The following is a 144,179-nucleotide window of genomic DNA, read 5'->3' on the forward strand; positions in this document are numbered from 1 at the left end:
ATCAGAAGTGGAAGTACATGATTAAAATTCACCTGCAAATGCACTTCCCTACCTAGTAAGTGTTATATTATGGTTTAAAAGAAATAAGACTCTTCAAGTTTTAAAGTATAAAAAATATAGACACAAAAGGCAGGAAAGAACTAAAATACATGTGTACAAATAGCATTAGGACACCTGAAGGTAATCAGATCTGCACCTGGTACTCAGAGAACTATAGGTCAGGTGTTCTTCACGCAGAAATACTTTAAAAGTGAGGAGGTTGGTTGGAATCCTATATAAGCAGCCACTGTCAAAGCATAAAAGAGAAAAATATCTCCCCCATGAAAGTGAGAGCAGAGGCAACCTATGCCATTGAATCCTTATCTCTTGGATTCCCCTCCCAGCTCTCCGTAATTCAAAACAGGCAGGCAGCAGGCTGTACAGATGGAGACGCACCAGCCAGAGTCCGCATGGAGCATTATAGATCTGGCTAGTTGTCTAGTTAACAGTCAGCTATTTTTGGATAATACCCACAGTTGTTTTGCAAAAATGAAAAAAAATAAATAGATTTATCCTGTGTTCAATATATAAAAATATTTGTATAGGTTGGTGCTAGACTTGAGCCATTTCTCTGAGATTTAGACTCTGCTGATTACTCAGACTGACTTCCTTTGCATTCCACAGCAAAGAGACTGTTGAAATGATACTGTGGGTCGCATTAGTGGCATTTCACACAATTTTAGGTCCCAAAAGAAATGTTTTAGGCACTGATTATTATTTGTGTGTAGTTTTGTTTGTTTTTATTCTGAGCAAGCAGATGGCAGAGTGGCTTAGAGACTTCCTTGCTTGTCATACCAATACACGGTACTAGGTACAAAGGAGGCGCTATTTAAGTTTGTGTACATCAAAATGATGGACTGGGATTCCTCAGCCAGCAGGCAACACTGAAGAGAGCTCTCCAATTAATAGAATTGGGGAGTTTAATGAGGCTTAATTCATTTAGTAGTGAAACAATGCAGGAAAGTAGGCACTGTGTGAGATTGACAAGCACGCTCCTTGCCAAACACTTTGTATAATCATAGTCATGTTGGTAGATATTTCAGCTTTTAAGCCTTATATTGGTTTAGTATTCACAAATCTTCAAACTAGTAACCACACCAACAGTCACCACTGTGGCATATTTGACAAAAGCAAAGTTGAAGGTATTTATGATGGTATTAATAAAATAGAAGAATCAGTGGTAATGAAGAAAGAAATTATCGTAGTGTCTCCTACTTGCTAGCTGTGTTCTGTGTCCCCATGACAAAAATATTACACATATTCATATGTATCTATATGTACACATACATATGTATATATCACATAGTCCTTGCTTTCCAGTTGCTCATAACACAATGGAGAAAACAGTTTATAAAAATAACCTATTTTTGTAAGGAAATACAAATAACATGAAGCATCTAAATGCTTCAATAGCCTCTATTGAAACAAACATTGGGTGAGAAATGAAGAAATGTCTCGTGGATAAGAAAGTTGTGAAATCAGTCTTCCAAACATGGGCAATATTTAAATGATAAGGAAATGAAGGGACATTTCAATAGGAAGTGCCATTAACATAAGACTGATGATAGGGATGTATCAAATATGCTCAAGAAACAATTACTAAGCCAATCTGGATGGCACATGAGGATTGTGACCGTGAGGTGACTGGATATAAGCTGGACTACATTCCGGAGGGATGGATGTCAGATAAACATGACTTCAGTCGTGACTTTCATTTCAGAATTGGATAATTCTAAAGAGTTCCTAACTGTCTTATGAAAATCCATGCCTGACATTTCTATTCTATTATTACTAAAGACCCTTAACTAATTAGTAAAGACCCTTAACTAATACAACCTGCAACCCCTGGCACACTAAAATGTTATTATATGGGACAAAGGATTCCTCTGCCCTTGATTATTATTACCTTTACAAAGGCATTATCAAGGTCATATGTTTTGTTAGATTTTAGGAGGTCAGCTGTCAAATGCAAACCTGTCTTCTGCCTGAGTTCTTCCTGGTTCCCTAGCTTCAGATTTAAGGTTGAGCTCAGTGCCAGTCGCTTTGGCATTTCTATTACTAGGGGGGCAGTAAATTAAAATGACAGAGTCCATTGCCTTTTCCTGTATTACAGACACAAGGGTTTTTTTTATTATTATTATTATTTCCTTTTATTCTAATGCTAATTAAAGGGGATTGAGTCTAATGTTGTACCCAGCTATCCAAGTTCAGTTATTTGCAAAGTATATGGATCATGATTGTTTTTATTGTGATCTCTTTTTATGTTTCAAAGTGCTAGTATCATAAAGAATCTTTCCTTTCGTGCAGTCTTAATTTTTTTATTTAATAACATAAAAATGAAGAAATGATTTCTCTGGTATAATATGAGTGTAGTAAAGAAACTCAGATTGGTTTAGTCATAAATCAATCGTCTTTGATAAACTAAGTTTGTGGGAATCAACTGAAATATTGTGCATATATACACTATACTAGATAACTTGAATCTAAATATAGGAAGTTCAGGTGGCTATTCAGAAACCACACGGATTATTTATATTAATTAAGTCATATCATTGTACTTGGCCAAAACCAAGCAACTTCTGCCTCAAACATGAATTCCTAAAGAGATGCTTAATTTGTGGCTAAGTAATCTGAATGCATAAAATTATCATTTTATCCTTAGTATGCTGCCCCCAGTTGCTTTCCAGTCCTGTGTATAAAGGTGATTGTACATGATTACAGGTCACTGTCAGTGGTCAGTCAACATTTCTTGGATCTTGATGGGTTCAATCCTAGTGTTTACAAGACAGCCTGGATTTATTTCTTTGTGGTGGGAAATAATGTTCTTGATTCTTGTTCTTGTTTTAAATGAAAAACAGTCTAATTATGTGATCTCTAGTATCATGTCCCCTCATCAACTGTAGTTGAGAGAGACCTTTCTTGGGAAATACGTGATGATGTACCAAAGATCTAAATAATCTTCAGTGAGTGTCTCTGTTGCAGAAGAGCTGGCTACTGACTAAGTAGGGCTCTCCTAATTTCACAGATCGGAGAAAAGCAAGTAAATGAATGTAAAACTATTTGAAAGAAAGGGTCACTGGGGAAAAACGTGCTAATGTCTTTGCCTGTATGCTTTCCAGAATCAAGAAATAACCACTTCTCTTCTACCTACTCCTCCTAGTGAAACAAAGGAAATGTTACCTCCTTTCTTGCCCAGTAGAATAAATAAGGAGATAAACAGTTTGCAACCTGAAGAAGGACAAAAAGGAACTGCAGTTTCCTTTTGGTTTGGTTCATAATTGTTGAATTTTAGTACTATATCTTTAGTAAATAAATGCATTTATTCTGATTTTTTTTCCTCATCGAAACAGTGTAGTTCATCACTCTATTTTTTAAAAACTGGAACAACTGAAGCTGATGAAGCAGGTGCTGTTGGCAGGGTAAAATTGTATGTTGTGTGCTTCAAGGTGGCTTGTGCAGGCAACAGGAGTAATAGGAATGATTAAACCCTGTCGAATGGGGTTAGGTTTTTAGAGCTTTCTTGCCTCGTGACAGGCTGTGACAGTCAAGTGGCACTGAAGCAGAACAAACTACGATGGCAGTTTGCTGTGAGCACTGCAACTGTCAAAACTGCTGTACAAAAGCAAATGTTAGGGATAACAACCAGCAAAGTTGGAAAACCGACTCCTCAAATACTGATGGCCAAAATGTCTTCACAAGCTCACTCCGGGTTATTCTCCCTTCTGGGGTATTCCGCTATCATGTGCAGGATTGCTTGGAGCCTTTGTGCTCTGGGTATTGTGGACTTTCCGTATCATAGCAAAGCACACTTTCTTTGGAAAAGTACTAACTAATCCTCATAAACTCCCACAGAGTGCTGATCCTCGTACTAACATGCAATCCATGTGTAATTTATCAGTTTGTGTTTGAGGCAATCATGCAATAAGTAGAGAGAAACTCTGTCCAGGTGTGAAATCGGGTTCCAATTATGTGTCTGTAAGAATAGGTTACAGCACAGACGTAAACCTGCCATCACAAATAGGGTGAAATACTTCACACCCAAAGTTATAACAGTGAACTTAGCATTGTCACCAGTCTCTTGAAACATTGAAAAAAATTTTTACTTTACACCCATGTGGTTTCACAGGTTTTTATTAGAAGCCACAATAGACACTTTTCACCAGCAGTAAATGAGAAAACTTTCAACATTGTAACAACATGGGGAGAGAGTTTCTCAGCCTGTGCCAGCCTATGGGAATTCTCTCATTGAGTTTCCATAGGTGGCAGGCAATGAGGAGGCAGCCACAGTGTCTCTGTCATCCAAAGACTCAATTTGAGCATCACACTCTGTTGTCATCTTTTTCATGTTTGGGGCAGTTCCAAAAGGAGGGTGCGATTCAAGTCTGCAATCTTCTGGATGGTAGGTGTCTGACCTCTCAGGAGGTCAGATTGTCTAGGTGTGATATACACTAGGAATTCTCAGATCCTAAAATCAAGTTTTCTCTCTAAGAAACTTAATCTGAAAGACTTCATGCATGGATCACTCTAGGCTTTGGCAAGCTGGTGTGTTCACCACAGTAATGCTCAGAGTTAACAAAAGGGTTATCACTGACATCCAGTTAGTAAAAGTAATGACTATTAATTTATAAAATACCTCTTGAATGGAAAATAACCTACATACTTGTGTGACTGAAATAATTCACAAGACCTGTTATTTAGAAGTTTTATCTTCCTTACCTGAAGCTGAAGAGGCAAACGAGATCATTCTACTTTTATTGTTAGGGTGGAGAACATATTTTTTTAAAGGGTAGTAAATTAGCTAGTGATGGAAGCATCTATTTTATCACCTTCATCTCTGCCAACTTCCTCTGTTTCTTTGATCAATGATTTGCAAGCTACTATTATTATTTATGTGTTCTATAATTACCTCCAGTGACACCTCCCCTTCTCCATCCCTAAGCCACAAATATGCAAAGAATAAATGCTATTTATTGTGACAGTCCGCCTTTTGTCCGTGGAACAATGACAAACTACACCCGTGACAGCTTACAACTGTCTTTACTACTGCTCCCACCTCACTTCTCAAGTGAATTCTTCAGAATATGGCAATAGATGAACTTGAATAAAAATGCTTAGTGAGACTCTTGCATTCATTTACCTACCAATGAGCTTCTTTGGGGACATATGTGGAAGGAAGGACAGAAGGCCCAGTAGTATATGGATGTTTCAAACTTCTTGTGCATCTTTGAGAGAGGAAGGAGGTTTCTTAGCTTACTTAACAAGGATCTCTAGCCAGTTATGCACTTTTCAAATGTATTTTATTTTAAAATCGCATAATCTATATCTAACTTGAAGAGGGAATGTGGGTCAGAGTCATTTAGGAAGTTTTGGAAGGGTTTCCATTTTTTTGAACCTGGGAACTTCTAGCAGATGGAAGTTCAGTTGCATAGAACCGTTGGAAGAACCCAAATATTTGAAGTTTTGCAAATGGCCTGCACTAATTAGCCTTCTAAGCTGTGTTAAGAGGGTATGTTTACTGGATAATTGCACCTTATGGAACAGAATAGATTAATAAATGAAAGTATCACTACAATTTTTGTATATGCTGCTTTGGGCCAAGTGCAGGCTTGTAAGTGTTTGACAGCCAAACTGCTTTCATCTAATGTCATTAGGAAAGATTACTAAAAGCCAACACCTAAATCTGGCCTCACAAAGAGATTGTATTTAGGGACGTGAAGTTCTGTTCACTCTTGTTTCCTGAGTTCATGAAAAAAATATTCACCATCCTCTGGAATTTCACTCATAGAAGTAAGTTTTATAAATCTGTGTTTCTACCAAATTCTATTTCAAGAAATACATTTTTAAAAATCAGTAGCAACTATCTCCATTGTTCAAAAAACAACTCTCATAACTTCCCAAAATTGTTTGAATGTTTTACCTCGTTTCATTTTTTGATATAAAATCTTTTACCAGAAACTCTGAAATATTTAAAATAGTTTAACTACTTAAAATCTATTTCTTGAAGGCAGAAGGAAGTGATTATTGGTGGAATTAAAAGGAAATCAATGAACCCAGCAAAAGTAAGAATTGAAAAATAAGAAAACTAAGCAATGTATAATATTAAATAGTTTATTGAAGGTAGGGGTGGAATCAAATCCAACAAGTGACAAGAAATGTAAATGTATTTTCCAAAGAGAGCCAAAGACAAACCCCAACTGCTTTTATAGAACACATTATTGAAATAAAACTTTAAAAATGTTTGGAAATGTAAGAATACATAAGCAGTCTCTGGGAGATGTAAAACAAGAAATAAAGTTAGAGTTCCATATCAATATTGTCTAACATGTGATTCAAGGTTAGGATCTTTATACAAAACAAAAGTAGTGTTACAGAAGGGTAAAACTTTGTTCATAAAAACGAAGGATTAGGAATGTTTTTACATAGAGCAAATAAGCTGTGGAATAAGCATAAATCAAAAACTCTCATAAATGCATTTGGATAAAATCAAATGATTTTCTTTTATAAATGCATTCTACTGTCATGTACAACAAATTAGAACAAATTTTAAAAATTAATTAAAAAGTCAAATGATTATAGGAACTTAGGATACAAAACAGAAGAGTCATAATTGTGTAGATTTTAAAATACAAGAATCCAAATAATATAATCAACAGATGTATGTATATATATATGTATGTGTATGTATTCATGTGGATAGACAGGTATATTTTTAATAATTACATCATGCATATGGTACTATGCATTGGTATTCTTCCAGGTTTGACCTATTAACTGGTGTAACCCTTATAACAGACTTATAGATAAAAAAACTGAAGACAGGTAACTTGCTTGCAGGTATCTGACCAGAGTAGCAAAGCAGGATTTCACCCAGGTGGTCTGACTCTGGGGCCTATAGTCTTAATATTCTAAAATGCCATGTTGCCTACAGAGAATATACACTTTTCTTATTTCAAACACTACCCATGAATTATGAACTTCACAAAATGAACTCTAACAAATTCTAAGACAGAAATTTAAGATCATATTATCTTATCATAATTCAGTAAAACCAAAACTAAGCAATACAATAATCTCCCCTTCTCCAAAAGAAAACTCAGAAAACAACAAAAAATCAAAAAATGAAAACTCACCTGTAGATTTAAAATTTTATAGTTATAATTCATATTATAATTAATTGCTGGATCAAAACACATCCCAAAACTAGGACTGAAAATAACTTAGTAATTAAATCTGCCATAATTATTCTTCTTAAGACATGACACTTTTCACTCACTAAATAGTTTTTAAATTGCTAATAAAATTTCTAAACATTCTCCCTAATTCCCTTTATTTGCACTAATCTAGTCACTTAGGCATATCTATGTTAAATTGAATAGACTGGGATTAGATAATTCCCCACTGTTAACACAGAATTAATTTTATACCTTTGTAAGTACATATTATTCTAAGCTTAATTTCTCCTAAGTTGAACCCATTATGGTTATGATAATGGAGAGTGTGACCTAAAAACTTCAGTCAGTCCCACACTGGAAGTCACTCCAAAGCCTCAGAAGAGGAGGTAGAGCTTCCTAGTCCCCACCCAGAAGTTGATTGGGTACAATGCTGGGAATTTGAAGAACTCTGTTACTCCCTTATGATTACATGTCTTTGACTGTCCACTGTCTTCCTTTTCTTCCCTCCTGAGAATTATATAGGGATGATTATCCCTTCTGACATTTTGCTACCTTCTATACCCTAAGTTTTAACCTATGTGCACGTTACCATACCTTCTGTGATTTTTTTTCTTTTTCCATTCTCTACATGTGCACACACACACACACACACCCTGAATAATTATTTTGGTAAATCCTATAAACTATCACCCACAGTTAAATTCATTGTTCATCTTTTAAGCAAATCACTCTAAACATCTCTACATTATCAGTTGCTTAGTCAAGGCAAGAGTTCACTATTTTATTGATCTTTTTATTTTTACTATCAATTATACTAAGCTGGTTGGGGAAAAAAAACTCATCATTATCAGTCTTACAGTCTATTATCATCATCATGGTTATTGATGGCCAAAATTAAAAATGTGTTCATACAGGGGAGATGACTCATTTCTCATAACTGCCAAATAAAGTAAATAGCAAGTTAGTGACATTTAGAAATGAAGTCCAACATAAACAAATATGCAGCATTGAATAGGCTCTTTAGCCACATTTGTTTATGCACAATATAAGCCCTGGTAATTTGGGTGCTACAGTTCACTATTAAAATAAATGGAAAAATAACTCATTTTCTGAAGGCTTTATCATTAATAATGGTCTTACTAGGAAAAAAATGATTATTTTGAAGCCTGATTTTGAAGTATTCTTTTGCTTCCCACAACCATAGCCTACTAAATTTATACATCTAAAAATGTATATATAATTCTAAGATTACATCTAAAAATGAGTGTGTTTCAAAAAACATATTATAGTCATTTGATTTTACCCCTCACAGTTACATCTGAGGAAATCCTTACAGTCTACATATGATTTACTAAATGTTTTCAATTACATACTGCTTCCTGTCAAGTATTCCTAAGTATTAGATATATATACTATATATCCACGTTTTGAGAAAAACTAAAGATTATCTATTTTAAAGTGTCTAGCACATTCCCTGGCACACAGGGTTCAAAATTTAAAGCATGTATATAATTGTCCAATATATTCATGGCATTTGGTATATAAATCATCCATCATCTTAAATACCAGTTCAAGAAAATACACCAGGTCATAATGATCTTCATAGTAACATCTTTTCTCTTCATTGTCAGGTTGTAGTGTCTACGTTGTCAGTCTACATGGACTCCTGCGATGATAAATTCTCAAAAGCAATTCTTGTATATCAGCCCATGTTAGGAATACCAGCACCCCTTCTCCTGACCCCCTGTCAGGACCATAGCTCAAAATGAAGTGTTTTTCACAGCATTCAAGAGAGTAAAGAAGTCATACAGTTTGAAAATGCCTCCTGGGTCATTTTGAAATGATGTGAGAGGTAAAATATCTTCTGGTCTAATGGGTGCAATTTTCAAGGATGAAGTTCTAGTGATTAGTAGTAGAACTAGGTCCCATGGTCATGGACTATCTTTCCTTCACTGCCAGGCATGATAGAATAGAATTTAAAAGTTGAATGAGCAAATGAATGATGCAAAGGACCTGGACTATACAAATATTCGTTTAAATGTCACCTGAATTTTCTTCCATTCCTAACCTCCACACTCCAAACTGCTTCTTGGGGCATTGATGTTTAATGCAACATTCTCTCAGTTAGAAAAGGTCAGTTTGGATAGAGCATGCCATGATTTGAAGACTCCATCATAATGGCAGTTGATTTGGGATGACTATTTTGCCTTCGGCAAGCAGGTCAGCTTTATTTTAGGCCCAACTAATGACAGCAGGAAGAGTTTTAACTCTGGCTGCAATTCAACTTCCCCAATTCTGGGGTAAGGAGGAGCAGCGCATGACAAAATGCTCTTTTCCCACAGCATCAAAACTGATCAGGACACTACTGCAAAAGGGTCTAACTTTTCTCCCCATTTTCAAAACCTCTTCCATTACAGTGACTTTGACAACTTGAATCAATCACCAGTAGGTTACAGTAACTAGAGAATGATATGGCTGGACAGGATGCCAATGCCTTGGTTAGTTTTTAGTTCTCTGGTTGCATTTGAATTAAAGTAGGGAGCTATTATTACTTGGAGGAATTTCAGGAAAAAAATCACACAGATGATAACTCTGCCCTACAATGTATACATAGGAGACAATGGGTTATAAAATTGAATATATATATATATATATATATATGCAACCCATATATAACTTTCAATAAAAATAAATTCATATAAGGGGGAAATGTGACTGAAAACTGTGGAGCCAATTAAAAATTACTTTGTTATACCTCAGCAAGTGGATAATGATGATTATGAATGATGATGACCATTTATAATTGAAATGAAAATATGAATTTTTATGTAAGGAATTGGTAGACAACTGAGGAAAATTAAATACTACAGCAAAAAAATCAGAAAATTTTATTATGACAATTGTAGCATGAAATCAAGAAATTTTAACTTCATATTGCAGATGGTAGGTGCATGGATTATTTCTCATGTTAACTTCAATTATCTTCTTAGTCATGATCATCACCATTGTATTAAACATCTTTCTCCTCATTACCATATCACACATATTATTTGTTAAATGTCTATTGAAACAATTCATATAATTTCCTAAAGTGTGAGAAAACTACAATCCTTGGGCCTAATCTGCTCCATCATCGGTTTTTATATAAAGTCCATGAGTTAAGAATTGTTTGCATATTTTTATATTATTTAAAAAAGTAATAAATCATACTTTGTGACATAAAAATTCTATGAAATTCAAACTGCAATGTAAATAAATCAAGTTTTATTGGATCAGAGTCACACCTATCTCTTATACTGTCTAGTTTGCTTTTGTTTTTTGTGGATTTTTTTGCTATATCTTCAAAGTTGAGTGGTCACAACAGACCTATATGCCCTGTGAACCTAAAATATTTTTAATCTGCCCCTTACAGAGAGAGTTTGTCCATCCCTGTCCTATATAATTAATATTGCTTTTAGCACTGACTCAAGTTAAATCAAAACCAGAGTCAAAATTATTTGGAAAAATTAGGTTACTGTCTATTCTAGGAATATTTAATTTGGGAACTTAAATTTGTGTTCTTATTAAATTGTACAAACATTCATGGGCACAAAGAATATGTTGACATACACACTGGCAGAACTGTTATAGATCATTTTGATTATAACTTTCTATAGAGCCAGTGTTTTTGCCTAGAGCTGATTTGCCCAACTGAAAAATATAAATGAATAATTGTTATTATGCTGTTTCCTTGGTTATAGAACAGTATACATGTAGTGGAACAATTCTAACTTAACTCAGGGCTATATTATAGCATTCCACTCTTCTAAAAGAAAGATTTCTCAAGTGGAAAATTCAAATTAAGATTTCATTTGTCATGTCTTTTTTAACAAAAGAAAAAACTTCATATTATATTAACAAATTAAAAAATGTCCTAATAATTATAAAACATACACTAAGAAAGAGAAATATGAGAATAGAGAGATTTGTTCCTTAATCATGGGCAAGCATTGTGAAATGAGTAATCTCTGAAAGGCCTTTTCATACTTTCTCTTGATTTGCCTACTTACACATGATTGCATTTGCTTCCTGTTAAAAAGTCTGACTTTATGACACAGATTATTCCGTCCCAGAAATGTACATAATAGTAATTTTGGTTGGTTTCAACTAACAATAAAAACCGAACCATTATTTCAGAATATCTAAGTTTCGAGTAATTATTTTAGAGTTGTACTTTGTCTGGTCATCTTATGGTTAATGTGGTTATAAATCCATTTTAATTTATTTACATTCTCCAAATACTTGTAAGAATTATTTTTCAACAACCATTCCATACACAGATGGCTATTTTATATGTTTATCTAAAATCTTTACGAATTATTAGAAAATGGATGCAAATATATAAACTTGGACATGATCCAGAATTATGATGCTCCTTAAAACTGATTTTCCAATTTAAATCTACTTAAGACATTCTTTTTCAAGAAAAATAGAATTAAGGATTTTTAATTTTCTCCTATATTATTTGATTCAGAAGGATATGCCTGTGTGTCTCTGCTTTGCATTTTTTTTCCAGTAAGTTTCTATTTTGTCATGTAACATTGTTCTTTACAAAATGCTTTACACATATCTATTTTACCTGATTATGAGGTCTGATCTATTGGGAAATGTTTCTTATGTATAATGTGTAAAAGTGACACATATAAACATAAAAAACAGAATTGTGATGTGAAGTCCTCTGGGTATGATAATGAAAAAATGGAATTTCTTACTTCATAAAAAGTCATTTCTTTCTTGCTCAGTTGAAAACAAATGAAGCATTCATAAAATTACCACATTGATATTAATGACTACTAGAACAACCTTTCATGAATCTGATTCCATAAATGAAGACTAAAGGAAAAGGAGAAAAGTTCAGTAAATTGCTACATATAACAACAGTATTTAAGAAACTTAACACATGTCAATTGAAGAAGAAGCAAAATGTTTTCAATTACTTTGGGGAAAAAAATAACTAGTTATATTCAAGTCAAGTCATCATAATATACTGTTGAGGTTCCTTCAGTCATCAATGAGGGTTGAAAAATACATAAATAATGAGACACAACAAAAATACATTTATATCGCAGAGGATGTAAAATTATGTTCAGATCAAAACCCCAAACATCACTGCCAAAATGAAGTACAGCTGCAATCTTGAAGGAAACAGATAGAAATGAAAATATATGCTACTGATTCTGTTATTATGTGCCATGATTTTAAAAAGTGGTACAGTGTAGTTTAGCATACACATATGCATTTGAATTTTACAGAGTGTTAAGTTATGTGGATAACACAGCAACAACAACAAAAGTGGATTAGCAGAAAGCAGAGGAGAGTATTTTCAGGAAGTCCTAAAAAAGCCACTTTCATTTTGAACTAAGAACAGTGATCTACTTAATTTATATCAGAGAGAAACAAAGGAAATACAATCCTGATGGAATGGGCCAAAGTAAATAAATAGGTGCTCTTAAATTCTTTCCTGTCTTAGGGAGCCCTCATTTTGATTACCAGATGCACTGCCATGCCTGGATTGTAAGAGTGTGCTACCTCCTCATTATTAAATAGGAACCTGGATCCAGTTGTCACCTTAAGTTATTTTTAACAATAAAAGCAAACAAATATTAAGGAGAACAATTAAAATTGCATTTTACTAATGGTTTTCACATTACTAAGACAGAGTATCAAATTCCAAAAGAACATCTACTATTGCCACAAGCTGGTGGAAGCAGAGAAGTAGGAAGAGAGGGTTTCAGTGACTTCATTGCAAGGAGAAGCAGCATGGTCACTGTGACCACCAGAGAAGAAAGTCCAATCCACACTGTCAAAATAGTAAGCACAGGTCTAGAACTCACAAGTCAAACATCAGGAACCTGGAGGCAGCAGAGCAAAGGTGTGGCCTTGAAGATGTATTCCTTTTCAGAACAGAGGAGAGGAAGAGAAATATATGAACTACCCCTGAGAAGATTGGGAGCCAAGGGGAAAAAGGAAGTCGGAGGAAATAAATATTCCTCAGAAACATACATTAAAAATAAACCAAACACTAAACCCACAAAAAAGGGTGTGCTTGAACAAGGAACCCTAGCATGATGTAACTAAAATAAACAAAATATAGCAAAGATACAATAGGAAAAAACACATAACATACATCAAAACATTTCGCTAAGAATTATCTCCAAAAAGGAGCCACAAAACAGAGAAGCAGGGAATTGTTAACACACATTCTGATTTGAATTTAGGATCATTAAAGAAGAATTGGGAGATATTTTCAGAAATAGAATCAGATATTCAGAACTTAAAACCAGAAAAGGAAAGAAAAAAGTCCACGTAATGAAAGTTGATTAAATTCAGGAAATTTATTGTAAAGAAAAATAAGAAAATTTAGTAGGTGTCGAAGAGAGAATATATTCATATGAAAATCTAATAAAGAACATCAAAGGAAGGCAGGGAAAAGGGAACAACATAATAAAATTGAAATAAAAATAGAGACAAAAAGGGTCAGATAAAAAGTTCTTGAAATGGAAGGGAGACAGAGAAGTCCAGTACATGTGTAATTGGAGAAACTAAATAAGAAGAATAGAAGAAGCAAACAGAGATAGTACATAAAAGTATAACCCAAGAAAATGACCCCAAAAATTTGACACTGATCTCTGCTGTATTCAAAGGATTCAATGTATACCTGGGGAAATTGTCATGAAATAACTCCCAATACATACTCTAGTAATCTAGACTTGCAAGAAAAAAAAAAAAAGAGTTCTCAGACTCTCCAGAAATTGATCAAATTTATAAGGATATAAATATTAGGGTAGCTCCACATTTTTCAAGAGTAGTATTTTCAAATAACTCAAAAAATATAAAATTTTTTTCATATCCAATCAAACCTTCAATTTTCAAACTATAGAAAAGCAGTTTTAAATGTGAAAAAAAATTCAGGGAATACTCTACTTATAAAGTTTTCATTAACAATCTATCAGAGGATGTTCCCTACAAACAAATAATTGAGGAAATATTACCAAAAATTGACAGAGAATATTTACTATATTTAATTTTAGAACTAGAATTACAATAAATGTAAGGACATAGTTGGAAAATAGTATTGAAGCATTCTATGTTCTCAGAAATTATATAGTCTGATGGGGTCTTTTAACTTTAATTTTATACTTGCCCTTATAAAAATATATTATCACCCTTTTATTATTTTTATCAGTCTTATCAAAAAGTTTATGTAACCACTTAGTATTTTTCCAACATCTTATGGTATTTAATTTGAACTTGGTTTAAAAGGAGCCAAAAATGGAAAGATTTCCCTTTCTTGCTCTCTAAAGAGGCACCTAAAAGTTCTAGGATTTGGGTAGAAGACAATAACTTGTTCCTTATTTCAGAAAAATGAATGGAAATATCCATCCATTAAAATATATATTTAAAATATTTATATAAAAGTACAAAATTACAGTTGCTAAAATTGAGTCTTATGAACAATTATTTGAAATACCTTAAAATTGGAAAATTAACATGGAAAGTTGGATTTTGCATTCTTGGTTCCTTTGAATTTTCAAGTGAGTATTTAAAAATAAAACAAGATGAATTTTCATAGATAAGTAACTAAGTTATTTTTCCTCAATGAGCTAAGAAGTATTTTAGCTTAAATGTTATCCAACAAAGAAGCAACCTGAGGTACACATATCCTGAAATTGGAAAATTCTAGTGAAAGAGCTCTAGTGTTTATGATTAGTCAATGTAAGGTGGCTATGATATACAAGTTAGATCAAATTGGGTCTAACAAAAATAGAAACAGTGAAATAAGAAAAACCCAGAGAGTTGAGTCAGGTGGAATGTTTACTCTCATCACATGGAAGCTAGACCAAAGTAAGGGGAAAAGAAAAAAAAAAGAAAAAAGAAAAGGAATGGGGGTATTCCCTGAAAATAGAAGAGATCACTGGAATAAAGGAAGGGAATTGAGGGGGAGAGAAGAGAGACAGAAAAAGGAAGGAATGGTGGAATGAATCTAATCAAACTTTCCTATGTACATATATGAATATACTACAGCAAATTTTACCTCTATGTATATTCTCAATATACATATAAAAAATAAAAATATCCTTAATATTCTATTAAAAAAAAAAAACTCTAAGTAGAGGATAGGCCAGTAAAATAGAGGAAAGGGAACAGGAGGAGGAAAGAAGGGGAAAAAAGGTAAATACCAAGGACTGAATTGGAGCAAATTACATTCCATGCTTGTATAATTATGTCCAAATGAATACTAATATTCTGTATAAATATAATGAAATAATAAAAAGGATAAAGTAATAATGACATTGTCCTTGTAGTAAACTGAGTAGTGGCCTCCCAAAGATGCCCATGTCCTAATTCCTAGATCCTGTGAATATCTTACATGACATAAGGAATCTTGAAGATTGTGATTAATGAATTTGAGATGGGGAGATTATTCTGGATTATAGAGAGGAGGCTGATGCAGTCAAAAGTGCCCTCTGAAAAGAGAGGGAAGGTGGTCAGGGATTAAAAGATGTGAGCATAGAAGCAGTAATAAGATTGTGAAGATGCTACCCTTATGACTCTAAAGATGGAGGAACAAAAGAATGTACATAGCCTTCAGAAGCTGGAAAAGACAAGAAAATAGATCTTATGAAACATCCAGAAGGAATACAGTTATTTGGACTCATTTTAGACTTCCGACCTTCAGAACTATAACAGAATAATTTTGTGTTACTTTAAGTCACTATTTTTATTTTTTTTTAGAGAATCAGTAAGAAAATAATACAGTGGCAGAGACATACAATGGAATTCTACAAGCAATGAGATTAAACAACCACATACTAAAACAATAGAAACACTGTTTTATACATTTCCTCTGAATGTATAATTTCAGTAATACACAACTTTCTTGTCTGTATTGTCTATGCATGTGACTTTTGATTGAGAGGGCTTTGGAATCACCTGGAGGGCTTATTAGGCGGTGGAACACTGGATTCTCTTCCAGACAGTCTCACTCAGTAGTTCGAGGAAAGGCATCAATAATTCAAAACATTAGCAAGAATTTCAAGTCATTCAGAGATTGGTGGTTCCTGAGCTATAATTTGTTGTTGTTGTTGTTGTTGTTGTTCTAATTAGTCATACATGACAGAGTGCATTTTGAAACATCACACATAAATGGAGTATAACTTTTCAATCTTCTGGTTGTACAAGACATAGAGTACTATAGGTCATGTAATCATATGTGCACATAGGGTAATGTTGTCTGATTCATTCTACTATCCTTACTACTTCCATATCCCCTCCCCTCACTTCACTCCCCTCTGTCTAGTCTAAAGTACCCCTGTTCTTCCATGAACTACACTTTTAAGAAACACTGGGTTAGACATTGGTTTCTCAAGAAAATTGTGAGTTTGGATAATTACAAACAGTTTATCTTTAAGGCATATGTTTATTAGTCTATTGATCTAAATGAGAAAGGAAAATTCATATCCATCTGATTAGAAAAATTTGGAGAAATAAGTGAATAAAAAGGACATTCATGAAGATGATAAGACATCCTTAGATTTAAGAAGAATCTATTTGTGTAACTCATAGTCAATCTAAAGTGACACAGGTACAGTTTCAACATAAACATGGAAAACAAATGCCCATTTGATTGAAAACTGGTAAGCTAATTTGTCCCTTGATCTGTGGGCATGCAGACACAAATATCAAAAACTAGTCAATCTGAAGATAATTTAATCCATAACTGACATTATCATTTATTATTACTGAAAGTGAGTTCAGTTATTTGCCCTTTTAGATCATTTCTTTAAATCAGTAGTTGTCTACAGTGGATAATATTATATCTCCAAGGTAGTTTCCCAATGTCTGGAGAGACTTTTGGTTTGTCACAAATTGGAAAGGGACATGCACTGTGCTACTGAGTATAGAAGGTAGAGTCCAGGACTGAGCTAAACATCCCACAAGTCACAGGACAACTCTTCTACCAGGCACTGAGGCCCACATCTGTAAACCCAGTCACTTGGGAGGCTAACTTAAGAGGATTACAGTTTGAGGACAGCCTCAGCAACTCAGCAAGACCCTGTCTCAAAATAAAAAATAGAAAGGGCTGGGGATGAAAAAAAAACACAGGACAACTCTTCACAGTAAGTTATCCAATCTAGAATATCAATACCACCAAGGACAAGAATCTCTGCTTTATATTTTTACTTTAATTATTGTATGTTTTAAAAAATCCTGCGTAAAACATACAGATTCTTACTGATAATCTTAGAAAAATATATCTGATGCTTTAAAGGCAAAATTATAATTATTAAGCAATAAGGTATTTCTGAGTGAACCATAATTCTAGATAAATTCAATCCTGATTCACCATAGAATTTTAATTTTTTCCTTCAATAACATGGCATTATGTTACAATACCACTGGCAATTTGTATTATAAAATACCGTGTCTTTTTTCTATCAAACTAAATGTTATTCATAAGTATGCTTTTATTATTATATTGGCTACAGTTCTATCAAAGACAGAAATATCAAATGATTTATTATAATGTGATAGCAAGAGACATAAAATATTTATGGGTCTCAATGTTTTCAGAATCTTATAAGCAATTAAAATATAAGAACAACATGAAAACATAAAATGTCTAAAGAAGATGAGAATAATCTTGCCATCTCTCTCATTTACTTTATTTCCATTTCTTTTTATTTTTTTAAATCATGAATTAGAAATTTTGTTTTGTTGTGAACATTTGAAAGCTTTCAAGATAATGACCTTCATTGCAACTCAGCCCATGTTTTCAAGAGATTTTTCCTCTTTTAGCCAGGAGTGCTTATCTGCACTTTTTTGATATATGAATTTCATTATGAAATTGGTAATTGTCTGATTGGGTTTTAGAGGGTAGCCACCATTTTAAGAAGTTCATTTAAGTCAGCTTGACTCATTATCTTTAAAAGATATTCGTGCAGACAATCAAACTCTTCTTGTGAAGATTCTCCTGGAAAAAGCATAGAAATGATAGTCATAAGACTTAAGCTCATCAATAACAAATTGTACAGCCTTTGCTGTTAAACATGCTAGGTTTAAACTTCCACATGCAACATAGAGGCCGCCATGTTTATAATTTGAACTTTATACTCACACAGCCTGAGTCTTACCCTGTCTCAATCACTTACTATGGGTGGACCTAGAACTTCACCTCTCTATGCCTCAGAGTCCTCATCAACAAAATGGGAATAACTAACTCCTTCCTCATAGGGTTAAATAATAAACATCTGGTAAGTGTTTAAGCTACAGTTATCACTTAGTAAAACTTATTTGTTATTTTTAATGAAATAGTTTTTGTTTCTAAAAATCTGATAATCTGTCAATGGATTAAAATATTTAACATCTACATGAAACCATAATCTATTTTCATATCAAAGTATAAGCAAATTTAATTGGTTCAAATCATTTGCAACAATCCTCAGTGGTCTAAACTCATTCATTGACTTTTCCCTCTACTCTCAATCACTTCTGGGGATGAAATACAATTGAAATGAACTATTATTTGCATTCATAATTTATGAGAGGGATTGAATATTATTGCTAATTGTCTAATCACTACCATAAACCTTTCCTTGGAGATTATCTTTATAATTCATCAGTTACAATTTGCTAAATTTATAGAGTTCACAACTATGTGGGAGATGTGTTATCTATGTTTAATATTTAAGATTTTATACATCACAACATGGTACAATTTTTGGAAAATAAAAATATATTTATGTTTAGTGGTGATGAGATACATTGAAATCCTTAGGGGCAGTGCCCAAGTATTGTGGGAATTTGTAGAAACTAATAAACTCTCACTCTTGAATGTGCAGCTTGGTAGTGGGGAGAGGGGAGAGCATAGATGGAAGATTCATAAACATGGTTATGATGTGGCAAAAAAGACCTTTGAAGAGAGATTTTTTTACTTATCATGTAAAACAGAAGATTAAGTGATTATATATATGAAAATATAATTTACTGAGAATGTTGAAAATTTGTATATTTTAAAACTTACAAATTGGTTATAATACAATTCAAAATAATACAACTATGTGCGATTAACTGTGGTAAGATTTTCACTTACCAGAACTATCTTAAGAATGAGGAAAATCATAGATAATTTTACCTTTGCACTCAAGAAATATACAATCTAGTTTGATGGAAAAATGGACACACACATCCCCACAAACAGTCTCTATGACATATATGACAGTGCATCAAAGCCCAAGATTGTTCTCATGATAATTAATAACATATCCATTGAGAATTTACCATGTGTCACAAACTGTGCACATGTTATAAGCATTTTCTCTAATCCTCACAATAATCCTGTAAGATACAATTGTTCTCTTTATTTAACAGATGACAAAACTAAGGATTCAACTAGTTAAGAAAGTTGACCAAGATCAGAGATCAAAGAATAGTTGTTCAATACAAGTGCCTGGAAATTCAAAGTTCTTAAACATTATATATGTAATGATCAAGATGCTACAGCAACTGAGTATGGAAGTGCATGTTTGTAATCACAGCAACTGAGGCTGAGGAACAGGGACAGCAAGTTCAAGGCCACTTGGCAACTTAGCAAGACCCTCAGCAACTTAGCAAAAACCTGTATCAAAATAAAAAATTAAAAAGAACTGGGGGTGTAATTCAGTGGTAAACCACCCCTGGGTTCAATCCTTAGTAATGAAAAGAAAAAAAGTTATGGAAATGCCTGTTAGAATGTGACTAATAATAATTAAGAAAGGTTTCATGGTGGCAGTAAATATGAATGTGTGTGTTTAAATATGTAAAGAATTTTCACAGAAATAAACAGGAAGAAAGAAATTTTGGGGTGAGAAAAAGGCATGATCAGGCACATAGATTAGAAATGGAAAGTATGTTGAATGATCTTATGGAAAAGAAGGGGTACAGATGATGGACAGAGATAATAGAATGTAATAGGTGATATTATAATGTAAACTTTTTATATTATGATATATGTTCTATGTAGTTTGGATGTATTCTCTAGGCTAATGACTCCCAAAGAATGGAGAAAAGCCAGCATGGTAAAGATATATCCATGGTACATAAGAGGTTTCCATGTGAAATTCATTAATAAGGGACCAATGTCAGGGACGGGATGGTTCAATCAGCCTCTGATTTGGAAAAATACAATTTTGCCTTCTCTTCAGAGATTCCCAACAAACAAACTCTGCCTCTCGGCCCTTCTTTTACTAGATACCAACTCCCCAGTGCTCCCAAGAGTCATTGAGTATACTACTTCTAAAATTTAAATGTACATACAAATCAACAGAGTGTCTTTTTAAAAAGCAGATCTGGTAAGAGATCCTCATTTCTAACAAGACCCGGATGATGTCAGTCCCACAGACCACATTTTGAAAAGCAGGACTTTTGTATGTAGCAGGAAGAATTCTTAACAAGCTGTTCTCCCAAATTATAATGTTGGCACATTCACCTGTCCAAAACATGTGATCTCATGCTCTGACACAAATTCTCTGTTCTTTTTTTCCACTTATATTTATTTGTGATTATAATTTTACATAATAGGGGGATTCATTGCTACATATACATACATGCACATGATATAACATTATAATTTTATCATATTGTTTCTTGGTATTCCCCCTTTCCCCCCGTCCTACCTCCTCTGATCTCTTTCCTCAATTCTTCTGATCTCCCTTCACTTTTCATGAGAGTCCCCCACCCACACACACACCTTTCTTTTCCTCTGAATCCAAAACCACACAATCAAGCATTCAAACATAATCTATATTTTTACATAGGCCCTGAGAGTTTTTAAAAACATATTAATTATGTGAATGGCACAATACCTATTGTGCAATTGCTTCTATGCAAAGAAAACAGTATATGATATGACTATACCAAATACTTTTAAAACTGGAGAATGTTTTTAAACTATATGAGCTATCTATTAGGAAGAATTAAGTATAATCACTGTAGCTTCTTTCCTAAATATAACATCAATTTAAAAAAAATTCTTAAAGTGGTATAAAATTAAAATGCAAAAGCAATTTCATGAACTTCAACTTTATTGAAGAATATAGAATTTTTATCAGAGTACTTCCTGGATTTTTCAACTACAGTAAAAATGTACTCAGCTCTGACTTTGAGGAGAACAAACCTGTTTTAGATACTAAAGTCAGACAATCAGAATTCTGGAGATAGCAATTTTTAAAAACCAAATGAAGTCACGACATCACCAGCCAGTGTACCATTAGCCTGGGTTACTTTTCAAGATGGACCTTGAATTCCTTGTGTTATCTGAATTTTCACCTTACTGTATGGTAATACTGTGGAAAATATCATGAGGTCATCTACAACTATGCTTGCATCTGACAGTGTGTGCCCTGCAATTTTTCTTAAAATCTTCAGATAAGTAGATTGGTCAACATTCCCCAGTAGCATAATTTGGCATATTTCAGCATATTTCATTATCTCAAAGACATTGAGACACATAGGGCATCAATTAAAAAAAAAAGCCTCTTCCAATTTAATTTAAATCTCTAAATCCTTTTCTCTTTTCTGTTCTCATCTGATACAGGAACAACTGCTCACCAGCATTCACATGATTTCCTCCTCCTGATTATTGTTAACCACTCACCTGGAGTTTTCTTCTTTGGGTTAAGTCTCAGCTCTTTAGCCTTTTCTCAAAGACTCCTTAGCCAAGAAGTATTTCCTTTTTCAGTCCAACATCAGATAAACTCAAAATTATCTATTTCCCTTTACTTTGTGGAGTCCCAAATCAGTCATGGAACTCTTAAGATACTGCCAGTCGCCGTAGAGTGAGAGTCTTGGCTTTGTAGAATATGCTCCTATTTCTACATCCCAGAATCCTATTACTATTTGCTGCAGTTGATATCAGGGTGTTCAGCTATCATTTAGGACAGGCTGTTTATAAATTTATAGCACTGAGAATAGAAATCTACCTTAAAGGCCATCTGTTCCAACTTTCTCATGCTGTAAATGTTATATGAGAGGCCTCACAAATTTAAACTGCTTGCTGTTTTGATCACAAGGTTTTAGAATGTTAGATGCCTCTTAACTTTGAGTTGCTGGACTCTCCTACCCACCAGTAGTACTAAATTAGAAATGACTAATTAGCTGAGACCCTGAAACAAATACTACTTTACCCAAATTAAGTCAAGCTTGTTGTATTTAATATTTGTGTATGTTTTCTAGCACATTTTATGTTTGCCATTCAAGATTTTATTTATAACTTCCTAGTTTCTTTGAATTTTCAAAGTACTTTGAAGAACCATGACCTTGGATGACAAATATAATGTTCAATTTTAAAAGGAATTTATATCCTATCAAATTCCCAGTTTGAATCACCCCTGCAGTATCCCCAGTGAATAAATAGACATCGAACCTCTCCTAATTTAAGCCCAAATCTGCCTCCATTTATTAATTTAATTCTCAAAGGATCCCTTTGGACTGTGTCTGTCGACATCTACTATGTGACAAAAATCTGAAAAAGCTGAGGTTGCAATCCTCATATCAACCCACCCCTTCTCTGCACTGAGCCTGTAAACTGTGGTGTTCTGGGTAGAGTGTGGGCCCTACCAGGATGGGAACTAAGTCTCCTCACTCTTGATTTGAGTTTCCCTAACTATGTTGAATTCTATGGCAGCTTACACCTCTGTCTTTTCTCCACAAGAGCTATCATTAAATCCTTCTTAGTAACAATTTTCTCCTACCTAATATATATAGTTGTTATTTCTGTTTACTATGTGCTTCTTTGTAGATGGAGGTTCTACATTTTTGTTACAGGGTGGGTTTCTCATATTTAAGCAGAGTATTATGTATGTGTGCTAATTAGATTTCATTTTATTGGTTACAGCCCAAAATCTCAGCTGGTTGATATCTTTTTGGATCTGGGATTTGTCACATAATAGATTAATTGCCTCATTTGACTTAATTATATTATTGGGAAATTTAATAAGCTCACCAACTATGTTTTCTACCAAGTTATTAAACCATTAAACAGGAAGGACGGAAGACATAGTCCAACAATAGACTGGATTTCTCTCCAGGAGTACATACTGCGTCATCAATAAATCTTGGTTGACAGGGTGGGCATTTGCACAATTGCAAAGCCATCTTCACCATTGCGTACCCAGCTGATCACCCTTTTACCTATTTAAATTTTTTTCTACATGTTCTCCATTTTTGTCACCAAGATTATTTTGCAGGACTTTCTCAACTACCTTGATTTTTAAAAATTCAAAGCGGATATGCCCTCAGTAGCTCCATGATTATTTGGGGTGGATATTTGCAGATTCCTATTACTAATTATTTCAATTTCTTGTATATCACTGAATATACTTTAATAGAATTGCATAGAAATTGCTAAATATTTATATCAAGTATGTCTATAATATGAAGCACACTCCTTCTTCCCAATTTTGAAAATTGTGGCACTTGCCTCGTTCTACCTCACCCAGCATTCATCTGGTCCCCCACCATTCCTCAGAGATTACCAGTAGCTGATGCATAGTCTCCCTGACAAATGATCTTTTCATGCCAAAACACAACTAGTTTGTGACAGGAAATTCAGCTTATAATCAAACAAAATTAAATTTTATTTTACTTTTTGCCTTTACTCATAACAAGCAATTCTTATCCATACAGGAAAAAGAAAAATCATTCACTCAACAATATATATTCAACTTTTATCATATGCCAGTTACTATTCTGAGAATCGCATTTTATCCTTTTTGGTTTGAACTGATAATTTCATTAGAATGTCCTCACAATTTATATCATTTATTTAGCATATTTTCCTTTAATAGCACTTGTTTTTAAAGCTTATAACAGTTTATAATAATTTTCACATAAATTATCTCATTCAATGCTGATGCAATTTGTACTATAAATTACTCTCCTTATTTACATATGTAGAATCTGAGTTTCCTTGAGATTAAGTGAATCGCTAAAAAAAGCACAGTCCCTCAGCAGCAGGAAAAGGATGGCCTCCAGTCAAATGCATTCTCTATAACTCACAACCACCTCCCCAGCAAGTTTTTCCTGCTCTCAACTTAAATCAAGATTCACTGATGGATAGGCACTTTGTATTAGAATTACAACTTTAATGTAAAAGAAAAAAAAGATAATATTGCTATTGTAAAGAATTTCATTTTTGAAAGTATCCTCTTTAATCTGTCTACCCTTTCAGAGGTTAAGAAAAGGAAAGCTGATCACCCTTTTACCTAATTAAATTTTTTTCTGCTGTTTGGGCCACACATTTGATCCTGCACTGTTCCCTTGATTCAACTCAGTGTCTTTCTGTGGGGATGGCTACTTTCTCCTAATGTTCCATTGCTTCTACTTCATTTGTCACAATTACCTTGGAAGTTACAATTTGATCCAGAAATAAGTCTTTTCTTCCTCTGCTCAGATATCCTTAGCAAGTCAAAAAAGGCATAGTCACAGTCTTTGCTTAGAGCTAGATCAGGAATTCTTGTCATTCTCACTGTGAAAAGAAATCCAATTCAGCTAAATAGCATCCGTTTCTCTGAATAAAATTAGCTTTGTTCCTATAAACTTTCCTGTTTTAATCCCAGAGTTCCTTACTGAATTCCACCCTCATGTTGGTGAACATCTTCATTAGGTGTGAGTTTGATCAGAGAAGAGGAACTATTGCCAGTATTATTGAATAAGGATTTATATAGGAACTAGGTCTTCCATAACTGAGGGAAAAGCAGAAGAAATAAGGGTCCTAATGGGAATGTTGGAGGATTAGGAAAAATCATTAACCAATCCTCCTGAAGCCAGGCATACCCAGCAGCTGGAATGAGTCCACCAAAGATAACAGTGAACCTATCTTTGGAAGTTTTGTTTATGCAATTGGGTGGTGACCAGCAGTTGAGAGAAGAATTGGTTGAGAAGCTGGGAGGACAAGCTGGAAACCTTTGGCACCTTTAGATACCTTCCTAACTGCCACTAAACATAATGTCCTTGAGAAAGTAGAGTTTGCTGCTTCACTTATACCTTATACCTTGATTCATCTACTCTTTCAGCCACTTATAACCAAAAATCCACATAGTGAAAGGAATTCTTGGATATATAGTCCTAGCTTTGCAAGATTTACACAGTACAAAGGTACCCAGGTATACAGCTTCTGAGTGTGGAATTCTATTTTTGTGTTGGTTATAGTGGGAGTGTTAGTCAGCTTTATGTTACTATAACAAAATACCTGAGATAATTAACTTATTAAGGGAAAGATTTACTTTGGGTCACAGTTTTAGAAGATCCAGTTCAAGAACTCTGGGACCCTTTGTGTTGGTCCTCTGACAGAGCAGTATATCACAGTGGGAGTTTATCACCCCCTCACCTCAGGAGCCAGGAAGCAAAACCAAAAAGGAAAAGATGGAGTCTCACAATCCCCATCAGTGATCTAAGGATCTCCCAGGACGTACCACCCCCTAAAGATTATATCACCTCTCAATAGTACCACCCCAGAGACAAAGACTAACTATTAAGAGACACTTACCCAAATGATAGTGATACTCTTCTATCAATTCTGCTTCTTTGACATATATTTTCATAATCAAAATTTTTATTTTGCTATCTTGTAATTTAAACATTCAGTAGCTACTTATATAATTTTGTAAATTATGGGAGGAAGGGCTATACATAATTTAAATACATTTTTAACTAAATAAGAAGTGCCTGTCTCTGGGTCTCCTCTGACTGCTTTGTTTTCTCCTGTACCAAATCTTGGGACAATATTACACCATCCTATTTACTATGTGTATATAATTTGCTTTAAAGTTTCATTGAAGAATTCCTCCTCTAAATATATTTCTTTTTTTTTTTTTTTCTATTGGGGATTTGTATCATTGCAGCTCCACTTCCAGATGAATTACAGAACTATGCTATCTTTATTTCTACCCTAAAAGTAGTCTACAAACTTTTTTATCAGAATTGCAGTATGTTTTTAGATGAATTAGAAAAGTTTATCTTTTAAAATATCATGTTTTTGAACCAAAAAATATATATAGTTTTATCTGATATAATATTTATGGTCACTTATAGATTAGTAGATCCATGATGGTGGTGACAATGGCTACTGTTGCAAATCTGCAATTTATTTTATAGCTACTTTATATATTATAATTGAATCCTGCCATTGAACTTATTTCTAAAGTGTTTTCAGATGATCCTTTAGGTATAAAACCATAGCATTTTTAAAAGACTAATTTTATATATCATGTTATGTATTTATACTTCAAGTTTAGTTTCCTTACTTTATTACTCTGACTGGGTCATACAAACAATAAGAATAGTGGTTGCCATTGTGTTCCTTCATGTTTTCTTCTGCATAAGAATGGTTCCCTTTTTGTACTGCTAAGCAAACTATTGATTTCTGAAACATGCCCTTTGTTCCTTAAGGAATGTTTCTCTTTTATGTTTACAGAGTTTTGGTTTTTGTTTTAATCAGAGGTGAGTGTGGCAAGTTTTAATAAAGGCTTTTTCAGTATTTATTAAAATGGTCATATGATTTTCATCTCTCTTTCCTCAGTGTTATATTAATGAAATCTTAGTTTACATTCCTCATGCACTCCTATAATAAATCGTACATAATCATTAAAATTTTTCAATGTATTATTGTATTCAATTTGCTTGTATTTTACTTATAATTTCTACATATATATTCACAGGTGAGACTGGTGAATATCATTTAGGTTTGTTTTTCAATCTGATCTTGGTCTTTTCAATAGATATTCAGACCTTGTCAAATGAATTGGAAAGGTTTCCAATGAATTATACTTTATTCCTTCCCATTATTTTTTCCTGAAAATTCCTGGGCATCAATTTATTTGAATTTTAAATCTCTCTAAAAAAATTATTTTTTGATGGGAGGATTTTTTTCCCTTTCCTTATTCTAAGAAAACATGCCACTTTCTCATGAGGATCATATCATTTCAGAACAGGAAATTGATAATCCACGATTGAAAAAAACACATGTACTCCCTCCTCAATTGCCCCATCACCATTCTTTAGTTTATTCAACTAACACTTATTGCAGGATGTACAAGTTATAGCACAATAGGATCGTAGGTGTGAGAGAGAAGTTATTTTAAGATAGACTTAAAAAACGAGAAATCACCTGACTGTTAGAAACTCAAAATGTGGTTGGAGAAATAACATGCACTCCTGAAATAATTTAATAAAAATACAAATAAATGTATTCATAATACTTCATGATAAAGCATATAATGAGTATGGAAATGCAAAGAGGATGTGCCTAAGTGCTGAGTGACAAAAGTTAAGAGGAATTAGTCAGAAAAGGTTTAAGAGGAGTGTGAGTCCTGAGCTGAATATAGAATGAGGAGATTCATGTGAAGTGGGAGCCATGGGATAGTATATGTGAAAAGGTAGGCAAACAATACTAAGTAGATATGTAGGTGACTGAGAATATATAAATTGGTTTATTTGTGGCTACTAGATGCATCTTAGAAAGCTTAAGATAAAAACCCAAAAAGGGTGGTACGGTAATCCTATGGTAGGACCCATGGTTAGGCTCAGGCCCTCCTGCCCCCAAATATCATTAGTACTTTCCTACCATCCCATAACATTCCACTGGGCTTTATTCTCTTAGGTTCATGACCCAGGAAGAAATAAGTCTACTGCAGCATACCTATAAAACTTGGTCCAGTTTGCTTTGAATTGATAGATATTCTCATAATGAATATGTACATACCACACAAACACATGTTTTGTTTCTGACTAAAGCAGAATAGCCTTACAAGTGTGTTGATGTGGAATTGGGGAGTAATTTGCCTTAATATGCATGACTTAGGCATCATCATATGTAAATGAAATAATGCCTGAATATTGACTAAGTCCATGAAGAATATTAAAAACTCCACAGTGTAAAAAAATGGGGGAAAGCTGTATGACATCCCCTTTGTAACTCCACATACTAGTTTACCATAAGAAATTGTAATTTAGAAGACAGAAAAAACTGATAATACCACATCATTTTTGTGATTCTATATTTATGCCAAACCATGAGGAGCATTAGTTATATCTTAGTCTCTTTTATATTGCTATAACAGAATACCTGATACTGGATAATTCATAAAGAAAAGGGACATATTTTGGCTCCCAGTTTAGAGGTTAGGAAGTACAAATCAGGCAGCCACATTAGTTAAGTTTTCATGATGCTTCATGACATATCAGAAATCAGAACAACAATGGGCACATGAAAAAGAGGAAAATCATGAGGGGTGGGGGTTGTTTTATAATAGCTCACTCTCTCTTGGCAGTAATTAATTCAGCCATAAAAAGAGCAAGAATTCCCTCATTAACAAGAGAATTAACCCAGTCCCATGAGAAAGGCATTAATCCCTCTTAATGACCTAGTCATCTCCAAAAGACCCATCTCCTTACATCAACACAGTGGCAATCCAATGTCAACATGAGTTTTGGAGACAAACTACCACAGCAAAAGGGAAAATGGCATACCAGTTGAATTCTCAGAGAAATCCCAACCAGATAGAGTAGGATCCTATTAATAATAGAAAAAAAATCTGATAATGATTAACTGTGGTACTTACAGACTTTTAAACAGTTACCTACACAAGTCGGGCATGATTTGCACAGTCATGTGGCCCCAAAGAACTATCATACCTTGTGACACCATAGAAGTAACAGAAGCACACACAGTCAAATCTGCTTTCAACTGTCCATTAACCAAAAAGTGCTTTCTAGGTACTGAGGAATGTTGTTAACAATAAGAATTGCCTTTACGACATGGCACTAACTCATGTTCCCCTTAAAGAAAGCTCTAACTAGTGAGTTCCATAGATCTAAATCTGAATCCTTATTATGCCCTTATCTGCTTCTGATCTTGGGTGATGATTATTAATAATATATGTTAGGTACTTAGCACTGTTGGAGAAAAAAGAGCTTAATGAATGGTGGTTCTTTCATTTTCTTCATCCTCATCAAGGCAAACACTTAGAGAACACTTGCTAGATACCAAGCACTGTGTCTTTTTATTTAACCTTCACAACAACCAATCTCATGGACAGGAAATTTACCCAAGGAAACACGATTTAATAGGAATAAGAGCCAGAATCAAAACCAATGCAATCTGGCTCTACCACTGTACTTTCTAGGTACCGTGCAGAAGGTGCCTCCCATTTTTTAATTTTGACCATATCATACCTGCATGGCATGTAGCAGAATTAAATCCACCAGTTCCACCTCTGATCAGAGTCTAGCAAACTCTAACTTTATTAATTTTGGTGTTAAAGTACACAGGAAAGGTCTTAGCACTGTTGGAATTCTGGCTGAGTGGTGTGGCATAATATGAAATATGTATGCTTGATCTTTGACCCAGGCTTCTATCACAAAGCTCCTAAAAATTTTAGAATTTCCTCAGTGCCAGGATATTGTCTTTTGTTATTCATAACGAGTCCTTTGGATAGCACCTGGATTTATGCTAATGAGGTGATTCAAGGTGGGGCCCCTACTTGCCTGAAGACTAGTCACCAGAAAGACCAAGCAATTACAGTATTAGAGAATTGAAGCTTTGTAGCCCCAACCATTAGCATTCAGGAAAGATGGGGTTGGGAAGCTGGAGATCAAGCTCCATAAACACTCTTAGACAAGAAGATTTGCTAGACTTTCAGTTTGCTGAAAATAGGAAGAGGTGGAATTGGTGGCATGCCCAGAGAGGGGATAGGAGTCCTTTGTTCCATACTTCACCCCAATACTAGCCTTCCCAGAGAGGGGATAGGAGTCCTTTGATCCATACCTCACCCCAATACTAGCCCTGTACATCTCTTTTTCTAGTTGTTCATCTGAATCCTTTGTTATATTCTTTATAATAAGCTGAGTAAACCCAAGTGTTTTCATGAGTTCTTGAAGCCATTCCAGCAAATTATCAAACCAATTTTATAGGGAACCCCAATTTATAGCTGGTTCTTCAGAAGGATAGGTGACAATTACTAAAAGTTGGCATCCGAAGTGGGGGGTGGTCTTATGGGACAGAGCCTTCAACCTGTGGGATCTGATATTTTCTCTAGTTGACAGTGTCAGAATTGAATTTAATTCTAGGAGTCCCAGCTAGTGTCCATTGGAGAATTGTTCAGTGTGGGGGGAAATACCCCCATAACCTGTCACAGACATGTTCTGTGTTGACTGTGTGAGTAGAGAAAAAATATAGTTTGTTCTTTCCTTCAGAGGTGGTATTTAATGTGACTTGCTTTTCTCTATTCACAGAGAACAATTTTATTTGCTAAATCTTAAATGGAAAGTTGTTCCTAAAAACATTTTCAAGATTGTATCTGCAATGTGGTACTATATAAAAGCAAGAGATATTAACAATTAGTTGCATAGTATATATTATCAGTTATCATTATTTTTTAAATATCTCCAATGGTTAGAGTCAATATAGTAGAAGTTGCAAAGTATGACTCCTATCCTTCAGGATAGGACAAGAAATATAAATAGAAAATGTACTGCTTATGAGTAGAAACAAGAAACTTCTTAGCAGAGAAATAAAGATAATAGGAGGAAGGTCATCCATCACATCACAGACATTTTAATCTAGGCCCAGGAGAATGAAACTTTTTTTAGTTTCTTAAATTTTCAACATTTTTTCAGACAAGGACAATGAAACATTTAGAAGTATCCAGTACCATTATCAGACTACACTGTATTCTTCAATGTATGTATGTATATATTCTTCATATGTATTCCTGTGTTCATGGAATGAGGAAATGAAGACCACTTTGAGAATCTTCCTCACTGGTAATTTCTAGTGATTGTTTAACAGTAAGTTACTACCTTTTTGTACTTGCTGTATATCAAAACCTCTATTTGGTCATGGATTCAAATATGAGTAAACTTGGCTCCTGTTCTTTAGCACCACGAGTCTAGCTGTTGAGACAAGCACGAAAAGGAGATTGCATGGCCACATGGTAAATACATTAATAAGGACGTGTATAGAATACACTGGAAACCTTAAGAAACATGTTAACCAGTTTCTCTCCGAAGGAAGTCAAATTAGAATGAACAGGAGTTAAATAACCTGCAAAGTAGGTGCTATGGTTCAGATAATGTTCCCCAAAGTTCATGCTCTGGAAGCTGGGTCCTCAGAGAGCCAGCGTTGCAGTGGTGGAACCTTTAAGAGGCGGGGCCTAGACAAAGGTAATTGAACACTCATGCATGGATTAATGCTGTCTTTCTAGAGTGGGTCAGGTCTTGTATGACTGGATTAGATCTAAGAGAGTAGGTCATGATTAAGCAAGGCCATCACTCACATTTGACTCTTCTACGTGTGACCAAACCCCTTTTCCCTTCACCACCATGTTGTGACACAGCCAGAGGGCCCTCACAAGAATGCTGGCATGAAGCTGTTTGGACCCGCCAGTCATCAAAATCATGAAACACATAAACTTCTTTCCCCTATAAAGTGCCCTGCCCCAGGTTTCTTTTTATAACAACATAAAACAGACCAAGACATTGGACAGATCACCTTGAATAAAAGAACATCATTTCAGGATAGTTTAGAGAAACATTAACTCCTCTCCACTACTCAAGCTTCTGGGCTCTTTATTCCAGGATATTCATTGTTTTTATGACCATATTTACATAAAACATTTTATAAATTCTTTGTTTCTTTAATGCAATGAGGGTATATTTAAATAATTTTTGAAGTTCTGTCTTTGGTTTTACTCATTGTAACAAAAATCGAATTTCAGACAATAAATTCAAATCATAGCTTTAACAAATGAAATATAAAGGCAAAGCTGGGCATCTGGGGTGGTGTTTGTAAATAATGTATGAACTATTTCACTTCCTATGATTTCTGGCCTTTTGGTGATCAAATAGAAGTCTCAGAAAAGTAAAATGAAGATAAAAGTAATTAGTAATTTTGTTCTACAACTAACCCCTAATTCCTTTCACCTGCCCAGCACATTTTAAGAAATGAGAGAGGAAATAGCATTCAGCAATCAGCAATTGGTTATCATTTAGAACTATGTTGAGTGTGAATGCAATTTTACTCAATTAAGCCTTAAACAACTGATGCAGGCAAATGTGGTCCATGCACTAGAGACCCTTATTATATCTAATATAAAATAGTTAATTGCTTCCAAATGAAGCTCAAATCAGACAGAGAAATGTCTATTCTGAATAGTACTAAAATAAAAGTAGGCAATGGGCACTGTTGTGTTTTTGCTTGACTGTGTGGATTCTCAAGAATATTCATTTACTTAATAGGCAAAATTAAGGCATGTGTCCTCCAGGGATTGCCACTTTTAGGACATGTGGACAGAAATGCAATTTTCTCCGTAATTTCTTTGATGGATTCGGTAAAGATTCCTATTAGTCTATATGGTAATGTTTCTGGGCAGTGTCCTCTATTGCATTTTGACTAACATATATAATCCATATTCAAATTGTATCAAATCTTGATTCCAAAATAATCCAAAATCGATCACATTATTATATTATATGACATTGTTATTATTTAAGTCATCAATAGAACAATATAGTGTGGTTTTTGTCTTACAATCGTTAAGATCGAGAGTATATCTTTAAAATAAATTCATTAGAAGAACTTTTCAACTACTTGTAAATAAAGAAACATAAAAATTCTTGTGTATTTTGAAGCTTTTATTTTTAGCTCAAATATGAAACTTAAATTTTCATAAAAGTCATTTAATACTGTAAGGAAATCCTCTCAACATGTTCCCAATTTACTGTTTAGCTCTTCATGGTGAATTATGTTTACTAAATCTCAAAAGCAATATAATGGAAAAGAAGATAAAAACATAAATAAGTCTACATTGTGGTATTAAACTAGGTCCTGTCAACATAAATTGATGGGGAAAAATACATATTTTTTAGTGTACAATTATGTTTGAAAATTTGATTGCTAATGGATTTCTGTATTCATATCAAGGTCAAATGGGCAATTGTTTATGAGTAATCTGAAATCTCTTATAGCCTCTTCCAACAAGTTTTATAGCATCTATTTATGTTAGACATTTTGCCATTTCAAGTGTGGCTCCCTCGTAGCTTTTTCCATAAGAGCACTGCAATACATTTTGTCAGATTTGCGCTTGTTTTCAAAACCCTCCTTTATTTTGCTGGAGAGCTTGCAATTAACCCACTTCTCCCTATTGAGAAGCATCTTCGTAATAACAGCTTTCCTGGCAGAGCTTTTGTTAGGCAGATTTTAAAATCAAGAGCCCATAAAGGTTGGAAAAAATCCAGTCATATTAAAGTTCAGTAAATCTCTTTCAAGGTCATATCCCTTAAGTTTATAGAGATTTTTTTCCCCTGCAAAAAGATTGCCAAGTCATTTTCCATATCTAAAAAATAATAGTAATAATAATAATAAGCACTGTTACCTGTTTCACCAAATGTTGGGAGAAAGGCTGAGAGTTTACTTCTTCCAGGGAATCAACAAGGAAGGAATTTTCTGCTCCCTTTGCCACTTTGAAGCTTGGTGGTAGGAAGGGTGAGGCCTCTGTAAAGTGCACGAAGGCCTCATTCATGAGGCAGGGCTGGCCAGCGATCCAGCTGCATGAAAGAGCTTAGTAGTCAAAGGGCATGGTAATTCCCTCCATCTGCCTTTTCTTTCTTCTAAGGCAAAATCTTCACCTGGTGTTTTTGATTCATGTGTTCTAATTATGATGGCTGCCATCAGCAGCCCTGTGGGGTGACACCACAAACTCCCTGAGCCCACAGAGCACACTGAAGCTTGTTAAGCGACCATGTCAGCCTGATTTTAGGGCCCATTTTGCAGCTCTCCACAGGCCTATCTTAAAGCATCAGGAGTCTCAGTCTTGCAGGACAAGTGCATTGTCTTTCTAAATGTCTCTTCCTGATAAGCAAATCCAAATATGGTTCATTCACTATGGCTTTGAAGGCACAGTGGGGAACTTGGCTTGCATGGTGGATACAACAAAATGCTTAATATTATCACTTGGTATAGAGCTAAAGAACTCAATTTCCAATTCCAAGATAAAAACCTTTGCTCCCCAGCTATGATCAAGAGTTTGAAATTTAAATCAGGAGTCTTGAAAGCTATTCTAACTCTCAAAAGGGCTGGCTTTCCCATACATACAAAGAAGAAAATGCTGTGCTTGCATTAGTATCTGAATCAGGAAAAGCTCACATCATTTTAGAAAATGTAATACTTGCCTCTTTCAATTGGAATGCTGTTGAGTATTTTCAGTGTTTTCAGTTCATTTGTTTTATTGTATTTCCCATTATTTAGATTATGATTAAGGCTGGTCCCACAGTCCTTTTTTATTACTTTATATGCCTCCTATTGTTTCAGTGTTTCCACACTAATAACACCTGGCAACATCCAAAAACATTTTGATTTATTTTAATGTAAGTACAAAGGAAGCATCAAAAATAAACTTAGAAACCTCCTTAGCATTTAGGCCCACTCTATCATTATATTTTACATATCTTAGATGTATCACAACTTCTATTTTTCCCAGCTTTTACCGAGGTATAATTAACAAATAAAAAGTGTATGTATTTATGCTGTGCAACATTATGTTTTGATATACGTATACAGTGTGAAATGCTTGCCACAATAGAGCTAGTTAACATATCTATCACCTCTCAGAATTATCTTTGTGTGTGTGTGTGTGTGTGTGTGTGTGTGTGAGCAATAAGGACATTTAAGATTTATTCTCATCAAATTTCAAAATAATAATAATATTATTAATAGTAATAGTTTAATAGTAGTACTGTTAACTGTAGTCACCATGCTGTACATTAGATCTCTAGAGGATCATCTTGCATACCTGAACTCACTAGTACACTTTGACTAGCACTTCCCATTTCCCCAACACCTTAGCCTCAGGGGGCCACCGTTCTTCTCTTGGTTTCTAAGAATTTGACTTTTTTTTAGATTCCACATACAAGCGAGGTCATACAGTACTTGTGTTTCTGCACCTAGTTTATTTAATTTAGCATAATGCCCTCTGGGTTCACTCATGTGATCTCATATGATAGAATTTTTTTCTTAAGACTGAATAATTCAGTGTGTGTGTGTGCACACTTTCAGACAAACAGACCACATTTTCTTCTGCCATTCATCTCTCAGTGAACACAAGTTGGTTCCCTAACATGCTATTGTGAATAATGCCACAATTGACATTGGAGTGCAGGCAATTCTTCAAGTCTCTATGTCTTGTTTATAACAACCCTCAACGTAAATGCTAACATGGGAACACCCTTCTTTAATTATGGACACATTAAAGAAAGTTCTAGTCCCTTTTTGGTCAAGTTGGATTAAGCAAATTTTATTGATATAAGAAAATCACATTTAGGAACTTAAACCTAAAATGAACAATCTGTAAATGGTGGTTTGAGGCACTTTAGAACAACCTTTCTTAGGTCATGCTTATTATACCTACCCTAGATTTCAACCACATCAGTCTACTTGCCAGTCTGCAAGATAATTTGTGTTGGTAAACTGTTTTATATTAAATACCCAAACTAACAATAATAACCTGTAATTCCTTGAATACCTGGTTATTCTGGTATTTGATTTGAACAGTCATTGCTACCCTCGGGTGCTTGCTATTAATTTTCTTTTTCTTTCAGAGTTCACTTTTGTCTTAGGTCAAACTGCTATAACAAAACTGCCAAGCTCTGGGTGACTTACAGGACAAAAACTTATTGCTCACGGTTCTGCAGGCTGGGCCATCCAAGATTAAGGTGCAGGCTGATTCATTTCCTGGTGGAGATCTCTTTTTGACTTATAGAAAGATGACTTCTTGGTACAACCTAACATGGCAGAAAGAGAGATAAAGATGATCTCTCCTGTGTCTCTTTTTGTAAAGATACAAATCCTGTTCATGAGGGCTACATCTTCGTGACCTGATCATCTCCAAAAGGCCCCATATTCAAGTACAAATCACATTGGAGATTAGCTCTTCAACCTAGAAGATATAAACACTCAGACCATAGCTACTTTGCCCGAAACGAAGAGTCGTTATGTGTAGTATCTTGGGGGATGACTGATGTCAGTTGCTTGGCTATGGAACCATCACCAAGTAGTTGATATGTTTCCTCAGGAACTGGAGGTAGCGCAGTGGTAGAACATGTACTTGGCATGAGTAGGGCCCTGGGTTCAGTCCCTAGCACACACATACACTCACACTTACACAAAAGAAGATTCTTACTTCAAATGATTATTCAAAACACAAATATTAAATAGATACAACCCTCCTTCATTTTCCAAATCAATAATTCCAGTCATGTTTACCTGCAAAATATTTCTCAAACCTATCCCCTTTCTCTTTCTTACCACTGTTACCCTAACTAGGGTTTTTTTTTCTTTCCTTACTGTTGCTGGCATCTCCCAATGGATCTTTCTGCTTCTCATCTTTTCACCTTTAGAATCAACCCCTAAACAGTTACCAGAGCAGTCTGAATAAAATACAAATGTGCCATGTCATATCCTACTTCAAATCTTTCAGTGGCCACCACCTGGCCCTGTGACCTTTTCAGCCTTAGGTCTCCCTGCGCATGACTACTACTTCACATTTTTATATGCCAACAAACTGAGTGAGGCTGGTTCAACCTACATTAATTTAATGTTCTCTTTAATTTCTTTAGGACAGTTTTATTAGTTTTGCTGGTTCCCAACAATAAAGGTCATGTCTTAGTACCAACATCCAATAGCTTATGTTCATACAATGTCATATTAACAGTCATTCATTCAGCAAACTTTTACTGAGCATTCATTACATGTTGTGCAGTGCACTAAGTATTAGATATTCAAAGACATACCCTCAAAGAGCTCAAACACATGCTTCTAGGCAGGAAATTATAAAAAACTGGGTAAATGTGGTGACATATACATCTAGGGAGGTTATAGAAGGATGGTAGGGGAATCTAATGACTCAGGGAATGGAGGAGTGAAGGTGTTCAGAAATAGCTTTGTAGATGGCAAGATTCTTAAAAAAATGAGTACAAATCATACAAAACAAACACGTGATATCAGGCAATCCAAACAAAGAGGGAAGTATGAATACCAAGGCAATAAATAACATGGTACTTGGGGAAAATAATAGGACTTGGAGACAAACCTGGAGAGGAAGACGTTGTGTCACAGTTTATTAAATATAATGTAAAAATAACTCCAGATGATGAGAAAACATGGGGAAGTATAATCAGGAAGTAACATGGGTGAAATTTGTGTTTTAGGTAGTTGATGTTGGTGCCTATGCAGAGGATGAATCCAATAGACAAAGCATAGGAGCAGGGGGACCCAGTAAGGGGCTGTAGTATCCAGGCAAGACAGGGTAAAAGTCTGAATGTGAGAAGGAAAGGGAAGGAATATGGAGTATTTGGCAATTGATTGGATCTAGATTATGAAAGAAATGGAAGAATGAGAAATGGTTTGTGGTGGTCATTATGGGTCACAGGTGCCAGCAACTAGGAGACTTGAGGGGGAGAAGCATATTGGTATTAAATACAGCAGGGAGTTAAAACATCTTATTGTCACATATGTTCCTTGTAGTTATTCCTCCTTTTCTTCATTCATCAAAAATGTGTTAAGACAGTCACTAGATCCAGAACTCAACCAAAGCAGATCCAACAAATGAGTCAAACAAGTTCCCTGCTTTCACTAGAAGGCACGTTCTTAAATACTAGAATGCAAGGTAGAAAGGGATATATAATGCAGATAAGGCACCCATGGAAATCTGTGATGTCCAGTTCAGGCATGGTTACTTTCAGTTGGGGGTTCAACAGGGTTGAAGAATGAGAGCGCATTTGCAGAAGCTCTTGAAATTTATGTAAAATTTAAGCACACGAGACTGGTCTGAGTAGCTTCTCGGCAGAGAGGACAGCAAAGATGGCTTTTGTCATGGGCTAGAGGAATGGAGATGACCTCCTGCACTAGAGTGTGGATCCCAGTAAGAGAAAGGGTGGAACAACAGGAGTGTCAGTAGAATTACATCAACAGGGTTCGTTCATGGGGCAAGAGACTCAAATACAACACATTCTGGTCAAGTGCAGAGAAGCAAAAAACACATAAAACAAGAAAAAAGCTCTGTGGAAACAATCTAGACAATGACCTTGGATGTGAATTGACAACCACAATGACAATATTTATCCTTCCACTCCCATTCAGTCTTACCTGGAGATATTATACTTTTAAATCTCAGAAAAATTTATATCACATATTCATGTTGTATGATTTGGGGGAATTATGCAGTTTTAGTTTTGTGGATTAACTTATTTTAGATGACATTGAAAGGAGGTGGCCCGCAGGCCATGTGAGCCCCTTCTAATCCAAGATTCACATAGTTCCCAATCAAATGAGCTTTTCCTATCTCGAAATATGCTCCTTCCCCTTTTCTTTGTATAGAGATTTTCTTGACTTTGTCAGAGAGGTGTTCCTCTCTCTCTCCCTCTCTCTCTCTCTCTCTTAATTGTTCTTGCCTCCCAATTCTACGAGGAGTATGTGATGCTCGCTATTGAAAATATGACCCCATGGCTCACCATACTCAACATCCCTTTCAGTATTGAACTTCAGGAAACAGAACAGGGCTGAGTACACCATGGCAAAAGGGGCACTCAGGAGAACAGAGGAAAGCTCTTAGACTCCAGTCATGCCTCCTGAGGCTTTGTTTCCTTGTCTTCTGACCCAAGCTGACCCTCTCCTTCATCTCCTTTTCTTTCTGTATGATTTTTATTTTTGATATCATATTTTAGACTCTATTGGCATGGTTAATTCAGTGCTCCAGCAAAATATAGACATATATGTTTACGTATGTACACTCACTGCCTGAGCTTTTCCCATCATAGCATATACAATAAGTATGCATGTGTGGTCCATACATATTGAAAGTAAAATTAGTAGAAGAACCTGAGCACAAGAAAGGCACCCCCTATCTGAAGCATCTGAGTATATGTTTTTAGCTCCTCACCTTAGGCTTTGCTGTGATCATTTATTTTTAATGAAGGAGCAGTACTAAGAATCAGACTGCAAATGTGTTCCTCCATTGCTATTCATCACTTTCTAACATGGGGTTTCTCTCTGGCACAAAGTATCCTAAATAATAATTTGAGAAGAAAACAAGCAAAACTGTGAGTCAGTAACCCTACCTATGTTTTGTGACTACAAGAATAAATTTGAAGCCAGCTTTCTCTGTGTATTTTCTCTGGTGACATTTATGGTTCACAAAGGAAGAAGGGGAAAGGAAATAAAAATCTACATTTTCAGCAGTTCTCACTGTTCTACCATTTACTACATTTATTCTTTCATTTTCCTTCCTCTCTTGAAAAGAATATAAAGCACATATTAAAATAGGAATGTGTATACAGTTTTGTCTTCTATACTCTTGAGAATAAGAATCTAGGGCTTATGAGTTGGTAGTACAAAAGAAAATTTCTAAACCAGGCCCTCACTTTACTAATGAGGAAACTGAGGCACAGCTAAGAGAGAGCTGGAGACAGACAAGAGCTGAAGCTGAGTGAAAACCCAACTTTTCTTTGATTTTCCACTAGTGAGGGAAAGACCCTTGGGAGTTCCCTGGGCAAATATCCACCTTCTTTTCAGAAATTGTAGACATTTTAAGGTGACTTCCTTTTCTAAAGTCAAAAATCAACTCAGGCTGGTATAACTCTGTTGTTTCAGATCACTTCCTATATCTCTGGTTCCTAAGTGATTTTTCTTATTATGTAGACTTTCATTTCCCTTCTTTATAGATTTGGGTTAGTGTATATTATGTTGCCTTGTTGGGCTGTTACTATACATTGAAACTGGCAAAAATCCAGAGACAACAAATTAGAAATATTGACTTTTCTACTGCACTAATAAAATGATGGTATGTGAGTTAACAAATGTAGTTTTAATTTTATAGCAGATGTAACCGTGCCTGCCAGGGAGATCCCTAGAAATACAAGAAAAGAAAACCTTCCTAAATCATAAAAAGCAGAAAAAGATACAGTACATATAGAAAGTCAACAAGCCTCTCTTCATGAGAATAACCTCCTAAACCAAAATCTAGGAGGCCAATCATCTACTATTTTCAATTAAAAATATATATAATATATATGTACACATATATGCATGTATGTATGTATGTGTGTGTATATATACATACAAACTGGAAGTTTCCCTTTTCCCAATAACAAATATAACATCCTTATGAACAATAATTCCTCAAGGGAGCTGATATAACAGCATTACTGATTTCTCAGTTTCTGAGCAGCAGCAATTAGATAAACTTGAAACTAGTGGCTATAATCCTCAAGGTTGGATCTGATTAATAAAGCAAGTGATAGCCTGCTGATTCTAAAATAAAAAGCTAAATAAATACATGTTGCCATTTTCAGCAATAAAGTAATAAGCAGTTTGCAGTAAATGTGATTGGCATAAAACAATGTAGAAAATAATGTCAAATACATCCAGAAAACAGTTATTGCTGTCAAATTTGCAAAATAGGATGGTGCTTCCACAAATGTATCCACAATTTAAAGCTACTGAAATAGGTTGACAGATATGCTAACAAATTATTCATGCCATATTTAAATTGTGTACCTAACTCCTCAATAGCATATTTATTTAATCAAAGCGTGATCATTTCTGACAATTACTTTTATCGACTTTTATAAAATATACCAGAAAACATTTGCAGACACATATTACCTAAGTCATGTAAGCAGTAAAAGCTGACACAGCTATTCAAAACAGCCAAGGAACAGAAAGAGTCTAGCACATTAAGGCACTGCCAAATGCTTCCTTAGCTGGCAAATGGCTGGGATAATAGATGAGGACAAAGGAAAGGATGGGAGGTTATTAAATTATTCTACCAGGATATAAGTCTCTAGCATGACATGCTTTGACTAGGTCTATACATTTTCCAGAAGAATCACAACACAATGTGCTCTATTTGGGTGAACAAGTCAGGAGCAGACTGTCTATTAGGAGGAGCAAACTCAAAAGCCCTCAGGAAGTGAGGCCGATAATGCCAGTGAGTGGAGAGGTCTGTAGAGTCAGGCAACAGGGGAAGCACTTGCCCCCGACACAGGCGACTTAATGGAGGCAATTATCACTATTCCCAAATACAAGTCCAGGATTGCCAGAGCTTCTGAGTCTTCAGAATTAGAAATTCAGATTTTCCTGAAATACCCATATTTTTCAGTGTTGAAAACTAAGTTATTAAAAACAAGAACAACACTAATACTAATGTGGACTAGATTTACCTGTTTGTCCACTGCTGATCACATGATGATATAACCAGTCTATCTGCATATTCTATAGAGACTGTACCATGTTCATAAGTTGAACCAAACATGGTGGAAAGCATTCTGGATACAATTCAAACCAACCACAGTACACTTTGAGCTTATGGAAAATAAGAAACTGGTTTGAAGTTAGAATTATTTATCTATACTATGGCAGAGAGGGACCAATTCAGGGAGCTGTGGTTGACTCCTTGCCTCTTAATTCATTTTTCTGTAAAGTGAAAATAATGGTAGCACCTTCCTCTTAGGACTGTTGTGAGGATTAAACAAGTTATTTATATAAAGCCCTAAGAAGAGTATCTAGCATGTACTAGGTACTACAGAAATGTTACCTATTCTTGCTCTTACTATGAATAAAATGTGTTTTTTCAATGTTGAAGGCAAGATGACATTTCCCGATGGTGACCACTCAGTGTACCAACACTGAGAAGGTGGCCCCTGCAGTACAACTGCTGGCAGAGAAAATAGCAGCAAGAAATTCAAGTAATTATGTCAGAGTGAGTGGTAAGCAGAAAGAGAGGATAAAAGGAATAGTTCAAGGTTTCAGTGAAGCACAGCTTCAAACAAATGTTGTCTTCTTTGGACAGCAAGGTAATTGTCACAGCAGATAGGCGGGCTTGGCATGCAGTCATTCAGTTATTTTGTTAACGTGTATGTGTGCATCTCAAAATGAAACTGCTCAGCTTTCCTGTGGGTTGTTGGGAAGAGATCTTTTTCTGCTTTGTTTTCTCTAAGACCCTTCACAAGTCTGAGAGACAGAGATAAATGGTGACAGGTTCCACAAAGCCAAAATAGTCTATAGATATGCACAATAGGAAAATTACTATTGGCTGCTTTTATTTTCCAGCTATGCTTTGCAGATAACCCTGGACACTGTTCTCAAGCATTGGTCTAAAAACTAGGCAAACCCTCCAGATCAGTTCCTCGGGTGGATGAGGATGTGCAGTGTACAGATCAAAGAGACATAAGCATATGTATGAATCAGAGATCTACCAACCACAGCCCTGAAGTTGGCCCACAGTCTGTTTTTGTAAGCCTAGTTTTCACATTTCAAAGGGTTGTGAAAAAAAGCAGGAGGAAGATGAGGAGGAGGAGGAGGAGGAGGAGGAGGAGAAGGAGGAGAAGGAGAATATGCAACATTGACCACATATTGTTCACAAAGCCTAAAGTATTTACTATCTAGCCCTTTACAGGAAATGTTTGCTGACCCTTGAAAATGGTTTCTCTGTGTTTGTCATTTTCAGCCACTATTAGATTAAAAGGGAAGAGGAACATTGGTTTTCCTTTATAACTTGATGCAACAAAGGTATAATTTAGGGATAAATCCCCATTCTTATTTGGACTTTGTCCTTCTTTTATGGTTATTCTTTTTAACCAAGTGGTAGAAAATACCCAAACAGATTTTTTTTTTTAATGTAACTTCTGTTGTATCCTGTTGTCTTCAAAAAGATCCAGTTCACTTATCGAAGTGAGACACTTGAGTTTTGATGGGATATACATGCTGACTTACCGCCAGGATAGCTGGTTCTTGCTTGGCTGTAAAATTATGGCACAAGGACTTTTCATTGATCACAATTTAACAGCCAATCAAGGCACAGCTTCATCCCCACGATTTCACTGTGCCTTTACAACTGAGAAGAATAGCAGCTATAATGGTACCCATTATAGCCATTGTGTCCCTGTGAGATGGACTTGAAGATGGTGCTGTAGCTGGACAAGTTATATAAATGCCTGCTGCTGGGGATGTTATGGCAAGAATCATGTAACCTCACAGGAAATAAAGATGTTATCATAACTCACACTCACTGGAATACCCACTAGCCCCAAAAAACTGTTGCATCCATAGGAGACACTTCATTAACAGAACACCTCAGAATGAGTCTGAAAAGAGAAACAAAAGTAAGGTCTTTCATTTCAGAAATTGGAATGTTCTATCTTTTAGTAACTATTTGGAGTTTAAGTGCAAATTTCAAATTTTTCATGATCAAAAGTTCAAAAACATCTTAACTTGATATTTTCTGAGACCATCATGATACATTTCTCCTTTGTTTTCTGCATTGTCAGTGAGGCACTTGCACCTTGTTGATGTTTTAGTCTTTCAAAAGTAATTATCTATTTATACCTTTTTGAGCAGGCAAGCGCTTTAGCTACCTATTTTTATCATTTGAGCTCTTCATGATTCCATTTTTGGAAAGCACTAATATTCCCACAGATTCAAAAACATGACTTATAAGCCTTAAATTCCATTTTATGCAGGGAGGGAGAAGAGCTTAATACACAGTGATATCAAATAAATTACTATGATTCCTTCTGGTACTTTACTCTCTAATTGTTTTTGTTTTACTTTCTCTCATCCACCAATGGCAATGTTCAATTTCAGTCATTTGGATGGTCATATCATCAGAACAGAGCTTACCTTATAGCCTGGAGCATGAAGAATTAAGCATTTCATCATTACAGATATGTGTTAGGAAGAATTCCAAACTGTCAAGTTCCCTTTACTAAAAATTAGTTGTTTTGTATGCTTGCACCAGATTCTAACCATTAAACAATATCAGATGTGTAAGCTATGCTAATTCCATTAGACCAAATTGTCTACAACAGTCAGAATCAAACTCCCCTCTCCAGGCTTAGTACATACACATATCTAAAAAAAAAAAAAAAATTAAAAAGCAAGAAAGCTATGCTAATTCAACAAGAATTTATAGAACTTTTTGTTCCTCACATACATTTGTATTTCTTTATATTGCAAATTGAGGTTTAGGACAAAGATACTATAGCCAATTTATGCTGGCATGCCTCCTTCCTTCAAGTGAAAAATAAATCACCAATACCTTAGACAATGACCTTGAAGTAATATTGGATGCATTTTTACCGCAGAAAACTTAACCAATGAGTCCTGAATTAATTCAAAATACCACTGTTGATTAGACTTTGTTAAATTCTGTAGAAATTAGACCAGTGTCCCAAACTAAGGCCAGGCTAGTAATGTAAATTAACCAAGGATAAGTAGTAGAGTAGAGGGAGGGCAGAGGACAGACACTGACTCCAGAGGATGGCTTGAGCCTTTGTTTTCTCTGAGAAACTGAAACTCTAGATCTTCATGTGCAGTTATTTGGCAAATAATGCAAAAAATTTCAACACGGTCAAAATAAAATCTTACTACAATCCAACTCTACCTGGCTTGCAAGTTTTGACATAGATGGATAAAGACCTGCTCTATCTGGCATGTGGAAGAGGTAGACAGACACACAAATAAAGGACCCAAGAGAAAATGTGATAAACATTCAAAAAGGGATGTCTGGATCATTATAATTGAGATATACCATGAACAGAGACAGAAATTACTTTAAATCAGGAATGATTTCATGGTGGGAGGTGACATTTGAGCTCGGATTTAAAACATAAACAGAATTTTGAAATGCAGACACAGGGAAAGGCAGTTCCAGGGAGTTGGGAACTCTCACCAGAAGTCAAGACTTAGAGACTATCGGGTGTGGTCTTGATAAATTAAGGTAGCCACTTTCCCTGCACTTTGGGATAAGCAAAGGCAGCAATAGAGGTCAGACTTTATCTCTGGGAGAAGGGTTTTCTCACACCTCCTCACCTTGCTGGAGATTTGGCCCAGCTCCACCCTCATGGTTCCTGTGTATCTTCAAAGACATGGTTCTCTCTAATCCTGCTGCAATCAATCACAGAGCTGCAGCAGCCTCCTAAAACTGTGTTCATGCTTTCTTCAGAGTCAAGAGCAAATCAAAATCCAGTGTCAACCTTCCTCCCTAATAAAAGCCCTCACCAACCTACAAAGTTTCATGGATTCGATGGTTTTCTATTGCTATTAAGATAAAGACCCAAAACCTCCAATCTTCCACCCAGAAGGACTGTTCCCCACCCTGCCAACAGCTGCGCTCGGCTCTGCAAGTGCAGACCATGTTGGCCATGTTACCTCCCTGCGGTGGAAACCTCTAGCCTCAGGCTTTACTTGTGGTCCCTCAGCCTGAAAAACTGCACAGCCCTCCCCTTTTACCCCATCCTTCTACCTTCATCCAAATGCCAACTGAAAGGTCATGTCCTCAGGGAAGAGTCTCCTGATCCACAGACTCCTGGTTCATGTTCTGAGGTTCTGTTCAGAGTTTCTATTTTCTTAATGTTCACTGGATCCTTACAGACCATTTGGGGTGTGTGTATGGTGTATCTCTGTATCTCCTAGTAGACTAGCTCCCTCCACCGTGAGGACTAAGAGGATAAATATTTCACTGTGCACATGTAATCCATTTGCAGCAGACCCTTGGGGAAACTCTACTGTGGAGTTTGATGGAGTTGGGGCTTAATTTTGAAGCAATATAGGAGTCAGAAGTTTCCATTTTTAAACTCTCTCACATCTGGTTTCCTTTCTCCAATTTGCATTGATGACATTTACATTGACATAAAATTATCCGAATAAAGTTTCTAATCCTGACTCTGCCTATCTGGCTCTTCATCTTTGGAAGAATAACTTAATCTCTCTTCATCTCTTTTTAGTAAAATAAAAGTGATTGTACCCAGATGCAGATTCCTTCCCATGACCCCACCCCAAGTAACAAATACTGTCTCATTTTTCCAGTACACACCTACAGTATTATTTTAGGGAAACAATTCAGCTTTTTAAATTCTTATTTCCCTCATTTGTAAAATAAGAACTTGATAAATTAAATGAAGGAATGAGTACTAAAAAACTGATACAACACCTGATCTATAGTCAGTAACCAATATTTGGGAGTTCATATTTTCTCTTTTATAGCTTTCCAGACCTATATATTTTTTAAATTTATTATTATGATGATTATTGAAGTACGGGGATTAAGCACCAGTCCCCATGCAAGTGAGGGAAATGATCTACCACTGAGCTAAAACCCCAGACCCCAGACCCCAGATCATGGATCAGACAAAATGCTCTAGAGAGCTGTGTGGACAGTTGTCACATCAGTCATCCCCACAAGCATGTCATGGCACAACCTGGGTCTTAATCATGCTTATCTTTTTCTCCCCTACTTGACTACCTGTATTTTCTACTACAGGTTTCCCTATATCCTATTTAAATACCACCTTATCAGAGAATCCTTGAACTAGGGCATCTGGTCCTATAAGATCATCAAACCCTATGACTTCCTCATAGATTTATCATACTTGTAATGAATTTATTTTTGTATAATGTTATTTAACCCAGTAAGTCCCAAGTTTTCAATTCTGTGAATATTTCAATGAAATTTACACAGATGCATTAAAATAGGTTGGAAAAAATGATCCAGAATTTATCATATAATTCATTATTGTTAATAATATTAATGAATATTATCACTAATACTTCACTTATTTTCTCAGAATAGACCTCTAAAAACATATTTATTTGAAACTTGACATAAATGGTATATTTGTTGCTCAATCTAAGTTTTTGTAGGTGAACCATATATAGCACGATGGGACATAAGTCAATAAAGTCTTTCTCCCCCGCTCTACCATTGCAGGAATTCAGTGTAAGTTCTCAGTTGATGATTATTCAGTGTTAACTTGTGTTCACCACAAAAATGTTCGGCTTCCATGAAGTTTTCTGCTATTCCCTATCTTTTTGGAAGTTATTCCATCTCAGATAACTGATAGATCTTTATTTACAATTCTACCTCGGTATCTGTTCTTTTTTATCCTGCATTTTATTTATTTGTAAACTTGTCTCTTTTCTTACTGGATAAATTATAAACTCTTCTACAGAAAAGAATATAACTTCTTCATGTTTCCATCAGTTAGATTATATTTAAAGAATAGCATATCTTCTATAAATGTAGATCAGTGAGTTAAAAAATTTTTAATGATTTTTTTTAAAATGTAAGTTACTTAAGACATGTTATCAATCACTGGAACACTTCTACCATATTTTCCCGTCTAGGGTTGTTTTTCTTTCACAGTCAGCAAAAGACCATAATTGGAAATACTGCTAGATGTCAAATTAGTGTGTTCCCATCTGAATGAGAATTAAAGTTACATGATGTAAAATTGTATGCTGAATTCAAATAATAATCAAGGCTGAAGTAGTAAGTCCCTGTGGCTTCAGTCAATCAGTAGAAGGGTGTTCAGGAACTAGAGGAGAGCTATATCCCATCCCATCATTCTCTAGGGAAGTGCCTATAAGAGACAAGGATGTGTTTGTGGCTAACAGGATACACAGAGCAGATTTTTTTTTTTAACTTCCTAATGTAAACAGGTTCAATCTAGGTATAGTATTTCCCATAGGAGCCCCCTAAATATTTTAACAAGAAGATGAGAACGTTGAGGATAGAAAAATCTACCTCTGACTTCCAGTGCCTACCCACAGATAAAAAATTGATTACATTTCTGTTGGTTTGAGAGGTTTCCAGATAACGATTTTTTATTTCTGAACTGCACCAGGTCATTGAAATTGTAAACTGATATCGCCACCTATATTGCAGTGAAGGACCATAGCAAAATCAATATGCTGTAACTCTTCATTCACAGATGTTCATGGATTCGAGCATATAGATAATGAAGTTTATTCATTCAAGTATACATTGCTGTCACTAAATAATGGGCCTCAAATAGGTTTTTGCTGCCAAATAGTTTGATGACATATGGCATTTTTTAGATAGGTCATTATATTGGTGATTATGGAGTAGAGCAGTTTTTAAATAGCAAAAAAAAAAAAAATTTTAATAAAAGCATCCAGTTTGTGAGGCATGGAGAAGAATATTACTTTTTGTAATCTATCGTTAAAAAGGAAGACTTACTGGTGATCTGAGATGTCTTCCTATATATTTTGTGCTACATTCACAGCAAGGCACATGTTCAAAATATATAAATTGATTTTTCTAAATAGCAAGATGCCTGCCTACATATTCCCTTCAATTCATAAAGAAATTGCATGTGAAAATGGGATTCATGCCAGCAAGCAAGTGAACAGCTCAGAAGCTGAATGTATATTGGTATGAAATTTGAAAATACACGTGGGTTGGCTCTCAAACACTTCTTTTTCCACAAACCACAGAATGGAATTCTATTATGATCACATGCTGGATGCACACAAGGGGGTACATTTGCTTCTGCAGGCTAATGGGTGTTTATCAGCAATAGGATATGTCCCATCATCATTTTTCACTAACAGGTGAAGGATATTCTAGATGAGACGTGAACACTTGGGCAAAGTTTTGCATTAGCATGTAAGCAATTTCTATTTTACAAAAAAAAAAATCCATGCCAAAGATTTGACATAAACAGAGAACTATTCAATCTGAAAGTTACTGTTGATGTGACTGATAAAAACATCTTGACATTTGGGTCTTTTAACTGCCAGTCTATCACATGAGTGGCTCCAATGATTAGTTCACTTGAAGAAGCTAACAAAGAAGCTCAAGAGAGCCGTTCTACAATCATCTGGGTAGGAGACAAAGTTATAAACACAATACACGCAGTTATAAGTATAAGAAAGAAGAACGTTTATATGGGGAATTTTTACCAGAGAGCATTTATTTATTTAAACTTTGGAACCACTGAATACTAAGTGGATTACAAATTCCATTTTCCATTAAAGCATAATGACTAGTGGGGTATATTGACCAGTTATATGCCTTGTGTAGCATTATGTAAATTTTGAATTTTATAGTAAATAAGTAGCTTATATACAAAGCACAGTTAACCTGGGTCCAGCATCTATTTAAAAAGTATCTTGGTATATGACGAATTAATTCAATTGTGTGCCCCACTGAGCTACTTACAGAATAGTAAATTCTTGATTCAACCCACTATTGATCAACTATATTCCTGAGTTACTACATTGAAGAAAACGCTTCTTTTACAAATTCATTTTTCAGTCGTAAGGGTGTGTATAAATTGAATAAAGACCACTAAAGGTCTGCATGCATTCCACATCCCAGAGTCTGTGAATGTTACCTCATGTAGCAAAAGAGACTTTGTATGTGTAATTAAGAATCTTTTTTTTTTTTAGCCGGGCACAGTGGTGCACACCTGTAATTCCAGCAACTCAGGAGGCTGAGGCAGGAGGATGGTGAGTTCAAAGCCAGCCTCAGCAACTCAGTGAGACCCTGTCTCTAAAATAAAATACAAAATAGGGCTGGGGATGTGACTCAGTGGTCAAGTACCCCTGAGTTCAATCCCCAGTACCCGCCCCCCACAAAAGAATGTTTTTAATACTACTAATAATGCAACCTTTATTGTGGATTTATTACATGCCAAGCTAAAGAAAGAACCTTGAAATGGGAAGACAAGCTTCAAGTGAGCCCAATTTAATTGCAAGGGTCCTTACAAGAGGGAGGCAAGAAAGTCAGTGGAAGCCCAAAGTTATGTGATGACAGATGGGAGCTGGACTGATGTGACCCTGACCCAATAAAAGCAGGCCACCTCTAGAAGGTAGAGAAGCAAGGAACAGATTTCCCTGGAACCAGCCTTGTTAACACCCTGATTTTATTCCCTTAAGACTCATTTTGGACTTCTGACCTCCAGGCCACTTGAGCATAAATATTTGTTGTTTTAAGTCACTAAGTGGGTGGTAATTTGTTACAACAGTGATACAAGAGTAGTACAAGGGAAACAAGAAAAGGTAAATAAATCACAGAAACACCATTACTCCCTGGGGGTAAAAAAAAAAAAAAAAAAAAAAAAAATGAGGATAATTCACATGAAAGGCTAGAAGCCCAAGATCAAAGGCTGTGAGTGTGATAGGGAAGCTGTGCTGTCCGAAGTCAAATAGAAGCAAGTTCAAAATCACTTTCTTTACTTACTGGGTTTTGGGGGTTTTTTTAGCATTTTAGTTTTAATTGGCACATAGTGATTATACATATTTATGGGGTCAGTACGTGTCTAAAATGTATAATGACGAGATCCATGTAAATGGGCCATTGCCTAAGATAGGTATCATGTCTTCTGTTTAGGAGCATTCAAAATCCTCTCGACTGCCCATTTTGAAATGTTCAGCTAATTGCCTCCAGTTATCCTCCTGTGCAATAGAACATTAGAAGTCATTCATCCTATCCAACTGTTCCCTGTACACATTGACTATCTTTTCTCCATCCTTCCTTTCCCTGTATCCTTCCCAGTCTCTGGTAACCACCATTCTATTCTCTACTTCTTTAAGATCAACATTTTAGCATCCACATATGAGTTAGAACATGTGAAATTAGTCTTTCTGTTTATGATTTCTTTTACTTACCCCAATATCCTATAGTTCTAGTCATCTTGCTACAAATGACAAAATTCTCTTCTATGACTGAATAATATTCTGTGGGGCATATCTACCACATTTCCTTTACCCATTTAATCTGCTGATGGACACCTATTGTGAGTGGTGCAGCAATAAACATGGAAGTGCAGATGTCTATTCAATATATGATTTCAATTCCTTCAGATATATACCCAGAAGTAAGATAGTTAGATTACATGGTAGTGTAGGGTTTTGGGTTTCTTTGTGTTTGTTTGTTGTTTGTTTGTTTGAGGAGCTTCCGTTCATTCTGTTTTCCATAATGGCTATACTACATTCCCAAAAATAGTGTATAAAAGATCCCTTTTTGTCCACATCCTTAACAGCACTTGTTATTTCTTGTCTGTTTGATAATAACCATTCAAGAAGGAGGGAGATATTTTATTGTGGTTTTGATTTACATTTTCCTGGTAGTTAGTGATTTTGAGCATTTTATCATATACTCGTTAGTCATTTATATATTCTCTTTTGAGAAATGTCTAGTCAGGTCATTTATCTCTTTTTTAATCTGATAATTTTCTTCTACTTTTTAATTTTTATGTCAGAACCATGCTCTCTTGGTTACTATTATCTTCTAGTATGTTTTAGAGTCAGGTGTTGTAATGCTTCTAGATTTCTTTTCCTCAAGATTGCTTTGATTCTTACCATTACCCTATGTAAATGTATGATTACACAAACGGTATGCTTTTAATTCATGTATAAACAGAAACAACGTGTATCCCATTTGTTTACAATAAAAATAAATTAAAAAAAAAAGATTGCTTTGGCTATTCAGGGTCTTTTGATGCCAAACAAATTTTAGGAGTGTTTTTACTATTTCTGTAAAGAATGTCATTGGTATTTTAATAGGAATTTCATTGTACATATTGATTATTTGGGGTAATATGGAGTTTTAACAATGTAAATTCTACCATCCGTGAACATGGGATGTCTTCACTTTTCTGTATCATCTTCAGTTTTCTTTATCAGTGTTTTGTTATTTCCATTGAACATATTCTTTACTTCCTTGGTTATATTTAGTTCTAGGTATTTTAATTTTTTTGTAGCAGTTGTGAATGGGGTTTCTTTTTTGATGTTCTTTTCAGCAATTTCATTGGATATATAAAAATGCTATGGACTTTTGTGTGTCAATTTTGTATCCTATAACCTTATTTAATTTGTTTATCAGTTCTAATAGATTTTAGATGGAATCTTCACATTTTTCTATATGTAAACTATGTCAGTTGGGCATAGTAACACTTGCTTGCAATACCAACTTCTTGGGAGGCTGATTGGTTATGTTATAGCATCAACTTTGCATGAGCAGGGCAACCTGGCTCTTTCTGTGGCAGCAGAAAGGTGGGAAGGGCCATTTGACTGCCTCTTGGAACCAAGGATGGATCAGTAGGATCTCCTAGCTAGTTATGGGGTGAAAAGAGAGTAGGAAAGCCTGTCAGACCTTCTCTGGAGACTTCTAAAGTCTGAGGTACTCAAGATGGGCTGCCCATGTACTTCCCAGGATTGTGGGAAGGTAGGCAGGATCTCTAGTCAGGTTCACAGGGCTGGGTCAACAGAGCTGGTGGGGGAAGCTACCAGCTACTTCACAGGACTTTGGGTGGAAGTATTCAAGATGGCTCCATGAAACCAAAGCCTGGGTGGCAAAATGCAGAATATGGTCTGGGCTCTTTCTCCAAGGCAATGAAACCACATGCTAAGCTGGTAGTTCTCCAAATGCAGCTCAGAGAGGGTGAGGTCCAAAGGGTTCTACAAAAATAAATGCTTCAGGTATCTGTGGCATGAGTGGAGATTGCCAGGGACCTCAGTTTACCTTTCCCCTCCAAGCAAAGTCCCTCTTGGCTCAAAAATGGAAGAGTAGATGCTATGTTGCTTAATTTGCTTCTTTACAAGGTCATTGTGTATCTCCATGCCCTAATATATCTTTGCCACATCTCCACTGCATTCTAATACTCTGCCTCAAACATTACATGAGATAGCTTTTGTTTCTTCCTTCTTTTTCTCCTTCATTGTGGAGGGAAGTTCTCCAGGAACTTCTGGTCATCCATCTTTCTCAACCATTCTATTAACTAGTTATTTGACCTTGGGTAAGTTACTTAGCCTCTGAACTTCAGTAACTGCAACTGTGAAGTGGGAATAACAATGAGAGCTAAGCAAGTATGTGGCACAAGAAATATGAAAGCAGGTTTCTGGCACCAACACAATTGTCTCACACATCTGGCATTTAGTGAATAATGAACGATTCTGAGTCTACTTCCTTTTGTGTTTCAAAAATTCAAAATTATTTAAAATTATTAGATTTCTCATTTGTAGCTTCTGGACTTCAGGGACAAAAAGCATGTTTGTGCTATAATAAATTTAGAATCAGCAACTATTTTCACAGATTATTTTGTTAATTGTGCAATGTCCTGCACTTAGACTTTAAAGAATGAAAAGATGGAGACCCAGCCCTTGAATTCAGGAGGGTATGATCTAGTCAGAGATACCTACTTGTAAAATGAACAAAATTTGGATAGAAAGTAAGTGATTAAACATAAAAACAAGGATCTATGAGAGCACAAGAGAGCACGGTAGATCCTATTAGGAAATTCAAAGATGCCTACTCAGGTATTCGGGCATTTGAAGTGGACCTTAAAGAAGGAACACTGTTTTCCCAGGAAAATTTTGCTTGAAAAAGTCTTAAACTGAATAAACTACAGGTGAGCATCCCTAATCCAAAAATCTGAAATCCGTAATGATCTGCAATCCAAAACTTTTTGAACATCCACATATCCTCAAGAAGTTTCAGATTGTTAAACACTTTGGATTTCAGATTAGAAATGTTCAACCAGTAAAGTCTACACAAATATTATGCAAAGCCAAGAACCTAGAAGGTTCAGGGATGGACAGGTGGTCAAAATTGATTGGAATCTAAGGAATGCAGAAAGGTGAGGTAGCTTTCCAGTTTTTCCATCTTGGATGACTAAATGGAAAGATCAGTATGTAGAAAGACTGCTAGAGGAAAGATGAGTTATAGGAAAGAGAAGAGAGAAGAAAATGTGTCCAAATTTGGGTGAGTTGATTTGGGAGACTGGCAGAAATGCCATATGGGAATATGCAGCAAGCAGTTAGGAATTTGGAGTAGGTTGAATTATTCTGACTCAAGAGCTCTGTCTGCTAAACCAAATGTCCTTCCTATAACTATATGAATATGCACTACAGAATATTTTAGAGATAACAGCCTTGAAAATTCAAATAATCCCTTGACAGGCTATTTTTCTATCCTAAGAGTTGAATACCTTTCATTCTAATTATTCTTATTTATGTATCCTGTGAATTTTTCACACACTCTTATGGTTACACTTGTTATATATACCTGTTTCAGATAGCATTGAAAATGTATCATGTAGCTTTTCTCAATTATGCCCCACAGAAGTGATAATTAAGGCTTTATCTTTTTAGATAGACTACTTCCAACTTTTTGGCCAAACAGTTCTTTTGGAATAAACTTATAAAGAGTTCTAAAAGCATTTTTTCAAAGTCAAGAAAATGTGTTATGAGTTAACCAGGCCTGAAGAATACCCTGAATTTCATTGTTCTAAATATCTGAATTGTGATCTTATAGATTCTTGGAAAACCAGAAAGGGTAGTTAATAATGAATGTTTAATGTTTAGGACAAATTCTGCCTTCTCATGATGACTGGTTTCTCTTAAAACTTTGTGTCTGGTGAAGTTAACATTTTTTGTTCCTTTTTTTTTCCCCTTCTCAATCCCAGACACTAAATCAAAATGATGCAGATCAGGCCACCCTTTTTGACTAACTTTAAGTGTCTTGAAAAGTTTTTCATATAAACAGTGACTTGTATTAAGCTTTGAAATATCATGACAAATGTAGAAAAACTAAAGTATATTTTTCTTTCTCAATATCCTAGAGTATTTTGTAGAGAATTTCAGATCATTGTTCTAAGAGAAAACTAATATGAATAAAGTATTTTATTATTAGTTTTTTCAACAGCTGTTTTTTTTACTTGAGGAAATTTTTAACCGGTAATTTTCATCTTTTGTGATACTACTTCAGCACCTACATAGTAAAAATTAGTTATCTTGATGATTCATAGTTCCAGGGAGAGACTGAAACTAAAGACCTTTTTAAAATACCACTTTTATGTATGTTCTTAAAAGCATCACATCAAGTGGATTCTAGGAGATGATACCTGGACTTATCATCTCTTGCTCTCTTCTCTATATGCCAATTCCTCTGCCTTTCCTATATGCAGCAGTGAACTTCTGGGTACCACCGAGGCTGGGGCTGTAAAGGAGAACTGAGCTGGGGACTTCCACCATGGTCATATAAGAGACCAGTATCACTCTGGGTATTCCTTGAGCATGGACCAGAATTTGGAGGGTGCAGAGGAGCTTGGCTCACCATGATCAGCGTTATAGCTTATGATTTATTGTAAAATCATCTTTCTGACCCCAGAAAACCAGGGGAAATCCACCAAGAGGAAGACTAAGACCTACATACTCCCAAAGCAAAGGGGTAATGATATGCCTGAGTTTGGGTTGTTATAACCTCCTGTAGCACAAAGCCCGACCATCAAAGTAAAGAATGTTCCAACTTCCATCTCTGGAAGAGCATCTATTTGTGCCTCCTAAATACCCATGTTAGCATCTTATCTACTTGGGCAGCTGTAACAAAATACCAGAGTCTGGGGAACTAACATAGCAGAAATTTATTTCTCATAGTTTTGGAGGCTTACAAGTTCAAGGTCCAAGTGCTGGCACAGACAGTGTCAGATCTGGGCTCACTGTCATTGAAAGCTCTCTTCTCACTATAAACCTACATGATAGAAGGGATCTCTCTGGGGTCTTTTATAAGTTCACTAATCCTATTCATGGAAATGAGGGAGAGAGGATAGGGAGTGTGACACCAGAGAAAGTGATCAAACACAAAGTGCCTCCCAAAACAGTACTTGTAGAAGAAACAGACTACAACTTTCACATAAGAATAAAGTGAACAATTAAAAATCAAGCACAGAGGACTGGGGATATAGCTCAGTACATAGAGTGCTTGCCTGTCAAGCACAAGGCCCTGTGTTCAATCCTCAGCACCAAAAAAAAAAAAAAAAAAAAAAAAAAAAAAATCAAGCACAGTACAAAAAAACAGCAAAACAAACTGACAGCAAACCAAACATTAAGCACATGTGACTTTTATGATTTAATAATCCAATAGATTGGAGAAGAGAAAGGAGCACTGAGATCCTAATCAATGTACTTAAAGAAAGGTGCCTTTATCTGAAACCCAGATTCAACACACACAAATGAAAACAGGAGGGAAAAGATTAGGTACCAGAAGTTGACCTCCAGAAGACCCAAATGTGAGTCAGTGACATTCCAGAGAAGAAAAGGGAATCTTTGAAAAAATGAAATATTTTTAAAAATTTCAATAAAATCTACATTGGTGAGTGTGGGGGAGACAATTATTCCAGTTGTCTCTTCTGAGAGAGGGGAGTGCAAGGGAAGAAAGGAGGAAATATAGAGTGTTCTCAGAATCTTATCTTCTGGAGGTAGAAAGTGGTGAGAGGAGTAGTTAGTATCTTGTTTCCAATTAGTAGATAAATATATGTCTGAATGAGTTTTAGGATTGGGAAAGCAACCTTCAAAAAACTAGAAAATTGGAGTAGAATCTTCAGATAATAAGGGAAAAAATGGAGAAGAAAACAGAAAATTGATGAAACCTGAAAACGAAGAAAAATCGTAAAGCAAATAGACAATGCCATGAAGGCAAGCAAAAGGAACAAAGTCAGGCATTTCAATTATTAAACATATGTATAAGAGTTTATGCTGACATTAAAAGACAGAGACCTTAGAGAGTTAAGAAAAGTCAGCTTTGTGCTACTTACAGTAAACACAGTTAAAACTGTGATAAAGAAAACTGAACATAAAGAAAAGGCAATGTGCACTACACATGAGTAAAACAAAGGAAAGCAGGCGTGGCAATATTAATGATACATGGATATGAACTGAAGACTTGATAGTAAAAAATACCATTCATTATACAATTATAAAAGACAGAATTTGCAAAGAAAAAAAACCCAACCATTTACTAATATAGACCCAAACTCCTAGCAAAAACAGAAAACATGTTAGGAATGCAAGGAGAACTGACAAAAATACAAATTTTTGCAGACATTTTCCTTTTATTGTTTTTTGAGTTGGACAGATCAGGTAGACAAAAAATGAGTGATGACAAAGAACTGAGCAATCAATAAACTTCATTTAATAGATACGCAGAAACTTTCATGTCACAAACAGATTTTTAAATACACATGTAAAACATGTAAATATATAAAAATCATAATATATTTATTTATATATTTAAATGTGTATGAACAAAACACAAAAATCCATAGTTTATTGGGAAAAAAGAGGCTTAGCAAAATTTTCAAAGTAGAGATTTTACAGGCAAATTTCTCAGGTTATAATCAAATAAAATTTAAAGTAGTTTACAAAATGGTGACTCTCCTAAAACATCTTGGCCCTATTCTTATACCAAATATTTGGAATTTAATAGATATCCAGAATCAGAGAATAAGGAGAAAAGAAAGAGAGAAAAATTAAAAAAAAAAAAAACAAAAGTACAAAAATGTAGAAAGAACAAAAGCATCTTTAAAAGATTTGATAAAAACTGGTCCTAATTAAGTGAAAAAAAAATGAGCAGAAAGTTTTATTAGATCCCAAAAAGATATGTAAAGTAAGATTAAACCCCCTCAAGAGTCTGCTTAGGGAAACTGGAAAAGAGAAAGGGAAGTGTCTGTTTGAGGATGTAAGTTAAAAGGCAGAGGCAGAGGTGCAGAAGAGACCGGAATGAAATGATGTTAAGTGAACATAACACACACCTGTGGCAATCACGTGAGGAAAATGAAAAAGGACCCCAAGGATCCCTCCCCTGCAATGCAGGACTCTTGGATATGAAAGGTACAAAAATATTGAGACCAGTTTGAGAAAAGTTCACCTCTTCTTTGTCCCTCTGAAGACTGCTTCACCCAGTTGGGGGAAGAGCTGTTCCCCTGACCACACACCTGGGTCATCAAGGGCTGGCATTCTGGTGGAACTAGGTGGAGGTCACCAGGTTGAAAATTTCAGAAACTCCAGATTCAGAGAATCTAAATTAAAAATCAAATTGGTCTCATTTGTGCACTTTTGAATATGTGTCTCACAGCCAAAAATAAGTCTTCAGAAACATTATAACTGTGAAAAATAAACCTGTGAAAACCCAGCCTTTCCCGAGCTCTTCCTTTGAGCAACATGCCTGATATTGCTATCGAAATGAAAGAGCATCAGTGTTCAGAGATTAAAATGTGTCTCAGTAAATGTGTTCTGAAAAACTTATGGGTACATCAAAATTTGTTCATTCGTATCTTTCCGTCGATTTGCATTATCATTTCGCAGATGACTTATCTCATTACATTTTTTTGCATTGAATTGATAATGCCTGATAATGTTTTTGTTTCAAATTTCTCTCAGTCACTTTGTTCACATAATGAACTATAAAACACTTTCACTCATGGTGGCCTCAACAAACTATACTACACATAATGTTAAAGGTCCTTAAAAGCAGAATGGAGAATTCTCCCCAGAAGAAATTCCACCTGCGCACAACAACTTTAACCTGTATGTAGGAATCTCAACTTCCCCTTCCTCATGACCTGCCCTATAGTTGTCAGAGTTGCTTAACCAAACTTTTTAATCATATATACTAGCTCCTTGTAATAAATCTTTTGATCTATATTTTCTACAGGTTCTATTTCTTCCATGAGACTTCCCTGTCCATGGTTAAATCCCAACTATTTCCTATAAGAACTTCGCTTCTTGACATCCTGCCTCTGAATCTCCACTTGATCACAGATATAGCCACTGAAAGACCCCTCCAACACCAGTTATCACCCTATCTGGAAGGATCTCTTATCATCTACCATGAGATTTCTTGATACCAACTGCACAGCTAATGACATTGATTCCTGATACCTATCCTCCAGAGCTGTGCAAACCACCTCCTCTTAATGATAGGTGTTCCCACTCTTAAGTTTTTCCACCCTCAGTCTGCCTCATCTCACTTCAAATGAGATCTGAGGATTGATGCTACCTGAACAAAAATATTGATCAGAAGTTCCATAGAAAGAATGAAAGGCCCATTCCTTAACTCAATATCTTTCAGTTCTGGGAAGGAAAATGAACACAGGCAAAGAGGTAGAGTTTTTTTGGTTGTTGTTGATTTGTTTGTTTTATGTTGGTGATTATCTCCTCTAACCATAGAGAACAGATATGATATAATCCCACCAACACTTTGTTAGGATTGTTGATAATTTTCCCCAGAGAATTACATAGGCCATCTAGAAACAATTATGGTTCTTGGAATTTTTAATCAACAAAAACAGAATTTGGGAATAATACTATCTTTCCAATATTCCTGCCTCTATTAATAGTAATACTGGAAAATGTCCATTAATAAATGTATCTACTTAGCAAATTAATTTCTATATAAAACACATCTATTAAAATCAGTTTCATTTATACTTGAATCTGTACTCAGTCCAGTTGCTTTTTGATTTACCGTAGGGTTAAATCTAGATAAAATCATTATAAATTGAAAGTATCATCAGCTAAAATTCGTTTACTATACCTAGTTCCGATATTAGTCTACTTTCTGTTTCTATAACAAAATGCCTGAGGCTGGGAACTTTGTAAATAAAAGAGACTTATTTAGCATACAGTTCTGTAGGTTCAAGGGCATAATGCTGGCATCAGTTCAACTCTGGTGAGAAGTCATGGAAGATGACATCACAATGGCAAGGGCACGTGTGAGAGAGAGGGATCACATGGTGAGACAGGAAGCTGGCAGGACTGGGGAGGAGAAAGGCTTGTTCTTTTATAACAAGCCTCTTGAATGAACCAACCACAGTCCCAATCAAACTATCTTAATCCTTTCTGAGGGCAGCACTGTCAGTAATCTAAAGAATTCCCCCTAAGTGCCACCTCTTAGCACCACCACACTAGGGACCAGCCTTCTAACACTTGAACTCTTGGGGGATAATCGACCTCCAAACTATAGTACCTGGTAAGCATCAGAGTTTAGCAAGACACAGCACTTTGTTCCACAACTGTGTGGCCAATTGGGAGCTGTGGTTTGCTGTTACTGCCCAACATCTCCAGTGAATATCTTACTACCTATCATTAGCCTAAGAAAAGATCAGAATTTAAAGTACAGATTTTACTGAAGTGAAGTAAACTAAATGCATATCACTTTTTCACCATTTTAAACTTGAAAGATTTAAAGTCAAAACATCATAAGTCAGGGTCCTTCTGTTGATCTGTTATGTGCAGAGCTGAGATGCTTGGAAATTGTCAGAGGGTATGGGGCACCAGGGGAAGAAGACTCAGAACCCCTCATAATCTGCAATGACTGCTATGTTTGACTGTGTCTTCCAGATAGACTGTATGGGGAAAGTATTCACCACCATCCAAGGGATTTATTTCTCAGAATTCAGCTGATGAGATAAACAGTTTAAAAACAAACTGATTAAGAAGAAAAAACTCTAATAATCTGGGTTACTTTAATTGCAGCATATGCTTTCACGGTAGATTAAGAACTAAAAAATGTTCATATTTTCTTGGTCTCAATGATTTGTGATGATAGGCACACTGAATTAGAAATGTGCTCAAACAACAACCGTAGTTTGGGACTAAAATGCATCCACCCCTCAACATCAGCTTGGATCATACTGTTTTCTTTACACCATGTGCCATTGCTCACAAAAGCATAAGTTCAATATTTGCGAGGAAAACATGCGATCCCACAGTGAAAGCATCACTGCTGTAAATATTTTCATGTTCTAATGGGGACCTTGGGGTGTTGTTCTACAAAACAATATACCTTTCTTATGTGCTAGAGATAGAGAACAGGGATTCGGAGCCTTTTATTATTATTATTGGTTCAGGTTTTTCTCGAATGTGAGTGTCAGCATATCTGGCTTAGTGGATCATGTTTTTATCTTTTCCCCTTATGTATTTCCTATCATTGTCCTTGTTTTCTTCCCTTTTGTAGAATTGTTTACCTTATTCAACACAACCTAAATTCCAAAGATAGTCAGATACGTGTATCATTTAAAATATAAAGAGAAGTAGAATATAAATAGTCACAGTGTTGTCTTTGTTTCAGTGAGGTAGTTCTGCTTTTATTCAAGTAGAATATTCCCTGAGGAATTCTGGATGGATCAGTCCAGCTACCTCTAGCTGATAGGGCTTGCAGTACTTGTGGTGGCCATGTCTCATACAGCCTTCCTTCCCTGATCTCACATGCTCCCCAAACTGGACTTCCTTCTTATTTAAACAGATTCTGTGCTTTCTCTCTTTAGTGACTTTGCTCACATCTGAACCAGCAGGTATCCAAGAATTCCCATCTTCCCCGCATGTTCCTCTAAGCTAAGCTGAAATGCTACTTGCTCCATAGAGCACTCCAAGATTACTCTAGAAGGAAATTCTCTCTTCTTCCTTTGAGTTCCCTTCACCATTTTGTTGCAGTTCCCATTTCATATCATGCATTATAATCCTTTGTCTATAATTAGACTCCTTGAAGACACAACTCTGCCTTAATTGCTCTTTAAAATTCCATAGCATCTAGTAGAGTACTTAGTACTAGTGAATGCCAAGTAAATATTTATAAATTGAATGACTAAATGAATTTATGGCACAATTTAGCTGTTCGCGGCAGTCTTGTTATGTTTGCCAACAAGTGGTTTCTGCATGAGAGATACTTATATGGCTGCTGTATAGGAAGTCAGTGGGGTGGCTTCATTATGTCAAAACACCAATGACATAGGCACTGCCAAGGAAAATCAGTTTAAGGAAATCCATCTCTTGAGGGCTTTCTATGTGCAATTTACTCAGAAGATTTGAACCACATACCATTGAATAATAATAACAACTCAAGCATGTCTAGCATTTTCATTTCTACATAGGCTACTGGGTATGCAAGTTCTTTTATGGTTCTGTTCCTACCCAGTTACACAGTAGTGGTGTCTCCAGGAGAATCTTTGAAAGTACAAGGCCATAAGAGATAATGTCTCTGCTGCTTAACTGGATTTTTAGGGTCAGAAGTATTTTGTTCGGAATGATTTTATACATGGCATTACATAACAAAAACTGAAGAAGAAAAGAGCTTTTCTTTGGCCAATTGACAGAAGACTAGAGAAAGTGTGTTATTTTTGAAACAATAAATGTCACTTCATGAGTGTTTTATTTTTTTCTTTTCTTTTTTTATTTTTCTTTCTGGATTTTGATATCTTAGGAGCTCTTTCTCCCTCCCCTACTCATCCAAACTTCTGGCTGTTCTCCAAAAATTACTTGTCAGTAAAAATTTGCTGGCACAGTGAAATAAAAACCCAAAGCAGATAAAGGAAAAGAGATAAATCACTTGCCAACCTAAATGCTTCAATAGTGAGTTTATTACCTTGTGTTTCTTTTTCATACTTTAAAGTTCTCAAACTTTGTAATAGACACTACATAATTGACTGGAGGGGATTTTGGTGAAGAATTCAGAGTTAGAGTCATAATAAAAGGAATTATACTCCATTATAAAATTTTAGAGGGAAGAGACTTATTTAAGGGAAGAGACTCAGTGTTATTAATTGTAGTAATCCCTACATTTATCCTACATTTTAAATTTGAAGACTCAATGTATTTCCCCATTGACCCTTTTTATTTATGCTAAAATATAAATAAAAGCTTTATCTACCAAACTTATCTATTCCTTCTCCATATTGTTCAGAATGATTGTGTACTGTTATTTTTTTTTTTTTTTCACTATTCCACTGACACCACAAGTCAGGAGATTCAGCTTTCTGTTTTCACTATACTAACTATGAGGGATGCATGTGTGACCCTCACAAAATGTCCTTTAAGGAGAAGGTAATAATGCTTTAAAATGCATTTCCAAATTTAAGTCATCTACTTTTGGCAACTTTGGAGGATATCTTTGCCAGCTCTTAGGAAGTTCTAGGTTTTCCAGGTTTAATTTTAAGGTGAAAAAAAAAAAAAAGAAAAAGAAAAAGAGGCTGTACTAATTCTCCTACATAATTCAAGGAAAGATATTTCTCCAGATCACTTCTCAAATGAGTTCTTCTATGGCCATTAGCTTTAATTAGAGAGCCGACATACAATTACATGTAAATGGCGAGGCAATGAGTTTTCTATCTCTAAAAAGAGGGGAAAAAAAAAAAAACTCTCAAAAGGCATTGAAGGGTTTAACTGAGACAGGGGAGAAGTGATTAGCATTTTATTTCTTACAGGTGATATTCAAAGTATGAAGTCAAGCATGATAGTGACTGACTGCAGAGTGCCAAATGATTCCACTGGAAGACATGAGTGAAACTGGCTAATGAATGAGAGTTGTTTGGGTAACATTATTCATAAGCGATGACTTTCTTTAGCCAGAGCAGGGATCAGTGAGGAAGCATGGAATACATGAATCTGTTTTTCTAGAATAGACCTTAATTACCTGCCTTGACTTCTTTCACTGTCCCCTCCACTCTCTGTTCTACTGCTTATTATTATTGTGGTCTCTTGGTCTTTCCTTCTCTGTAAAGTTGTCAGAAAGAGCTGTTGTAGAAGTATGTGAACCATTCATATTGAGAGCCTCCTCCCATCCCAAAGAATGACCTTTTTAATGTAACTTCAGCACTATTATATCAATCAGAAATTTGCTCTTTGAGTAGGAGTTCCAAAGGCATCAAGACAAAGATAGTCACTTAGATCTCTGTTTTGATTGGCTGAATCCCTTTAAATAATTTATATATGACTGTAATCACAATATTTCTTGCCTGATGAGCTTCTATACTGGAATCAATGATGGGGAAAAAAACCAATACGCTAAGTTGTTGATAGTAACCCCTGGGGAAAATATTTCTCTACTATGGTACTCTTACTATAACTATTGGAAATCTGGAAATGTAACAAAAAATTGAAATTATGAAACCACTGAAGGAAACTATTGCTTGTAATCGCCGTCGTCTTTCTCACAGCTTGACTCGATGACAGCTTGATAGGTTTATTGCAGTTGGCATTGGATTGCTTTGGCTCACTAAATGGCAGCTATCTCATATGCCCTTGATTGTGCTCAAATTAATCAAAGGCTTTTGAAGTGATGGCTTTTGTGTACAGGGACGAAACAACATCACTTTAAACATTGTTGCATCTTAAAATGATACAGAAATATGAAGACACTTAAAAGACAAAGTTCTTACTAACAGTGCTGCTTAGCCTTTCGAAGGACTGTGTGAGGTTTTTTTTTTCATATTTGTCTAATAACAATCTATTAATAGTGCTGCAAGTATGTTCATGGTTCACATCACAAAGACAGCTCTCAGCAAACATTTCTTGAATATGATATAGAACAATGTAAAACACAATTCCAAATTATCTGATTCTAAACCCAGAAAACTGTATACACTTAAATGTCACAATTTTCCATTTTTATATGTCATGAGGGGGAAAGGTGAAAAATGGCTAAATCATAACAGCATGAGTTGCTGATCAGTCCAACCTTAATATTCAAGGCACCTGCAACAATGGGAAAAAAATCAAAATTAATGAAAAATGATCCTCTAACTCACTGGACTCTATTCTGCTTGGTGCCCCAGCCATGCTCTGATGGAGAATAGATTGCTTAGGGAGGTACATTAATTATTTCAGGCCAATGGGTTATAATGCATTAAGGCTACTGGGTACTATCTGACATTTGAGGACAGACTTAGTAAGTGGGCACACAGAGTCCATTTAATTGATAGTTATGTAAAGTTATGGGCTACCTGTCACAGTTTTAATTCATTTCTCAGAAATGGCTTCAATGGCCTTACTAGAATGGCATTCCTATGTGTTATAAGAATCTGATATTTCTACTAGTCCTGTAGAACTGTTATTTTAAAAAGCTTCAGAATAGTTAATGTTGATATTTTCTTTCTCCAAAAAGTATGAGAAAATTAAATAAGGTCTTATTCATATTGAAACTGAAGTACACGGATTTGAAAAGGTATTCCAAATTGCAGTACCAAGTGAGGGAGATTGGTTAAAGTCATTGTTAATCTGTTGTTTGGGTATTTGGTAAACTGCATAAAGGAAATCTAATTCAGCAAATGTAATGCATATTTTATTATCTATAAAATACCTTCAATTACAAAACAGATTTTACATAGTGCTCTGAAAGGAATAAAGATTCCATTCTAAAACATTTGTTTTTTTTTATTTTACATAAAATGTGGAAAACTCTGCCTCAGAACTCAATAAATACAGTGTTTCACAAATTCAAGACCAAAAGCAATTTTTTAAGGAAATGGCTTTAATCAGAGTCAATAAAAAATCGATTCTTCCCTCAAGTCTTCCTGCCTTTTCCATGCCTACATTTTGATAGATGAATCATTGGATTTCTCATAGGGGATGGTCCATGTATATGCCTATTTTGTGACCTCAGAACCCTTTCATGATTGATACATGAAAAGTACATTCACCAGTTAATGCATGTTTTCATGAGTTCTACACAAGAGAAACAGTGGATGGGAAATTTTTCCATAAATATCTAGCACAAATTTGTCAGTAATGGATTAGTTTTAAAGACATATAAAGATATACCAGTTACATATACTTGTTTCTATGAAGTTTTAACTCATAACATTTCACTATGGTGTATATTCAAAAGCTAAGTTCTAAGATAATCTTGAAATGAATTAAGTTATCCATAATTATCTAGGGTAAAAAAAAAGCAGAGGAAAACTAACCACTTATTGTTTAATAAAGAAAAACAATTGTGAGATGCTGATAGCACTATCCATGATAGGTGTTAATTTTCTGGTCATCAGTAGCAAAACTATTAAGAGAACATAATTAAAAGGTGTGAAGGGATCAGAATGTGATTTGTTTATCCCACAAAGTTTCTGGATTGACAGCTGCACTGTTATAGATCTGGCAGTGAAAGCACAGAACGTATTTCATCTGTCAGTCAATCTCCAGGTAAATTTGAGTCCCTACTAAGGACCAAGGCCAGGGCTGATCTTCTGAGGTTACCAGCAAAGTAGCTATTAGGATTTTCATTACTATATTCCCAAAATGATTTAAAAATGGGAAAATGCAATCAGCGTTTTGTTGATTATTACTTTAAAGTAGCAGATCTTAACCCTAACCACACATTAGAATCATCTAGGGAGCTTTTGAAAAATCCAGATGCCTAGGCCCACCCCCAGAGATTTGGATTTAATTGGTTTGGGGTGAAGTTCCAGCAGAGGTATTTTTTAAAAGCTCCCTAGATGATTTTAATGAGCAACCAGGGTTAAGAACCCTGCTCTAAAGGAAGATAAAATTCCATTGTTTGTCCCCACTGAAAATGGAAGTTTTCAGCCACTCAGACTTTCCTCTCTTTTCCCAAGATAGAAGCTTGGTTTTGTGTAAGTGGCATAAAATTTGGGACCAGAAGCCCTGGTTCTGATTCCATATCTATCAATTCCTAGCTGGGTAACATTGGACAGGGGAATCCTGTAGAACAGAATTACAATATCACCTCTCTCACCTTTCAAGATTTGGGGCAGAATTAAACAAGATAATGTGTAAGAAAGCCCTGTGGAAATGCTAAAGCTGTTATTAGTCTCACAGACTGTATCTGTTAACACTAATTGACATGTAAGACAAGGATAACTAAGATCAGTACTAGTAACTCTTCAAATATAGTATTTTGTCAGACTCCTTTCACCTCTCCGGAGCTATTCATTCAGGGCACATGTATTTGCCAAAGAGAAATAAACTGTGCAGAGTTCAAGTTCAACTCTGCTCTTATCTGCAAACAACTGGGAGAACTGTGCAAAGCCAGAAGCTAGTAAGGCTTCCTGTACTGCCAGAGGAGTCTAAAAGTAGCTCACACAGATTTCCTTACACTGGCAAAGCATTTTTCCCTCTAAAACGCCCACTTAGCACAACAAATTCTTTGCTGAGGTGCCTTCCTCCACAAAAAATAAGCCACTTTGAGCATTGCTTTCTAAAACTTTTGCCTTTCTGCAATCACTATCTGCAAATAGACAAACTCTTCACTCATCAATTCCTCCCCAAGGACCAAATGGGTGAACTGTCCCTTGCCAGGTTGTATGACTAATGAAGGAATCCCTTAGCAGAGTGACTTCCTTATCCCAGGAAAGAGGCAATCTGAACCAGGCAGTGGGAGCCATCCCAATAAAATAATCAAGAACAGGAGGATGCCTAAGGAGGCAATAAGGGCTTTTATAGACACAGCAAATGTGAGAGCCTTTGCTACAAAGAACTGACAGGCTGTTTGCAAGTTGATTATTTTCAAACATGAAAACAAGGAAGACAAGAAAGTGTTAACATTTGCAACAGTAATAAGCACCTCTTCATTAAAAGAACAAAGAGATCTCTTCCTTTTCCTCTCCTGTAAAGGTGTAAAGGGTATCAGCTATGGTATTAATGCTGCCAATCAAACTTCTAAACAGAGAGAAAGTACTATCTGCTTTACCTGCTTGGAAACTGGTTTCCAGGAAATTAGGTCTCTTCCTTGATCTTTTTTTTTTTTTGTTTTTTTAAAGGGGAAAAAGGCAGAACTATTTTCTCTAAGTAAACCAAACTTTCATAGTATCTTGATTAATGCCCTGGTTCCAGAGAGAGAGTGAAAACAAAGCAGATCCCACCATTATATGGTCTTTGATGGCTTCTTCAATAATGAGTGAGGTTATAGACCTCCTCCCACCCCTCCTGACCCTTTATCCTCATGAATGGACTCTAAGATGGCCCAGACCAAAGGCTTCTATACCAAGAACGCTTTTTTGCTCTTCTTTGGTATTTGGATGCTACAAAATGACATCTCTTCTTATTTCTTTTGAGACCAATGACTTCTGTACAGTTATTTGTATTTGACAAAGTCTACTATTTGCATGGATTCTCAAAATATTCTAATGAAGTAGCCATTGTTATTCGATTTTATTTATACAAAAATTAAGCCCCAAAGAGTTCAGATTTCTTGTCCAGCATTACACACTGCAAGTGACAAAACAAGACTTGAACCCAGGATTTCTAATTCTAAATCCCATCATATCCTATGCTAGCACCATATCTCCCAAGGGGCCACCATGTGGTGACACAGCCTGCTCTCTGTGCACGAATCAAGGTATAGTCTCTTTCCTCAGGTTAGGTGATTAAGACCCATGTCACCTTTCTCAGTCACTCATAGATGTTAGATGAAATAAGATCTTAAATCTCACACAGACACACACACACACACACACACACACACACACACACACATCTTAAGTAGGGTCTAGGAATATACATGGTATATTTGTGTGTAAATTGTTTGCTAAAATTAGATCATTAAGGACTGAACTCTTTCTATGTTTACATCTGAAGGTGTTAGTGTTAAATTCAGCCACACTGGTTCCTTCTCAGCTACTTACAGAGCTTCTAAAATGGTCCTATTTTCTAACTTTTACATTAGAGACATGCAGCAACTATACCAATGGTGTTGTCCGGATCGTGTATTTCATAGGTACTAATAATACATGGGTAGAAATAAAGATGTACCAATGGGACTAAATGCGTGTTAAAGAAAATGACTTTTGGTTTGAGTCAGTTCATTACTAAAATTACAATTATTAAGGGTTTGATTCTAAACTTTAAGTGTCTGAAAACTCTGTGTTTTCAATTGCGTTAAACTTGAACAGGTTTAGGAAGACTAACTCTAGCCAGATACATAAGGTACTCAATTAAAAAGGCAGACTCACTCAATAAATGTTTATTATATACCTGCTCTGCATTAGGATCCATGCTAGGCATGGCAAATTCTGTAGCAGATGCTACTGGGTCCACCCCATACCTTCACCTCTTACCATCTCACTGCACTCTGTTCTTCCAGTGTTTCTACTTCCAGATGCCAACACCTGCATTCCTTCACACAAGAGCAACCCTCATGCAATGCCTGATGAGAGGGGGCCATAAGTGACTTATACATAAGGGACTTCCACACCAGTTCCCAGAGTTTCCCCAGAGTGAGTGAACTCCTATCACTCACAGAGGTAACTGGATCCATAATGCACCTGCTACTGGTTATGGTCTCACTCTCCCCTTTATTTCATATCTCTACTTAAATACAAATGGTTCCTTCACCTCCTAAATAAAGTAGATGCTCCCAAGTCCTGTTGTGATGTATGTTTGTGGGAACCAAACAGTGCTTTCCTTCAATGACCTATCAGAAGAGGGAATAATTCAGACACCGGACGATAACTTCTCTAACATGGATATGCAGAGGATCTCTACTTGAGGATGTGGAAGATATCTGCTCTTCAACGAAATCTTCCTGTGTGAACCTTCCTAGAGAGCTATACTTGCCCGGCAGGGTTTTTCTTTCTAGGTGTTTTCTACAAGAACTGTTATGGCCACATTTGTTCTTGGACTCTTACTCTCTCTAACTTCAGTTTTCTCACTTGTACATGAGAAAAAGTAGCATCCCCTTAAAGGGATCAAGTCGTACCATGTAACAGAAATTGCCTAGCATACAGACACAATGTATATGCTTAATATTTAATGTTTGTTACTTTCACAAATGGACCAAAATCCCTAAATACTTGATAGTTCTGGAAGACTCCTGCGCAGTTTGGCTCTGTTACCCAGGATTCTCCAGGACGGTTGAACTCACCCACACTGATTGGACTTTACTATTTTCAGTGTGAGAATGACTCTTCCCTAACTTTGTGTCTAAATCCCAGGAGATTTTTTTTTATATATATAACTTCTCATAGACATACTATTTCAGGAAGATGCTAGCCTACTTGTGAAAACTACCTTATTAATTTAAAAAATATTCCATTTGCTTCCTGTCCCCCCCCAAACCTGGCTTTTAATAATCAGTGAAAATAGATCAAATATCAATAAAACAAATATGAACAAGAAAAAAATCAACTACTTCATTTTATATATTGTTTAAAAATAAATTTACCATGACTTAGAGGCAATTCTTTGATTCTTATTGTCTGTTCTCCACAAGTAATTTTGTAACCAAATTCTGTACTTTTATCCAGCTTAAATGTAAGGATTATTTTGTATTTAATGTATCTCCTACACGTTGATTTTGTCATCTGCAGGTGTCATTCTAAGACAAATTCCTCTTTAAGGGACAAAATAGTTTTTATATCTTCAGTTGTACTATCTCCTACAGAAGTTTTAAAAAGCCCAAATGGTTTATTATTTAATATTGTTGTCATCAGTTCTTTGACCCTTAAAGCATTAACCTATCATTTTAATTAACATGTGCCTAATGTGCCAGCAAAATTGATTTTCAAGAGTTATAAAAGACTAGACATAAAGGAATATTGTCTGTACTATAAAATATAAAATAATATATCCTCGTCTTTTTTCAAAGATCACTGATCTTAATTTCCATATTGTGAAAAATACTAGGAAATGTCATAAAAATCTGCTTTCAAATACATCAATCAGAGGACACTGGGTAGCAAAGAACAAAGCTTTGTAGAGAAAAGATTTTGCAAGCCTGGTTGAACCTATCAAGTACAATTGCTTGTCCTGAAACCAGCTAATATTTAATCAGTTAAACAAAGAATAAAATAGGAACCAAGAGAAAGATACTGCAGTGGGCAAAATTTATTTACAAGGAGCAAGACACTAAGAGTCCAAAAGGATTCCAGAGTTAATTCAGCACACTTGGTCTCAATCCTATATGAAGCTTCAGGACATACATAACCACCTGTACCTAAGGCCCAGTTCCTGCCTATAGGTCATTCATGGTATGGAGGAATTGGGGAGAAACAAATGGTAGTTATATAGAAGAAAGATTCTGTGTACCTTTGTATAGTGCGAATACAAGTTGTCTACACTATGCGGCTTTCAGGATTCTCAACATTATATCTATTGGTCCCCACATGATAGCTGCTGCTCCAGACAAATCTACCTTCTAACTGCTTCAAAAATACAACATGCCTTTATTCCTATTCCTCTGTTCACAGGAAATGTTTTCCAAAATCCCACCTATCCAAATTCTCCCTAGCATTCCAGGACCAGCCCACTACCCTATTCTTTTCCTTCTCTGAATGGCCACTACTATGGTTTAGATATGAGGTGGCCCCCAAAGCTCATGGGTGAGACAATGCAAAGGGTTTAGAGGTGAAATTATTGGGTTATGACAGCCTTAACCTATCCACTGTGTTAATCCACTGGTAGGGATTAACTGGATGGTAACTATGGGCAGATAGGTTGTGGCTAGAGGAGGAGGGTCACTGGGGTGTGTCTTTGGGGTTTATATTTCATCTTTGTTGTGCAGAGCTTTCTCTCTCTCTCTCTCTCTCTCTCTCTCTCTCTCTCTCTCTCTCTCTCTCTCTCTCTGCTTCATGGTGTAATGCTTTCCTTCCACTATGATGTTGTGCCTCACCTTGATCCCTAGGAATAGAGCCTTCCTGCCACGGACTGAGACTTCTGAAACCATGAGCCCCAAAATAAACTTTTCTTCCTCTTATTAATCTTATCAGGTCTTTTGGTCACAGCAGTAAAAATGTTGACTAAAACAGAAATTGGTGTCAAGAAGTGGGGTCATTGCTATGACTAACCTGACTATGATGTTCAGAAGCTTTTGGAGCTTTTTGGAATTTATGAAATGAATTTTGGAAAGTTTAGCAATACAAGCTGGAAAAGCTATAGAATGGTGTAATTAGACCTTAATGGGTAATTCTGGTGGGAGCCCAGAAGACCAGAATGCTAATAGGACTGTGCACCATAAAGACTGGGTTTAAGAGGTTTCAGAAAAGGACTCTATTGGAAATTGGACAGAGCCATTCATGTTATGTTCTGGCTAAGAAGTTGTCCCCATTTTCCCAGGTCCTGAGACATTCTGTGAGGTTGAATTTAAAGATGGCAGACTTCTTAATTTGGCAGAAGAAATTTCTAGGCAGCATAGCTTTAGGGAGGTGGCATGGATACTGCTCATGGCTTTTAGCCAAGTTTATTGTAATAATTGGGAGCAGAAAGCAAAGCAGAAAGATTTGAAAAACTTGCAGTCTGGTCAGAAAATTGTGAGTAAAATTGGGGCTAAAGGAGGCGTGGTTGTTAAAGACATTATAGTCACTAAAGAAACACAAGACTAGAACAGAGACAATTGGAAATACATCTTGAGGGCACCTCAGGAGTTGGTAAGACCACACTCATTTCAGGTTCAAGGAGGTAAAAGTAAAAATTCTTTGAGCAGAGACCAGTGGGGAACCCTGCTTGCACAGGGTGGCCTACAAAGTCATTTCACCATGTTCAGGTACCTATACACTCAGAGGCTGCTGCAGCTGTGCTCCCTGGAGGCTTGGTTACTGCTTAATATGGTGGCAGACCTTGGTGACAGCCACAGGTGCTGGTTCTACAGGATGTGGGATGCTGGAGTTAGGGGGTCATGGAGGTTTTCACTGAGATTTCAAAGGCCTGGGAGGCCAGGCAAAGTAGAGCAGACTCAGAGCCCTGTGGGCTGCCCCTGAAAGGGTGATATATGGAGGTGCGAGGAGGAAGGCAAAGGTGCACTGGAGACCCCCAAGATTAAGAAATGCTGAGACAAGCTGCAGGAATTGACCAGACATACCAAGAGAGAGGCCATGTGGGCTATAATCAGCAAAGCTGTGGCATGGAGCTACACAAGCTCTTTGAAGAGAACATCAGGATTTTGATTTTTACAGGCGCTCATGCAGAGAATTTGCCTTGAGTCTCAGAGGAGACTTTGAACTTGACTTTTGGGCAAAGCTAAAACTGTTAAGAACTTTGGGGGCTCTTAAAAATGGATTATATGTATTTTGCATTGTGAGATGGGCCTAAGCTTTTGGGGACTAATGGTAGAATGTTGGATTTAGATATGAGGTGTCCCCCAAAAGCTCATAAGTTACATAATGAAAGAAATTTTAGAGGTGAAAAGATTGGGTTATGAGGATCTATACCTAATCACTGCTTTAATACCCTGATAGGAATCAACAGGGTGATAACTATAGTAGGTAAAGTGTTGTTTCAGGAGATGAGTCCATGGGGTGTGCCCTTAGGGTTTATATTTTGTCTGTGGTGAAGGGAGGTCTCTTTGCCTCTCTGCTTCCTGGTGTGATGTATTGAGTCACTTTCTTCCACCACACTCTTCCACCATGATGTTCTGCCTCATCTCTGGCATGGAAGAATGGAGTTGGCCATTTATGGACTAAGACCTCTGAAACCATGAGCCCCCAAATAAACTTTTCCTCTTCTGATTATTCTTGTCAAATCTTTTGTCACAAGAGCAAAAAAAGAAAAAGAAAACAAAAACAAAAACCACCTACTATCCTACACTGCTTGTGAAGTGTATAAGATGCATGTTTTTCCTTCCAAATCTCATCATAAACTGAGGGTAAAACATGCTTTTCCATTTCATTTATGTTCTCCATAGTGGGTATCAGCGCACTGAGTACATAGAAAATTAAAGTATATCTGAAAAAGACCTGAGGCCATGAAAGAGGAGGCTTATGATATGGTCTTTGTTAAAAAAGAAAAAGAAAATGAAAAGAAAAAGCAAATCTGACAGTGGCATGTGTTAATGAGATTACAGAATGCAAGAGTTTCATTTCTTTCAGCTTCTGCTTGAGAACCTAATTCTAACTAGCTTAAAGCATAAGAAAATTGACTGGCTCACCAAAATGGCAATGCAGAAGACAGGATGGGCTTCAGTGGTCTATTTGCATAGAATCTTTGGGTACATTTTTTTGCAATCCTCTTCCTTCTCCTTGACTCTCTAAACCAACCTTTTTCTCAGGCCAGGAGTAAGCTGGCTACTTCCAGGATTCATATTGATGGCACATCTGCTACTATGACTATGAAGTTTTATCCATTAGAACAAGAGACTTGCTTTAGCTACTTCTCTCAGAGGAGCATGGAAGAACTTTCTGTGATCCCCCTAGAAAACCCATCTCAATCTTGAACTACTGGCCTTTGGGTTGGGATTACTTTTAGATCAATGGGATAAGCCCTGGGGCACACTAAGGGGTAAAGAGAACAGGGTGATATTTCCTGAGACGCCTGGACACTGTGGAGGTGGGCCAGTGCCCGAAAAGAGGACTGCATACCCAGTGGGCTATCAACAATGGTCACTCCAACATCAAATCTGTGCCAGGATTTGTGTTGCAGAAGATAAAGAATCTTTTCCAACCTTTTCCAGACTGGCTTCCAAGTTTCACCCAGATTTTTGAAAAAAATAGACATGAATAAGTGAGGAAAAATGAGAGACAATAAAACTCAATAGTCAAGATTTGAAAAAAATTGAGATTGTATAAACTGGAGAAGGGAAAGTTAAAAACAGATACAATAAATGTCTTTAATTATTCAACAAGTTATGATGGGAATGCTGAGTAATCATTTCCCATTCTCCGGAGAACTCAAAGAAATGACAGTTAAGATCAAAAGAGAGTGAGGTTTGATATTAAGAATAAACTTCCTGACAATAGAGGTTATAACTGTAGGAGAGGCTGTCAGAGATTATTAGAACTGGAGTCTTCCTCCCTCTCCTGCCCCTCAGCCTCAAGTCAGTTGGCCGTCACTTCCCTCTTCAACTCTACAGTCACCCTTTAACTCAGAATAACCACTTCTTATTGTTCACCTGGTTTATTGCAGTAACTTCCTAACTGGACCCACTTTCTCCATGTTACCCTAAAAATGCCAAGTTGTTTAACTAAAAGAAAAAAAAATCTGACCATGTCATCAACCATGCTTAAAACCTCTGCTTTAGTCTTAGCTGTATTCAGAATAAAATTCATATCCATGTCCAAGTCTGATCAGCCCCTTTGCATATGGCCCAGCTTTCCTAGATCACTGGGCCCTTTCTTTCACATTCAAGCATAGCTCTCTCTACACTTCTGCTTTTATACATCTGTGCATTTCATTTTGTTCTTACTGCTGCTCTTCCGTGCCTATCTATTCCTTCTGGAAAGGTTTTCTTACTCTCCCTGACATAATTAGTCACATTCGTAACAACTTTCACTGACCCGTGTATTAAATTAGATTGGAATTAGTTGGTAATATGTGTCTTTCTTCTGTAACCTTTTGGCTTCTCAAGGGCGAGGTGTGTCTTGCTATCATCTTTATCCTAACAAAGAACCTGGTTCCTTCCAAAGCACCTGGCACTTGGTGGAGAACTGATTAAGTCTTGGTTTCAAGATTTAATTAATTCAGGCAACTTCATCTTGGAAAATGTTAGAGAATTTTTTTAAAGTCTATTTTGAATGTTTTAAGTAAAAGACAAATTGTATTACCCACTGATGTACATGTATGATTCATGCCTGCAGGAGAAGAAAAATGAGACTTACAAGAAAAAATAAACTTGTTAAAGCAAATGAAGGAAGAATAAAAGGGAATTTTTATTACCTAGAGCATTTGCCCCTTCTACCTCCCTCATGGTGGTTGCTCAACAAATTCTTATTGAATCAAACCTTTTATTCTTCAACTCAGACATATGGCATTTTCAATAACATATTCTGGTGTCATATTTGTTTGTTTTAGACTAAAGAGAGATGCCCAACTTACTCAACTAAATTTGTAAAGAAGACTTGTACTGCTATTTCAAATGCATTGTTTTCCTGTGCTGTCAGTCACAGAACATTTTAAAATATGGGCCTAATCACTGGTATTCCAGGGGGCTTACCACATGAGGGAGTTGGGATGTATGAAGGCTCAGAATCACAGCAAGTGTGAATCTGGACTCATAGGCACCAACTGGCGAACGTGCAGCCTCCAGCTGGTATGCACCTGTGCCCGGGATCCCACCTCACCAGGACAAACTCAAGTTCCTGCCCTTAGCCTTGGCATGGGGCTGTTGAGTGGGGGGGGTTGGCCTCTTCACCAACCTGTAAGTGATCTTGTCACATGTTATACTCCAGCCGCTCTTTATGAGACACACTGCAAAAAGTCAGGCATGTGGCTGTCCCTTTAACCAGAGAAAAGGGGCCACAGCCACACACCATTCTATAGTCAGCCTCCTGGTGACAGATTTTGAAGGTTGGTCTAGAAAATAGATTTTTTTTAAGAAATAGGAGCTGTTCATTTTACATGCCTTTTTTCAAATCTAGGAGATTCGGATAAACTAAAAATTGAACACTTAGACTCATAGTCAACATGGAAAGTTCTTCATTTTTAAGAAAAAAAAAAGTGTCCTTTATGACTGAGCTTTCTGCTTCAGGAAGGACAGACACAGAACTGTGGAGGAGAAAGGGACACCAGCAAGCCAGTAAGATCAGTTGAAAAAACACTGGTGATCAGTGGGTGGCTTGTCACAGCCAGGTCACCCTCAAATTCTAAAATGTGTCAACTATTAGGTCACCTTTATGAATTAATTTATTTTGAGCTCAAGAAACTGAAATAAATTTTTAAATTTAATCCATTAGAAAAAGGATATGTGCACTCTGAATATTCACTTCCACATGGATTAATTATAACTAAGTTTATCCAACCATGGTCACAAATCATGCCTATGTCATGTTGATATTGCAATGGTGGTACTGATTTCTAATTTTTAACAGAACACATAAGTTGCATTTTCATTTTGTATACTGGCCCTTCATGGATACATATTTATACTTGTTAGTAAATTAATTTCACACATTTAGACTTCAACAGTCATTAGTGTCATAATAATTACAGTAATTATATGAATAATGAGGCTCAAGTGATCAGAGAAAGACAACTTACTGTAAGTGATAGGTAAAGTCAACTGCTCTTGGTGACCAACATAATCAGTTCCATGTTGCTTTATATGAGTTTAAAGATGTGTTCCTACGATTCAAGAGAGTATATTTTACATTCAGCTAAAATTTGACAGATCTAATGATCTAATACTGCAGTTATTTAATGAAGAATGTGATTAGGCTTGCATGTTTACTAAACCTTGTTGCTTTCTAGTTATCAGTAGTAAGACCATTAAGGCACATAATTAAAAGAATTAAGAGGATGTGCATGTAATTGATATAAATACTACACGTTATCTTATTCAGTAGCCAGTAATTACACTTAGTTAATTGTCTTATTAGGAATTCAACAATGGGTACATTTTTTTTTTTCCAAAAGGGGTTCTACATGAGGTTACATGGAATCTATTCTAGGTGAATAGAATATGAAATTTCAGGAATCTATTCCAGGTGATTCCAAATCCATGGTCATTTTGACCTGGTAAATATGTCTGACTTCCCTATCCACATAGCTTTGGGCAGTGATGAATACATGGGGGAACAGCAATGGTAGAGACAACCAATTAAGTCCCATGAATATTATCTGATACACTGTGAACTCCTTGAAGACAAAAGTGATTCTCATTCATCTTTCTCTCTCCAGAATCTTTTCCAGTACCATTCCAGGCATATTTGCTGTACTGTGTTTTCATGCAGGCATGTTTGCACATGTACACACATACACACACATGCACCACCTGCCCTTTAAAAATTCTGCATTTAGTACTAAATTCTATTCATAGTACTCTTATTCCTATTGGATGGTTTGACACACTTCTTTTTCAAATGAAAAAAAATCATAGCTATTTCTCATTCTACATATACTATGCCCTATTCTTAGTTCAAGTCTTAATATAATGCACCAAAGGCTTTTAAATTACTTAAATAATATATGATATACATACACTTAGGTCTTTCATGAAGCTGGCATTGAATTTTGTGTATTGTCAATAAGGGATGGGGCTTATTTCTTTTTGTCATATAAATAAATTTTAGTATCATTTACTAAAACGTTTACCTTTTCTAATCAATTTCTAGTTACATATTGGCATTTATTAGTTTTTCATTTATACGTGGCTCTATTTTGGATGCTAATATGTTTCATTGGTCAACCAATGATAATGTTACAATGTCTTAATAGAACAAGCATCATGGTATCTGATAAAGCCAGTGCCCCCCATTCTATTCTTTTGCAAAGTTTCTTGGATATTCCTGTGATTTTGCACTAATATAAACATTTTAGAATTAGTTTATCAAATGATTTAATCAAGTGATGTAATAATATTTTTCTTTGAAAGAGGGAAGGTTATACCAATTTCCTGTATTTTTAATTTGTAGGGAAATTTATATCTAAGATACTGAGTTCATTAATCCATGAACATACAATATATTTCCCTTTACTTAGTATATTTTCAATATCTCTCAAAAAAGTTTTATGATTTTTCCATAACAGCCTTGCACATATTTTGTTATTCTTAAGAACTGTTACTATAAGCAGCATGGGGTGGGGGTGGGGGTGCTGGTAATCAAAGTCAGATCTTTGTGATACTAGGCAAGAACTTGCTGAGCTGCTTTCCCCAACCCCAAATGACATATTTTAAATTTATCCTCTGTTCATTGCTATATAAAAATGCAAATACTCTTATATAATAATTTATTTTCTGTCAACCTTATTAAAATCTCTCTTTTAATTCTAATGGTTTACATTTGAGGATACATAGATTATCATACCATATGATAATAGGAATGATTCCATTTCTTCCTTCCCAACTTTTTAACTCCTTTTTCTTTCTCATATTACGAGACGGTTTACAGTCTCTGATATAATGTTGAATGGTATTGGCAGCCATCCTTGAAGAGTGTTCTTAAAAAGAATATTTCAATGTTATACTCTTTTGTACACTACTATCCTTTTTCAAAATATTTCTATTTCTATTTTTTATGAATTTTTATCAATTTTTAACATCTATTGTTTCCTGTTTTTCTCCTTAATCTGTGAATGAGGTGAATTATGTTAGATTTTCTACTTTTAAATCAGTTATGTCATTTCTGTCTTTATAGGCAAGGCTGAGTCACATCACAAATCAACACCAAAATCTCAGTCAAAAAGATTTGCTCCATGTCAAAAAGATTTCAGTAAGGGGCCTGTGCTCATTTTAGTAACTCAAGGACCCGAGCTGATGCTGATGGATGGATTACCTTGGCACATGCTTCCCTGAGAACCATAGCATAGGAATAGATGCTCAAAAGAAAAATCTTCCTGTACCAATAAAATTCTCTAGCCCAGAAGTGCCTCAGGACACTTTGTGCCCATAAATTTTTGCCAGAACGACTTATATGAGGGTGGGTAAATGAAATTCTGCCATGTCCCCAGTAAGAGTCGGAAGGGGAACCTGATATGAGTGAACACTAGGAACTTCCATTACACTTGTACTTCTAAAGAAAACTGCACTTTTTTTGGAAGAATTAAATCTCTATATGTTACTGGATCCACTCACCAACATTTTGTTTGGGATTTTGCTTCTACATTCTTGGTGAAAATTGATCTGATATTATGTTTTGGTGTTTGTTTTGTCCAGTTTTGGCAACAAGGAATTGTTACGTTCATATAATGGGTTTGAGAGATATGCATTATAGAGTAATTGGTATAGGAGAAGAGTTATTTTTTGAATATATGGTAGAACAAACTTATAAGATGGACCTGAAGTTTTATTAGTGGGTAGATTTTCAACTATAGATTAAATTTCTTACAGGATCAACAATATTACCAATTTTTCCTATTTTTCAGGTTTGGTAAGCTATCTTAGAAATATGTTCATTTAATGACATTTCAAATACATTGGCAAAATTTTGTTCATTGCATAAAATATTGGTAGCATTATTTTTTCCATATTTTTATAATTATACACAATAATGGGATTCATTGTTATAGATTAATATATGTACCTGATACAGCAAAATAATTTGGTCAATATGGTTCCCAGTAATTCCCTTTTCCCTCACTCCTCTCTCTCCCTTGTCTCTTTCCTCTGTTCTACAGGTCTCCCTTCATTGTGCATGAGATTCCCCGATGCCTTTTTTTTCCTTTATCTCTAGTTTCCACAAATCAGAAAAAACATATGACCCCTGACTTTCTGAATTTGGCTTATCTTATTTAACATAATGCTCTTAAATTGAATCCATCTTCCTACAAATGGACATTTTATTCTTCTTTATAACTGAATAAAGATTTCATTCATATATATATATACATATATATATATGAATATATATATATTCACAGCTTCTTTATTCACTCATTGACAAATACCAAAACTGGTTCCATAGTTTGACAATGAATTGTGATACTGTAAATATGGGTATGCATGTATGGATAAAGAGTAAGGAGTGGTATAGTATAGCTGGGTCATATGATAGTTCTATTCCTAGTATTTTGAAGAATCTCCATACTGACCTCCATAGTAGTTGTACTAATTTACAATCCCACCAACAGTGTAAAATTGTACCTTTTCCCCCCACATTCTCTTCAGCATTTATTATTGTTTCTATTCTTGATGGTTGTCATTCTAACTGGATCAAGAGGAAAGTTCTGTGTAGTTTTGATTTTCATCTCCATGATTGCTAAAGATATTGAACATTTTTTCACTTATTTTCATTTCTTTTAAGAAATATCTGTTTAGTTAATTTGCCATTTAATAACTGGAATATTTGAGGTTTTGGTGGTTTTTTGAGTTCTTTATATATTCTGAATATTAATTGCTTGTCAAAAGAGTAGCTAGCAAAGATTTTCTCCCATTACAAAGGTTTTCTCTTCATATTCTTGTTTCCTTTGTTCTGCAAAAGCTTTTTAATTAGATACTATTCCAGTTATTAATTCTTGGTATTATTTTCTGATCTTAAGGAGTCCTATTTAGGAAGTTCTTGCCTGTGCCTATATATTTGAGAATTGATCCTATGTTTGCTTTTAAGAGATGAAAAGTTTCTGGTCTAATTTCTATGTCTTTGATCCATTTTGATTTGACTTTTGTGCAAAGTAAAAGATAGGAATCTACTTCAATTCTACATATGGATAACCAGTTGTTCCAGCAACATTTGTTCAAAAAACTGTCTTTTCTCCAGTCTATGTTTTTGGCAACTTTGTCAAGGATCAGATGACTTCATCTCTGTGGGTTTGTCTCTGTGTCTTCTATTCTGTATCACTGATCTATGTATCTGTTTTCATGCTAGTACTATGCAGTTTTTGTTACTATAGCTTTGTAGTAAAATTTGAAGTTAGGTATTGTGATACCTCCAGCAATATTTTCTTGGCTTAGAATTGCTTTGACTATTTCAAGTCTTTTGTTATTCCGAATTAATTTTAGAACTATTTTTTTCTAATTTTGTAAAGAATATCATTGGTATTTTGTTGGGGATTGCATTGAAGGTTGCTATTACTTTTGGTAATATGATCATTTTAACAATATTGATTATGCCTATTCATGAGCATGGGAGAGCTTTTCATCTTCTTGTGTCTTCTTGAATTTCTTTCTTCAGTCTCTATAGTCTTCACTGTAGAGGACTTTCACCCATTTAGTTAGACACATTCCTATGGGGGTTTGTTTGGTTTTATTTTTGAGACTATTGTGAACAAGTTTGTTTTTCTCTTTCTCAGAAGATTCATTATTGGTATATATGAAAGCTATTAACTTTTGCATGGAGCTTTTATAGACTGTTGCTTTGCTGAATTTTTTGATAGCTCTAACAGTCTTCTGGTGGAGCTTAGAATCCTATCATCAGTCAGTAGTGATAATTTGACTTCTTTCCTATTTTTATCCTTTTTATTTCCTTCTCTTGCCTACATGCTGTCCCTAGAATTTCCAGCAATATATCAAAACAGGAGTGATAAAAGTGGACATTCTTCTCTTGTTCTGTCTGGATTTTAAAGAAAATACTTGTATTTCCTAATTGACTATGATGTCAGTTTGTGGTTCATTATATATTACCTGAATAATATATAATTTTATTTCCTTCTATCCCTGTTCCTTCAGTGTTTTTATCATGATGGGTGATGAATTTTGTTGAAGGTTTTTTTCCCTACATCTCTTGAACTGATTAAATTATTTTTGTTCTTAATTATATTTAAGTGAGAATTACATTTTTTGGTTTCTATACATTAAGCCATTCTTGCATTTCTGGAATGAAATAAACTTGGTCGTGATGCACTAAATCCTTAATATATTATTGAATAGAATTTGTCCTTAAATTTTTCCTAAAGCTTTTTTTATCTGAGTTCATCAGGAATATTGGACTGTAGTTTTCTTTCCTTGATGTGTCCTTATCTGATTTTGGTATGAGTGTGACACTGGCTTCATAGAATGAATTTGACAGTGCTCCAACCCTTTCTGTTTCATGGAATAATTTGAGGAGCATTGGGCATTTCTTTCTTAAAGGTCTTATATAATTCTAGTAAGAATCCATCTGATCCTTGTTTTCTGCTTCTGTTTCATTTCTTGTTATTGGTCTTCTTAGGTGCTCTGTACCCTCTTGATTCAGTTTTAACAGGTCACATGTATCTAGAAATGTATCCATTTCTTCCAGGTTTTCCAATTTATTAGAACAAAATTTTGCCACATAGTCCCTAATGATCCTTTGGATTTCTGTGATGTCTGTGATGATTTCTCCTTTTTCATCTCTAATTTTATTAAGTTGAGTTCTCTCTTTTTATTTTTATAGTTTGACTAAAGGTTTATCAATCTTGTTTATGTTCTTAAAGAACCAATTCTTCATTCCCTTCATCCTTTGTATATTTTTATTCTCTATTTCATTGATTTCAGCTCTGATTTTAATTATTTCCTTCTACTGGTTTTAGAATTGGTTTGTTCTTGTTTTTATAGTACCTTGAGATGCATCGGTAGGCTGTTTATTTGGACTCAGTCTGATTTTCTTACGTAGGGCATTCGTAGGTAACCTCACCAAATTTTCTTCTTAGTGCTACCTTCATAATATTCTAGAGATTCTGGGATGTTGTACCACAATTTACTTTAATCCTAAGAATTCCTTAATTTCTTTTGTTTATTTCTTTTATCATTAATTATTCACTATTCATTATTCAAAAGTGAATTATTCTATCTCTGCATGCTTATGTAAATCCCATAGGTTTGGACTTTTTTGTTGCTGTTGTAGTTATTTATTTCTAATTTTATTCCATTTTGATCAGATAAAATGAGATGGATTATATCTTTTATTTTTATTTGCTAAGAGTTGTTTTGTGGCCTGAAATATGCTTTATTTTGGAGAAGGTTCCATGAGATGCTGAGAAGAAAATGAATTTGGTTTTTGTTGGATGGAATATTCTATAGCTCTCCACTGAGTTTATTTGATCTATAATATTATTTAGACCTGAGAATTCTTTACTGAGTTTATGGTTGGGTGACCTATCTATTGATGAGAAAGAAGTGTTAAAATCACCCAATATTACTATAATGGAGTCTGAATCTTTAAGTTGAGTAGTATCTGTTTTATGTAATTAGGTGCATTGATAGGTCATAAATATTTACTATTGTTGTGTCTTCTTTTTGGATAGTTCCCTTTGCAGTATGAAATGACCTTCTTTGTCTCTTATGTTGAATTTTGGCTTGAAGTCTGCTTCAAGTCTCATGTTTAATTTTAGACTACTTTTTGATGAGTGTAGCTCCTTCTGCTTGTTTTCACACTCCATTTTCATGGTTCATCAATTCCCATGCTTTCATTTTCACCTGTGACTGTCTTTGCCTGTGAGGTGGGTCTCTTGTGAACAACATTTAATTGGGTCTTATCTTTTGTCTACTATGCTAGCCTATGTCTTTTCATTGGAGAGTGGATACCATTGCATTCAGTGTTATTAAAGAGAGATATTTAATAATTTCAGCCATTTGGTTTATTTTTCTCTTTAACTTGTTCCTGTTTCTTATTGCTTAACTTCTCTTCAGGAGATATTTGTCTGTTGGTGAGTTCTGGAGTCTGTTTTTGAGTTCTTCTGTATGTAGTATTTCCTTAAGTATTTTCTCTAGTACTGGCTAAGTAGTCATAAAGTCTTCGTTTCCATTATCTTGGAAGGTCTTTATTTCTTCAATTCTCAAGGATACTTTTGATGAATAAAGCAATCTTGGTTAACAGTTATTTTCCTTCAGGACTTGGAACATATCATTCCAAATCCTCCTGAAAAATAGGATATATGTTGGGAAATCATAATTCTCACTGACTTATCTCTAAATGTGACCTGATTTTTTTTCTTGATGCTTTAAAAAATCTACTCTTATTCTATACATGAAACATTTTAATTATACTGTGTCATGGAGAGTTTCCTTTTTTGAATTTGTCTATTGGTGATTCCAAATGGTTTTTGCATCTGTATGTCCATCTCTTTCCCAAGGTTTAGAAGTTTTTTCTGTTATATTTCCCTGTAGAATTAATCCATACCATTACCCTGCATCTCACAACTATCTTTGAGCCCAGTGATTCTTTTTTTTCCTTTCCCCCCTTCCACTTCTCTTTTCCCTCTATACAGTCCCTCCTTCCTCCATTCTTGCCCCCCTCCCACCCCCCATTACGTGTCATCATCTGCTTATCAGTGAGATTATTCATCTTTTGGATTTTTGAGATTGGCTTATCTAACTTAACATGATATTCTCCAATTTCATCCATTTGCCTGCAAATGCCCAGTGATTCTTAAGTTTGATATATTAATGTTATCCCAGAGTTCTTATATATTCTGATCATAGATCCTTATTTTCTTTTTTGTAATACTGTATGAATCTTCAAGATTGGCCATTTTGTCTTCCAGCTCTATAAGTCTGTCTTCTGCATGGCCTGTATTGTATTAGAGAAACTTTAAACTGAACATTTTATTTGATTTGTTGTGCCTTTTATTTCCAAGATTTCTGTTTGGTATTTTTTTCTTTCTATCAGTCTTTCTTTTTTCTTTTTCTTTTTCTTTTTTGTTTGTTTTGTTTTGTTTTTGATACTGGGGATTGAACCCAGGAATAACCAGTGAGAAACATTCCAGTTCTTTTTATTTGTTTGAGACAAGTTCTCGCTAAGTTGTTTAGGTCCTCACTAAATTGCTGACGCTAGCATTGAATGCATGATCTCCTGCCTCAGTCTCCTGAGTCATTGGGATTACAGGCATGTGGTAACCACATCTGGCTGTTTTGGTTCTTTTTCAATATCTCTATTTCTTTATTGAATTTGTTGTTCATGTCCTGACTTCCTTAATTCATTCAGTTATTTTTCTGTTCTCTTGGACTTATTTGATAATTTTGTAATCATTCTTTTGAGTTCCTTATCTCACATTTCATCCACTTTGATATCTTTGGGGTCAGTTCTGGTGAATTGTAAACTTTAAGCAGTATCTTGCCACCTTGTTTTTTCATATTTCCTATATTCCTATGGGGCTTTGTGCATCTGTCTGGATGGATTTCTCTTCCACTCTTATGTGTGAGTCTTTTAGCATGCAGCCATCTCTTGGCAAAGTTTTCTGGGATATCACATGGTTGTCAATTTTTAAATACATTTCCCAGTGAGTTTTGTATAATAGTTTCCCTGCTAGTTTTTGGTGTTGATTAGTACATTTTGACACAATGTATATGGTGTCAGAGCTTGAGGTGCCTACATTCTCTGTAGGTCTCACAAGAGTGAGATTATTCTTGTAGATCCACCAATTGTGTTGTGCTGTATACAGTAGGGTATGTAGAGTATGCTCTCTGTGATTGCACTTCTTCACTTAAGAATTCTTTATATTCTAAAAGATTACAGCAGTGATCTGGATTGAGACCCCTCATGGGTATGATGTCCACAGTCCTTTTGTTCTGTCTTTTCTACAAGAGTAGATTTCCATGAATGGGAACTTAGGTTCCCCCACCTCCCAGATGTTCCTGCTAAGCAGTTGATCATTGGTTTGGTATATTGTCTCCCCTATTCTGTGTATTAAAACATTATTGAAGCTTAAGTATGATTAATTTGTGTGTGGAGAAAGCTGTTTTGTCCCTTGACTGCATTTTGGATGTAAATCAGCAGCAGAGTCTCTAAATTGTGAATTTACAGGGTCTTTGTATATTCCCAGCACCTCACAGGAAAGGGAGAAACAACAGCCATAACAGCAGTGAATAGTTACAACATTAAAATAAATATCTGGCATCCATTTATGATATCTACAACACTAATTATCACAAAAACAGTAATGAATGGGTCAGCGATTGCCAACAGCAAAAACAGTAAAGAGCCATGAACCAGATCTGGCATTACAATAAATAGCAGGTGTCAAATATGCTATCTATAGTGCTAATGACCACAACGACATGAATGATGGGGGCAGGAACATATAAAACAAATAGGTATAAAAGATGGTAGAAATACAGTTTATTAAGAGAAAAGAAAGTATGGGAGAATGGTAAAAGTGTTTAAACTATTCAAAATGTGAGGAGAGAGAAAGCGGAAGAGATATAGTAAGTGGTGACTATGAAGGAGGAGAAAAAAATAAAAGAAAATAAGTACAGAGGAAGAATAAGAGAAACTGACTATTAGAGGGAGATAACAGAAAGAAAGTGAAACAAACAAACAAACAAAAACCAGAATAAACCAACAAAAAGTCCTAACCTAAAGAAGACAAAACAAAGAAAAGTAACAAATATAGGAAAGATAAAGAAGGGGAAAAAAGAAACTTGTATATATATCAACCATCATGACGAAAACACACACACACAAAAAAAGTTATTGATGAAAATTGAAAGAATTTTCTCTGCTGAGGTGGTCAATACTCTGAACAGGAATGAATGTTCTCTGCCTATGCCAGGAAGCTCTTTGTTTCCATTTCTTCTTGGATTATGTACCTTTGAAAGAGTAGGAAATAGGGGTTAAATTTTTTCTCTTAATGTGTTGCTTACCAGGCTTCCAACTACAGTGACCTGGAACCACAGCTCATGGAAATAGCCCTCAGTTTCCCTTCTCACTAGTATAATGTAGGACAGAATGGGAAGTACTATCAATCAGAGTTTGTCCAGACAGACCAGCAGTGCATTCCCAGGATGAGGTTGTTGCAGAGTTCTACTGGAAAGTTCTGGTGGCTGGGGATTAGCTCTAATCAGGTGTTTAGGACTTTGTTGGTGCTGTCTGCTCTGGAGAGATCATATCAACACACTCCTAGGGCTGGGCAGATGCCAGTCTGATGGATGAGTGGATATCAGGACCTCCCAAGAATTTTACTAGTAGTGTGAGGGAGCAAACCCTCTGTGGGTCTCACATACTCCACCATCCTCTCATGTGTCTTTCCCGGTCTAGGTCCCTGAGTAAAATCCTCAAGTGTAATCACAGTCATCTGTTAAGTTATCTTTCCCCATGAGCTGGTCACATGAGCCTCCAGACTCAAAGAGAAAGCAAATTGCATTCATCTTTGTATCTCTGACTTGAATTTCCCTTAGTACAATCTTCTCTGTTTCAATAATGTTCTGCTAGGTTCACACTAGATCACGTGACAGGCTCTTGCCAGAATTATATGGTCCTGTTTGCTATGATGTCCTGCGCTCCCACAGTAGCAAGCTGCACCATGGTCTTCTTAAGATGGCTCCTCACCTCTGCTCTCCTCTTGGCAGTTGAGAAACACAGAGCACTTTTCAAATACTAGCTTGCTGTGCAGCCTCTGGTTCTGCTAAGGTCAGCCATAAAGCAACTGGAATGCACCCTTCCTCTAATCCACCATCTTAAATTTCACATTCTTAGTTTTGAATGTTCAGTGTTATATATTTTCTATTTCATTCTTTTCATCCTGAAAAATCACCAGAATTTTGTCAATTTCATTAGTCTTTCCAAGAAAAAGTTTTTTGTCTCCCTTAAATTTTAGGGGTTTTTTGTTTGTTTGTTTGCTTTTGTTTTTGTTTTTGTTTTTGTTTGTTTTGTTTTGTTTGAGATTGAACCCAGGAAGCACTCTATCCCCAGCCCCAGGATTTCTTTATTCTTTACTGATAACTTTATTGACTTGTCCTTTTCTCCAATTTTTTCATTTTTCTTTTCTAACATGTCAAAAAGACATGTAGGACTCATTTATTCTTAGTCTTCTCTTTTAATATAACAGTTAAGGCTTAAATTTCTCTTTATGTGTTCTTCAACAACATTTTTCAAGTTCAGATATTAGTGATGAAATTTGGAAATGTCACTTTGTTAACTTCTAATTTAATTCTAATTCCAATTTTAATTCCTTCTTTGATCCATGAGTCATTTAGAAATGTTTCTTAATTTATAAATGCATGGAAGAATCTATTAGTTTATTGTTTATGCTTTGTCTTTAGTTTTTTATGTTAAAATAATTTTAAACCTATAGGAAAAGTTACAATACAGAGAATTCCCATATACCCTTCTCAGATTTGCAGTTATTAGTATTTCTCTCTTCCTCTCTGCCCATCTGTCTCTGTGCATATATGTATGTGCATTTAGACATATATATATATCACACACATATATATCATAATGTTTTATATAGTATATGATGTGTATAATAGGTATTTTATATGCATTCACACACTTGTGCTTTAGAATACCTTTGTTGATGGTATGCAGTAAGTGACCTTAAACCCCAAGTTTTTGTTTGGAAATCTGTGTTTCATATGAATTTTTTAAAAACTAGAAGTTGATGTTGAGAGTTGTTTTTCTAATCTATGTATAATAAAGGTATTGTATCATTGTATTTAAGCTTCTGTTTCTTATGACAATTCACAGGTTATCCTAACTCTAACTTCTTTCTGGTTTTTTTTTTTTTTTTTCTTTCTCTCTGGCTACATTAATAATTTTCTCTTTGTCTGGCTTTTTGAAGTTTCACTATAATATGTCCATAAGTAGATTTATTCTCATTGATTCATCTTATAATACATTTGATTTCTGAAATCAATGAACTAATGTTTCTCTAAAAAATTGGAAAATTCTTAGCCATCATCTCTTCAAATATTGTTCCAACCATCTTCTCTCATCATCTTCTGAAAGTTCAAATATTTTATACCTTCCCACTTTATCCTCAATGTCTCTGTACTTGTGTTTCATATTTTAATTGTCTTTTTCTCAGTGATAGATTTTTATATAAAAATATGAATTGTTCAGTTCTATCTTCTATGTCACCTAGTCTCTTGTTAGATGCATCTAAATTATTGTTCAATTTATCAACTGAATTTTCATTTCAGTAATTACATAGTTAATCTTAAAATTCTCTTATTCATAATTTTCATTTTGACTTCTTGAGATATTTTAGCATGATTGTTTTATAAAATTTCTTGGGCTGATACCACCAGTTACCCTGATGAGTCCTGCTTCCTCAGATATTGAAGTAAACACCAGAGAAGCACTCCAAGGCAAGTGTACAGTAGAAAGTAAGAAGCTTTATTACAGGGTAGTCGAACAGATTTCTCCTGGGTAGAAGGGGACCCAAAGGTGCAATTGTTTGGATGAGGAAGTCTAGGACCTTTTATAGATTTAAAGTTCTTTGTTCTCCTACTCTCTTCCCCTCATCTCTTTCCTTCCTGCCTACCTGGCCCCAGAGATGCCCTGCAGGTTGGCAAAATGTGAGAAGCAGATGGGCAGGGAGAAAAGGCAAGTGGAGTGATCAGAAAGGTAGCAGCCCAGGGGGCATTAATTAGCAATTCTCTGCCTGCAGCCTTTTGGGAGAGGTAGTATAGGCAGTGAAGTTGGTAATCAAAGGGCTCTGGAGAACTTGACCTTCTATTCTCCCAGGGGAGGTCTCCAACTTCCCAAACTCAGGTGGCCTCCATTTTCTTGATTCCACCTGATTCCCTATTCTGCACCTACTGCCTGTCCTCAATTCTGGCTTCATGGCTAGTGTTCAAATATGGGATCATGTTATGTGTCTGAATGTGCTTTCTCTATATTCTACTGACTTTTGCTTGTGACATCTTATCTTGTGTGTTTTGTTCTTTAATTGTCAGTTTGGGATTATAAACAAATCTTTTTTTTTAATTTGTGATTATTTTTGAAAATTGGAATAAGCTTGATTTCTCCAGAATAAGTATATTTGGTTTTGAACACCACTGGCCTGGGTCTACCCTAAAATGAATTCTAATTTGCCACTTTAGATAATTATGAGTATGGGCAGCCAATCCACAAACATGGCAAGGTCTGTCCTGTAACTGAATTGGCAGGGGACGTTTCTAACTCTACTTTTGTTTAATATCATAATGTGACAAAGACAATTTTTCTTGCAATTTTCTGGGCAGAGTTTGTTTTTGTTTTTGTTTTATTTACTTGGGATTTTTTTCTTCTTCCATTAATGATTAAGCCCTTTAGTTCCAGGCACATGGATGGGAGAAGGTCCTCCTATTGGTATCCCTACTTTATGTGGTCCCTGGGATTTGATCTCTTCTGCTTCTGGAAGCTATGATAGCACAAATGTTAAGATTATTATTTAGGCATATGCTTTCCAAAGTAAAATAAAGTTTTAAGTTCCATTCACTCTTCTGGGTCCCACCTTAATTTAGTTCCTAACCTGAGTATTTTCTGAAATTATTTGAAAATTTATTTTTTTTTGTTTTCTTCTTTAAATGTTGAAAACTTTTCTAAGAATCTGTGTTGTCTTTGAGTTGCAGTTCAATAACACTTTAACCCAATTAATTATTCTAAGTTTGAAGAGCCTCTAAATAAAGCTAGAATTGGAATACATTCTTCCTGTCATAAGTAGATATGTGAATCTAGGGGCTGAAGTCTATGTATTTCCACTTGAACATCTTTGTCTTCATAATTACTTTCTACTATTTGACACTATTTCACATAATATGTAGCAGTAGTCTTCTTTCTTTTAAAAACTGTAATTAAAAGTAAAATTACTTGCATTTTAAAATTTTTAAACTAAAATTATTCTCTTTAATTATAATACAGAGGACAATGGTGTGTAATGCCTCTTCTTAACTGTATAAATATTCACATTTTCATACATTTCCCAAAATGTGTCCAAGAATCAGCTGCATCAGTGCATCTTTAGGAGGTAATTTAAAGTGGATATTTCTAGGCCCCGCCTCATACCTGCTGAATCAGAATCTCTTATGCTGATGCCTATAATCTCCATTTTAAATGAATAGCTCTCTTTTTCCCATGCATCAAGTTTGAGAATTGAACACTAAAGTTCACTTTAGACATAAAGATTTAGTTTTAGATCTTTTTCTAGAATTTGTGTGCTTTTCTTTCTTTATAGTAATTTTCTAGCATTTCAATTCTATTTTCTTATTCTTTAAATATTCTTAATATTATCTCACTTGAAGCCAAGTTTTTCAATATAGACACAGAAAATATTAAACAAGGCTTATTTGGGTCTTTCTTCTTTAGAGAGTCCAAAAATTATATGATTGTACCACTAAGTTTATGTTACTCACTACCAAAAGAATCAAAAAACAAGACCCCTTAATGTTAGCAGCAGGCTACTTGAGTCCTCTAAATGTCAGAACATAAGATACCAAATCAACTCAAAGCAGATTTTTATACAAAAGATAACTTTGACTATCAATGCTTTAAATACAGATTAAATTATATAGGTAGATTTTTCTTTTATATATATTCATATTTGTTTAGTATATCTCTAGCTATGAATGGTTTTCTGAGTTGGAGACTGTCAATTACATGCAACATTCAAAGAGTATGTCCTTCTGCTAATATATAAAAATTTTTACTAAATCAATTAAAATGTTAGTCAAATGAACAATTTTTAAGTTACCAAAATAACTAAATAATAGCAATATGCTTTATACAATCATTTGTAATTTTCAAAAAAAATAAAGATAATAGAAATTAAAATTTAGTCCTATTATCTTAGAAAACCAAGGGGGGAAAAAGTAACTTTTATTCTTTTACCAGTGGTCACTTTATACTTCTATTTTATTGATTTTTTCTATTTTATTCTAAAACTCTATTGTTTTAATCATCTAATTCTGTATCACTGTTTAACTCATTCTCATATTTTATTATTTAAACTAGTCCTTGAATGAGCAAGACTTAAGTGTACATCTAACCATTTACCCATAGGCACATTTTATAATAATTTCTTAAAACTTAATATTTGTGCCACATCATAAATATTTCTCTGCAAATCCCTTTTGGCTACTCCATTTACTATTTAATGCTCAGTAGTAGCCAATCCTATGCCTGAGGCAGGTGTTTTTTGACTGAGCATTTCATAGTTGGATCAATTAGATTAAGATGTTAAGAAGTCACCTGAGTATAATCACAACTGTTTTATGATTGACCAAGTCTAGATGTCACTAGGTAGGTTGCCCATCATGATATTAAATATACTCCAAATTTTCTTTTTTGAGGAAATATTAACATTGAAACTGTTTGTATTGATGTTATTGATTACTAATGTATTATAGATAATATGATGGATGGACATGGTATACGCTTGCATCTTTTCTGATTCCTAAGTGAGCCCTAAGGATCATAATTCAGAAGGAAGCTCATAAATGAGCCATTGAGGATAGAAGTGAGTGAAGGACAAACTATTTTTACTTATTCTGTACCCCCAGAGTATCCTGTTACAAACATTTCATCTTCTCTTAAGTTCCTTTGACGAAAATCTTCTCTACTTTTAGGGACTATATTAGGTGAACTCGTTATCATAGTCCCTGTTGTATTAGCTAAGCTTTTCCTTCAGTAACACAATTTATTTTTATCTTGAAATTAGTAGCAGCTTTATGACTTTTGACAACTTCATATCACCTTCAAACTCATCCTTACACTCACCTTTAGATACAAAATGTTCAAATTCAAACTATATTCTTTTTTGAAATACCAATTAAATTTAGAGGTGATATTAAGGTAAAATGAAAGTAGAAAACACTAGAGCTTTACTTAATAATGTTATCATCAATCTCCATGCCTGGGGACCAACTTAGAGTTGAAACATAGTCCTAACAAGTTCCTTCTAATATGTTCAATAACTCATTTCCCTTGAATGAGGTCCAAGGTACTTCTGATATATACTAACTTCTGCCTGATATTGAATTTTGAATCTTGGGAGGCTCTGGTATACTAAGTTGAGTCTTATCTTTTAAGCATCTTTTTAGTTTTCATCACATTAGTTACTCTCTGCAAATAGAGGAGTATATTTTTTTTAATTTACTGAACATAGAACTTGAATATCAAATGGAAATCTGAAAACTCCAGATCAACTGATCATTGTTACTAGTGATTTCATTTAAGTTCTTCAAGTTAATTCTATTTGTTTTTAAACTCATGATACTTAGTTTAAAGTACAGAGATTATCTAAATAATACAAGTTTCAGGTACAATTGTAAAATAATGACTATCTCCCAAGATGCTTTTCGGGGTAAGTGGAATCTCCTCAGGAACCACTTCACTGATTAATCCAGTCTGTCCATAAAAACACATTTCAATTGTCCTCCCCAGTCTGCTGCTAACAGTTGTGCTCTTACATTATGTATGAGTCTATGCTTGTTGCATGAACAAACTGCATAGTGTTCCATTAGTAATTTTCAATTTCATGCTAAGCTTTGCAATTTATTAGTGTTATTAAGGCAAATGTACTATTATTTTGCATATTGTATATCATTTGTTATTCCTGCAATGTGAGAGTTAAGTATTGGGGATCAATAATTCTTCTACATTGTTTACAAATATGTATGATTAAAGACTAATTCAACTAAATCTCCTACCACATTGACTTTGTTCTCCAAATTATTTTCTAAAAAAATCACCCTATCTTTTTCTTTTCAAATTATAGGACTACAGTTTAGAAAATAAGAATGTTTTACAAATATTTCAGTGCAAATATTTGAATGTAAGTATTAAAGCTATTAGTAATAAACTATACTTTGCATTTAAATAATGAAGACCAAGTAAGAACAATTTTGTAAAGATAATTTTGTACAAGTTTTGCTAGATAACTAGGAAATCCATAGAACATATAAACTTAATTTTCACATTTACTCATCACTGTAGTGTTTATTTTAAAAGCTGGAATGCAAAATCTACTAGATAAATCTTTGTACTTTTTGACTAAAATGTTAGTGACTGGAGAAGAAAATATATATCATATATCTTACATATACAAATACACAGACAATGTTTTAGCATAAAATTACATTTGAACAACCTATCTAGCATACTTACGTTGTATTCTTTTTCAACAAGTGCAAAGACGGTACAGAGATTCAATTATAGAATCTGTACCGGCTTTGGTCTTAGGACAAATGATTTGTTAAGACCTCCCTGGATTCACACATCTATCTATTTATGTACTATTCCTAAAAACAGGATTTGTATCAGCAAGAAATGAAGCTGTTCTAAAGATAAACCATTCTCTGAGTTCACTACAAAGATATATTAGTCTTGATATCCTGTGTTCCTCATTCCTATTCAACCTGGAAGACAGCAAATGTGCTTCTCTCAAGGAAGGATATTTGGTGGATTGTGTTCTGTCCTATTGGCATCTTGCACCTTTCTTCAATTTCTTATTTACAAGCTTTCAAATTCTGACTATTCCTATTTATGCTTGTTTTCTATTATTTATGAAAAATCTTTGTAAGCTCTCTACTTCACATGCATGCTCTCTTCACTGGTTTGTTCATTTGGAGACATTTAAAGTCATTTTTCCTACTCTATTCCTTTCTGCTTTGTTCTACTTTGTTTTCCCCCCTTTTTGGTGCTGTGGATAAAGTCCAGGACCTTATACATGCTTTGCATGGTCTACCCCTGAGCTATACCCTCATCCCTCTACTAAGTTTGTTTCTCTTTTCTGTTACGGTCACTGTTTCTCTGACTATATGATTTTCTATGAATAACTTTAAAATGTTAGAACTATGGGACTGGGGTTGTAGCTCAGCTCAATGGTACAGTGCTTGCCTCCCATGCATGAAGTACTGGGTTCAATCCTCAGTGTCATATAAATAAATAAAATAAATGCATTGTGTCCATCTGCAACTAAAATTTATTTTAAATGTTAAAACTATTTATTTTCCAAAATTCATGAGTCACTTGGAACTTGTCTATAAATAATACAAAATAAACATGTAAAAATGCTTGAAATTTTTTAATGCTCTCTTAGCTTTTTGAAATACAATTTTGTAGAAAGAATATAAAATATTGCTAAGGCTATGAGCTTTGTTGCAGGAATGATGGAGAAAAAATTTCAAAAAATGAGCTAGACTATTTAATGAAATACTTTGTGGTTTTGTGAGGCTGTCTCCAGAGGAAATTATTGTAAAATAAATCTAATTTTCCCATTGACTCAAAGATTTAATAACAAATTCTTTGAATTAGGTTGGTCCAACTTTTGGAAGATTATTAATAGTAACAGAGCATTCACTAGGTACGGTGCTGTGCACCTGTAGTCCCAGCTACTGGGGCGGCTCAGGCAGGACAATCACTGAAGCCCAGTATCATGAGAACAACCTAGGTAACAAGACAGAGCTATTCTCGGGAAAAAATAGTAAGAGGACAGTTTTACTTGCGTCTATATTTACTCAATTTGGTTTTTCTCTTCATATAATGCTTATCATCCTTTAGTGTTCATTAGTTCATTCTCTGAATAAGTATTTATTGGCTGACCATTGCATATTAGACTATACTAAAGGCTGGGGACATACTGAGGAGAAACCCCACACAGGAACTCAGCCCTGACTCCTGGGTTTGGAACCTAAAAATCTGTATTACATCCCCACAAGGGATGATGGTGCTTATAAATATGAACCACACCTTATGAAACAGGGTTTTAGTGTACAATTGCATTTGAATGTAGAACTATAGACTATGAAATTATTCCTTTAAAGAGGAACACATTGTATTAATTAACATGAATGCTGAAACCAAAAATAAATTTTGTTCACTGCAGCCAATGTAAGAGATGCCCTCCCCTCCCCTAGATCCTGCATCCCAAAGTGCAGCGACAGTGGGGTTTGCAGTGTCCTTGCTGTCCTGTGGTGAGACAAGGCTGCTTTCAGAACACCAGCAGCTGGAAGCTTAGTTGCTACATCAGGAGGAAATTCATGGCTCCATAATTTCCATATGGATACATTTCAGATATAAAAATCCTATCCATATGGAAAGCATTATAAGAGGGAATACAAGTGAATTAGTAATTTCACAGCTTTACATACCTAAACCTTTAGTGTTAAGGTAATTTTTACTGGTTAAACTTAGAAAATAAAAAGAGTATGCCTGCGTTGCTTTTAAGGTTCAATGTCTTCTTTTAAGTAAAAAATAGACATTGTGTCATAATCATGTTGAAGGTTAAAGGGAAACTCTTTTGGGGGGTATCATTTACATCGGTTACCTTTGGATCTGTCACCAAGCCCACTCATGGTCTTTATCTGGCCTATTATTTTTCCAGAAAAAGTTAAACCATTTTTTAACCAAAATTATTGCTTTTACTTTTTTTTTAATACCCTTTCTTGGAGGAATTTATCATTGGTATTAATTAGAATATTTATTATATGTAACATATATGTAAATAAATGTACATATATTTATAAATACTGACTATATAATTCATACAAGACAAGTATATATAAATGTCATGCATTTTAACAGATACACTGATATAGACACTATGTAAGTATATGTGTGTATGCACATATGTCTCTACATAACATTAATTAAGGCTATTTACTTATCAGTCTTAAAAATTAGGGTCCATCCTAAGATTTATTTTACTCATAAATAAACTTGAAATAAATCCTATATAAAATGATAACTCAAGTCAAAAAGTTCTCTTCTAGTATATATATAATTGAAGTCTTTTCTTTTTAAGACTTAAAAGACCAAAATTCACAATGTTGGTCCTTATCCAATGAATACTGTTTGAAACTGGACTCAAAAGTTAGAAAGTTTAGTTGTTTTTAAAGCATTGTTAATTTGCTGCAAAAAATATATGGAGTGTATGGATGCTTTTAAAATGTGCAATTTGCCTCTCTGTTGGAATAGACACACCAATACGTTAGTGTTTTTAAAAAATCATAGTTTAGAAGCATCTTGTCTTAAAATTATAAAGTGAATTAAGAAAGAACCAGATCGGCCGAAGTCTGAAGTTCCTCTTTTGAGGCCATAAATCCACATCGTAGGCTATGATTGAACATTTAAGCCAGAAGATTTATAGGTCATTTAGTGGTTCTTGTTTTACAAACAAAGAAACAAACATGAAAATATCTGTGTAGGATTGTAGGTGATAAAGTCAGGAGTGGGATCAAAGTTCTTTAAATGTTATTAATGAGACACAGTGTAATTGAGATTTTCCAGAAAATTTCATGTTACCATTTTCATGAATGGCCTTGCAGTATAATACAGAAGAGAGCAGTGGGCAATATACAACTCAGTTATGATTTATCTCAAAACAGAATTCTTATGTTAACACTGTATCTTAGTGAACAGCTGAAGTGCTTTCACCACGATGCATGTAGATCATGAAATACATCCCAACTTCAAAGCGAACCCCAAATATTTTTAGATTCACTAGCCAAGATCCTTGGAGATAATAAGAGGAACATAATAAAAATTGGAAATACTCAAATCTCAAAGACTGTATCTGTTTAAGGAGGAAAAATTTTAAAGGATACAAGAACGTGTTTATTATGGAAAACGGTGACCTGATGAATTAGGGTCAGCCCTGAATCTCCAACCCCTAGTTTTTCAAATGTAAACAATGGTTTTGAAGACGTGGAATACATAACACAGGAGCCCTGAACCTCTTCAGTACTGGAGTGGGGATGCAGAATATTGGCCCCTGTCGGAAATGGAGCCAAACTTCAAGAGGAGGGCTGCAGACTCTTTTCTGAGTCAACTGGCTTGAAGATATAGAACAACCCACACATCCATTTGTTTTTGTGAGCTCCAGATGGATAAGCAGAAAATAACTATTTGGCACTAAAATTTACAGTTCATTCATAAACAGTATGACCAAGCATTCACATTTCAGCTACAGCGAGGGGGTCGTCTAGATAATTAAATTAGCACTAAAGCAATCATGAGAAAAAGTGCTTTGAATCTGAGTCTGCAACTAAAGGGGAACACTACTCCCCTAACTTATGAATGGGAGAGAAATTAATATAACTGAAATAGCTGTATAAATCAGTATCTTGTTCTAAAAGATGAAGCAGCAATTCCTGTCCTGAGAAAGATGCGAGAGTATATAAGCATCTCAGTAGGACTGTTAATTTCATTTGTAAGTTGTGTGAATCTAACTAATAAAAATGTGTACAAGCTTTCACAAAATTATCTTGTCCCCAACTGAAGCATTTCTAGTGATGTTGAGCAAAGTCATTTTCCTATTGTTGATACAATAAGTTGCCTCCAAAATAAAAAAAAAAAATCTCTAGAGAAAATGATTAATTAGATTTCAATTATGCTGCAGAAAAAAATATACTTTACATACTCACACACTAAAAAGCATCATAGTGTTTCTTTAATGTGTTTAAAAATTCAAAAATGTTTTTAAAAGCCACTTAAAAAGTCAAAGCAAAAGCAAGCTAATGGAATATCGTGTCATCCTTCAAGTTGATGTATGTTGAGTTTCCCCAGATCCTTTGTATGACATTACACAGACAGGGCTGGTGTTTTTCTGAATTATCTTTGAAAATTCTGAAATACTCATCATGGTCTCTTGACAGATATAAGGATAATCTCTGTAGTTCTACCATAACTTGAAGAAAACACTGAAATTAACATTATTTCCCCTTTAGAGAGAAGTGGATTGACAGGGTATAGTTACTATTTTTGGTTTGTCTACATATTTGAATTAAAAGCTGTCCTCTCCCTTTCTCTCTTCTCCCTTCCTTCAATTCCCTTCCCTTCCTCTCGTCCCTATATTCATCCTTTCTTCCCATATTTCTGTAATTATTTTCTTCTTTCTTGCTATCTTTTCATCTTTATATTTATTTTCTCTCCCTTCCATTCTCTTTAGTACTTATTCTCATTTTTCTCTTGCTTCTTAGTAACTCTTTCCTCATTTAAGTAATGATTGCAACTGCTTATAACAGCTCTTACTATACTTTGTTAGTCAATATGGCTTGATTAACAAGAGATAAAAATGTAATATCACAGAATAAATCATCTTATATGCTGTTAATAGAAATTTGATACATTTTGTATCAAATATGGCTAGAAATAAATTTTGGTATTTACTTCTTTCGAATGACATTTAAAATATTTTTAAATGACATTTGTTTGAAGAAGCTACATAGGAAGTTTATAGTCTCAAAACATTCAAAGTTTAAAATCCATATTTCTATAATACTGTAATACTTGATGTAAAATTTTTAAAATTTAAACTATAATTGTTACAAATCTACTGTGCTAATAAAATAAACATTTTATTGTTTGCATGAATGAAAAATATTGTTTACATGAACATATATCCTCCTCAGAGAGCTTTAAATTTAAATTTATTTTTAACTGATACACAAGACATAAAAATTGTACTTATTTGTGGTGTCCCATTTGATGTTTCGATATATCTATATGTTGTATAATGTTTTAATCAGCTTAAACGTATCTCATTTATCATATCTTCAGAGTAAAAGCATTAAAAATCCTTTCTTCTAGCTTCTTGAAACACACTGTACATTATTGTTATCCATAGTCACCCTACAGTGAAATGGCACATTATAACTTCTTATGCCTATCCAACTATAACTTAGTACCCATTAATGGACCTCTCCCTATCCCCTGAACTCTCTCTAGTCTCTACCATTCTCTTCAAATTTGTTTATATTCCACATATGAGTAAGATAATGTACTTCTGTACCTGGCTTACTTTATTTAACACATGGATCTCCATTTCCATTCATGTTGGTGCAAATGACAGGATTTCATTATTTTTTATAGCCATAATAGTATTCCATTGTGTATGTGTACCACATTTTCTTTATCCATTCATCAGCTAATGGACATTTTGTTTCAATTTGGGAGGTATTTTGAATATTACTACAATAAACACAGGAGTTTCAACATCTCTTCACCATAGGGATTTCATATCCTTTGAATATATATATACACCCAATAGTGGGATCACTGGATCATATGGTAGTTTGATTTCTAAATTTTTGAAGAACCTCCCTACTGCTTTCCATAATGGCTATTCTGACTTACATTCCCACCAGTGGGCAAGTGTTCCTTTTTCTCCACATCTTCACCAGTACTTCTCTTTTGTTTTTTGTTTTTTGTTTTTTTCGATAATAGTGATTCTTACTGGGATGTAGTGTATCTCATTATGATTTTGATTTATATTCCCCTGATGATTAGTGATGCTAAGCATTTTTTCATACATCTTTTGGTCAACCATGTATCTTCTTTTGAGAATTGTCTATTTAAACCTATTGCCCATTTTTTAATTGGGTTGTTTGATATATTTTTTAATTTTTACAGACTACATTTTGATTTACTGTATACAAATGGGGTACAACTTTTTGTTTCTATGGTTGTGCACGATGTAGATTCACATAATTCATGTAATCATACACGTACATAGGATAATGACGTCTGTCTCATTCCACCATCTTTCATACCCCACCACCCTCTCATTTCCCTCTATGTAATCTAAAGATTGTCTGATATTTTTGCTGTTAAGTTTTTTTGGTTCCTTACATATTCTGAATGTTAACCCCTGGTCATGCATATAGTTTACAAATATCTTCTCTTATTCCGTAGGTCATCTTCTTCATTTTGTTGGTTGTTTCCTTTGATGTACAAAGGATTTTAATTTTATTTAGTTACATTTGTCTATTTTTGCTTTTGTTTCCTATGCCTCTGGGGTTTTGTCGAGAAAATTCTTACCCCTACCAATGTCCTGAAGTATTTCCCCTGTTTTCCTCAAGTAATTTCATAATTTCAGGTCTTACATTTAAGTCTTTAACCCATTTTGAGTTGATTTTGGTAACTGGTTGGTGAAAGAGGTCTCATTTCATTCTTTAGCATATGGATATCTAGTTTTCCCAACACTGTTTACTGAAAGGTCTGTGCTTTTTTCACTGCATGTTCTTAGCACCTTTTTAAGAAATCTGTTGATTATGGATGCCTGCATTTACTTCTAGTAGACTCTCTACTCGGTTTCATTGGTCTCTGTTTTCATGTCAGTGATAGCTTTGACTGTTCAGGGATTTTGATGTTTCTATACAAATCCTGTGAATGCCGTTGGTATTTTGATCGGAATTGCATTGAATATATAGACCACTGAGGGCAAAATGAACATTTGAACAATATTAATTCCTCCAAGATGTCTTTCCTTATATGTGCATGTGTGTGTGTGTGTGTGTGTGTGTGTGTGTGTGTTCTTCAATTTCTTTCATCAGTGTTTTATAATTCTCATTATAGAGATCTTTCACCTTTTTGGTTATATTATTCCAAGACCTTTTATTTTATTTAGCTGCTGTAAGTGGAATTGCTTTCTTGCTTTCTACTTCAGATAATTGGCTATTGGTGTACAGCAATGCCACTACTTTCACTGTATTGACTTTGTTCTCTGCAACTTTGCTGAATTTATGTATTAGTACTCCTTTTTCTTTTTCTTTTTTCTTTTTTTTTTTTTTTTTTTGGTGGAAACTTTGAAATTTTCTGTGTACAAGACCATGTCATATGTGGTCAGAGATCATTTTACTTCTTTTCAAACATGCTTGCTCTTGATTTCTTTTTCTTATCTCATTGCTCTGGCTAGGACTTCAAGCACCATGTTGAGTAAAAATGGTAAAAATGGGCATCCTAATGTATTCCAGATTCAGAGAGAAAACTTCATTTTCCCCATTTAGTCTTAGGCAAGCTGTTAGCTTAATCTATGTGCCCTTTGTTATGGAAAGGTACATGAAACAATGGTGAATTTTATCAAATGCCTTTTCTATTTTGGGGGCGTGTTTACTGGGGATTAAACTCAGGGACCCTCAACCACTGAGCCACATCCCCAGCCCTACATTGTATTTTATTTAGAGACAGCGTGTCTCATTTAGTTGCTTAACATCTCGCTTTTGCCGAGACTGGATTTGAACTCTGGATCCCCCTACCTCAGCCTCTCAAGCCTCCTGGGATTACAGGCATGTGCCACAACACCAGGTTAAATGCCTTTTCATCATGTATTGAGATGGCTTTGGTTTTTATCCTTCAATTGTTGATGTATTATATCATGTTTACTGATGTGTGCATGTCAAACTGCCCTTGCTTTCTTGGGATAAATTCCACTTGATCATGTCGAATAATCTTTTTAACATGCTGTTGGATTTGGTTTGCTAATATTTTGTAGAGGATTTTTACCTCTATACTCATCAAGATATTGACCAATAGCTTTATTTGTGTATGTACATGTATCCTTGTCTGGTTTGGGTATGAGGGTAATGCTAGCCCTAGAGGATGAATTTAGAATTCCCTCTCTTTGGTTTGTCGAAGAATCTGAGAGTTATTGGTGTTAGTTGCTTAAATGATTAGTGGAGTTCAGCATTAAAGCAATCTGGTCCTGTATTTTCTTTGAAGGGAGGCATTCTGTTACTGTTTCCATTTCATTATTTGTTATTGCTCTATTCAGGTTTCCCATTTCTCCATGATGCTATTTTGGTAAGACACATGTGTCCAGGAATTTGTTCATTTCTTCTAGGCTATCAAATTTGTTGGCCAATAGTCATCTGAAATACAGGTGGATTACTGCTTTGTTTTATGCCATTGTACATTTGACATTTTAAATTTTAATATGAAAATATTCCAGATATAATGGATAAAATGTTTCTAATATAATAGATAATAGATAGAAAGTTTCCCTAATTCCCCTAATAAAAGAGTCTTGGTTTCCTTGAATTTTTGAAGACATAGCCCAAGTTACCTTTCCTCTCAAAATAGTTCTTACATATATTCCCTCTGTTTTTAGTTTTCTTCTTCACTCCATTTCACACATTCAAATTTATGTAATTTCCAAGTTAAACTGCTATCAGAGGTGAAGGGGTTTCATCTGATATGGTTACTGCTGCAGGAGATGGTAGACAAGAAGAACCTGGGATGAGAACCACCAGTAGGAAAAGGACAAGCTGCCTTTTCCAGCCAAGGTCATTTCAGTGTGAGCACTCATGGAACACTGAGTTGATTTTGGTGCCCTTTCTGCCTGCACCCAAAGACAAGCCTCTTTTGTAGATGAGGCCTAAGCGTCAGCCTCCTTCTTCTTTTCTACCATGAGGAAACCCTCAGTTCCTGACTTTGTGCTTGGTGTGACGTCCTCTCCCCATTCAGAGAGAACTTTAACAGTCATTTTTCCATTGCTGTGACAAAATAACTGAGATAGGTCAACTCAAAGGAGAAAAGATTTATTGTGGTTCACAGTTTCAGAGGTTCACGGTCTCTTGACCCAAGGCAAGGCAGAACAATATGGTGAGGAGCATGTGGTGGAGCAAATTTGTTTACCATATGGTAGATGGAAAGTAGAGAGAGAGATAGGGTCTGGGGTCCAACATACCCTTCATGGGCATACCCCTAGAGACACTTCCTCCAATTAGGCCCCACCCCTAAAGTTTCACCACCTCCCAATGGTGCCATCAGCTAGGGAGCAAGCCTTCAACACGTGGGTTTTTAGGGGACTTTTAAGATCCAAATGATTGGATTCCTCTTTCTGGAGGAATTACAGAGATTGAACTCAGGGGCACTTAACCACTGAGCTATATCCCCAGCCCTTTGTATTTCTTATTTTGAAACAGTCTCACTAAGTTGCTTAGGGTCTTGCTAAATTGTTGAGGCTGGCCGAGAACTTGAGATCCTCTTGCCTCAGCTTCCCAAGCAGCTGCCACTGCATCCAGTTCATTACACTTTCTTTCACAAACTATCTCAATATGGCTTTCTAACACCTAATCTCCACAGGGTCCAACTTACATTATCATTCATTTCCATACCCTCCCAACCCACCCACAGTTTAAGCTATGGGACACAACTGTAGTGGTCCATTGTCCCAAAGTCCTCATTAGAAATAAGAAATAAGTGATGAAGGAATGGGATGAATGGTTTCTTTAGGAGAGCCCAAGAAGAGTTTTAGCAGTTCAAGTACAACAAGCAGCATAGAAAGGGTTTTGTCATTTCAAATCTGATCCTTTTAAAGGCCTCCCTTTCACCCAATAGGATAGATATACCTCAGTCTTCCTGGTATTCCAACAAGTAAGAATTCATATCACTCATAGACAAACTCTGATTTTCCAAAAAAAATAACTCATTCACTGTAAGGAATAGAGTCTTTAAACTTACCTAGGGAAACATGGGTGTAGAGAAAAGTTGATCCCCCTTTCAAAAGTCTAAATTCTAAGCTTTGTTCAGAAGTGTGTAAGTGCATAGAATATAGTGTCCGTTAAGGGATTTTTGTTGTTGTTGTTGTTTTGTTTTGTTTTGTTTGTCTGTTTGTTTGGTTTTTTGGGGGGGAGGGGCTTTGGCAGTGCTAGGGATTGAACCCAGGGTCTTATGCTTGCAAGGCAAGTACTCTACCAACTGAGCTATCTCCCCACCTCTCCATTAAGTTTTTTTTTGTTGTTGTTTGTTTGTTTGTTTATTTTTAAGTCTACAAAGCTATATGTCCCTCGACAGACACCTTGTACACACATGAGAAAAGCCTAGGCCATAGATCTAACATGATCTCTATGGTCACCAACTTCCTTATTGAACAGACTGTCAACCTCAGAACTACAGTTTTAATTACTCAGGGCATACTTTAATGATTGAACCACAAAAAGAGTTAACTTCTACGAATTAAAGAAGGCTAGAGCCCACAACAAGTCCTTTGGCTTTTAACATCCTGCAACAGAAGGTCTTGGCAAACGGGATTGCTGAATAAGCTCTCACAGGTTCACTTTTCTCATTTGTAAAAACAGAAAATAAAACCTGACCTTCTTGTTTGTTACATGGGGCTTTATGGTGAGGTTCTAATGAGATGTCTATGGAAGCATTTTTAATATATAGCATTTTCTATAAAATAAATGGAAGTCATTCTGTTGTGATGTTCCAAAAATTATTCTTTCTCTTGAAAGAGGTAATATCTATTTCAAAAGGAAACCATTCAAAAGAATTGAAGTATATATTTCAGCACTCTGCTTGTACCAGGCAAGCTTGATGCATATCATCTCATTTAATTCCCACAAAACAATGTGTGAACTAGCCCCATCATAATTGTCACCCCTATTTCAGTTGTTGGTGAACATTTATTTATTTATTTATATGCGGTGCTGAGAATCGAACCCAGTACCTCACACATGCTAGGCAAGCGCTCTACAACTGACCTACAATCCCAGCCCTGTCACCCCTATTTTATAGGGTAAAAAAAACCTGATGAACTTCCAAGTAAGGAACGAAGGGTTAGTCATGAGGGTTGCAAACATTCTGCGTGCACTTAATACCATTGAACTGCACACTGAAAAGTGGTTGAGATGGTAAATTTTATGTATGTTTTGCCATGAAAAAAGAAGTTAATAGTAAAATAATAAAGCCAGAAAACAAATCCAGGCAGCATACAAATACAGCTGATCTCACAGAGCTCAGATAAGTGTTTCAGATGCATAAAGAAAAAGATTTCTAAAACACACAGGAACTTGTAGATCTATAATTCTGTCTTCATCATTTTGAGCACTCAGATAAATTAAGGTTCATGTAGTCAACATCAAATAATTTTTTTAATCTTTAGCTTTATGCCTCCTAGACATGTATCATATGCATGAACTCCTATTAGGAATATATCTCCATAGACTCAGTTAACAGAGTTATTAAAACAAACACCTAATATTCCATTTTCTGATTCCAATCAAAATGCTTTATGCTAACTTTTGTTAAACTTTTTAAGTTGTCAAACTAGAATTATTCATGAATTCTTGAAATGATACTGGGTTAAACTTATTTAAACCATGTTCTATGAAAATATAAATGATCCTATAACATTTGCAATCTAATCGTAATTCATTTCATAATGGCAATCTCAAAACACGTTAATTTCGTTAATTATATCACTCTCGTTGACTTTCTCAGCTCACTTTCACTTTTGGTGAAGAGATACTTGTGACATTTAGTGTTTAATGTCATTAGCTTTTTTTCTGAATAAAGATGGGAATATTGTTCAGCAATTTTGAAATCTAACAGGAGTAAACTCAGGATATGGATGCATCTGTTGACAACACACATACTGAAAAATCATGGTTGTTGAGAAATAACCATAATATAAAAAGAAGGAGAGGTGTACTGGGCAGAAATGGTCCAGGAGGGTTAAGAGGAGGTTCTTTGGCAGATTGCTTTGCCCAGCATGCTATAATATCTCTTTCCAAAGCATATTGGCATAATACACTGAGCAATCTTGATAAGGGAGACTTAATTAAAATGCTGTAAGCATAAGATCTCTGTCTTCATGCTATAGAAGATTTTGTCAAAAGAATATTATTACAAACCTAGCAGGATTTTTTAAATGTTTTATACACTTGTAGCCATCCCACTGATTACTGTACGGTTGGAAGTATAACACAACCAGTCGGTTCTTAATAAGGGCTTTTAAAAATCACAGCATGTTCTTCAGTCCCTCAGTACAGGATGAATGTGACATTAGGGACACAAATATCATTACCTTGATAAATTACTGACGGCATAATGATTATGGAGATCGTCATCGACTGATCATCAGTCACAATTTATTTCAAATCAATGTCTACAATTTGTAGCCTGGATGGAAGTTTTATCAAAACCCCCTCTGGTATAGCACAGCTCTTTGGAGCTCACTTCCCCCTAAGAGCATTACAGCTTTGTTATGCATCATCTGCTGTTCATGAATGGAACCACTCAATGATTCCATGGCCTCAAGCAATCCAAATTAGTCGGAAGAACATTGGGCTAGGCACACGCCTAGGCAAACTCGTTGAGAAAAGCAGTTTAATTTAAGAACCAGCAAATGTGCCAAACTACAGAATCCCTCCCCAGACACAGAGTTTCCCATTTTTTTTTCCCTTTCCAACTGGCAATAAATGGTAATGTTTGACTTTACTATGTCATTAAGTTGCAAATAAATTGTTACAGAATCATGACATGATAGGCACTTACATCTTCAAAACAATCTCAGTAACAGGAAGCATAATTTGCCTGCCTTTGTCTGAGACTTGCTAGTGTTTCATTATTCTTTTTCCAATACATTTAACATTTCAAGTCATTTTAGGTCAGGATTGTCCTAGGAATCAATTCTTGTGGATTGCAACATAGTATTTTTCTAATTTTTAAGTTGGTCATAATTTATGGAGGATCACAAGATGGCCAATGCTAGTAATGATAAACTTCTATCAAGAACATGTTGTCTCCAAAACCTGCATTCTCAAATGAACGTTATAGATGGTAGAGTACACTTTAGTTAGCATAGAGATTTAGTTTGAATATGAGCAAGACTGATTTTTTTTTTTAAGGGTGCTAGTTGTTCTGCTCTTGTTCCTTTAGTTGAGAACTGAAATAATTCATTGCATTGCACTTTGGTTGGGATAGAAACGATGTAGAAATTTTAATGAAACTCAACAATAGTAATATTGGTCCTTAATTTTATAGTTCTACTTTCAAAATATCAATGTCAATTAATATCAATATCACTTAGACACTAATAGACTTTTTTCTGAGTTACAAGGGAGATTACTATTTCAAGTTTAAAATTGGCAAGTATTTCTGTAGACTTATGTAGCAATTTCCTAAAACAACTCAAAGCAAGTAAAATTGAAATAATATTAATTACTTATTATTAATTAATAAGTTATTAATTAGTTAATTAGTAACTTATCTATTAATTGACTCATGATTCTGGCACCCTATTAAGTGTCCCAGCTGTTATTTGGTGTAACTCCAACAACACTACAGATAAATGTTTAGTCCCATTGTAAAACCGAAGAAAAGTGAATCACAATTGCTTAACATCAAGAAGAAGGGTAGAAAGCAGATCTGTGTGAACTTAAGGTCATTATTCTTCATGTAACAACAGCTTGGAACATGATTAATACTTAAGATGGAGAAACTAATGGTCTTGTTTTGGGAATTTCTGTGTGACTAGCATTTTGGAGTATTTATCATTAATATCTATATATTGAGTGCTATAAAGAAAAAAAGGAAAAAGAGAAAGAAGGAAAGAAAGGAAGAAATTAAGGAGAACAGAAGGTCAGGGAAAGAAAGGCAGAGGGAAAAGAGAGGAAAGGGAGGAGGGAAGGAGGCATAGTCCCAGACCTTGAGGAATTTTTACTTATCCCTACCTCACTATTCTTCTTCCTCTTCATTTCCAAAGAAAAATGGGACATTGACAAATATTTTCTCAGTACCAACAATATGCCAAGACCTATAAATCTGCAGTAAGGCTGAACATCAATCCTGCTTCATCTGCTACATCGCCTCTCTATGCTGAGGGGCTGAAGCTCTGTCAAAGGCACCGTCATTTCCCAGTCAACATGTTTTGAGACTTTATGATTGCCTCTGCTTACTCTCCGCCATATTTCATTGAAGAGTATACCTAATTGACTTAACTTCTAAGTGTACTTCCCACAGATGGCTCCCTCCCCATCCTTCTATCAATTCTCCATGCCTTATACACTGGCATTACATGCTGAATTATTCTGACAAAGTTATAAGTGACCCATTGAGAAGGCATGATTACCCCCTTTAACTGACACTTCTGTGATGGTTTCCCGGGGTAGGATGAGGTTCTGTGGTCAAAATTGTGTCTGATTATCTGGGATAGGCTGCTGCTCTTGGACTGCAGACTTCAGACATTTTCTGTTATCTTTATCTTGCATCTTGAACTTCTACTCTATACACACCAGCAAAAGTCAGTGCTCAGCAATAATGGTGGAATGGATGTCCATGGCACAGTCAGTACCTGTACTAGGAAGCAGCACGAGATTGAACATAGGATGCAGTTTGGAGCTTCAGGGCTAGTTCTGTCACTTACTAGCTGTGTGCATTTGGCTAGTTCATTTAACAAATATTTATTGACTACCTGCTGCATACCAGGTAATTTGAAGAAGACACAATAGTGATCAGAGAGACAAGATACCAGGCTTAATGTTATTAATTCTAGAGTAGGGAGATAGACATAGGCAAGGAAACAACTAAATAAAATGAGATTGTCTCAGATCCAGTAGGGGATATTTTTTTTTAATTGGGTGATATGATAGAGAATAAGGTAAGGGAGTGAGAGCTCCTGCATTTAGATTTATTGAAGAAAAAAAAAATACTTTTTTAAGGAGAGATGTTTGAGAATGACCCTGAGGAACCAACCAGAAAAAAAACGGGGGGAATAGCAACTACAAAGACTGAAGAGCAGAAAGAAGGAAAGTCAGAGTGGCAAAAGCATAGTGGGGCATGAGATCTGAGCACCAGGCCTTATAAGTCATGGAAAGAGGATGTAACTCAGGTGTGATGGGTAAACCGTTGGTGGGGTTAAGCAGAGGAGTAACATGATTGATGTCCTCATGGGAACCATATAACAAAGGATGGAAGAAGGACCAATGTGGAAGCAATGAGTCCAGCTAGGTAGTATAACCAGAGACTTCAAGCCAAGCCAAGCTAGGTCATCACCCCAAAACCCAAAACTGAACTCAGTGATTCTGAGGGTATAGAGCATTTGAATAATACCCAATATCTAAAGAGGCTTTTAAATTTTATTATTTATGTGCATTAAAATTATTTATTTTGATATGCAGTAAATTAAGTTTAGATTTATAGACTTCACAAATTCAGCACAAAAACATTGGAAGATTTATTTGCTTAATTCTTTGCTTTACTTTCATTGTAGGGGAATAACAGGGAGTTTCAGGAGGAAGTTTGGGGATTTGGGAAATAAACCATTTTTTTCAAAATGACACTGGTGAGGCAAATCAGGTGCTGGGCTATCATTTTGGGTATCATAGCAACCATTGTTCTATCAATCAATAGCTATTTATCAAGTGCCTCACAATGCAAGATACTGTGCAAAAAACGTTAGGAGATACAAAGAAGTATGAGTAAATTCCTGCTCACATGGAGTTTGCAATCTCATACAGAGCTGGAATGCATTTGCAGAACAGGTAATCTTATCTGACAGTGTACTTTGTGATCCAGACCAGCACTCAAGGATATGCCAGGAAATGGAAGAGGAACACACAGCTTGAGGCAGTAATCAGAAAAGAAGAAAGCCCATAGTCTTTTCAAAGGAGATTGGATAGACTGGAGCAGAGAATTCACGTGGGCTGCTATATTATAAGGGAATAGTGGGAAATGAGGCAAGAAAAGAAAATTGGAACCAGATTGCAGAGGGGGTTTAATGCCTGGTGAGGAATGCCGACTTTGTACTATTGGTATTGGGCAGCTCTTGAAGGGTTTCGAGCAAGGGAGTGACATGATGAAAAGGTATGTGGAAAGATGAATCCAACAGCTGTGTGCCAACCAGGCAGGAGGGAGATGCATCAGGAAGCAGCTGCTGTAGGTGACTAGAGTTGAGGGGCAATTTGATTTTGCTGGTTCCGAGTTTCCAGAGTAAAATAACTTTATACCTACATATAATTTACAGACATATAATTTTATATATTCCCCTCATTTCTGCTTTTGCACTTATATCAAGAAGTGTTTTTCCTTATGTGAAATTAAAATAAATAGTCCCCTTGTAGAAAAAAATATCTGCCCCTTTCTCCATTATCATCTTAATTAATAATGACAAGCTAACTAAAAACTGACAAGGAAATAGCAAAAGAATAGGAAGTTATGAAAACAAGTGAATGTTTTGCTAAGGAAATGTTTATTACAGTGGTTCTCATCATTATGAGTTAATTACAGGCTCTCGGCAAATATCCCATTGTGAACTCAGAGGTGCAATATGTTTTATTTGAGAAAGTGAAATAGTGATTTCCTTTCCAGTATTCAGTTGCATTTCCTGCTATTTTAAGACTACTCAGTGGTACCAATGTACTTTGACAACCAATTATCCCAGCATGTCTTTGCAGTGTATTTTAACTATAATGCTTTTTAAAAGCTTGAATTGCAAAAACAGAGTTCTGTCTTAATTGATCAGATGTGCATCTAGAGTTGTTGGAATACTCTTTGTGTAATATCTGAATAAATTAACTGGCTTATGTGAGCAGAGAAAAATACCTGTTGGAATAAGGTACACTAAATTTCTTTCGAAACAATTATTTACAATTTTTCTGCAGACTTTCTTTCCCATCTCCACTCTCGAGAAAAGATGACATGTAGCTCTGAGTTCTGACCAAAATAAAGAATAAACCATACCATAAACAGAATCTCTTGAGTTCAGAATCTGACTGACTGAGGCCATTTGCCATCTGATTATTAGTTATAGGCATTGCCAGCAACAGACTTTGCCCACACCATCTTCCTCTAGCAAACTCGGTTCAAAGAATGCCCTGGTACACATTCTGCAAGCAAAAGGTGACTTTACAGAGTAAGAATTCTCCATGTTAATGTTGCCCTAGTGCCTGTTAACTACAATTCATTGTTTAAAAGCTGACGTCTGTGATTGATTCAGGCACAGGGCCATTGCTTAATTTACTTTGGTTTGATTTTTTTTTTTTTTTTTTTTTTTTTGCCCTCCCAATTGGCTTCTCCAGAGGAGGAAAGTCAGACAGTAGTTACTGCTTTGGAAGGAAAAGATAAGCTGAACACTTTGGAATGCATTTTTCTAACACTCCTTTGCCAAGTGTTACATGACTGTATCAAATTTCTTTAGACTTTGATAATGAGAAACAGACAATTCCATAGAAAATACAACCAAGAGATTTGCAGTAATAGAGGATTTCAGAAAGACACATGGTTCTAAATGGCACTAAGATTATGTGCTTTAGAGCTCTGAATCTTTTATTTTTTTCATGTTTGAGTAGGCCCTATGGTTGATTATCAGGTTGAGCAAGGGCAGAGGCCCGTCTGCTGATTATAAGTGTGCATGTGTGTAAAATTTTCACACATAATATAATATTTCAAAGTTATTTTTATGGAGGCTCAGGGGTCCCAGAACTTAAACAAAACTGCTGATCATTGGCTCCAAGAAATACTTAGAAGAAATCATAGTTTTTTTTACATCATATGGAGTCATTTGCAGACTTTGGGGCTACAGATCACATAATGTTTATTTATTCAGCTGGCTTTGGAGATTTGAGCAATATTTGGAGACACAGGAGTCTTTGCCATGCTTAATAAAATGTATACTCAGAGGTATAGCTACAGCATTTTATATACAAAAGGTTCTCACAAGCAGGGGTTCATATTGACAAAAATGTAATTTTGAAATTAAAAAGAAACAATCCCAGGAAAAAAATTGTCCAGCATCTTATTTCTTAAGAAATCTTTATCAGACCTTATGTCCCCTGTGTTATAAAGCTTGAAAATACATTATTACCTTTTACAAGAACACTGTAAACTGTAACTTGCATTATTCTTTCTGATCATCTATGATAAACAAGACCTGGTTTGCCTTCTAAGAATAATCATTTAACACAGATGTGTAATTTTGTTGGCATTATTAGTAAGCCTTATGTCACAAAGTCAACCCGTTCTTTTCTATGAAAGTAGATGTAATAAATATTTTATAGCTATGGCTTTTGAGGAACATTCCACCTTGCAATCTTGAGGCTTTCTTTCAACATACATGCCAATCAGAAGTCTTTGGCAGATGTAAAATGCATCTTATCTAGTACTCTTTAAAAAATATAAGAATCTCAAGATGCACCTGAAATATTCATTATGTGGACAATACTCTGAGCAGGGCTAGAACTTGCTGAGTGTTTCAGTCACTACTTATTTATTCAGGTTTCCTTACTTCCTCCTTTCCTTCCCTCCCTCCCTCCCTTCAACCCTCCCTTCCTTCCTTTCTTTTTATGCTTTTTCTTTTTTCCCAATGCTCCTAATACTTCCTAAGTCCATGACTTGTCAAAATGCCTTTGCTCTATAATACATGCAGATGAGTAAATGAACTGATGTATTTACATGGCATAATCTTTTATTTGGTTAGCTTAGTGAGGGTTTAAAACAGAATATATTTCATATCATGAATCATTTTCTTTTACTTCTATTTCTCCTCTCTTTTTCTGTTAATTTACCTGCCCAAATTATTTTAAGTAATCACCTTATTGTGAAATGATTCTTTGTATAAGTTTCCTCTGTTAATATCTGATTAGAATAGAGGAATTTCACTGTCAGAAAGAGGACTCATTTGTGGAATTTTGCCAATGTAATTTCTGTATTCTTTGCTTCAAGCGTCTGAAAAACCTGCCCACACGTTGAACCCATGACCCACTCTTGTGATCCATGCTCACCTCTTCAATATTGATTTGTCTTTGGTGTGGTGGAAACTATTACATTTTGTGTTAATGTTTAAGATGTGTTTCAAGAAAGTGTCATTATTTGATAAGATGTTAAAAAGCAGAGTCCTTTAAAAGGATTCATTAATGAGAAAGTAGATATTTAATTCAACTCTAAAAGGAGCAGAATAATATCTTTTAATTACACAAACTTACACATACACACATAAAAATTAACTCTTCTACAAATACTAGATTAGGAAGAACTGCATGTAAAAGAGCAGAGTTACTGACTAATATCATTTTTTCATATGCTACTGTACTTCTTATGAAATACAGAACATTTAAGAGTTCATTAAATCATCTCATCTGATGACAACTAGTACATGAATATTCTCTCTCTCTCTCTCTCTGTCTATCTCTATCTCTATCTCTATCTCTCTCTCTCTCTCTCTCTCTCTTGAACCCAGGGCCTCACACATGCCAGACAAGTACTCTACCACTATAAGGTATATTTTTATTTTCCTGCATTCTTCTCTTTTTACCAATATCATTGTTATCTTTTTTCCTTACAACCCAGCTAAGCGTTTACTACAGAAATGCCTCCCTGCAGAAAAGAAATATATGCCAGGTTTTGTCACAGACCAAACTGCTATGAAATGCACGTAAAAAAAGAGGGCAAAACCAAGCATATTTTCAGGTCTTATGATGTGCCAGACACCATAGAAGATGAATTTTTACATGTGTTTTCTCAATTAAAAGTGAAGTTGTTTTAGAATTTTTGCCCTATCATAGTATATATACAACTGTGTTCTATTTCTTCTATTATTGTTACTTACTTTGGTGACCAGAAGTCCATTTCCACTTCGAAGCAAGAACATTGCTTCCAAGGAAAAAAATATATGAAACATGAAAAGTAACTCAAATGGAATTGTTTTTTTAATCAAGTAGTATATCCCATAAGAAATAAGAGATATCCCAGTCCTCATTGAAGTTATCAGTAGGCTGAAGTATAGAGACAAACGAGAAATTTAGCTGAGTTATCAGAAAGAATATTTACAATGTTTCAGAAACATGTCATGAAAAATGTTAATGAATTTGGGGTGCTTTTATGAAAAACACTACAACTGCATTTATGAACTGGTTTAATATATAGTTTTTCTAGATAACTTTTTAAATAATATTACTTTAATCCTAAGAAGCAGAAAAGAGTGGAACATAGGAAAAAATTAGCAGTTCAGTTAAATATATTATTTCATCAATGTCAAGATGAATTAGATCACATCTGTGACAGTGTTTGTGCCTCTGATTGTTTGTCTTTGTAGCTGAACATTCAAAGAACTGTAAGCAATGAATTTTTAACAAAATTACAATGACTCTGTTACTTTCATGAAGATTTATTAATACTGACTACTAAATAAAAATGTCAGCGACACGGTAAATATCATGCATAAAAGGCATAAAGAAACGCTACATTGGTTTGAGGACAAAATAGGAAATATAATTTACATTCTGAGCAGAAAATGAATTTCTAGTAATGTTAGGAAAAAGCAGACTTTGAGCAAAAAAAAAAAAAAAAAAAAAAAAAAAAGTTAATGGTTCTCATGATACCTGGATAAAAAGGCAAAATTGAGACAAAGTCAGGCTCTCTGTGATGTAGAAACAAGGCTGACCCTGAGCAAGACTGTCAAGTGGTTAGCTCCCCTTAGCCTTTCTGCTGGGTCCAGAGATCTAAGATATCTCACTGTAGTCAAGAATCATTATTTTAAGTCTCCCACTCAAGAAATGTTATGTGTCCTAATCTCCATCTTTTAATAGTGGTGGTTCTCAAACCTTTTGACTCACTTAAGAAAGTACATATCACAACCTATTTCCACTTTCCAGAGGAAAAAGACCCCATGATAACAAAATACATTAGGAAAAACAAAATAACACACAACATAATACCAATACTACAATTGTACAGTAAAACCAAATGATGAACAAATTTAAAATTTATTAGTAATACTATAAATATGTTAATTTATGTAAGTTTATCTGCAACCCAGACCAATTCAAAACAGCAGTAATAACCACATGTCTCTCCCAAGATTTCAGGAATTCTAATGATTTTCACATGAATCTGAATAGCAGGAAAACTATAAGACTCTCAAGCATTGGGTTGCAGTCAGGTGTCCTGGTGGAATACTGGTTTAGAGTTCTCAGTTAATTCTGGTGGTTTGCTAATATTAGTTTATGAATAGTATCTTCCACCAACTCAGCAAATGCTAGTAAATGTCCATTAGCCTCTTTAAAATTGCACATTATTCAACTGTAAGAGGCAAAGATGAGTTTTCTGTCCACCCAGTTGAATTTTGAAGTTCTGTAAGAGTCCATTGAGCTTTAGGGACCTCGGCATCAACTCAGTGAGAATGAACTGACAGAATCAGGGGCTGCTCCCACATGGAGATTACATTTCTCTTAGGTGCCTAGTGTGTAAAAAGTTGAAAACTTTCAAGCAAAGAGAGAAAGAGAGAGAGACAGACAGAGAGACAGAGAGAGAGAGAGAGACAGACAGACAGAGAGAGAGAGAGAGAGAGTTGCACCTCAGTAAGCCATAGGGATCTATCCAACCCTGCCAAGTACACATTAGAATAAGGACTTAGTTTGACCACAACTGGTAAACCTGTGCAAGGAACAGTTAGAGTTATCAGGAATGTAGATAGTGGTCATATTGGGTGAGATATGGTTCAGAACCAAATAAGCTTTAGGGGAGGGCGGGTGGGATGGGGTCATATGAGACACAATTCAAGGTAGTGGATAAACAGTCCTTACTCCTTTAAATTGAAATCTTAGAGCCCTACTATTCCGAATGGGGAATCCCAATCTCAGATTCCTTAATGGGAGCTTCCTCTGTGAACTTACTCTTGCCCCTCTAAGCTAGTGTTTACCAGAGGGCAAGACTTTCCTCCTTTTCCCAAGACTTTGAATTATCAATGCCAAATTAGTGGGCCACACCTTCCTTTTATTGTTCTCCTCTTGCTCTACAGGGAGACAGCTCTATGTCTCAGACAAGGGTTCTGTGACTCTACTTGTCTGAACATGTCAGTCATCTGTGCAAAGTAAAGTGTATGCTAATAGGAAATACCTACTCTTTTGCCCTGTTATAATTTGCATTTACATTATTCAAATACCACCGAAGTCAATTTCCAAGCACCTTTCACCCTATGTGGAGCTTACGAACAAGAAAAATTCTTAATAAATTCCTCTTATTAATGTTATATTTATCTATTTATTTATTTATTTGTGGTACAAGGGCCACTTAACCACAGAGCTGCATCCCCATTCCTTTTTACATTTTTATTTTGACACAGGGTCTCATTTTATTTTGACACAGTGGTTTAGGACCTCACTAGTTTGCTGAGGCTGGCCTCAAACTTGCAGTCCTTCTGCCTCATGCTTCTGGGATTACAAGAGTGTGCTACCATGTTCAGCAATAATTTCCTTTGGAGTAACAAGTTTGGGTGTGCTGTCTATTGACTAGTAATATGTTGTTTGTACAACAGCTTGAACCATGGGATTTAGCTCATACTAACTACTGTCAAAAACTGTTGATGTTCTATTAATAAATCTTTGAAGTAAAGGTTTGTCCTGGAGATTTTATTTTCCAAAAAGCCAAGGACAAATGTTAATGTGGTTACTTTTTCTTTCCTTCTTTTTTCTCCTTTTTTGTCATACTGTTGTTGATGATGATGGCCTTGAAGGAGACAGGGGGTGGGAAGACATCAAATGCATTATTTGGAGTTGGTTTTAGACACCTTAGGTTTTCTGCTAAAAAATATTCTAGTCCACTTGACCCTAAATCCTCTTTGTGTTTGATCATAGACACGCTGACAGTACCATCATCACATGCCTACACAGAAGATGGTAAAAATGAGGGGTTGAAGGCTTACGAAAGCACTTTCCTCATTGATAAAATTGGCAGTGACCTTAATCAGTGACTCTCTAAGCTTTTTAGCACAGACAGAAATAACCATTTTTTTCCACTCTGTCTATTTTCATCATAGACACTTTTTTCTTCTGATCTTCTGATATGATACATGTCCCTAGGTTTGTAGAGTTTTAGAAATCTGGTCACTGTGCTCTTCCATTTATATTATGATTCTTATCAGAATCCCCCCAGATGCATATTTAAGGAGCCTTGATTGGTAAAGTCTCAGAATATAGAAAAATATATATCTTTGTACAAAGAAATTAATCAGATTAAGTAATCAGTTTCATTACCACTGTTTGTAAACCTGCACAGGATACAAATTACTCTGTGAGATATATGTATAAATATATATATCCATTTTTTAAATATATATATATACACACACACATATATATACATATATATATATTCCATTTTTTAAAAAATCCCTAGACTTTAGTTAATTGCTAAATATTTGCAAGGGCATCAAATTACTGAAAGCTGAAAACAGTTTTTCAAGATAAAAGTTAATAGTAAATAATTATTTTAAGTCACTTGATATTTAGAAACCATAATCTTGATTGCATGGCTAAATTCAATAGCACCCTTAAGTAATTATTCTCCATAAATTAACATGCTATTTCCATCTGCTATACTTTTAAAGGAATCAAGGCTGTTCACTATAAACTATAGCTAAATCACCCAAGTCACAGTCATTCTAGAAGTTTCTAACACACTCCCAGTTACCTTTGTGGTAACCAGCTGTTTGTTAGTCATAATAAAGATAGACTGAGCAATCCAACCAACTCTGTACCCTTCAATTACTTGACTTGGATAGCCACTGCCTTAGGTAATTTTGTTGGCGAGTAATTAAAAAATTAATTTAAAAAATCCCACAATTTTAAAAGAATAAGAAGTCACTGAAACTACATATTTATTATTTTTAGCTTTAGATTTTAATGGTTTGTTCTAACACTAGGAAAACTGAGTCCTGAATCATTGCTAAATGTTCAGAAACACTCTGATACAGAGCCTACTTTTTGGAAAAGATAACTATGTTTCACCAATGATATTAAATATAATTATTGTAATTTTTGTATTTCCACGAAGTATATAATTATAAGGAATGAAAGAGAGATACTATCAGCATATCTATACTAAACAATTACAACTCAAAAGCTAATTGTGGCCAGGCATGGTGGCACACTCCTGTAATCCCAGTGGCTCAGGAGGCTGAGGTAGGAGGATCACAAGTTCAAAGCCAGCCTCAACAACTTTGCAAGACCCTAAGCAACTTAGTGAGATACTATGTCTCAAAATAAAAAATAAAAAGGGCTGAGGATGTGGCTCAGTGGTTAAACACCCCTGGGTTCAATCTCTGGTACTGGAAAAAAAAAAAAAGCTACTGTGTTTATCTTGATGTTGATGGTCCACTTAATAACATTTCACTATGGTATTTAAGGAAAAATAATATCAAAATTAATATAATCATAGTATTAGGACATATGCAGATAGAGATGGATATATTGGTATTTCTCAAAACCTATATAACAAATAGAAACTGTAAAATCTCTTCCAAATGTGGTTGGCCAACAACATCTCTGATTATGTAAGTGATTAATTCTAAACAGCCAATGATACCCTAGGAAAAAAAAAGAAAACTGACAGAGGAAACTCAAAGAGCTACTCAAAGGTGTGCAATGAATTAGGTACAAAGTTGCAGACCAGAATTCTTGTTTCTACAGAGGCATCATAGGTTAGTGAAGAAGTGGTTAGTAGGTCAAGTTCCAAGTATGTCTTATGGGAAACCAAACTGGGCCTCCACCTAGGGAATATCACCCAAATCACAGAATTGCTTTGAGGATGAAGTATGTGACATGTATAAAATATTCAACTGTGAGGAAAACAGAATATGCTCTTGAACTGTTAACAGCAACAATATTAGATGATGTGATGAGGCTTCTGGCCCAGATTACAAAAGCCCACAGAGTCAATAAGATGACTGGAAGAGTATTTATCAGCACTACTCTAGAACTCGATTTAAATTGTTTCAGTTTGCAGTTCCAAATCTATAGCTTGTTCCAAATGCAGTGAACCTATATCTTCTCTTCCAACCATTTCCCAAAGATGAGTGGGAAGGAGACAGAAGCCATGTAGCCCAAGCTATTTGTGCTAACTGGTAACACCCAAGGACTAACTCCAGAAGCTCATCATTCCCTTTTATAACCACCAGTCTCTCACAACTAGCTGCAAACTGCAGAGTCACAAGTGCCCTCAGATTCCCTAACCCTAACTTTGGGAATTGATTTGTCCCCACCTCCACCTTCTTCCACAGCTCAGTGTACCGCCCACTCACTACACCAGGCTCTCTGTGGAACATCTGATCACCAGAAATGTGAAGCAACAGAATTTCAGCTACTCAAACTGTGAAACATAAGCCATGGATCTGTGTGTTTCACAACAACATAAAAATTCCACATTTTTCATCATGTTAGAAACTAAACATATGTAACAGAGCGGTCTACTTCCTGCTTTCGTCAGCTTAGGGTGCTCCAGCAAACCCCCAGCTGTCACCGTAATATGGGATTGGACTTATATAGCAATCAAGAGAATTGATGAACAGTAGTTCCAGGCATGATCAGGAGAGGAACAACTGATAAGAACTGGCTTTTTGAAAGTGACCTTTGATGCATTCCTTAAATTTTCTGATTTTTAGTTACTTCATCTGTAGTAGTTGGATAAATAAGATTATTGAGAAGATTAAATGAGTTAATACTCATGAGGCACTTTAAACAGCACCAACATGCTTCTCAATAAACAGTAACTCATTCTTTATCATCATCCTCATCATTAAATCCCAAATGTACTGATGATCCAGGATTTATAGTTCAGGTACAGGTCTACCTCTGGCAGGACACTTTTGTCAGTAAGTCTCTGGTTGCAGTCACATCCAAATCATAAGTGGATCCTGGAAGTCTGAAGCTAAATGGACCTTAGAACCCAAGTGCCACATAGACCTTATAACCCAAGCACTGGGATAATTATACTGTGTTCAACCCCTCTTTCTAGAATGACAACCCAAGGTGACACCTCTCATCACAACTGTCTCTAGGGCTATCTCCAGGTTTGAGCGGGGGTTACTTCGCTAGAGGAGGGGAAAAACTCACTCTAATTACCGTCAGGGACCCCTGAAACACTCTAAGTTTAATCACTTGCAGAGACCCCTGGTATACCAAGAACATCAAAGAAAGTCACTTCATGGAAATAATTACCTACCATAGCAGAGTACAACACATTCATTCAAATTGTTTTAACTGATACAGCACTGGCACATACTGACTACATCAACTGATACTGACATTTGTATGTTAAGACCAAGTATCAGGCCAACTCCATTACCCCCAAACTTTTGCAATCACCTTGGAAATCAACAAACAAGAGAAATAACTACTTTACAACATGAACCCTGATTGAATTTCAAAGCATTCCACTCTTGAACACAGCCTCCTTCATAACACAGCCCTCACTTGTCTTCCCTAATGCCAGACTCTTCAGAGATCCCTTCCTCTCCTCTGACAGCAGCTGTCCCTGTTCCTTTCTCTTTGTGTTTTACAATCTGTGACTTGATGACTCATCAAACTTTGTTGACTTGATGATCACTTCCCTGAAACTTGGAATTTTTATCTTCACCCCTTAGGCCAGACTGGTTCCTCTGCAACAGACCCCCGAAAGACCTCCTCTCCTTGTCATGCATCATTATAATCACTGTGTCAGTTTGTCCCCATAAACGCAATTTCCATGAAGGCCAGGCTCACATCTTTCTTATTTATTGCTGAATCACTGGATTGCACCAAGTAACTCAACCTCTTGCCCCAAAGTTTCATCTGACTTCCAATACCTTTGAAAATTCTTCAAAAAAAAAAAAAAAAAGAAAGAAAAGAAATGCTTTAAGTTCCCCTCATTTCTATTATGTTCAAACTCCATAACTTGGTAATTTTGTCCCAAAGCACCTGGAATACCCTCCCTATTAATTCTTCCCCTTCTAGCTTTTTCCCACCACCTTTAAACAATACCTCCTTAAAGTGTTATCCCTTCTTCTGAGAAAAGTAGCCTCTTCTGCCTCCTGATTTCCATGAGATTGGACCTATACATCTTTATACACTCACCAGTTTAACATGATTATTATACTTCCTTGTTTTCCTAATTTCCTCGAATGGAAAATTATGCATCACACAGCTATAGGTCTGGACCTCCTGATACCTACAAAGATAATCCGCAATCATTTCTTATATGAGTGATTAACTGAACAAGTTACCATTTTATAGTTATATAGATAAATGCATTATGGTATAGTCGACATATGCAGTAAAAATAAAATAAATACCTGATAGCATAGTGATTTTTCTATTTTTTCCATTTCTTCAGGCTCATATCACTCCAAGATTCTGTAGTTGGCAACTCAAGCAAACTGCTGCAAAACTGAGGGAGAATACACATCATTGGTAAGTAACATGTAATTTCTAAATCAAATGGTAATCCAAAAGCCAGTGTTCATACCACCACTTCATTTAAAGTCCTATTTTATAATGATTTTAGATATTCTGGTATTTTTGGAAAATATAGGGAATTGATGAAGAAACCTTTTCAAGAAAATTGCTGTTTCTTATGAACTTGAACATAAAAAGCTTTCAGTTTTTTACAATGCTGAGGAAATTTCATGTATTTCTAGAAGGAATTTTTATTTTAGGATAAATGTTTTGATGTACAGCATACATTCTGAAAATATACAAATTATAAATGAGCAGCTTGATGGATATTCACACAGTGAGCATGTGCCTATAACCAATACCTAGTTACAAAACAGTATTACCAGAGTCCCAGTAGGTCCCCTGACTCCTGTTCCCCTTCCGGTCAAAACCCCTTCTCCCTGCCCTTTCCCCACCCCATCAAAGTTAAACACTGTCATGACGTCTAACACTGCAAATTAGTTCCCATTTTAAAATTTTATATAATCGAACTATCTTTTTAAATGATTTAAAAAGTAGACAAAATTGAAAAAAACAATGAGCAGAAAGGCAAAGGGATTTTCTATTTAGGTACCAGCTGTTTTGCAGGATGATTTGATAGCTAATTGGAGTTGTATTGCTGTTATTCTTAAACCCAGCAAACATCACCTGTTTTAATTGAGGGTCACTGCTGATTAAGCACTGTACTCAGTTTTTTCCCTCATATTTATGCTTAATAAATTATAGCCTGCCCAAGATCAGGAAAGGTATTCATCACGTCAAATGTTTACAGCAACTGTCTTTTATAATTAGAGCAAAAGATTTTCTTTTAACATTGACTGATTAAATTGGTAATTAACATGGGATGAAGATTTTGCATGGTTTCTCAAAGGAACCAAGAAAATAGATAGAGACACACTTAGATCAGCAAAAGGCTTAATAACACATTTGTCAAAGGCTCTATTGTATTTAGCATAATAAATTAGAAATAGGATCACATTTTATTTATTTCAAGAAAGATAACTGTCTTTGCAGTAATTTAATCTGGAGAAGGCCTTCCTAGCAGCCTCTTAATCCTTGATAATTTTTAGGCCTCTTCCTAAGGAAATAGTAATTAAACCCTAACACTTCAAGTGTTTCATTAAATGATTCAGATGGTATCTTATTGATTGGATTCCTGGAGACAAAGATATTAGGATTTTTACCTATCAAAAATTTCCAAAAAACAATGTTAGCCAATTTCTTTTAAAGTATTATTAAATGTTATGTTTTTTCCTTCTGTGTTATTAATTTTCATTTTAGGTCATTTAGTACATTTCTTCAAAATAATTTATCATTCAAATAGTCTCTTTACACATTGTAGTATTTTATCTAAAATTGTCCATTTTATGTTAATTATCTACTCCTCAGAGGATCTCCTTAACTTTGCTCTTAAATTTTAGGATGTGTTTTAGTTTAGAAGGCCCTCTAGTCTTCTGTAGCTCTGTCACCTCAAACTGTTCTTAAACACATGCCTTATTGGTCTCCCATTATGTGAGTTGTGCACATAAGAAAAATATTAAAGTAATCATTCTTAATTAAGTTTTATTTCAAACTATTAAGTGGGCTTCTATCCATCTTAAAGACTATATGTGTTGCTATAAAGCATTTAGTGAGTTGGACAATTAAAATTGGTATTAAAAGAATAAATTTGACAATGTCCTCTTAAAAAATAGATACTTGGAATATATGCCATTCAGTTCTTAATATGCAACATCCCAGTTTTTGTATGAAAAAAAAAACTGTGATAAAGGCAGGGTTAATCCTACCCATCCACCCACCATAAGCACTCACAGTTGTGATTTCTATCATGGGGATTAATTTTGCCTGTCCTTGAACTTCATTTCAATGTAATAATGCAATATGTGCTATTTTTGCTTCTGTTTTCTTCACTCAGTGATGCTTTTGAGTTTTGACCCTGATTTTGAGTATAATAGTAGTATTACATTTGTTTTTACTGTTTAATAGTATTCCATTGAATTGATATGCCATGATTTTTTTAGTCATTCCTGCAGTAGACATTTGGGTTGTTACCAAGTTTTAGATATTATGGCTAAAGCTGCTGTAAATATATTTTTTAAAAGCATTTTGAGGATCACATGTGTGCATTTCTCTTGGATAAGACCAAGCTGAGAAATTTCTGGGTCATAGAACACATTTATGTTTTACCTCTTAACTGCTTAGCAGTGTTTTAGAATCTTTGTTCCATTTTACACTCCTACCAGAAATGCATGACAGTTTCATTTGTCCCAAATCTTCCCCAACATTTGATGCTATAAGTCTTGGGTTTGAGTTTTTCTTGTGCTTTCACTGTGGTTTAGCTTGCCTTTATGAGTAATGATGCAGAACGTATTTTCATGTGTTCATCAACCATCATGCATGCATGTTTCTTTTTTTTTTTCTTGAGTTGTCTCTTCAAGTTATATGAAGAGACGTATATATTGCTCATTATATGTGTTTACATGATTCATTTTCAAAATATATTTGGGATAGAAGTCCTTTGTCTTCCCCCAGCCCCAGGACTTTATGCATGCTAGGCAAGTGCTCCTCACTGAACTACACTCCAGCCCCATTTATCACATTTTATGTTTTAGGAAAAATTTCACTCAGTCTGTGACTGATCTATTTTCTTAACTGTCTTTTGATGAATAATATTTTTAAAAATTTTTATTTGTTTTAATTTGTTGTACATGACAGTAGAATGCATTCATACATTTTGATATTTCATACATAAATGGGGTGTAATCTCTCATTTTCTGATTATACGTATTGTAGGATCATATGGGTCATGCGGTCTTAAGTTTATATGAGGTAATAATGTCTATTTTAATTTACTATCATTCCTACCCCCACACCCCTTTCCCTCCCTTCACTCCCTTCTACCTAATAGAAAGTAACTCTATTCTTCCCTATCACCTCGCCCCGATTGTGAATTAGCATCTGCATATCAGAGAAAACATTCAGCCTTTGGTTTTGGGGTTTGGCTTATTTTGCTTAGCATGATATTCTCCAACTCCATCCATTTACCAGCAAAAGTCATAATTTCATTCCTCTTCAAAACTGAGTAATATTCCATTGTATATATATACCACAGTTTCTTTATCCATTCATAGAAAAATTTGCTAATACCATGTTTGAAAATCTTCATAATTTTAGCTAACATTTGGATCTATGATGATATTGGATTAAGGTGCGAGGCAGGGGTAGAGATGCATTTTTTCACATTCATACAATTGTTCCAGTGCAATTTATTGAAAAGTCATTCTTTTCCAGATTGAATAGTTTTGACACTTTAATGAAAGTCAGTGGACCATATAAGCATATTTCTATGTGTGGGTTGTTTATTCTATTTATTTGATTGGATTATCCTGTGTCAATATCATATTATCTCAAATGTGAGTCTTGAAGTCAGGTGATGTAAGTTCTCCAAATTTCTTCATTTTCACAATTGTCTTAGCATTCTCCATCCTTCAGATTTTCATATGCATGTTTTAGAATAAATTATTCAATTCTACAAAGAAGCCTGTTGAGATTTTTGACTGAAATTTGCTTGAGTTTATAGTTCAATTTCAAAAAATAAAATGATATTTCAACAATTTTGAGTCTTTTAATCCATGAGCATGGTAATGCTTTCTTTTTATTTGTTTTTTTATTTTTTAATATTTTGTTGCATTTCAATTCAAAGTTTCACACACCTTTTGTTAGTCTGTAAATATTTTACCTTCTTATGCTATTAGAAATTGAATTTTACCTTTTTTCATTTTCCCATTCTCTGCTGTCAGTATACACAGATACAATTGCATTTTAAAATAACAACCTTGTATTTTGCAACCATTCAAATTTACTATTATTTCTAGAAGGTTCTTTTAGGTCACTTTAAATTTTTATGCAACAGTTATTTTGTCTGTGATAAATAGTTTTACTACCTCTTTCTCAAACTTTATGCCTTTATGTCTCTCTTTTATTTTTAATCCCTGTCTTGAACTATCCATAAAAAGTTGAATAGAATTGGCAATAATGGACCTAGTTGCTTGTTCCTGATTTGGGGAGAAAAATGTTCAATATCTTATTGTTAAGTACAATATGAACTTTAGACTTTTTGTAGATTGCTTTTCAGACTAAGGAAGTTCCTTTGTGCTTCTTGTTTGTTAAACGTTTTTTATAATGAATAGGTATTGAATTTTGTCAAAACTTATACATTGAAATGATCATATGATCTATCTTCCTTTCCTGAAAACTTGATGGGTTAAATAGATTTTTTTTCAGTGCTAACTTCATCTTGCATTCCATTGATAAACCATCACTTGGTACTGATGTATGGCCATGTTGTGTCATCCTAAATTTGACTTGATAATATTTGGTCAAAATTTATTTGTCTATATTCAAGAGGGATATTGGTCTTTATATTTTATTGAACTATTTGTTAGATTTTATTACCTGGTTGCTACTGGCCTCATTAAATGTGTCAGAAAATTATTAAATATTTCCTCCTCTTGTCTTTTCTTAAATAATTCGTGTAGGTTTATTTATTCCATAAAATTTTTACAGAAATTCACCAGAGAATTCACTTAGGCTTGAAGTTTTCTTGATTAGGAGCTTTTTAATTACAAAATCAATCCTTTAAAAGATTCAGATATGGATTTACTCATATTTTCAACTTTTTATGCTAATTTTTGCAAATTGTGTTTTCGAGCATACTTATTTCATCAAAGTTGTCAAGTATATTCTCATAAATGTTCATAATATCCCTTTATTATCTTTTAAATACCTGTCTGAGCTGTAATCATATTTTCACTTTCATTCTTGGTATTGGTAATTTATAGTTTTAATTTTATCTTGGTCAGGCTTGCTCGAGCCCATTATTTTTGGTCTTTTCCAAGTACCAATTTTTTAATTTGTTAATTTTCTTTACCTTTCATCTATTCTTAATTTGAGTTTTTGCTCTTATTTTTAATATTTCTTTCATTTTATTACTTTGCTTTTAACTTAATCTTTTTCCCCAGATTTTTAAGGAAAAGGTTATTAATTTCAAGTCTTTCTCTTTTTCTCATTTTAAGTCTTTGGTTTTTTTCTGATGTAAGAATTTTAATGCTACAATTTCCCATGAATCACTGGTTTGGCTACATCCCATCAATTTTCTTTCATGGTGTATTCATTACCATCTTGTTCTGACTTTTTCTTTCAACATAAGTTGTTTTAAAGTATGTTGTTTTATTTCCAAAATTTGGAAGCTTTTCTATGTTGATTATTTTTATTTATTTCTAATTTAAACTCTACTTTCTTTAGACACATGCCTTATGATATTTCTATCTTTTGAAATTTATTAAAACGTCATAGTTTAGAGCCCAGAATCAGTATACCGTCTATCTTCATGAATGTTCTAAGTGTATTTGAAAGAAATATGTACTAGGAAGTTGTAGGGTGTGATTATTAATATAAACATCAATTTATTCAATCTAGTTGATCATGTGGTTGAAATATTCTTTATTTGAAAGATTTTTGTCTACAAGTTTTATAAAATACTGCAAGAGAAGTATTGAAAATCTATTAGTGTGAATTTATTGTTTGTCACTTTTATTCTGTTGGTATTTGCTTCAGAAATTTTTGAAACTCCATTATTAGCTAAATACACATATACCTATGAGTACAGTTGTTACAAGTTTTTAATGAATTACCCTTTCATCATGATGAAACAGTCTCTCTTTCACTCTCACCACTCAGATGGGCTGGCTTCAATATCTTTCTATCCTGTATAGTCATAGGTAAAGGAGATAAACAGAAATATTAATTCTGTCTCAAAACAAGTAGTCATTCTCTGCTTGATCACACAGAGTCTTGCACTCTATATAAGCAACCCATGCCTTAGCCAAGAACCCACTGAGAATCTCTATGAAAAGTTCTACTCCTCCTTCATTTTATTCCTTCCCTATAACATATTCCTTTCTGGTACCCTATCTTGCAAGCTCCAGATATTCCAGCATCCCTGATCTCTCTTTAAATGTTAACACAGAGCAGTACTTTGGCTCTACTTCCTTCATACAATCTGGAAACTTTGAGTAGTTCCCTTAATGGACTTCCACCTCTCAAGGAAGAATCACCTATTGTTTATTGCCTCAAAACAGAAAAGTAGTATATTTTGTTCAGTTTCATTGTTTACCATGGGAAAATAGGTCCAGTGGGAGTTACTCCATCATGGCCCTGTGTTGAAGCCCTCTGGTTTGGGCATATTTTTAGTAGTAGACAAAATAATTATAAGTCCCTGTTCATTTTTGATGAAGTTGACGGATGTTATCATCTTTAAATCTAGTCAAATAATCTATCCACCAGTCTTTTATAATGGGGTAAACACATTCCCTGATTTTTCATAGCATCATACCAGTTAATGCCTACTATAAATAGTTCCCCATTTCACACTCAAAAATACCCTAGTTTTTATAGTAATTCTATTTTATTTATAAATCTCGGGGCTAGTGATTTTTGTGTGTGTGAGGATCCTATAGTCCAAACTTGCCTTCATTATAGAATGGTTTTTAATATTCAGTTACCTTTTCCAATTCATATTGCTATTTATTTTTTAGGAGGAATTTTTTTCCCTTTACCAGCTGGTACGTTTACATACAACCCACTTCTTCATTCTCTGGTACTTTGAAATAAGTTTCAAATATGGTCAAAATGAGCTCATGAGAAATAAGCTGTACAATGCAAACCACACTTTTATCAGAAAATTTCTTAAAAGTAGGAAAAATAAATCCCATTAAGTCACAAATTTCTCCCTTTTAAAGAGATTTTCTAATTGTAAAAAGATAGCAGATTGCTCCTACTTGCGTGGTTGACTGGATTAACTCCATTGAACTCTGACTTGGTTCCGGTGTGACCATGACTGAGACATCAAAGTACTTTTAGAAGGAGTCAAGACTTATTACTTCTAGAGCCCCTTTTCAGTTCCTCTAACAATTTAGTCATTTCCATGTTAGCTATCATGACCAGCCATCTGAGAAGCATGGGACAATTTCAATATGCCCAATCACCCTACAGGAAAAAAAATTAAAAATCTTAGAGAAAAGTATTCTATATGACCTTACATTTAGAAAAGAATAGGTTACTTAAGTAAGACAACATCTGAGAGTAAAGGTAGAATCTTTCACCATATATGACTGCTCTTACTTAAAACTATGATGTTCTATGGATGACGTTTCCCGCCACATAGTCAATGCCTTGATAGCTTAGTGAGCATGATATCAGACAAATATTCTTGTTCATTATTTATTTTCTTTGAGTACATACCTAGTTAATGCAAACTGACAACTTGAATGGTTACCTTACTATTTTTCCGTCACCAAGTTATATGTCAGACTACAGACAGTAATAAATGTTGAACTTGCAAATCTTATGCAAATATGTTGTATTTCCATATATCTAGTCTTTGGCAATTTATTACATTGATGTTTTTATACTGAAAACTATTCATAACCTATTTAATGTCAGGCTCATACCTAAAATGAAGTATGAAGAACACCTTTCATAAATTTTAAGGTTTTCTATTGTGATAGTCCTCATAGAAGCTTCAAACTGTTAGTCAGATGCACTTATTTTGAAAGAGCAGCTTGAGTGTTATAATACTCTCCCTCTGTTTTAAAACATCCCAAAGAACGCTTTCAAGCTCTAAGTTTCTATACCTAGTATCTACTAAATCAGATCAGGCCATTTTTATATAACGGTTGCAAATGTGTTTTTTTGAATGTTAAATCTGTTTCTATTTTTCAATCAATTTAAAATGTGTAGAAAAAGTATTCTGATTGTATATTATCCAATTTTCATCAGCTGCCGGAAGGAAATGCTGTGAAAATCTGTGATTTAAAACCCTTAAAACTTCTGCTTGAAATGCATGTTTTGTTAAGAACATTAGATATGCAAAGTATTTTAAACAGAATTTTGATGTCTTTATTAATAGCATTTAAAAGTTTTAGGATTTCAGATATTCATAGATTTTATTCTCCTTGATTTACAAGGTCATATATTTTAGATCTTTATTTCTTCTTTTGAAGAAAATTGGAACTATGAAGGAAACTGGTAAAAGAAAGGTGAAGAAATAATTATTAATAGTAATGCTATCCTTTCTTTTTTTTTTAAATTTTATATCAACATTTATTGAGCAAAACACACACACACATACACACCCCCACCAGGCCTGGTCTAAGTACTTTATACTTTCATCTTTACACTTTTAACCTTCATGACAAGTCTGTATGAAAAAATATTGTCCTGCAACCCCCATTTTACAATAGGGAAACAGAAACACAGATCTTAAATAACTTGCCCAAAATAACACAGGATTAAAGTCCAGGTAATCTAGCTCTGTACCCCCCAATTAACCCCATGCTATACTGTTTCATGATATTAGCATTTGTTTATTTTTTTATTTTATTTTTTTATTGTATACAAATGGGATACATGTTGTTTCTCTATTTGTACATAGAGTCAAGGCATACCATTTGTGTAATCATACGTTTACATAGGGCAATGATGTTTATTTTTTTTTCCTTCCCCCCCTCCCCTCCCACCCCTCTTTTCCCTCTATACAGTCCTTTCCTTCATTCTTACCGCTCTCCTTATCCCTAACCCTAAACCTAATGCTAACCCCTCCCACCCCCCATTATATGTCCTCATCCGCTTATCAGCGAGATCATTCGTCCTTTAGTTTTTTGAGATTGGCTTATCTCACTTAGCATGATATTCTCCAATTTCATCCATTTGCCTGCAAATGCCATAATTTTATCATTCTTCATTGTGGAGTAATATTCCATTGTATATATATGCCACAGTTTCTTTATCCATTCATCAACTGAAGGGCATCTAGGTTGGTTCCACAATCTGGCTATGGTGAATTGAGCAGCAATGAACATTGATGTGGCTGTATCTCTGTAGTATGCTGATTTTAAGTCCTTTGGGTATAGGCCAAGGAGTGGGATAGCTGGGTCAAATGGTGTTTCCATTCCAAGCTTTCTGAGGAATCTCCACACTGCTTTCCAGAGTGGTTGCACTAATTTGCAACCCCACCAGCAATGTATGAGTGTTCCTTTTTCACCACATCCTTGCCAACACCTATTGTTGCTTGTATTCTTGATAATCGCCATTCTAATTGGGGTGAGATGAAATCTTAGGGTAGTTTTGATTTGCATTTCCCTTATTACTAGGGATGTTGAACATTTTTTCATATATCTGTTGATTACTTGTACATCTTCTTCTGTGAAGTGTCTGTTCATTTCCTTAGCCCATTTGTTGATTGGATTATTTGTATTCTTCGTGTAGAGTTTTTTGAGTTCTTTATAGATTCTGGAAATTAGCGCTCTATCTGAGGTATGGTTGGCAAAGATATTCTCCCACTCTGTAGGCTCTCTCTTCACATTTCTGATAGTTTCCTTTGCTGAGAGAAAGCTTTTTAGTTTGAATCTATCCCAGATGTTGATTCTTGCTTTTATTTCTTGTGCTATGGGAGTCCTGTTAAGGAAATCTGATCCTGAGCCAACAAGTTGAAGATTTGGACCTACTTTTTCTTCTATAAGATGCAGGGTCTCTGGTCTGATTCCGAGGTCCTTGATCCATTTTGAGTTGAGTTTTGTGTAGGGTGAGAGATAGGGGTTTAATTTCATTCTATTGCATATGGTTTTCCAGTTTTCCCAGCACCATTTGTTGAAGAGGCTATCTTTTCTCCATTGCATATTTTTGGAACCTTTGTCTAGTATGAGAAAATTGTATTTATTTGGGTTTGTGTCCATGTCCTCTATTCTGTACCATTGATCTACCTGTCTATTTTGGTACCAATACCATGCCGTTTTTGTTACTATTGCTTTGTAGTAGAGTTGAAGATCTGGTATTGCAATACCCTCTGCTTCGCTCTTGCTACTGAGGATTGCTTTAGCTATTCTAGGTTTTTTATTCTTCCAGATGAATTTCATAATTGCTTGCTCTATTTCTGCAAGGTACATCATTGGGATTTTAATTGGAATTGCATTGAATCTGTATAGCACTTTAGGTAGTATAGCCATTTTGACAATATTAATTCTGCCTATCCAGGAACATGGGAGATCTTTCCATCTTCTAAGGTTTTCTTGAATTTCTTTCTTTAGTGTTCTGTAGTTCTCATTGTAGAGGTCTTTCACCTCTTTTGTGAGATTGATTCCCAAGTATTTTATTTTTTTCAATGCTATTGTGAATGGGGTAGTTTTCCTAATTTCTCTTTCTGAAGATTCATCACTTATGTATAAAAATACATTGGATTTATGAGCATTGATCTTGTAACCTGCTCCTTTACTGAATTCACTTATGAGTTCTAAAAGTTTTCTGGTGGAATTTCCAGGTTCCTCTAAATATATAATCATGTCATCAGCGAACAGGGATAGTTTGAGTTCTTCTTTTCCAATTTGTATCCCTTTAATTTCTTTGGTTTGTCTGATTGCTCTGACTAGAGTCTCAAGGACGATGTTGAATAGAAGCGGTGAAAGAGGGCATCCCTGCCTTGTTCCAGTTTTTAGGGGGAACGCTTTCAGTTTTTCACCATTTAGAATGATATTAGCCATGGGCTTAGCGTAGATGGCCTTTATAATGTTAAGGAATGTTCCCACTACCCCAATTTTTTCTAGTGTTTTGAGCATGAAGGGATGATGTATTTTATCGAATGCTTTTTCTGCATCTATTGAAATAATCATGTGATTCTTAACTTTAAGTCTGTTGATATGGTGAATGACATTTATTGATTTCCGAATGTTGAACCAACCTTGCATCCTTGGGATAAAACCCACTTGATCATGGTGCACTATCTTTTTAATATATTTTTGTATGCGATTTGCTAAAATTTTGTTGAGAATTTTTGTGTCGATGTTCATTAAGGATATTGGTCTGAAATTTTCTTTCCTCGATGTGTCTCTGTCTGGTTTAGGTATCAGGGTGATATTGGCTTCATAGAACAAGTTTGGGAGGGTTCCCTCCTCTTCTATTTCATGGAATAGTTTGAGGAATATTGGAATGAGCTCTTCTTTAAAGGTTTTGTAGAACTCAGCTGAGAACCCATCTGGTGCTATCCTTTCTAAGAGTTATTGGGGAAAATATATTTTACACAGGTTATGTACATACCAAAGAGTATCAGTAAAAACATACTTAAAACCCATTGTATTTAAATCACTTGCTATGAGCTGTGTAAAATACAATGATCTTGCCTTCCTGAATTTGTAACCTGCTAAATAAATAAAAATAAAAATAATATACACATGCCAAAGGAATATTTTTCTGGAATTAGAAGGGCAAAAATATTTTTTCTTCTTCTATACTTCACAGTTAAAGTGGGATTTCCACCGAAGAATGAAGACAATGCATAAGAATAATTGATGAAAATAATATTGAATGATAGCAAATTTAAATGCATCTTATTAAATCTAAGCAACCTATCTTTGATATTAAAAAAATAGTTGTGGAAAATATAGAACAGCCCAATAATAACAGATGATTTTCTTTTTTATAGCTATATTTGGTTTCATATTAATTGAAAAACAGAAGCACAGAAACTCTGTTAATTAGTACTTTAGGTTTTTATATTTAGTTTTACCTACTCTGTCAGTTAGCTTTTATGTTCATCCATAGGTAAGAGAGTGCCAGACAAATCATGATTTAAACATGCAGGGATTTATTTTCTTATTTAAGGCAAGTCATGAGGCAGGGTAGCCCTATAATGTCATTCAGATTTCTTCTAGTCCTTCAACACTCCATTCTGTGGTATTGGGTCAAGTTCAAGATAGTAACTAGAGTTCCAGCCATCACATCTGTCTTCCAGACCTACAGCAAGAAAAAAGAACAAAGGATGCTAGTCTTTTAAGAAGGTTTCAAGGAAGTACCACACATTACCATGCTCATATACCAATGGCCGAAGGTTGTCCAACAGGCACATTTACAGGGTGGAATCTGGAATATGCAGCCTTTTTACTGGACGCCTGGCTCTCCAACTGCAATGAGATTTGGCTTCATTTTGGAGAGGAAAGGAATATTGGAGCCTAGAGTAGGCATATGGCAGTTTCTGCCATTCCCATTAAACATTTTTAACGTTCTTGATGCACACTGTGGCATTTCTAATTTAAAACAAGCTCGCCCAACATCGTATCCCTATATAAGGTTTATTGCTCACTAGGTGGATCTCTTCTAGTCACTACACATGTCACTTGGTACTTTTAGGTAGGCTTCACTTATTCTAGTCATCTATTATATGAACATTCTAGAAGATTTTATTGGAAATGACTCGAGAATGATAGATATCTAGTTGTGTGGTTAAGTTATACACATGTGTGTGTTCACATTTGAGCAAAGAAATAAATAGGTAATATATTGGTAATAGGTTGTATATTAGGTTGATAAAAAGAGAAAGAAAAAGAAAAGATGAAAAGAGAGGAAGAGAGGAGGGAAGAGGAAGAAAACTAAGGAATTAGAAATTTTTAGGACATCTGTTCTAATGTGATTTTGAAAATAACTGGTCTAATCAAAATTTACATCTTTTTATGCTGACCTAGTCTGCTCATAATTTTCATAGTATAGCACATCATTCTGCTCTGGGATGCTGTTTTGTTTATGGTTCGTACTATATTTTGTAGATGAATCTTCATTTCCACCATTGTAAATGCTAAAAGCACACCTTAAATACAGACCCAAGGATATTTTTTTCTTCTAATATCTTACCATATGTTGGTTTCCTTATTTATTGCTTAAATTTAAAAATGGGACTGACTCTACTCATCTCTCTTCCCCCACCCCCTCCTCTGAGTACTCTTCATCCATGGGTCCCTGTCACAGCAACATTGCCCCTGTCCTAGACAGGCTGCATTTCCCTTTATCATCCTAGTGGAAGGGTAGAACTATAGTCTATTCCCTTCTCACTGTTAGAAATTCACTCCTCACTGGTAGATGAAAATAGGACCCTTGACACCATATTTTCCCATTAAATAGCTCTCTGACATGAAAGATCCAGACTACTCTCTAAGGATTAGTCAGTGAGGTTTTCTCCAGCCATATTTTCAACCATCCTCTTTACTGATTTTGAGGACTGAAAATTCCCCATTTCTCCCAGCAGTGGCTACAGTCTAGTAGAAACTAAGTAGACCTGAGAAGGTGGAATATTAGCAAAGTGAAACTGCTAACTGCTTGGAAAATGAGGTGCCAAGTTGTGGACGCTGTTCCTCATCTACTTTCATGGGAATGAGTTTAATCTCTGCAGTATCATTTAAATTTGTGAAGACATTATTTATTAAAGTGGTTTACAGCAATAAACAATAGTTAAGAATAAAAATTTTTATTTTTCTTTAAAATATTCTGTATTCATCACCAAAGGTTAGAGATCACAGTGTAGAGGCCCCAGATGTGATGCTGGTGATATTTAGCAGAGGCCTTGTACTCTTATTCCCTCTTATAAAATTAGTAGACACACTTGTGGTGCTTAGTTGATTGCACATTCAAAAGTGATCTGTCAAATATCAGCACCTGTGAGCTTCAGGCACATACTGAAGTTAAGAAAAAAATAGGTGTGTTGTTTTTATTTTTCATATTCAGATTGGATTTTAAAAATAAAATAGGTGAACTTCTTTTCAGTGCATCTAAGTTAATTTTTCAAAATTCAACCCTTGCATAGTCAATGGGGATAGGATAAATATTATGGGATTTTCATTTGCATTGCCCTTCCTGTTCGCTGAAATAATTTATTATAATTTTCATGAGACTTCATAATATTATTCATTCACTTCATAATTGAAACGTTGTTAAACTCTGCCTCATGTTGATTCCTGACCTATACCAGCCAAAGGCACCTTCTTCTGCTCCTTCTCTCCTTTCCAACTAAGGAAGTTAGCAAGTTTGATATCCAGTGATAACCTGCATATATAATTCTGTTCTTATTTATTTGTAAAATGGAAATAAATTTCCCCACTTTTAAAAAATGTATGGTAGGTTAACTGATGGAAAAGTGGTTTAAATTTTCATACTTGTAAATATTAACAATCGTTACTTTAAAAAGTTTAAAAACAACAAAAGACTTTGGGAAATTAAAATATGATTATTATTCTATCAATGACAATTATTTTGTCACTGTGACGTTTATTAAAAATAGTGATAATTTATTGTGTTCAAGTTGATTATTCAATATCCAGTAACACAGTAAAAGTAGTAAAATAGTGACACAGCATCCTAGAATATCAGGAAATTTGTCAGCTGCTACAAAGTGCCTGGTACTTAGTAGGTACTAAATAAAAATTTATTTAAAGAGTTCTATCTTCTAGCCTTTGAAACCAAATTAGAAGGAGAAAAAGATATGTGCCTTCCGTTTAGTAAAGATTATATTAACTCACAAAGGAGTTCCAGTTTGCCTGGTAAATGACAAGTCCCTTCTTTTTTAAGAAAGGTAGTAAAATCCAGACAGCATTGAGTACAGTTCCTCCTAGGGCCAATTTCTAGAGCCAACCCAAATGGGTCTAATAGAGGCACATGTAAGATGGGTTCTGTTCCTGAGACAACATCTTTTTATTTATTTATTTATTTATTTATCTTATCCTATTGTTTCTACTTAGGCTAATTTGAATATGCAATGAGAATAACTGATAAAATTATAAAATAGTCTCGGACTTGAAGATTGAATTCATTTTGTTTGTTTGTTTTGGTACCAGAGACATTCAACCACTGAACCACACCCACAACCTTTTTATATTTTTTATTTTGAGACAGTGTCTCCCTAAGTTGCTTAGGGCCTTGCTAAATTGCTGAGGCTGACTTTGAACTTGTGATACTCCTGCCGCAGTGACCGGCTCCAAGCCTCTGAAATTGTAGGTATGTGCCACCCCGCCTGGTTAGAAGATTGAATTCTAAGGAAAATTCAGATATGAAAGTCTTCCTCTCTGCCTTCTCCATTTAGGAATAATCTGGGTCTACTTCTACTCCACATTCCCAGGAGGAGTTTTTCTCTATCTATCTGACTAAAAGGGTGATATTATATCAGATCTTGCTGGGGACAGAGAATTTTAAAACATTATTTATGGGCAGATATGATTCCATGGATTGTTACTTCTCATTAATATTCTAAACCTGATATCACTAAGAAGGAAACTCTGTGGAAGTAATTCATAGGGACAAGTCAGGAAAAAAAAAGAATTTAAAGAGAATAAATTTATTAAATAGTATAGTCCAGAATAATTATATTATGCCAGGGAAAAGTGACATCTGGAGCCAGAAAGAGAGGGGCAATATTTACTGACCATGTATTACACATGACTGATTATTCTAGGTCCTGAAATATATTCCAGGTCTTGAAATGGGTCTTTATTTTTTACCCCCTTGGCTTGTTTGACTTTATTTCTATTAGCATTCGTAGTGTACATTAAAATTGTGACAAGTCAATGAAATGTGAGTGGGACCAAGTGTTTCTTGGAGACTTAAAAGAACAGTGACAGAGACAATGCCAAAAGTTTACCATGCCAGATGTTAACCCTTGGGCTGCCTGGATTTTCTAACAGCAGCAACCAAAGGAAGTGAGTCTGGGAATTGTAACACTTAAGTGAAATGATTCATGTACTCATCTCTCTACTGAACATCTAGACCATATAATTAGCACATTTTTTAGTTTCAGGCTTTTGATAACATCCTTCCCAATTAGAATTACCATCTTTTACATTATTCCCCACATTCATGACACTTCTGTGATTTTTATACACTTGCAATGGAGAAAGAACTAGGCACACAGTTCAAAAAGTTGAAAAAGTACAGGGTGAAAATACTCTAGTGTAATTTTCAAGTTAATTCTGGAAGTTCAAGGTTTTAGTTAAAAGAACATATGTTTTCAAGGACTTCCGCAGTCTGCCTGTTTGCCTGCAGAGTTAGGCTGCAATACCCTGACTCTCTAGGCTCTGACTTCATTATAAGGAAAACCCTTTGTAGAGGGCATCTGTTCATTCTAATAATAAATTTTAAGGGAGGTACAGAATCAAAATGAGAAGCAAATGGATTAATTATTCCTCTACATGGGAGCTGGGAATTCATTCATTACGTTTGTTCCTCATCACTGTGTGTACTCTTGGGCTTCTGCAGAAAAGAAATGTTAAATGAGAAATGAAAGGGGTGAGACTTTATTTTCTCATTGTTGGAATTTCTATATCAGTATTTCAAATAGAGAACTATTCCTAGCAATCGGGCCTTTGTACAGCCTGGCACATAGGCCACTTCTTGAATTGGATGGTAAAGATTTATAAACTATGGTACCCGTGCTCAAGTACATGGTAAAACTGGGAGGGCAAAAGAGCTGGGTTCTGACCCTGACTTTGCCCCTCAGTAGTTATATTACCTTGGACACACAGCATCAAAGACCTCATCTGTAGAAACAGAGGATCAGAACCAATTATTTCTGAGGTCTCTAATTCTAAAATTTGATATTTCCATATAATTATACACTTCCATTACTGCAAAGGGCTGCAGTGATAATTTCACAATTCACTCACCTACTCCAACACTGAAAATTGAAAATAGAAGATGTAACTTATAGTCATGAGCATAGAGGCAATTACTTAAAATCATCAGATTGAGCTCTCCAAAGGTATTATTAAGAGAAGCAGACCAACAGGGTCTGAAGTGATTTCAAAACAACCACCAAAGTCAAATTAACCAGTGACCCATCCTGGACATCATTAATCAACAATTTTTCAATTATAATTGTAGGTCATTTTAAAACTATATACTTATTCCCAGGGGATCTGTCTCTATTCAAAGTAACACCTCGATGTCTGTTTCATTTTGCATGCATAAGCTGTTGTATTTATCAGATCTTATGTTTTTTGCAAATAAATTTTGTTTGCTGTGTTGATAACTTATACAGTTTATATAATATTGTAAACAATGAATTAAAATGTCTGTTTCTCTGGCAAAATTGTAAACCATCCAAGGGTACAGACAAAGGAACCAATATACCATGTGTGCTAAGAACTTTTGTGTACATGTGCATAAGTGTGTGTGTGTGTGTGTACTTATGCAGGTGTGCACTTACTTGAAATGAAGAAAGGGTTATCAACTCATCTGAATCATCCTTGTTAGGAATGCTCTGCAAACTTAATGAGCATACTCTTAATATTAGATACTGCATCACTGATCAAACTATTTTTACATTGTTATTTATTTACAACCCACCTCTTTTCACAAAGAATTGGAGGCAATATACAATAAAAAGTCATGTACAAAAATAAACTATAAATACAGACAGAAGATTAATACCAGGGACAAGGAGAATAGACCAATCATAAGATGAGTCATGTTGCTGGACATCATATTTCATTAGAGCTTTCTGGTAGCCAGAGGAAATAAATGAAAGCATGCTCAGTTGCAAGGTCCTCATTAACAGCTATGAGGAGGCATACAGGTCCCTCAGGGGAAATAACACATTTTGATAAACACATTAAATAGTTGTGTTCTCCAGACAAAATCCTGTGGAACTATTCTCATTATTTACACTGAATTCCAAATGAATTGATAATTTTTTTTTTCATGGCACACTGATAGGTTTATGTAGCAATTAGACATCATATGGAATTTCGCTTAGCAACTAAATGGTTATTTGACTAGTCTGGTTAAGTTCAAGGCCTCTTGTTTTAAATATAAAAACAACACAAGTTAAACTTGAATTACTAAGAGTTTTTCCTTTATTTTTTAACTTTTCTTGTTACAGTAAATATACATAACAAAATTTTACAATGTTAACCATCTTAAGCACATAACTCAGGGGCATTAAATACATAATATTGTGTAAGTATCAACACCATTTGCAGAAATTTTTCATCATTTCAAACATAATCTGTACCCATTAAAAATAACTTCCTATTCTCACTTTCCCTAGCCCCAGTAGCCTATAATCTACCTTCTGTTGCTACAAATTTCTCTGTATTATATATAAGCAGAATCACACAATTTTAATCCCTTTGTGTCTGGCTTATTTCACTTAGCATAATGTTTTCAGATTCATCGATGGTGTACCATATATCAGAATTTTATTTTATTTAATGAGTGAAAAACATTGTATTCTATCCCTATATTTTTGAAAACATAATTGTACCTTTTCAATTTTTAGGTGTTTCCTTATCCCTTTTGTTATTGAAAATTAGGGAAAGATTCTAAAAATCTGCCAATCTGAAGTATCACAATTCAAAAATTCTCTCAATTAATTGGCTTATCTCAAGGTTTTCCTTTGATACTGTTATCCACCTCATTGTAATTTGACTTTTATTGTGAGCAAGGTTTTTTGAAAAAAAATGTAATCATATTTTGTTGGAGAAATTTAATCATATTTTATTGGAGATTGAAATAAATATAAACATGTATTTTTAATATATTTATGCTTATGTATGTGTATATATACATAAAAACTTTCAGAATCTTGGTGTCAAAGGTGAGTCATTTGACATTTTTCTTAGTCAAATATTTTCCTGTTTCCCTTTGTAATAAGCACTGCATCCTGTATGTTTTCCCTTGATCTAAATAGCTCCTTGCTTCCTGAGACTATATACTAGCCCACTGAAAGCTTTTGTTCTCATTCCTACAGTCTAAGCAAAATTCAACAAAGTTCAAGGAACATGGAGATTCAAGATTTTAAAACTATTCACTAGAATTTAAATAACACAATCTCTATACAGGCATGAAGAAACTGTCCTGCGATGGTGATATAGTTTGATGTTAAAGTACTTGCCTAGCACGTACCAGGCCCTGAGTTTGACCCTCAGCAGCAAAAAATGTATATATTATTTTTTAAAAATTGAAATAGTCCTGTAGTTATGCATCTACTCTGTTTATTAAAAAATGTATAGGGATCAAGATATATTAAATAACAAAATATACATTGAAAACCTAATTCAAAACTAAAAATGCCTATGAAATATTTTTCTGTTAAGTATATCCGTACTAGCACTTTCTAATAATGACATATTTTCACTGAACTCTTCTAAATGATAAAATATTTGAAGAGTAAACTTAATGAATAAAGCTTGTTATTTTTCTAAATATGGACTTGAAAGTGCAGTCACATGTGGAGTTTTGAGCAAGCGTTCTTTTATATGGATATTTCAACAGTGCCCCCAACTTATAACTTAGGCCACGGTGGCACACACCTGTAGTCTCATCTACTTGGGAGGCTGAGGCAGGAGGTTCACAGTTTCAAAGTCAATGTGAGCAACTAGCAAGACCTTGTCTCAAATAGGGCTAGGGATGTAGCTCAGTGGTAGAAAAACCCTGGATTCAATCTGTAGTACCACAAATTTTTTTTTAAAGTTACTTAAGAAATTTCTTGCAATATTTTTCCCAACTTTTTTTCTTCATTAACGCTCACTAATAATTATAGAAGACGCTATAGATTGAATGAAATGAGTACAAATATATTCTAATTTTGAAGCGAACTTTTAAAATAAGTTCAATACATGAAAATCTTCAGTAAAATGCATTTAAATCACACAGATTTTTGGACTTTTCTCTGGATTCTCTATTTTATACAGTGTTAACACTTAATTTTATATGTATTCTATATTTCTAATGTAACATGATATGAATCAAGGACATTGTGGACAGGTACTTAGTGTTCAGTTCTCTATTACAATGTTTAAGAAAAATCTATTAGTTTTTTTTAATTTCACATGCCTTTGTTTCATATTCAAATTAAAACTTCAATCAAAAATATAGTTTAAAATCTTACATTGTTACCTATTTAATTTTGGTATTATACCTTACTAATAAACTTTTGGTTATGATCAGTTTTTTTTAATTCAGTTTAATTCAGTTTTAATTCAGTGATATTTCTAAATTGGGTAATTAATATCTGACATTATTCCTAGTGCCTGACACCTGCTTCAATGTCCTTTACCATGACGAAAGTTTTCCATTGAGCCAACATAAATAAAATCTGGAAGCTAGAGAAAATAGCTATTTTGAAGAAATTTGGCTCATAAAAGCCCAGCAAATACTTTAAATGCTTTCCTGTTTTATTTCATGAGTTTTTGTACAACACACTTTACAAAGTTTTTCTTCCTCCTCACCTTATTTACCCTAAGTGCCTGTCTAAAGAGGTCAGTTTCCATGCACATTATGAAAAAAAAACACCTGTTCTAGACGCCAGACTAGGTTTCAGTGACTGGTTGGGTCATCCTGGGTTTAAAGCAATCTTTACATGTTTCCAAGTGATTAAAAAAAAAAAGACATTTTACAGCCAGAAAAAAGAACTTAAAATCTACAGTATGGATTAATAATTGAACGTGATTTACTAGGCTGTTAATGTAAGCATAATGATGTATTTGACAAAATAACTTATGCTGGTATTGACTAAGTTTCCAACTTCCCTTCATTAGGAAATTATTGATATCCTTTAATCTTATGTCTGCAGGACAATTCTAGTTCTCTCTACATCCTCTTTTTTCATGTTTCTTCTCCTCACTGTTTCTTGCTCTGTGCCCTTCTATCCAATCTTCACTGGAATGGATGTTTCCTCGAGTCACGCATTAAATAAGCCTGCAACCGCACTGCTTGAAGTATTCCTAAGGGCTTTTGCTTTTCTTCAACATTCTCCACTACAGAATTCTGAGTCCAGTGCCCGCTACCCAAGAACAACGTCTCTGTTTGCACACTCTCTTGATTAGCCTCCCAGACTCCAGGACACACTTGGTAATTTCATACTCCTTGGCTTTTTGAAGATAAAATGCAGCTTCAAAATTGGAAACAAGTTAAAATAGCCTTTATGACACAAAAAAATCTTGAATTTAAAACACTTTCTGATTTAAATTATCAATCATACTTTCTTCATTGAAGCATCTCAAGGATTTAACTTTTAGCTATTTCACGCCCATAATAAGTATACTATATGGGTACATGCAAGTAAAAGACAATCTATCACAATAATCCTAAACAACTTCGCAGATAAGGGGGGAGGAATAGAAGTTCAGTGGATTGGACAATGGGGAATAAAGGGAAGAGAGGGGGAATAGGAATAGGAAAGATAGTGGAATGAATCTGACATAACTTTCCCATGTACATTATATGAATATACCACAGTGAATCTCAACATCATGTATAGCCACAAGACTGGGACCCTAATTAGAATAAGATAAACTCCATGTTCACATAAGTATGTCAAAATAGACTTTACTATAATATATGACTAAAAAGAACAAAGAAAAACAAACAAAACAAAAAACTTCCCAGATAAGTCTCAACTTTACTTTGGTATTCCCCAAGTTGGTTCTCCAAAAAACAAACATATATAAAACTTTGGATAGCCCCGGACAAAGACAAATTCAAGTCTAATTAATTTCACTCCCTAAACTAGTCAGCTTTTGCAGAGAGAGAGAGAGAGAGAGAGAGAGAGAGAGAGAGAGAGAGAGAGAGAGAAATTGATTGGTTGATTGGTAGATTCATTGTAGGAATTGGCTCATGAGATTATGGAGGCCTAGAGGTCCCACAGTCTGCTCTCTGTAAACTGTAGAATGAGGAAAGTTGATGTGATTCAGCCTGAGTCCCAATGTCTAGTGGGATTTGGGAGCAATGCATAAGTCCAAGTCCAAAGGCCTGAGAACCAAGCACAGTAATGTCTGAGGGCAAAAGATGGATGTCCCAGATCAAAAAGAAATCCACCCTTCCTCTGCCTTTTTGTGCACTTTGGGCCCTCAACAGATTGCATGATGCAAACCCACACTGGTGAGGGCGAGTCTTCTTTACTAGGTCCACCGATGCAAATGCTTGTCTCTTCCAGAAGTACCATCACAGACACATCCACAAATAATATATTGCCATCTCTCTGGGAATCCCTTACACTCAAGTTGGCGCACAACATTATCACACCATATTACATGGTATGCATTTTGAGGCATCTGTTGTCATACAATCAGTGCTATGTAGTGATGGTAGAGAACAGGTGTGGAAAATTTAAATAGGCAATAATTAAAAATTTACCCTAAAATCAATGTTCTTCATAACTGTTCTGGCTTTGAAAAACAAAGATACATAAAAGTATACCTTTGGAATTGTGCTTCCCATTGAAGCATTTTCTGTCTGCATCTTGGGAAGAGCACTGAAATCCTTAACGTCCTCTACTGCTAATGAAATCTATGCATATAAATGTTATGATTATACCCCAGTATAAAAGTAATTCACTGTTATTTTTCTTCTTTATTATTTTAATTAATTGGGATTTTCCATATAAGCCAAAAATCTGAACTCCACTAGCTCTTAATGAATGATACAGGAAAATATAATTTCTCTGTGAATGTGAGGTTGATTGGAAAATGTCATCCTTTGACCTACTCAGCTTTGCTAATCAAGGAGTCTTCGGAGGGATGCATAGGTAGATTAAACAGGCTACAATCCATCAGCAACCCTCTCTATTTGTTTAAATTACAGTTTTTGTCAGGTATCAGGTTTACTATATCTGAAGAAAGCCACGCCAATATGGTTGAGTGTGTCTATAGCCATGTCTCCCGTAATTGGAGAGCGAGCTGAGTTTTACCTTAAGCTGTTTTGAATTAATGCAAGACATCAGCCTCTGGCTTTAGTTGGTTTAATTATCAGAATTGTCACATTTTAGTTATCAGCCTAAAGGGTGCATGCTGAGGTTGATTGTGAACATGTGGTAGTACCTGATACAGGTTACCCGATGGCCAGATATGGGTCAATTCTGGAACAGACTTAATTTAAAGGAGCACAGTTCTGATTCAAAAATATTTGTGGACAGGAATTGGATTTTCAAAGAAAAAAGACTACTTGTATACAAAGCTGTTAAGTGTCAGGAAGAGAACAAAGAAATCTGTTACAGTCTTCCCTATGTCTAGGACTT

The sequence above is a fragment of the Sciurus carolinensis genome, chromosome 4 (assembly GCF_902686445.1).
Source record: "Sciurus carolinensis chromosome 4, mSciCar1.2, whole genome shotgun sequence".
In the NCBI taxonomy this organism is placed as follows: domain Eukaryota; kingdom Metazoa; phylum Chordata; class Mammalia; order Rodentia; family Sciuridae; genus Sciurus; species Sciurus carolinensis.